A 144,179-nucleotide genomic window follows, 5' to 3' on the forward strand; every position below is an offset into this window, starting at 1 on the left:
GGATAAAATTCATTCCTGTATAATAAAGGGCGACTGTGAAGTCAAGAAACTGCGAGCGAAGCGAGCACGAAAATTTTTGAGTTTTGGGACATAAAAGTAGTGTTTGTTCGAGAATTTCTCGGAATTAAACACAAATTCGCTTCGGCGCCCTTGAGCCCGCGGCGCCCGGGTTATTCGCACACTCTGCACCATAAGATAAGACGGCCCTGATGCTATCCATACATTTGAATACAGTTCTTGTAAGTTGCGATCTTTGATGAAATTTAAAACAAAAAGAAGAGTAACATTCTGATCATGGATTGGTCTTATGACCGGTGCCCTGGGCCGTCGCCCAACCGCGCCCTACCCTAAAGCCGCTACTGAAGCACATGAACGGAAACATAACGGAGAATCCATAAGAGTAGTATACAAATTACTTAACAAAGGCGTATACAGAAGGAGGGTATGAGGGAAGTACATAAAAGAAGTAGGTACCTACATAAGAGCAGTAGGTACATAAGAGGGGACACAAGAGTTCATAATGATAGATTAGGTTTTGATATTGAATATGTTAACTTCTGCCACAGAGCCGAATAAATAGTTTGAAGTTGTTCATATTAACAACTTTTTATTTAAAATAAACAACAAGACCCGATACAGTACCTAAGAGGGAGGAGTATTACATAACGGGAGTAAGTATTTTACTCTCTTTTCACAAACAAACATACTTCAAATAGTCGAACCACTGTCGATTGCTTGCTTAGAAAGGAAAACATCATATGAATTAATTTGTTCTTCACTTTTGGGTAAAAACCACAATACTATACAAAACCTTATTTAAAACTTTTTCAATTCAATAAACTTTTAAATTAAACTTTCACTTAGATGTAAATAGCTGAGTACCAGTGTGCCACAAGGAGCGACTGTCTATCTGACCTCCTCAACCCAGTTACCCAGACAATCCAAAATTCCCCTTAGTAGATTGGTTGTCAGGCTTCTGACCACCCGTGACGACTGCCGAGGATGTTCAACAGCCGAGACCTACAGTTTATCGTGCCTTCCGAAGCAGGGGAGAACTCGCATGTACATGATGACATAAAATAGACAGACATAGAAGTACATATTACAACGCTGGTACTTTCTATGTGGTACAGTCCACACCTGTACATTTGTTCACAATTTTATATAAGTAGAGTTGCTTTCAGCGCCTTCACACTGGCGGATTTTCCGGGGAACAACGCTCGTTTCGTGCAAATGGACTTGAGCTACAGCAAACAATTGACAACTAACGGGACCAAAAAATACCGCCTGTAATCCAGCGATAGATTTTTCGGGCTCGGTTTTATTACGTGCGACAATAAATCGCTAGTGTGAAAGCACTGTTGGGAAAGAGCTCATTAAAATGAAGATACTTTACACAAACACCTGACCTTTGTGAAGGCCATCTCAGCGAGATGTACTTAATAAATACCAGTGTCCTTCCTCCTGCCCTGCCAACGTTCTCAGTACAAACCCCCTTTGTGAATCCCTTTCATTGATTCTCTCACGACATAATCTTGTATTGAGCCCTTTTAATGTAAATTGTAAGGTATTTTCTAAGAGATTCCTTGAAGGAGCTGTCGCTACGTTGCGCGCCATCTTGGTTCGGTTGCCAGGCAACGGCGAGGCAACACGGAATGTCAAGCATTTGTTCTTAAACTTTATGATCGCCTGGTAGCTTCGGAAAATTATGATTGTTTTTCTTTTGTTTTATTTATCCGAATGCAGCCGAGTACCAGTGTCTTACAAGGAGCGACTGCCTATGTGACCTCCTCAACCCAGTTACCCGGGCAACCCAATAGACAACCCTTGGTTAGACTGGTGCCAGACTTACTGGCTTCTGACTACCCGTAACGACTATCAAGGATGTTCAATGACAGCCTTGACCTACCACACACACCATAAACGTCGGTTTTCTTATAACAACAGTTTACTATGAATTTTCACGTTCAATTTTCAAACTAAACAGTTGTTTTAAGAAAAAACTGGCATAATATATTGCAAATGTGAACACACGCAAAATGATCGTATGTACGTGTGTATTTGAATATTAAAGTAATGCACGCGCAGCGGCAGCTAATTGCTATTTAATTGGTTCCTCTACGATATACTGTGTACTTACAATGTGATACTCACATACATTTGGCTGTTATAGCTTTATGAAAATACAGATTAGGTAATAAATAACTGGAGTTTATTGAGGATAAAATCGAGAGGGGAGGGGGGGGGGGTGAAAATAAAGAGAGAACAACTAAAAACCTTAAGTTATAGCAAAAATAATATTCAATAAGTATTCGAATTCACCATCGTCCGTTCGACCAGAGAGCCCGCGTGAAATAGCTTGAGTCCAAAGGAACATCTTTATTATTGTTTGTATAATGTAAAACTTATTATGTATTGTTTTTATTTATTCAGAAATAGTAGCAAAACGTTTAAATGCGAATTCAATTACAAATTACAATTAGAGTTTCAATAAAAATTGTTCACACAAAAATAGTAGGGTGACAACGCCAAATGTCCGTCGTCGCACATCAAAAAATAATTCAATTGAAATCATTAAAAAGATATATGAAGAATAAAATCCTAATTTGCGAAAACCGTGCAGGTGTCATTGACATATTCCTCATAGCATGGTTATTGTAGTTGGTTCTCACGCGCGTCACAATAACCTCTGCGCTATTACAGCGTTGTTTACATGCAAATAGTGAAGTTCCAACAATCATCCGTCATTACACAGATGACGGCCCGCGGCGCTGCGTCACGGTCACGGATACTTCCTGCTGCAGTCGGTTACAGCACCAGGGCAGCAGAGGTCTAGGACGGAACGAACAGTTTGTTCTAACTGGCTCGTTCCTCAGGGCAACTACAGAGTTTAGTCAATAATTTCAAAAGTATCCTTTCCGTTTCGTTTGGTAACACGATGTGGTCATTAATCCGTTAATACAGGTTTAGTGGGCTGGTTTCCGTTTGGTGTTGTCAACGGGAAGCCCATTGCTTTAGCTATAATCTGGGTATTACTTTACTCTAAAATATGTAGCCGTGGAGAAATTTGAGCTGAATCAGTTGAGTTTCATTACTTCCAAAACTGATGAGTTTAATTAAACAGCGGCTTCGTGTAACCGCTGTAGATGCCTACAGTCCGCCAATACGTCTGTCTGTGCAAAGTTATTCGAAGTTTAAGTCTCAGTATCAGTACTTGTCCGCCTACGACTCGGAGTTATTCTTCTCGAGACTGCCGTGACTTGCACATTCAAAGTTTTTGCTTCCCAACCAATCCAGTTTGAAGATAATAATTGTCTGATAGTTGCTGTAGTTAATAAATGGAGTGGCAGTGTTGCGTGAGTTGTCCGCTGGTGGCGATGCCCGGCACCCTCGACCTTGCGCCACGGCGAGGGGAGCTCTCAGCTGATCCACCCCCAGGCTGCACATGTCCATGTTTCGTAGCCTCGCGCACGAATGTCGCGGAGGTCAGACTAGCATAAATAAACTCGTCGGAGAGCTGCCACGCTCCACATCCGCGAAGCCCTACGTGGAGGGGCTGCCGCCGGCCGCCAGCCCGAGCTGCTAATACGCATCGACGCAATATCCTTTGTAAGACATGCTACGTCCCGCTTGCGAGTGGAGCGCGCGACAGGGACGGGGCGCTACGGTTGACACGAAGAAGCCTAGCTTAGCGTTCCGGGCGTGACGTCACGGGGGCGCGGGGTACCGCGGCGCGGAGGGGCGCGGAGGGGCGCGGGGTGGCGCGGCGCAGCGCCGGCAGTGTACGGCCGGCCGCAACATCGCGCGGACGGGTGCACGATGCGTGCACGGTGAAACAAACAATCGCGATGCTGTTTGAGAGTCCCAACGCGAAACTGTTCCCGGCGTTCAACATCCCGCCGCCCGTGAGGCTCAGGTGAGCAGTGTGTGCCGCGGCGCCGACCGCCGCTTGTTGTGTTCAAGTGCCAGTGTTCTTAGTTTTTGCCGAAGCCATAAAAAATGCCTATAAAGTGTTGTTATGTACGGCGGGCGCGCCGCAGCCGCGACAGTGCGTCTGTCCAGTAACGCTCCAGCGACCGACGAATGAAACGTCGATACGACGCACTATGGGACCAAACAGTATTTTCCGTCTCAAAAATGGTTGAGACAAAGGTCGCGTAACTGAAACTGTTTTGATTGTTTTACATTCACTAATAATAGAACTTTCCGAAAGCAAAGGAAAAAAAAATAAAAAAAATGTTATACTTGGAAAAAATTACGTTCAAACTGAATACTGTGAAAATTTCATATTAACTAGACTACTCGTTATAGAAGTTCAACTTAAGATACATTATATGTCCTTCAAGGAAATATATTAGTATTATACATTTTTGGATTGCTAAAGATCTCTTGTTTACGATTCCGTTATGATTTTTTGACATATATTTTTGTCTGTTTTTTTATTAAATTTTTAAACGTCATAAGGAAATTTTACGTCTTTCTAATTTTCAAGTGGAGGTTTTGTTGTTATCGGTGGCTGCCGGTGTTGAGTTAATGACATTTTAAGATACCTTACTTATTCAGTGTTACAGGGAAATAAAAAAAACCTGCGTCATTACTGCGCCATTTCGAGCTGGAAGCCGAAATATCAACTAAGACATTTATTCTCATGATATTTTTTTTTTGCGGTGAACGTCTTAACCACAGGTATGATAAAAATCATGTAGCATAGTTTCTTATCTTTTGTGGTAATTACAATCAGTATTGGTGTGAGAACTATTCCTATCAATTTTCTCATTGGTTTTGCACTAGTTACTACAACTAGGGTCCTATAAATACTCGAGTTTTCAGCATGTTCATCAATGTGTCCGGATATTTTCTTTGTGTGACTAACTGCAAAATAATAAAATTAAAAATGAGTGAATTCGTTTGTTTTCGACGCGATATATGTGCTCAGATAATAAGCGGAAAAAGTACTTCAGATATTGAAAAATATTTGTTGGACAATTTCCATTTATCAACAACAGATGTGAAAACGGTTATGCAAAGTATCCAAAAAAATTTGATTACGACTTGTAACCAAAAATGGGCGAAAGCTCAAAGAAAACAAGATCGCTTCGAAAGCCAAAACACAAATTGGTTAGATGGTGAGTTTAAAGTTCCATTAAATTCGTGCAGTACTTCAACATCTGAAAATTCTGACTTGAATACATCTGGTGAACCTGGTAGACCAACAAAACCGTATGACGCATGTTCGGAGAGTACGAAAAAACGTAAAAACATGGAATTACTCCAGGAGTACGGAATGGGGCATGTTCATTACGCTTACGTACAAGGCCTGCGGTCAATGGGTGAAAATAATGAAGCTTCGATTGTGAGTATTATAAGGAATACAGAAAAGGAGGAGAAAAAAGTCATTCTTCAAAATATTTTACGAAGTTCAGATAGTGTACCTTCTTATACTAAAGAAGAAGCATTATGTATATATATTGAGACTGATCTATCCAAAGCTCAATATTCCTACTTGAGGCTTAGACTTGTTGAGAAGAACCTTTTTTCTGTATTGCCATCATACCAAATATTGGCTGAAGCAAAAAAAGACTGCTATCCTCTTGCGTCAAGCATATCCGTCACGAATATCAGTGCCAAAGTGAACCTTCAAGATCTCTTAGACCACACTGCCTGTCGTATTTTAAAGATAAACACGGTTTCTAAAAATTGCACCCGGCTGAAACTATACAGCAAATGGGGTTGTGACGGATCTTCAGGACAAAGTGAATATAAACAAGTTTTACCTGAAGAGAATGAACAAATATCGGATGCTAATATGTTTATAGTTTCACTTGTACCATTGAGACTAGTGGATGAAGAAAGTAAAGAAGTCATATGGCAAAATCCAACATGTTCTTCAGTAAGATATTGCAGACCCATTTCTTTGGAATTAGCAAAAGAGACTCCTGAAAAAACTACCACTGTTGTAAGTGATCTTGAAGCAAAAATTAATGAATTAACTCCAACTCGAACGCCCGCAGCAATAGAAGGTAATATTATAGAAGTAAAACATGAGCTGTTTATGACGATGATCGATGGGAAAGTTTCTCAAGTGTTAACGCAGACTCCATCTAGTTCTTCGTGTACTGTTTGTGGAGCAACTCCTAGACAGATGAACGATTTAACAAAAGTAACTGCGAGAATTGAGAATGAAGACGCGTTTAAATATGGACTGTCTACCTTACATGCGTGGATAAGATGTATGGAAATGATTCTGCATATTTCTTATAATCTAGGTTTTCAAAAGTGGTCTGCAACGACTCCAGAGAACAAGAAGATCAAAGAAGAAAAAAAGAAGTACGTGCAAACTCGTTTCCGGGAATTGCTTGGTTTACACATTGATAAACCTCGTCAAGGTTCTGGAAATAGCAATGACGGTAATACGGCAAGGAGATTTTTCCAAAACTATCAATGTTCTGCAGAAATTACTGGTATCGATGAAGAGTTGATCAAGAGATTATATATCATTCTGCAAACCATGTCATCGGGATTTTCTGTAAACGCAGTTAAGTTTGGTGACTATGCGCTGAGGACTGCACAGTTATACGTGAGTAAATATAACTGGTACTATATGCCATCTTCAGTCCACAAAATTCTTATACATGGTGCCAAAATAATAGAACATTTTGCAGTTTTACCAATAGGCCAATTATCGGAAGATGCTCAAGAAGCTCGTAATAAAGACTATAAGAAATATCGGTTAAATCACGCTAGAAAGTGTTCCAGGTCAGCCACAATGGAAGACGTTCTGCACATATTGTTGTATACTTCTGACCCCTATATATCCAGCTTAAATAGAACCAGTACTATGATACCAAAAGAACTACTTAACGAAGCTAAAGAGCTTTTAATATTGGCAAGTGATGAGTAGATTCATGTTTTTTTTTTAGTTTAAAATTATGTCATATTTTTTTATTAACTAATTAATAATTTTATTGTAATGCAAGTAAGCAAATAATTCATTTAAGCGTTTAAGTTAATTTTTGTATGGAAAATTTTAAAAATTTATATTTGATTATTTTTTTTCGTAATAAATCTATTGTTTAAAGTTGTAATGTTTTATTTATCCAATAGCATAACTATTCAGGCATACGTATACAAAATTTCAATGCAAAATATCTAGAAACTAAAAAGTTACAGATTTTTGAGATGAAACGCACAGGTTCGTCCCATAGTGCGACGTCGCCGCTCTATATTTTTTTTCTCACATCCAACCATTATTGTGTTCCGAGTGATCTCTTTACGTGAAGCATGCCGACACCAGTGATCCACGGCAGGCGATGCCAGCGATGGCGTCTCCCAGCCATCTCGATATCCGAGGCAATCGCATCGGAAGCTAACGTCTACTATAAATAGTATTAAATTCCGTTCAATTGCCGACTGATCGAGACAATCGATTCGCTCGTGTCAGGGCTGAGTTCAACTCGAAATGGGAATCGATTCTGATTGCTTTTTGTTGCGAAAACACGAAGAACGTGAGAGAAAACTGTTGCTTCAGTTTGTGGGTATTTGTCGATCAAGTTTGTGACTTCAAGCTTGATTTACAGTTTGTCAAACACGAGGCGCAATCAAACAGAACCCTTCTGTCAATAGATCGTTTCGCACGGGTCGATGTGTGATGTCGCATGTTCTCGGAAGCGTGCCGAGTCGTCGCCGTGTCGGTCACGTCGCGTCGCTGTAAACACGGCGGCTTCCTGTTGCGCCGCATAGCTCACTATACAGGGCTTAACTTACTTGTGCCAGAGCAAATCGTTACAACCAAGCGGTTGGGCAACGTTTCGTGCGTCCACCGTTCGCGATTTATACATTCTTAGTCATTTCTGCACGTGCATTGCAATGTCAGATTGAAAACAACACTCCTTTTCGGAGGTTGTGACGGATCCTTATAACTGCTAATATCCTTATTCATCGACAGACACCATAACATACACTTTTTGCTGAAATAAAACTACGTCATAAGACATCTTACAGAGGTAGAGATAAGTAAGAGTAAGAGCAATGTCGTCAACAGTTCCCAACAGTATAACTGCTTACCTGCAACAATATTCCGTGTCCTCCGTCGATTACATCTGGGTGTTCGCTCCTTGCGAGGTCGTTTACCCATCACGCCGCGTATATCTGGTTTTACAATCAGCCCAGAGTTATAATAGTTGTAGTATAATGGAATAACTGACTCCCTCGTCCTCTGCAGCCCAATTCCCTCATTTGGCTAAACAAAGCCTCGTCCAAACCACTTTTTTATTGTTTCGTTTTGCTAACAATCGGTCGGCTTTGTGTGCGTTCTGACGGGAGGGCGCTCACTCGCTGTGGAGAGAGCTGCTCAGCGACCCTCGTGACCGAAACAGTTGGTATTTATGTTTGAAATACACGCCGACCACTTACCAATGCACTTCAGTACCCTAAAACTATGGCAATGTGGCCCAAATGTATCTTAGCATTAGACAAAGCGTGTCAGGGCCACTAAATAAACATAAGAAGCCCCGATTTTGATTGAAGTCGTTCCGAATGAATCGCTCTGAGTATTTAATAACTCGAGTGCCGATGGCTGCCAAAAGTAATTCTAAAACTGAGCCGGGATTGAGATGTAAGCTTGTCATCAATTAAACAGTTTGCAAGGCTTTGAGTAAGCGACGCCTTTTGTATCGGATAACTCCTTTTGTAAAATCTCAAATCTTGGACGTTTATTTACAAGATCGACGATGAATTACAAGAATTTGTAGGTATTCATTTGTTATGCCTTGTCTTAATGAATAACAGCACAAAATGTTGTGATTTCACTCAACATACAGCTGCTGTTTAGAAATTCAGATTTAATATCGATCTGATAACATATTTTTACATGGTCATTAACTGCGGTGATTCATATACTTTTTGCGTAACATTTTGTCATTGCCGATACTGGGGTGTTTTACCCTATCTACTTTTTTTACAGTAGGTACGAGCCAATTTATTTTGTTGGAAAACCATACCTACTTGATTTGAGCTATATTTTGTATATGTACGTATAGTCCTATTAACATTGTTTACTATTAGCGAAATACCTATTAGGTACTACGTCTATTTGTATGTCTAAATATTCTATCAATAAAACATTAACAGCGGAAAGTTTCAGTTTCCTTCAGTCAGCTATATTGGTTCTGAACTAGTGCTCGATCAATTCAATCGATCGATATGCGATTGCCTAATGATAAATCAATGAGCACACACACACACATGCATACTAGTGTGTGTATCCGTGCAGGAGGTACCAGGAGCGCATGATACAAGGAAGCTATTGCAAACTGTTTTGTTCGGCAAAAAAATGTACCACGGTTACTACTAAATTATAAGTACCGTGTTAGTAGAAAACTATTGAAATTGCACCTAAAAGTACGAAAAGCAACCCAAAAGGAATATCTATATATGTAGAAGGTAGAAGTGACCAATCAAATAACGTATTCGGATTTTTTAGAAATTTCCATTTGGAAAAATCTTTTATTTGCCTTCAGAAAGAGTCATATGACATTTGAGAAATTATATTTCACTATATAACAGAATACTTGTACGTTGACACAACACTCCTATGCAAAAATAACGTGCTTGGATTAGTTTTATTATCAACAACAATGGTATGCTGATTCGTACCTACCTACATGATGATAATATCCTATTTTCCCCCATCATCAGAACATAGGGCTCGTAGAAGGCTTCTACTCCTTCGGATCTTGAGCAGAAGATATTATAAATATCACTTGTTATATTTAACAAATACTCCAAGCACTAAGCTTATTCAGCATTCTTCTACTTCTCAAAACAGTGTTTTTGTAACCGACTTCAAAAACAGGAGGTTCTTGGTTTCAACCGCATGTACTTGTGTATGTATGAACGCAATTATCGACTTTGATGCGGTTTAGCATAGTAGTTTATAAAACTTAAAAAAGGTTTAAGATTAGTATCAAAGTAAGTTTTACTTTTTGTATACATCTATCTACATATACTTACCTAATTAATAAAAAAATAACCTTACTACTACAAATGACGTACGGCCTGCTACCTACATATTGTCATGACGACTGCACGCAGCACAGAAACACGAGACTATCATGATTTTACTACAAGCAAGGTTTCTCAGAAATTAAACCTGCGTAAACAACTCTGTTGAATATATCCGTGTTCATAGAACACAGGTTACTAAAGTAAATTGTATGTATTTTACATGCTTTTACAAAGATAAAAAGTTATTCATCCAAAGTAGGTTGAAAATCAGTACCTACTTTTTGAAGGTCAAAATAAAAGACAGCCCCCTAAACGCTCACCCTTCACCACTTCCTATATGTTTTTGCTGGGAAGAAGAAGTAGTGGAACAAACTCCCCAGCAAATATCGTGTAGGATTAACTGGTAGGACCAATTCAATATTTGGCAATTAATGTTCATTCGCATCCTGAGAGACCTAGTACTTCATGACTCCGAATAAACCTTCTGATCTTATGATCTTATGAGCCATTTACGGTGGATTTCTATATAATATTTAACCTATCTATCCATTATTAGAGATTAGAGAAATTATACAGGGTTACTGGTAAGTAGACCGCATCCTTTCAGGAGGTGATAGTATAGGTCAATACGGACAAATTTGACCCTGGGATACACTGGGCAAAAGTTGACCCGTTTCGAGATAATCGAATTTCAAGATCTTTTCTTTACAAGTCGTCTAGGTACACGAATACATTTTTATTATTAGTTAAAAGTCTCGTTTCTGCGGATTTTTGTGTGTTTTGTGCCTTTTTGGATAGCCAGATAGATGTAGATGTTTTTTAAGTATTCTGCACAAAAAAATGAAGAGTAACATTTTTGAGAAAATAACTACTAAAAAAGTAATTGCTGTTCGCTATAATTTCCTCTGTGATTTGTACAGTTTTATGGTTTGTTATTATGAAGTGATTCATCTTCTATCCAAAAACACACAAAAATCCACAAAAACGAGACTTTTGACTAATAATGAAAATTTATACATGTACCTAGACGACTGATCTTGAAATTCGATTATCTTGAAATGGGTTAACTTTTGCCCAGTGTATCCCAGGGTCAAATTTGTCCGTATTGACCTATACTATCAGCTCCTGAAAGGATGCGGTCTACTTACCAGTAACCCTGTATAGGTCCATACAAATGATTTCACATATCAATCCTTAATCGCAAAACAGCGGTTAGATAGATTATAGAAATCTGCAGTTAACCGTAAAATCGAAACAGAGAGACAGGGTTTCCGTCAAATAACTTTGTGCATCCGAAATGTCCGAAGTTAGCCACATTTTGACCATCGTGAAGAGTTTCAGATGAGTAGCCAACTTCAGTCAGGTAATAATTGAAGATACCAGGGCACCATAGGCGTGAGAGTGCATCAGTAGTAAACAATGGAGAGAGGACAAAATATGATAGTTTCGTAAACAACGGTCGCCCCGACTCAGATGAATGATTGTTCTTTAAAATATAGGAGTAAATATGGCGTCATGCAAAGAAAAGCAGGCTTTTGTGTTAAACCGAGTTACAATAAAGAATGATCGAGTTATGTAAATAAATCTGTGAGTCACGTGGAGCGGGTTTTTATGTCTCAAAATATGAATGGTACTGAGCACTGCCATAGAGCAAGAACTATATCTGATATGGTTATTTAGTAAGGCGATAAAAAACAAGGCTTACTTTCTGCTACTAACACTAATTTCATTAATGAGAAACAGCGGTTCAATTATGACACTTTTAAAATTTGCTCTAGTGATTGCAATTTAGGAGCAAATCTCCATTTATTGTGGTATTTTGACGACTGCTAAAGATGTTCAATGACAGACGAGACCAACAGTTTAAAGTGTAACACAAACACACACGAAACACAGTATCAAAATTGAGAGATATGACTGCGAATTTAGGACTAGAATTCGGAATTCCCTTAAAACCCAAAAAAATAGGTTCCTATAAAATGATTTTTATTTTTTATTTCACCTCAAGTAACGAAAATATATCCGTCTATAATTCGCTTACCTCCCCAACATATCAGGACAGCATAAAACCGCGCGGGCTGCTCGTAAACCGACATCGGATCTGCGTTTACGACTGGCTTTATTTACTGATACTCAACTACTAGGGCCACAGGATTCCGTAGGAGCTGCTTGCTGAGACTTACTGATGTTGCTTCATCATATTTATCTATTACTGGGGACACCATATTTATGCAAAAGAAACATGCTATGTAGGACTTGTTCTGTAAATCACAGCAAATGTGAGGGACTATCAATTTTTATTGCTATTTCACATATCTGCTGCATACACATAAAAGCTATTTCAACGAGTTTCACTTTCTGAATCAGTGCCTTCACCCAAACTCCTTACGAAAGCCTCTTTCGTGTTGATAGAATAGAAATAGACCATTAGCTGTCGAACCGACATTTCGCTGTGGCGACAACCTCGTGCGGCTAAGTTGAGATCTTAATTTGTTTCTCCTTCTCAGCTTTCATGAGGTTTTCGTCATGCGGAACGGCGACATCGACTATCATCGCGCGGCGCGCTAATCGATCTATCACCACTATATCAGGCTTATTGGCTACAATAGTCCTGTCAGTGATGATAGATTTTTCGAGAACTGGGTCGGATGCTTTCATTACTACGGTACCTCAAGGTCTACAAGGTTGTATTGCAGAGCAAGCTGCTGGTGGATGATCTTGGTCATTTGGTTATGTCTGTGCAAATATTCACCGTTAGCCAAACGAGAACAACCAGATATAATAAGTCTGATAGACTCACCCGGATGGTGATTGGTGACATGCCCGACATATACATATTATGTCAAACGTCCTGTCATGAACTTCGATTATTTTGACAGTAGTAAAGGACTCTTAGTAGTTTTTTTCTGTAGAGGTTGGCTATTATTGCTAAAATTGAGCGTGGAGATCAATTAAATCACTTTTCCCCTCAATTTTCAACCTACCTAAGTACCTTTTATTTGTAAATTCCCCAATGTCCTAAATAAAAGCACTTAGTACATAATATGAGTTGTGGCTAGCTACCAGGCGAGCAGCGGCGTAATGTAGGTGGATCGGAGTGGCCGCTCGAATCAATACAATCTCACTAATTTGTGCCCACCGAAATAGACCACGCCGCAGCCACACCAGAATTACCGATTAAATAAGCATAAGGGTACTGTAGCTGAGTAAAATAGTTAGAAGAATACAATTTCTTCCAAATCTATTTTTTTCCCAGTCTCGCTGACTCGTCTTATAAGTCCAATCTACTTTATTCTGTAAACAGATCATCTTCATCATCTGCCTAACCTTTAAACGACTACGTCGGGTTGTTTTTCAATTTATCCGAATGCACCTCAGTATGGAGCGACTGTCTACCTGAGCTTCATAAAACAATACCCCTTGGTTAGATTGGTCATCTTTTACTGACTTTTCACCACAAAACCACAAAAAAGTGTCATAGAAACAAGTGACGCATATTATTATCATTTCGATGACATTTTGATGAAAGTAATCCTTCTGAAATGTCTAATCATACAGTGTGTATGTTCACACACACATAGACAACTGGTCCAAAGGCTATTATGATATAATAGTAATGTCCCAACGTATCTGCTTATTCCAAATGATCAATTCAGCGGTACTTACGAGATAGCCTGAAAGTTGATGAGATAGGTATCTAAAGTTGTTGCAAATATGAATGTGTGTGAATAAGGAATAACTGAATGTTTCAGGATATTTATTTAGTCCAGGGACAGTCCCTGGACTAAATAAATATGTTTAAATATTTTTAATTAGATAAGCCCTAAATTGACGAAGACAGTCAAAAAAGAGAGTTGTCAAAGAAGGGGGAATGTATATTTTCCCGTTTCTATGAAGTAAATCAAACTAAACGTTTTCTACAAACGCCAGTAATTAAAAAACGAATTAAATACTATCCAATGACGAGGCAAATAAATGCTACCAGGATAACAGAAGTAACTAAGAGATTTGAAAGCAGTAAAATAGGAACAATTCCCGTAGCCCGCTGGTCAGTGCCAATTCATTGTCACACATCTGCTGAATGAGCTATGAACGTATTTTCATAGAAAACCTGCTTATAGAAATATAATTAATGGTTTTACACTAAAACTGACCACTATTTTGGCAGAATAAATGATTTATGCCAGTCTTAATGGAAGAAAGATAGACGGCTCCATTAGCAGAAAGAAGACCAACATTAAGGATCTTAAACTTCTTTTGATTTATGACAGCCTAGTACTTATTCTTTTTTGTGCTAGAAAAATTGCTATTTGCCTAGCCGTTTCCCTGTTGACTTCTATAGTATCAATCAGTATTTTTTGACCTTCAAACTTTCAAAGCACAGAGTTACTGAGTAACACAATACTCTCTTTTGCCTATAAATAAGCAGACGTCCTTAATACCAGGGCGTCATAAGCTTTTAGCAGTTTACAAGACAATGGTTTACTCGTTGTCATGAGTGCATCAAAATGCATGCATTAGCTTGCCACTCACGTCTGAGTACACAAGTCGAAGGCTGCCAAATATTATGTTTTCCCGATACGTATAAAAAATAAATGAATTCTGCTGTACGTAGGTATAAATAACATCTTAGTAAAGATATTTTCTTTCCCGTTATGGCGGACAAAGAAAAAGTAATATGGCGACATCTTTTGTACGGAAAATCATTTAACTCGTATTTTTTACGATAGATTTTAGCAGACGGTATAAAATGATCTTTTAACATACCTTCCTACTATTAAATAAATCACGAATGACTTTCTAATATAATGATTACTATTAATAATGTAATTGCAAATTGTTGTTTACGTGAATATTTCTGCTTGCTCAAGAAGGCTCGTTTTATGTAATGTTCCTGTAAATAGGTAGGTAGGCAACTATGTGAATAAAGCAGTAAGTTTATAGTTTTCCATTTTTATACAAAACTATTAATAATAGAAATACAATATTCAAAACAATTTATTTCAGTTATCCAAGCCATAAATTATAGGATTGATAAGCTGGACAAACACTTAAGAAATCAAAACTCTCCATTTTGCCGTTCGGGTAAAAAAGCCACGTTAGGTTACCACAAATAAAGTAGGCTACATAACTGAATTATTTAGGTTCTACAAGTTCACAGGGAGATGCTAATTGCTAATCAAATGATACGAGTTATGAAGATAACTATCAGTTGCACAGATGCACGGGCTAGCCAGGTGGAATAGTGAGTCATAATCATCATAAAAACCATTTACATAAAGTCTTGCATATTTATAACTTAACACTATTTTAGATTAAGAAATTGATATTCAAACGTCAGTCATATAGACAGAATGTAACTGTGGATCAATGTGTTACCTAGAGCGAGTGCCTATCTTGTCGCCTCAACCCATTAACCTGGACAACCCGATACCTCTTAGCCAAACTGATTGGCAGACTTTCTGGCTTCAGAATGCCACACATGTCTAACAATTGAACAATCCAAATTCAGAACCGAACTCGTCATCCACAAGGTGGACACCCATCCACGAAGCAATCACACCCTGCGTTGCTTCACCTGAACGATCGACCCGTAGGCCTGTAGCCATTTTAATAAATTACAAGCTACCCAAAATAGTCATAACATTCAGTCTGCAAATAGGTCGGAATTATCCGCGTCTGGCCAGTAACAGTGAATTTTCGACCATTGAGAAGCGAAGCCTCACATCGACCCTGTTTATATTTAGAAAAGATACAAGTTATCTTTTTAGAATCGCCCCGCTTTATCCTATCTTTTATGCATCGAGTGTCGAGTTGTTTTTGGGAACAATCGAATTATGTAGTTGGCTGGGCGACTCTCAAGTCAGTCGTGAGTCTGAAATGAGACGATTATATCTGAATAAATCAAATAATTATACATATTGACGTGATGAGTATGTTAGGTAGGACTAATTCTTTTGGTAAAAACTACCGACTTGAGTCCATCTCGGCTCAAAATATTGTAATTGGGTAACACTTTTGAGATTTTCCCTTTTATAAGAAGCATATTCAGAGTCCGTTTCAGTGGCATAATTTTGTATTAAATGTTCAAGTGAAATCAGGTTTAGCGTAGATTTGGTCACCATTTATGCGAGTTTAATAGTTATTTGTTATACAAGAGTGCAAAGTTGCTTTTTAACCGCGTGCTCAATTTCGATGACCGAGCAAGCGAAGGATTCTAAAATTGAAACACGAGCGTAGCGAGTGTTTCAATAATTAGAATCCTGAGCGATAGCGAGGGAATCAAAAGAGCACAAGGTGAAAACTCTTTGCACTCGAGTGCAACACGTAACTTTTCATCCCACCTCATCGAGGAAATTACTATAAATGCAAAAAACAAAATGGCGCGCACATACGAGTATCAAATTAAAAAGAAGTGCCTATTAAAGTTCATTTACTTGATAACTCACTTTAAAAATGAAAGGAGGTTAAAAATTTATGTAAAAACAATAATAAAAATTACGTAATTAATTGAATAATTATTTTAAGCAGTATTTTATTTGTTTAATATGTATTTGTTTGAAAAGTCTTATCAAGAATGTCACAAATGGAGTATTCGACACGATGTTCTAAATTCAAATCACTTTGCCGCTCTAGAGGATAAAAACGGCTTTTACGCTCAGATATCAAAGGGTAAAACTACTCTTTCCGAGATGGTGGGATGAAAAAAATATTTTTCCAATATTGTAAATAGCAGCGTTTTACCTGAAATAAAACGCATATTAAATACTTACCTTATTTGAAGCTTACTAGTTTGAGATAGGCACCTACGTGTTTTCCGCTTTTATCTCCGTCCTTTTCTACCCCATATCTTGCATCTCTCTCGCACACCGACCAGTTTCACTCCCCACCAGGCAGGAGGCGACGAGTGTTCTCGGCGGCCACAGTTCGTCATTGAGTCGAAAACACCAGGCAGAAATTAAAATGTAAGCTTCAAATAAGGTAAGTATTTAATATGCGTTTTATTTCAGGTAAAACGCTGCTATTAAATTCTTGACCGTTATTTGAAGCTTACTAGTTTGAGACGTGTTTGTTATCGCCTGGTGGAAGTGGACGCCAATGTGAGCAAAAGCACAATGAAATTGTGTATGTAAATAGGTACTTAGGTACACGAGTAATCACATGTAAGTATGTGTATTGCGTCCTGGAATACTAATGTAATCAAAGTTAACTGGTACTGGTACTCAGCTACATCCTGTTAGACTGGAAGCCGACCCCAACATAGTTGGGAAATGGGCTCGAAGGATGAGTAATAAAAATTAAAAGAGAGATGCAAGAACAAAAGCAAAATTGATTTCATTTTCTAATAGTAATTAACAAAAACATTGCGATACTTCTTAATAACAATAGTAACAAAAATATAGACATTAATCAGCTGGATTAATTAAATAATCGAGATAACTTGCTACTTCTATTTAGTGGGTATCTTTCCCTTCTGTAAAAATGGGCAAATGTATTGCCTGATCGCCAATTACCCTTTGCTAATATATCGTCCAAAAGTATATTGTCAACACAGATTTTGACGCTACCGCCGAGTGGAAGCTTCCTGGGGTTGTAGTTATTCCTGCCTCTTTTAACAATGTCTTAATCCACCCGCATCATCGTTCGGGTGCCTGCCTTTGGTTGGCCTCTAACGGATATAAATAAATTTAAGGAATTAGCCGATGTCCGTCTATCTTCTAACAAGGCTTTAGTCTTTCTGACCCAATACACTGGACTTAGATTTATATTTTCCTGATTATCCATCAAACAACAACCCGACTGCCTATGACTAGAACTGTCGGTCTTAGAGCCAAAGACTGGCCATAAGATTAAATTATCTTTGTTGTTTTTGAAATGTTCTGGGTCTATTGCAAGCAAGGAAAGATCATGGACTCGCCTTTCCGAAACAAGCTAGCAAAAGAAAGAGCAGCAGTGTGCCTGGAAGTTGCAAATGGATTATTCTCGTCTACGTTTACTGCACTTAAGTAGGTTACCAATTGGTCATTATTCCAGATGGACGGCTTCCCGGGGAACAGGTTTGCTCAGCGCTATTGATTTTAAATTGTGTCCGACTAGAACGTGTGAACCTAGCTCTCCAGTGGTTTCTGCATTGCATAGTGTAGCTATAACTGACTTGTGTAATAAAATAGTATTGTATGTTAGTTTATTTACTATGTGTAAGTCTGCTAAAAATTGGGTAAGTATAGGTCCAAATAGGGATTCAAGGATTCATAGGATCCAATTTCATACTTTTCGCCCCAATTTAACCATCGACTCCAAGCTGATTGATAAGTGTTGCGTGTGGATTGAAGAAGACTTCAGTCGGAGAGACTCCTTGTCCCTCCCCCCCCCCCATTTCCCTGACCTTGGCAGGGGGTATCCCCGTTGCTGTGTCTATCGGTTTCTGCTCGAGGTTCATCAGTGTGTAGGGTACTGCTAATGATCGGGACTTCAAATCTGCTCGCCAAAATACCTGGTGCCACCGAAGGAACTACTATGAGATTAACTCCCGTTCCTGAATTGAGATGACTGAGGACCTACGGTATAAGGTAAGGTGGCGGTAATACCCATGCTAGCGGGTAAGTCAAAACTTGAGAAAAAGGCATCGTGGAACCCCGCTTTCGGGTCCTTCAGATCTAGGGGCACGTAGTACACAACTATGTGTCCCTGGGCTCGCTTCGAGGCAAGTAGGTCCACTGCTGATACAAGATGCCACTCCGGTGGAGGTTTGTGTCGGGAGAGATGGTCTGCCTGACTGTTGAATAGGGCTGGTATATGATTCACGACGTGATAGATTTGATACAGCTCAAGATAACTGAATACTCTGTACGTCAAGTTCGGTAGGCTCCTTGATCGGGTGCCACCTTGATTTCTTAGATATGACACCACAGTCCCATTTTTGCATTGAAAAATGGCTGTTGATCTCTTTAGCAACTTGCCGTGATTTTCCAGTTAATACTGCAAGCATCTCTTTCAGATCGCAGTGAAAGCCTTTTTCTCTCTCGTTCCATGAACCCATTACGGGAGTTCCGTTCAGTTGTGCCCCCATCCTACATCGGAGGCGTCCGTGGTTATAAGGTGACAGGGAAGTGGCGAATGAATATCCAAGGTTTGGTGGCAGCTGACCAGCCACCACTTTAGATCTGCTAAGGCATCTGCTGGTAGGTTCAACATTGCTATACTCCATTCACCGAGCCGTGAGCCCACAATGTAACCAAAGAATGACACTTTTTCAAAATGGTGGGTATAACCCGACCGATGACAAAAACGTCACATTTTTATGTAAAATGTTCTTAGTATCGTGGTCTTCAATTAAGTAGGGTTCTATGTATGACAGTCAAGACTTCTAGGTTCATTTTACATGTAAACGATTTACTACATATTTCATTAAAATTAAGAAAATAATTTACGGCCTTTATTATACATATTTGATTTCAAATAAGTTTGAAAAGATTGCATAAGTTCCACAGACATCGTTCTAAAATATCATTTCTAATGTTGTCAGTATATTACTTTCGTAGTTATTTTTATAAAATATGATCATTACTTCAATCGTGACTTATAAGAACCCTTTTTATGGTTTGTTCACCGTTTGGCTCACGGTTCCATGAATAGGGTAGGTATAGATTGCTGTTCAACACTGCATTGAGGAAAGTGAGGAGAGCCCGGTAATGCAGTCTGCCGTATGGAACAATGAAAACTTGCGAAGTTTAAAAGTCCTATCAAGCTATGCAGGTCTTCTAAGTTTGTCGTGCTGTTTGTCACGTAGTGCGTTTTGTCATTATCTTGTTGATAATGCTTGCGATTTATTCACTTGCCATCCAAAACGTGGTGCAAATGATCCCAAAGTAGGCAAATATATCTTGGTGAGCCACCAGAAAATCGAGATACACAATTATAAGTAACCCTTGAGTTTTCAAAGTTTGAGCCACCCAAATTGGTCACTGTGGCGAAGGTCTTGGGTGCCGTGCTTAAGCCAAATGGTAGGCACGTAATCTGAAGCAGTCTTCTTCTGTATACTAGTCGAAGAACATGTCTGTGACCTCCGGCTACCGGAAGGTAGAAGTAAGCCTGGGCGAGATCCACTTGCACAGCCATTCGTCTTTCTGAAGAAACTCTAGCACCCGAAAAACATTTATTAAACTGAAGGGTTCCGTAATTATGAACTTGTTGAGAACCTTGAGATTGAGTATTGGACGGTTCTTTCCGTCGCCTTTTGGGCACAAGAAACATATTGGAAAGAAAGCTGGCAGAATTTGCAGCTATCAATAGAACTTTTTGTTTTATCATTTGGGATATGACGACATCCATCTCTTTGGACTCTCTGGTCAAATCTGGCATTATCTATCAAAGGTGGCTCTTGGCCAATGGTATGCGATACCCAGTTATTATTTTTGACAAGAAAGGCGGAGCTCCCATTTCTTTCCATTGGTCTTGATATAATGTTAGGCAACCCGCCTGGAAAGTCATAACTTACGTGCCTTGTTGGACGCATCAAAGTCCGCCTGCGGTCCTGGACGCTTTCTGTTTCCTCTGTTGGACATGGTTCCTATTGTAATTTACTCGTGATATCCCAAGGGAGCTTTTAGAGTTTTGCGTCACACGCCATTCAGCGTGAGTGTGATTACCATTTCCCTTCGAGGGAAGGTTATAATGGCGACTCTTCGAAAGTCGATCCAAAAAGCCACCCTGCGAGGGTAGATTGCAATGATGGTACGACCCGCAACATGCATGATTGGTACCCTGCGAGGGTCCGTGATAATGAGCCGACCCCTGCGGGGGGTGGCTAGTATACTTACTGGTCCCTGCTTTGTAATGATGCTGCGACTCGCAAAATGCAAGATTGGTACCCTGCGCGGGTCCGTGATAATGAAACGACCCCTGTGGGGGGTGGCTAGTATACTTACTGGTCCCCACTTTGTAATGATGCTGCGTCTCGCAACATGCAAGATTGGTACCCTGCGCGGGTCCGTGAAAATGAGCCAACCCCTGTGGGGGGTGGCTAACATACTTACTGGCAGTCCTAGGCGGAGCGTACCAAGTCTTTCAAGGCCGAAAAGCATCACACGCCGAGATAATGAGCCGACCCCTACGGGGGGTGGCTAACAGACTTACTGGCAGTCCGAGGGGAGCGTACCAAGTCTTTCAAGGCCGAAAAGCATCACACGCCGAGATAATGAGCCGACCCCTACGGGGGGTGGCTAACAGACTTACTGGCAGTCCGAGGGGAGCGTACCAAGTCTTTCAAGGCCGAAAACCATCACACGCCGTGATAATGAGCCGACCCCCATGGGAGGTGGCTAACAGACTTACTGGTAGTCCGAGGGGAGCGTACCAAGTCTTTCAAGGCCGAAAAGCTTTCTTGACACCATCAGCCCTCTTCAAGTGCGGTAGTGATCAGTCCGAACTAAGGAGATGCTGGTTGGACCGCACCTCACACCATTCTTTTTTGTCAAACCGTTGAACGCCTTGCAGGATTGAACTAGGGCCACAGGTGCCTTAGGAACTTCGGGCTTGCTTTCTTTTCCATAGTCACGTGCACGGGCTGTGGTAGCTTTATTATTTACCGCATCTGTATTTGCTTTATAAGTCACTCATTCTGAAAACAAATTACTGAAAAAAAAAAAGTACACGGAAGAAACTCGTGACAAAAAAGGGGTAGATGTACAAAATATTAACACTTGATTTCGCAAAATCGAATATCGAACGGTAAAACCGTTAACAAATTGTATAAAATATTATAAACTCACCTGTGTTCTGCGAGAGCACTGAGTTTATTTTTCAACGAAATACTACAGCGGTTGGTTAGACAACCTTCTCGGGCGGAAAACAAGACGCCAATGACGAACTGTGGCCGCCGAGAACACTCGTCGCCTCCTGCCTGGTGGGGAGTGAAACTGGTCGGTGTGCGAGAGAGATGCAAGATATGGGGTAGAAAAGGACGGAGATAAAAGCGGAAAACACGTAGGTGCCTATCTCAAACTAGTAAGCTTCAAATAACGGTCAAGAATTTAATAGAATCTTATATTTATTTATTTTTATATAAAGAAAAAAAAACTGTATTACTGTAGTACCAGGTACCAGGCTTTCAGACCTTGCTAGAAGGTTGAATCTAATCACAATATTACTGGAGCAACACGGTGACGGTATTAGAAAGTATCGATTTGCGAATTCGTTTTGTTGGTGAAAAAATAGACTTTCCTCGAGAGGAAATAAACATAGATCAGTTCGCTGCTGTTTCTTTGTACTTTTTTATGGACAAGATATGTGACAGAATTGAATGTCGAACTGTGACTAACCTGTCGTCTTCTTAGAAACAAAAAAATTCCTTGTAACAAATCGTCTCTTTAAATTTTTCCTTCTTTGGCTTATATCATTGATATACCCTATTTAACGATTTTGTTAGGTTTGAAAGTGGATGGCGAAAAAATGGGAGGGGTCTTTAAATAAGAATAGAAAGAAAAGGAAGAAAATATATGTGAATGAAAGAGACATATTAAAATAATACAATATCTTTCAAGTAATAAAACTACCAGAGCAACAGTATCTTTTTGCTATGCATCACAAACGTTTGTACTAGGCGAGCATAAACATACGAACGTAGGTATACTTTCCTAGCGCCTTCCGTTATCGATAGAAAGTCAAGTCTATTGTGTCGCTCTATTTTTAATTATCGTTGGCCGAGTCTATTAGAATCGGAATTAAGTTCCTTGTTATAGTCGACACAAGGTTTAATTGAACTATGAGCTATTCTTTGAATTTCAATTATTGAAGAGAGATTGGTCAAGAAATGGACCACTATTTTTAGATTAGTTTACTTTTACTGTTGCACTCTTACAAATCCCTCATTGGACTAAACATTAGGCTGCTCAACAGTCAGTTTTGTATCTGCAAGACCTACTAAATAAGGTAGTTCGTGCATACTTGCTTAAAATCCATGATATCTAACATTTCCCATCTTCCTTCGTCTCAAACACGTCCTTCCAGCTCTTTTTCATGTTTCATTACTATCTCAACGCAATTTCCTCAACACTCATGCTACCCTGGTACATTCGACACAACACGTGTTCGAGCACAAAGCGCTCGGTAATTACCCAATCGAGTACTAACCGATTGTAATCGATTCTCGGAATCACTCGTCAGTCTTACTTAGCATACACTGTCTATGTGATTGGTTGAATATCTTGTATAGTTGAAGAAAAGTTTGTGTACAATAAGAGCACGATAACTGTAGGTCCCGACTGCCATTTAAACATCTTTGGCAGTCGCCACGGGGTAACGGACAACCAGTCTTACCAAGGGGTATCTATCGGGTTGCCCGAGTAACTGGGAGGTCAGGCAGTCGCTCCTTGTAACTTGTAACACTCAGCTGCATCCGGTGAGACTGGAAGCCGACCCCAACATAGTTGGGAAAAGTCTACGCAGATGATGAATCAAGAAAAGTTTGTATGTCTGCGCCTGTTTATATGTGTATGCACCTACTAAAAAAAAAAACATTGCTTTGGTTATATTATGTGCATAAAAAACTCAGACATCGCCGCCCGCGAGCAGAAGTGAGTGCTTTATAATCGTGTCGTCGCCTCGGGCTGTTGGGTTCAAGGTAAATATTGCGACTAAAAAACCTGTAGATTTTTATACTACGATAGCATTCATATTGCTGTGTAATTTTTACGTAGATACAGGCGTATAGTGGCAAAAATAATTTACAATACATGTAGTTATTTCTCTGTCAAAATCTGATCAGTAATTAAGTAGATGTTCTGATAGATTCAACGTTAAACACTAGTCGTCATACCTAGTAGGTAGTTAAAAACCGTGGGCATGCGTTTCGGTGACTAAAAGGCTAGTATTCAGCTGAAATTGGGTACACAGGATTGATGAAATAATGAAAATAAATACGGCAACCAAATTATCGTAAAAATTCCCCGATGCCAGTTGGCCCAAGATTAAAATAAATATTTTAATTTCAAACTCCGTACAATCCAGTTTATTTACATAAAGCTCAGCTCATGTCAATGAAATATCATAATTTGTGTAGCCTTGTGGCGCAGTGGTTAGTAACTCGATACCGTAGTCCCGAGGTCGAAGTCCGGTCCAAACAAATGTTATTTACAATCACATTATTAATAACTTGTAATAAATCAAATTGGATTTAGATCATGTAACTTACGATTATTTTGGCGAGCACATTCGTCAAATTGAAGGAGGCAGTACCAGGGCTTCAGATCTAAGAAGTGGTGTTCAATCAACTAGACATGTCTAATAGTAGTTCCTGATTGATCTACTTAAATAATTTTATTTTAAACTACTGGCCGAGATTCAATTAAAATAATTTTAATATCAGCTTATAATAAAACACTAAAAGTAAGACTTCAAACATTAATTGAAGTGTAGGTCAATAAATCAACTTGACAGCTTTGCAAAAAGCAAGCACGCGTCATGCAGAACAAAAAGGAGGCATTAATTAAATGACCAACCCCTGTGAACCCCTGTTCATGGAGGAACATTGTACGTCAGTGGGGCGCGCGCCCCTCACCTACGCGCGGTTGCCGCTCCGAAGCGCGCACGCAGCGGCAACAGCGCAGGTGTCGTGTTCCCGACACTGGGTAGATCCTGCATTGTTTGCGGCCCTGGTACCAATTCATGTTATTTATGTTAATTTAAAGACATCATTGTGCTCATTTGAAACGGTTAGGGATTTTTAACTGACCACCGCTTTTGGAAGATCGATTGACCATATAAATTCGGAAGTTGAAATAACAATGAAATTGGGGCTTAAGCCATTGCGAAATGACAGTCATATATTTACTCTGACTTGGTCCAATTAACTTACCAAACCAGACATCTCAGATAGATTCGATTTGCAAGAAGAAGATTATGATTTACTTCATCAAACAAATTCTTTAATGATAACTTGAACTCTTAACGTCGGATATGTTATGACACCGTCGGATTCCGACGTGTCAGTCGTTTATTTATTTGTGGCAAGTCGTCGCTGATCGCGGGTGGTGACGTCACGGCAATTGTAAACATGCATTCAGTGCTGGAATGTGCTCTCTTAATGTCTGTGTGAGCGGATTCAATGGAAACACATCATTTGTACGGATAAAATCTTTAATAGAAGGTAGACAATTGCATTAGTCGGTAAAATATCATCATTATATCTAAGTTTTTCAAAAATAGAGAGAATATTATGATTTTATAATTTTGGATCACAAATAATGTTCCACGACCGAATAGCTCAGGACATTTTGTTACTAATTTCACATTCCATGTAAATTTCCGTAGCAAAATCCAGTCTGTACCTTCCGTAACGCCGCCTCTTAACGCGACAAATTTTCCTCTCAAAACACAGAACAATAATTAAGTGTTGTCACAAAAAGCGTGACCTACAAAAAACCTTCCCCAATTACTCCGAAAACTCTTTTGTTGTCGAAATTAATTAGCCCAGAATGAGGACTCCCAATCCCGCAGACAATAAGAAAAAGTAACAACTCGACAAAACAAATGCTTTGCCAAAACAACCCTTTCAAACTTTTACAATGTATAAAACGAGAATAAAGTGTCCCAAGAATCGTTCCCTGGGGGACGCCCAACAGGTATCGGCGTCCCTTTCATTCTTGACGCGGAATTCCTGTTTGTTGTGCCTGTGTGAGTGAGATACACACAATGGAATAGTTGAGGGAGGTGTGTGTGCGTGAACAGATGTGTATGACGTGAGGAGCGGTGGCGCTATGTATCGAAGGCGTGCGTCGGAACACCAACGTGAGATGTTCTGTGATTGTGTCGGTGCGTGGCGGCAGGTCGGATGCGATAGGGACACCATATCTATGAATACACTTGCAAAGAAAAGGAAACGTCGTGTTATTTGAAATGTTTATCAGCATAAACATTTATTATTTAAAGAACATTCATGTTGTTTCTAAGTAAATAAAACGCTTCTGATATGAGGTAAAAAATTGGTGTTTATTGGATGCAAATAAAGCCAAGTGTAAGGGGCTGGGGGCATATTGAAGGGCACTAGGTTGATCGCCTTTGTTTTGTCTATTAAGAATTGAGGCACATAATGAATGTACTAAGTGCTAATGGGTGTTGTGTACTAAGTAATGTTAGGCATGATAAATGTGAAAATTACCTAGACTTAGGTATAGCTAGGATTTTAATTAAACGATATTCTTCAATAATTACTTTTCTTTAAAACAACTAAGTATTTAACTTCTCGAAGTAAAAATGTAATCAAAGTTATACCAGGGCTACAGAAGTCGGGAAGAGGTAACCGAGCCGGCGCTAACTTTAATGGAAATTATGATAACCTGGATATAAACTTGTTTGCAAGTATTCTGCCCAGAGGCTAGGGAAATAAATCTTCATTCTTTGATGCGGAAACTGAAATTAAAGAAGTATAGATTCCAGTAGGAACTCGTTGGTAGATCGTTAAGGTTAAGCAACGGTGGTCAGGTTGAGGAGATAGGCAGTCGCTCCATGTGGCATACGTACTCAGCTGCATCTAATTAGACTGGAAGCTGACTTCAACATAGTTGGGAAACGGCTAGGCTAATGACTGATGATGATTACTCTTATCCGTCACTACATATCGAACACTAACTATACAAAAATGCGTTGTACACTAACAATCTTTAAGAAACCCAGCCATCAATAGTATATTGTTTACATTGATGGCTAGCTACGTAAACACACGCCACGATTATTTGTACAGCGCGTAATGTAAACCGCGCGGGCGTTTTTATTAATATGAACTCCTTAATGAACTTGATCTGGATATAATTTGTTCAATAATGATTGTTTTTGTTCTAGGAAGAGAACACGTGGCTTTTATCATTCTGTTCATTAGTATGCAATTGCGATTTAATGCTGACTTTTACGGTTTTCCCATTCTACCAGAAGGTGTAATGATATTCACGTTGTTTATGTTTATAATGAATTGACTATCTGTTTTCCCGTGGTTCAGTCGCGCCCCGGTTGAACTTCTTCCCATAGGCGTTTTGGGGGCTGTCTTTTGTTTGTGACGTTCGAAAAGTGCTGATTTATCAGCCTAATTTGAATAAACGTTTTTGAGTTTGAGTTTGAGCATACCCGGATAAATAATTTAGTTGCCTCTGCCTTGGTCCTTTACATACATATATATTCGTTACTTACAAATAATTCTACTACTAGCCTATTTAACATTGACATCGTCTACTAGTAAGCGCCTGAAAATATCTAACGAAATAAAATATTAATTTTTTTTTTTAATTATAGCAAATAATTAGTACTAAGGCGACATAAATACAAACTAGAGAGCCTATTAAACATAAAATAATGCCTACAAATAATGTATGTGATGCTTAGTAAGCGGAGTGCAGACCGACGTGTAACACGAGACAAACCGCGACGGACGACAGATCCTCTTTATGCGCAGTAAATACAGACCGCTCGTCACACCGAACTGTAGCATCGGTTGAGACAGAATTGCCACATAATATGTAAATCTGCACAAGACTGGGATGGTAGGCGTTCTTTGGGGAAGGCCTACGTTCAGTAGTGGATGGCACTTGGTTGATATTATGATGCAAGTCTGTGAAACGTCTAGCTAGATCGAAAGCACGGCTCGTAGGTAAATGACAATCCATATTAGGTGTGGGGGGGTAACTGTTTTGGATTGAGCTCACACAATCTACCGAGGCTGCGGGATTGCGAAAGAGTTACCGCGGCTCTGGTAGGTACATACGACGGAACATGATGGATTTTCAGTCAGTAAAAGTCTGACGCTCCTTCACCGCTGCTAACCCACAGCGGGAGGGGTCATTTGCTGATTTTTGTCATCAATAAAAAAAAGCTCACACAATCAAGCTATGATCTTGATGAGCTCTGAAATTTATTTGACCTGATTATGAGAATGGCATAACCAAATAATTCGTAAATTCGTAAGCAACACATTAATTTCAAATTACATGATTAATCTAATCATGCAAACATTAGCTTGGTTCGGTGTGACAAGCGGCGTGTCTCACATATAAATAGGTCAGGGCTGCACGTGGTGGCCGACACTTCAGCTGACCATTTGCATTCATGCGCTCCTAGTGATCCTACTGACAGTACCGGGAAAACATCAATCGTTTGAGAAACCACCATCATCTATCTGGCTAGCCTTTTCACTCAGCTTTTTTCTCAGCCTTAGCACTGTTTAACATGAAGGGACTACCTTCCTGACCTCCTCAACTATTCGATTTACTGAATTCTGAAATGTCAAAGACTGACTGTCAAAGATGTACAAATGACAGCCAGGCACCTACAATTTTACGTGATCTATGATTTTTATTGTCTTATAGGACTTGGTTATGATTTGGTCTCAACCTATTTACTGGGTAGTGCAAACGGCCCCGGCTGGCGGGCGTCACGGCGCGATATCCGGCGGATATCTGCCGGATCAGTTGGAACGCGCCCAGACTGTCTCGATGTTTACGATCCGTCTCTTGCCAATCTCGACGCCACACAAATTAATAATTTTCTATAAAAATCGTAATGTAGAGTTGAATTCAATCCGTAATGACTCGGTAAATATTACAGTAGGGAAAAGCCTAGGCTAATGATTCAAACTACCAGGAGCAGATTCAATTCAAGTACTAGGACTTTATAACTCAGAGGAGGTCAGATCGTTATACGTTTCTCCCTGGTAGATTTTACGTCAGTTACCAGGAAACAACAATGGGTATTTGCCAAGTAACTTTAAGTATATGTACCAGGAGATCATAAGCCGGCAGTGGTACTGAAAGTCGCGAGTGCGGGTCGATCGCTCGCTATGAATTATTGAAGAGTTCACGGTAGTGACGAACGTGAAGGTCGCATGCAGTAGCTTATTCTTGAACAATTTCAATACATTTTTGATGTTTTGTTTATTTTTATAATAGTCGTCTAAATTACATAAGAAGATTATACTGAATTTATCGTCATAGGTGAAGGAAAATATCTCGAGGAAACTTTGACTATAAAGTCTAAAATCACCAACTCGCATCTCTCGCACGTGGTGACTACCGCTCAATCCTTCTCTGTGTGAGAAGTCGCCTGCGCCCAGCAGTGGGACAATAAAATGCCTGATGATGATGTTATACATATATTGGAGTCCGTATACTGAAATTGAAATCGCATTAAACAGAACGATACATGGTACAAGTGCAGAGAATGCATTGGTATAGAAACTCAACTAATAACTTGCGTACAAGCGTTTGAATGCCAGACTGTATCGAGGTTCGACAACTAGGGAACCAGTGCCGTTAGGATGTTATAAACCGAGTATAGACGCATTGGCTAGCATTGATTTACTAAAATTTTGCTGAAAGCGTTGTTTGTGACTTTGGAAGTCGTCTAGTGGAAGTCGAAGGACGGGGGGAGTCTATTAACTTATGTTTAACGTATGTAGCTAGCTTTTGTAATCTTCAAAGATGTGTGAAATTCTTACTGAGTGCTATTTTAGAATACCATTTAATGGGTCATTTTGCATGGATCATAATGGTGACTATTCAGACGCATCTCGCAGTTAATCAGGCAGAAAAACGTCTAGACGGAACATAAATCTATTTACCGTTAAAATAAATAAACCTTGTATTTATTTATGATCTTGCTTATTAATAAGAACAAATCATGACCCTAATTTAATGTTCGATCGCGCTCCAGTGGTACCAGGATAACAGGACCACCCAGGAAGTAATGCTTATTTGTTTTGTTTTTCCTTTTACGACCCTCCGAAGTGATCGTAAGCCGGGAAATGGTATGTAAGGGCCAGGCCACAACAGTGCGTTGCGGCGTCGCATCGCAAAAACAACATTGCACAGCTATGCGATTAATATGATATGCGTCGTTGATTTTTGCGATGCGACGCCGCAACGCACTGTTGTGGCCTGGCCCTAAGTCTTGTATTTCCTACGTAAAACTTTTATAATAAGTGCGAACAAACCCGCAAAATGAAACTAGTTCATAAAATAACAAGGCAGCCTGATAGCGTAGAGCCTACAATTTATAGCGGCAGTATATTTTGCTCTTATTTCTCCATGTAGGTCAAATAACCGTTTGGTCAGTCGATACTGAAGTATTGAGATTGAAAACTTATTGTTCAGGCTTATGGACGCCTGGTACTTTAGTTATGTAATAAACTATTCTTCACTGAGAAAATTAAAAAAATAAATTGTGCAAACGTCCCATTTCTGAGTTTCACAAATCAGTTTTCAGCCAAAACGAATTTTGAAGAAATACTTAATTTTATTTTGCACATGGATAAAGTCTTTCGTAACAGTTTACAATACCTCACCGAGTTGTCAAATTCGTCTAAACTTTTTGAGTCAAAATTACCAACTTGTAGCTTTTACATAAAGAATTTCCGAACCATGTATGAAATATTAGTTAAAAATGCGTAATAAATCATATTGTCTCATTATAAATCAGCCTGGTAAACTGTATGTCGGCTTCACATTAGTTAGCACCTAGTAAGACAGCCGGCACGGCGCGTGAACTAGAAACAGAAAGTATCACATTTACATAATTTCAACACTTCATTGTGATGTTCACGCGTGCTTTACTGTTTATCTGATAGTTAACATCGTATTAACTTATCTTAGTAGTAAGAAAGTGATTCTGTTAACTTGTTCGTTGTTATTTTATGGTCGAACCGGTTTTAATAGTTTGATGTATGTAGAATAGAGCTTTTATTTGGGCAGATAGTCCGGCCACTGTACACAAGAATTGATTCCTTCGGCTTAAGGAAGGTGACTTTTTTCGTTTAAAGATTGTTTTCAATATTCCATCTATCTATGGTTTTGATTACTAGAGATAGGAATTGACATTAGAGAAATCAACAGTTAGATTGCGAATGGGCCCAAAGAGATTTCAGGTTCAAAAATACTACCATCCGCAAGCAAAGAGTTGTTTCTTTTCATAGAAAACTGGATATATTTTATGTTTTTTTTAATAGAGTGGGAGAGTCTTTTGAAGAATCCTATTGTCTCGACTCAATGCTGTGGAAAATTTTGCTGTAAATACAAATTACAAGACTTGTTGTATGCAGGCTTACAATTAATTAATTAGCCAGCTTGAGTTTATTTACTGAAGCCATGTTCTTCCTGAAGTTTATACCAGCTCGGCTTGCTGACAAACTGGTGCGCCATCCATCAGCTACCAGGCTCGCATAACAATATAACAACCTCACGCTTCATACTCATATTACTGCTATCATTTAAAATGATACTGTTTAAGAGACTTGCTAAGCATTACACAACTTATGTGATCATAACATAACTCGAGAGCAAGTACTAGGCTAGCATAACAACGAACAGCCTCACTCTTGACCTTACAAGTTTTTGCAACATTTTTTCTCCATCCATTGTTATACGTCAGTCGCGTGTGAATCCTGCACGATCTGTTTTTCCAGTAAAACGTATAAATATCGTAACACAATTAAGGGACTTAATTAATACGAGTTGTAATTGCTATCCCGCGTGTTTGGAGTTTGCTTACTGAATGGTAATTAAACAACGCAACTGTCAAGAGCTCTCTGGATACTCTTGTTATGTATGTGTTCCTAGTACTGTCAGATTACTGTTCTGACGTTTATTGGCGTCAACTTGTCTGGTTTGGCTTTCCCAGAGGTGAAAAGGGTTATTCTTTCTCAGAAAACCTTTCGTTAGATATCACTATTTTGTCAATTTTGATGGAAATTACATATAGAGCCGAGAAATGTAATGACACTGTGTGTCAAAAGGACGTTTGTCAGTTCACTTGCCTAAATAGAAAGAAAAAATAAGATTTGAACAGACATTAAAATCTTTATTAGAAAGTTGCAGAGTACAATAAACCATTAAAAATAATTAGAAATCGCAGTACGTAAGTTCTATTTCCATTAATTTTCAATAAATAAATGAAATTGTTCGTTACGCTTGTAAAATCTAATTAAATAAAACTCTGTGACGAATTTCAATTGAATTCTTAATTATGATAGCTATATTTAGTACAGAAACGAGTAATGTTTGTTCTTTTTAACATTTTAATTCTCTAAATATGACACAATTTGTAAAAATAAAATGTATTTGCTACATTCACTCGTGCCCCGAGCTTTTTTATCCTGGTACCTACGGAAAGATTTTACCAGTTTTGTGAGTCAAATTGCAAAAAATACGTCTGAAAAATACAAGTCAGTCCCAGATTTTGGCGATTATCAAACAAATTATTTATTTATTCTTCTGTACACGTAGACGTCTGCTTGATTGACAGGAGCATATTTTTTCAGTCAAACTGTCATTTATATTGTATAACTCGACCGAATTGGAAAGCTGTGTCATTGTTTTAGTAAACTCTAGATGTGAGGACCTACTGTATTTGTCCGTTTTGTGTTTTATGGCGGGCTTCCAAAATAGTGTAATAGTGATATTAGTTCGCTGTTTCGTTCACATTTATATTATTTAACAGTTTAGCTATCAGTTTTCCAATCTCCTTACATTCTACTGGTATAGTTCTAAAAAAAATGAAAAAAAATGACGTTGAAAAATGATGTTCCAGTAACTTTATCTGTCTGATTGAGTACTAGTGACTGTACCATAAAAAAAAGTAAAGAAACATCCGAATTACGATCCGCCTCCTTTTCGGGAAGTCGGTAAATACATATAAAACGGTATCCAGAGAGGCATAGTCAGTGCCGGCTTTAACTCTACTAGCGCCCTGGGCGAGATTTCTACGGCGCCCCCAACTGCAATTCAAACCCATTCGAAAAACAGAGACATACGTAGTGACCGATTGCGCGAGCGAAGCGAGCGCGATTTTTTTTATAGTCAACAAGTCAAAGCAAAAATTACGTAAAATGTAGCCCAATCGTACATAAGTTATTGCTGGTTGGTGAATGCAAAAACACGGGGACATAGGTTCTGATTGCGCGAGCGAAGCGAGCGCGAATTTTTTTGTTATATTTTAGAACTCAAAACAAAAATGACTTAAAATGTAGCCCAAACGTAGATAACTCTTTTAATTAAAATTTTGGGACTTAAAGTAGTACCATAAATAGAAACTAGAAGTTACTTTCTTATTAATAAAAGGACTTAAAAACGACGCTACCTTTTTGCTAGGGTAGACAAAAAAAATTTGAAAAATAAAAACAACTATAAAGTGAAACAAGCCCGAAAAATCTTTTTTGAGATTTGGATCGCTAAAAGTCCTTAACATATATAATAAAAGGCGACTGTGAAGTGAAGAAGCCTCGAGCGAAGGGAACGCGAATTTTTTTGTGTAGTGGGACATTAAATTAAAAGTAGCTATATGTGAAAAAAAATGCAAGGGTAAAGTAAAGAAACCGCGAGCGAAGCGAGCGCGAAAATTTTTCAGTTTTGGGACATAAAAGTAGTGTATCTAACGCGCCCGGCATTGTATGACAATACATTAATTTAATTGAAATTTCTTGGTCGAGGAGCGTACCGCGGCGCCCCTGAGCCCACGGGCGCCCGGGTTATTCGCACACCCTGCACCATAGGTTAAGGCGGCCCTGATGCTATCCATACATTTGGATACAGTTCTTGTAAGCTGCGATCTTTGATGAAATTTAAAACAAAAATAGGAGTAAAATTCTGATCAAGGATTGGTTGGGGGCGCCTGCGGCGCCCCTTATGTCCGGCGCCCTGGGCCGTCGCCCAACCGCGCCCTACCCTAAAGCCGCTACTGGGCATAGTTATTTGACAAGGACTGGAACAGTCTATCTATATCTTCTCATTTCACAAAGATGAAGTTTGTTTTTTGTTTGTTTATTACCTACTAGATATCGATTGGAAAAAATCTTATTATCCAATCCAGATGCTCGGAGTAGTTCTCACGCTGATTCTCGTGTCTACAGCTAGTTGAATAGGTAATGAATATCAATATAATATATAATGCTACTCAAGAGGCGGAATACGATCATTTCCATAATATTATTTGGAGGAAACCAGTCACACTGGTCTATTTCATTCAGCCATCAACGAAAGTTAATAAAAATGGTAACTATAGTAAAAATAGATTCCAAAACCTGTTACATAACTATACCTACTTTTATAGGATAACCAGATGAATATTTTGTTTCTCACGGCTTCATCCGGTTTCCATGGAAACCGCTTAGTTGACCCGGAAAAATATTCGCCTTCTTCGATAAATGGGTTATCTAGCACTGAAAGATTATATTAAATGTGATCAGTATTTTCTGAGTCCAGAACTCATCGATTTTATAATATTAATGGCCAGTTACTGAAAGTTTCTGATGGCCTATCTGGAACTGATCTGACTGATAAACTACCTATAACTTTTAGTTTCACATGGCTCGGAACAGTATCTGGCAGAAATTAAACGCAGTTTTTATCTGGTAGATAGGATTAACTATGAGATAACTAACCGTCACTTTATCGGTAACCAGTGAAACCGGGTCTGAGTGTAGATTCATTTTTTAGATAATATATTTTCCTGCAGTTCTGTCTCTACATTACTTACCGCTTTTTCAATCCTTTTCAGCATAATGCATTGTTGAATAAGAGATGTGTTGTCAGGCGCCCTTGTCACCTGCTGTCTACTAAGATATTCAGCTGAAGAAATATGTAACACAAAAATACCGAGTTTACGTACTTTTTATATAGGTCTAACGTTGATGTAGATATATGTGGAGATTATTTTTCCGTTTTAGGGTCAATTTTTAACCCTTGCCCTGTTCTTGTTTGGCGTTAGTTTAATGGATAAAAATCTACTTCCTATATAGGTGTCTCTACATATTGGTAAAATCGTATAGAAATCAGTTCGGTAGCTTTTGAGTTTATCAAGAACGAGCAGACAAACACACAGACGCAGAGGAATTTATGTTTCAAAATATGTAGTGAAGACTTTCTATGTATCTTAACATGAAAATAAGCATGACTTACAAAGAAAACAGCCTGAACGCCATTGAAATAATGTGTCGACGAAAAGGCAATTTTCAAAACAAAACCGAAGCGTTCTATTCGCATTCAAATTTCTGACAGATTGATTTTTTTAAGTCGGAAGAGATTATAAACAAGTACAGATAATAAAACTTAATAGGTGTCATTAGCAGAGAGTCTATGGTAGTTGAGGTGTCACTGAAGAGCGGGATCAGAAGTACTACTTATACTACTGTACTTTAAATTTATCGTAATCCTACGTACTCTAAACACCGAATTCAATCGAGTTTTAGGAACAACTAATTTTAATGAAAAATTAAGTGAAGAACGGCTGCATTATTTTAAATGTAAATGTTTTAAATAAATAAAAAATGTTTGCCAAGCTTTACCTAACAATTTTCCGCATTTGACTTTCTGCGGCTTACCTGTGATGGTATCTTTCAAATTGTGACGTAACATGTTTCGTCTAAACTGCTCGTCAAGGTCACGGCCGTGTGCGTGTGTGAGTGCGTGTCTTTGTGTGTGTAGCCGTAGACAATGTTATGGGAGTTTTGAGGAAATACTTATAAGTTCGATAAAAGTTAAGTTTCAATAAGTTGCTAGATTTTGCCGAAAGTTTAGGTGACAAGGGTGTTCTGAGGTATATTCAGGATTCTGTAATGTTAGTAACTTTTTTGATATTGTCTAACTCAATTGACTCAAGTGTCAATTCCACAACATTGGATGTCAACTAAGTATTTAGTCCAGTAGAGTGTTATTTTCAGAAATGACAATGACCTAGTTTTGGGGGGCACGTTAAACTGTAGGTCCCGGCTGTCATTTGAACATATTTGGCAGTCGTTACGGGTAGTCAGAAGCCAGTAAGTCTGACAGTCTTACCTAGGGGTAATTGGGTTGCCCGAGTATCTGGGTTGAGGACTGAGGAGGTCAGATAGGCAGTCGCTCCTTGTAAACACTGGTACTCAGCTGCATCCGGTGAGACTGGAAGACGACTCCAACATAGTTGGGAAAGGCTCGGGAGATGAGATTGTGTTCGGTTATAAGCTAACTACTTCGATGGAGTAGAATTTGTGTTTTATCTAAATAGAAAAATTCATACTTATTTACGCACAGCCATTGAAAATTTTATCAGAAAATAAGATTTTCGTACAAACATAGCAATTTAATTATTTTGCAGCAACGAGTGACCATTTGTTGAAAATTAGCTATTGTGTGACTCGACGCGAGGTCATTGACTCTTCGCTGTTTATGCTAGCCTGGTACCTGGTCACCTAAATCTGTAGCTTATTTTCTAGAAACCAAATTGATGATCCATTGTTCTTGTTCTGTGTAGATAGTATTTTCGAAAATATATGCCTCATTACTGAAATTGACTCTACGGTAAGAAAATTGCAAACAACGGAACTTAACACACCTTCCTTCAAATAACTTTATCGCTTCTCAAGTCTTTTCACTAGCAGCTAACTTCAGGGGAGCTAAGTTATTCCACTAGAACTGTGTTTACATAGTTTATAGAGCTTTTGGCATAGTGACATTTATATTTCCGCAAACATCTAAGCATGTATCTTAGTATCCAGTTATTTCTAATACCTTACCCCTAAACTAGTACAAACACTTGTACAATATGACCAAAAACGGTTGAACCAGGAATTAAATGACGCATAACTATATTTTACATAGAATGCCACTGTATTTATTGCATCAATAAACAACATTGATTAAGATCAGCCCCCGAGGTACTATGTACATGACATATCCAAAGAATTTTATATGACAAAGCCTTTTTGGGAAATTCTTGACAATAGAATTTACAGTTAAGTCGACATTTTACAAAATTAAACGACAGATTCTGTAATATTTTTGCACACTTCTTGATGAAAATAGTGTTTCAGTTTCTTAATACAATCAGTTGTTATCTAATTTCCCCTCCCCTTTTGAGTAAAAGGGGGTATATTACCTTAGTAGTAGGTAACTAGCTGACCCGGAGTGCAGACTCACTATGCAAGGAAGCAAAGACAATACGAGATGGCAATCAGCGCGATCAGTACCGACCTCGCGCTCGCCACTTCTCGACAATGAACTCGCGGGTCATCAACCTCGCTCACGGCCGACCGGTCCTCTCGCGCCGCTGCGCCCCTGGTAGGACATTGCACGTTATGTTGCATATTTTTATCACTTATCATGTAAATAAAGGCTTTTATGGGAAAGAAAGAAACAACTCTTCTTTCCTGTATTTCGAAGGCTATTTTGATTCTTTACAACATTTTGTGACTAAGCATTTGACCCAAAGACCTTTTTAACAAAAGATTTACCAAAGCAGATTTAATTAAGTTTTCTCTGCGGTCAATTTAGTAACTTTACCGCGAATTTCTAAATCGCGACTGAAACAGTTGCAATCTTAATTTAGACAATACTAGACTAGATTTCGCTCGCGACTTCGTCTGTGCCCAGCATCCGGTCAAAAGCCATCTCCAAGGTATCTATCTATATTAGTATCTCCATGCCCAACCGCATCTTAAACAGCCCTGATAGCGTAAAAGCGAAATAGAGGGTCTATAAAGCCTAAGAAAGGACATAGCTCCCTATCCAGGTGCGGGATATGGCTCCCTCGGGTTGTGGTTGTAAGTTGTAACCACGTAGTTCATAAGTATGTTCATATGATAGCTATCCCCCCCTATACCGACTGAGCGAAGCGTAACCTTGATCGATGGCGTTTTCTATGGCATTGCGGCGTCGACCATGAACGGACGATAATTTCTAAACTGCGACAATACCGCGGAAGTGCACCCACAGCGTGTGACAAATAGGTCGATGACCTGTCACTGACATGCTTGCTTACCTCATGCAATTTCAATATCATTTCATTTAATCACTCATCATCTGCCTAGAATTTACCATTGGGGTCAACTTCTAATCTAACCAGATGCAGCTGAGTACCTACCAGTGTTTTACAAGGAGTGACTATCTGATCTCCTCAACCCAGTTACCCGGACAACCCGATACCCCTTGGTTAGACTGGTTGTCAGTTCTGACTACCCGTAACGACTGCCAAAGATGTTCAAATGACAGCCGGGACCCACTAATTTATCGTGCCATAAGATTTATAAGTCTACTCTGCTCATATTCGCCGAAAACAGCGTATAAAAGGATTTCAACTACTTACATTTATTATATGCAAAACCGTGCATAAAAAACTAGTCTTTCCTGTTTTTATGCAAAAAAAGATTTCGACAATTTTTTTATGTATCTGGAAGCTATCCAAATGCAAGTTCCTAATCTCTGGCGACTTTTACGACTTTCATATACTACTGCCGATTACTATTGTCAACATTTTCATAATTAATTCACTTTCAAATAGACATCATGTTTTTTGAAAGAAAAACAAAACCTAACTTGCTTTTTTTTGAATATTTTTCAATTAGTACTTTTGTCAAATGACTGCTGTCGCTCTGAAATCACCAATTTGATGACTTGCACATGTGCAGTGGTGTATTTTCGTACAATTTGACTAGCGTGAAGTCACTCATAGCCAACTTCAGAGCGGAAAAGTCATTTAACAGGTACTTAAAGTGACATCTATTAGATTTTTTCGTCACCACCTGCAATAATCCATCATTTGACAATAAGACGCAGTCAGCCATGACAGTGGGCCTGTCATTTCTTCACAACCAGCCCAATAACACAGTAAGCTGACCCAATGATTGCACGCCAGTGTATCAATCACTGCCGTGCACTCGCGTGCAGAAGAAAGTGGTCACGCTCCAATCGGGCGTGGCGAGCGGTTCCTGGTTCCGGAGTTAGACAATCGAGGCTCATGAGGTGCAGGGCAGGGGGGACTGGTGAAGAGGTGGTTGGAGGCTCTTGTAATACTATCTTTACCTACCTCGTTGGTCTCGTCTAGTCGTTGTACTATGGCTGCCATTTGAACATCTTTGGCAGTCGTTACGGGTAGTCAGAGATGCCAGTAAGTCTGTCAACCAGCCTCACCTAGGGGTATTGGGTTGCGGATGTCAAATAAAATGCACTGGTACATATTTAAGAAGTTGCATCCGGTAAGATTAGGTAAGTCGTAGTGGCCTAGTGGGCAAAGAATCAGTGTGAGGGCGCGGGTTCGATTCCAGGTCAGGCAAGTACCAATGCAACTTTTCTAAGTTTGTATGTACTTTCTAAGTATATCTTAGACACCAATGACTGTGTTTCGGATGGCACGTTAAACTGTAGGTCCCGGCTGTCATTGAACATCCTTGGCAGTCGTTACGGGTAGTCAGAAGCCAGTAAGTCTGACACCAGTCTAACCAAGGGGTATCGGGTTGCCCGGGTAACTGGGTTGAGGAGGTCAGATAAGCAGTCGCTTCTTGTAAAGCACTGGTACTCAGCTGAATCCGGTTAGACTGGAAGCCGACCCCAACATAGTTGGGAAAAGGCTCGGAGGATGATGATCCGGTAAGACTAGTAGCCGACCCCAACATTGTTGAAATAAGTTATAACCCATCGTCCAAAATATATATCTCTTTATACACATGCATAGGCAGACGATGGGTTTTCATAAATTCACAAACAAGGCATTCGCGAGCCGTCAAATGGCTATCTTCAGAAATGCAAAATTATTTGACGAGAACTTTTACCGATATTAGTCATTGACGACCAAAAGGTACCAGGACTATAGAATTCGTGAAGAGGTGATAAGAGGCTCTTCTTTTTTACAAAAGCAAGTGTTTATGAAAATCTGTTTAGCAACAAATATCGTTAAAAACAATAAACAAAGTTGTAAACCTATTGATATTCAGCGCTCGTGTCCAGTTAGGCTGGAAGCCAACTTAAGCCAAGGCTTTGTGGCAATTCAATGTCAAATACAATTAATATACACAAGCGACCAGCCCCAGCTGCGCCTCGGGGTATATTATAAATACAACCAGCTGTCTTTTCGTGGTGAAAACCATATGAAAATTACTCTACTACATGTCAAATATTTTTATTTCAAATAGGCCTTTGGAAGCTCCTATGAAACGTCACACTAGTTGCACGGTTCCAAAAAGTTGGTCTCATGGAGAAGAGCCGAGAAGAAACTCCATAGACACTCTTTTAAAGAAGTAATATGTTCTGTTACATAGCTATGGTACGGGTAGTCAGAACCCAGTAAGTCTGACACCAGTCTAACCAAGGGGTATTGGGTTGCCCGGGTAACTGGGTTGAGGAGGTCAGACAGGCAGTCGCTTCTTGTAAAGCACTGGTACTCTGCTGAATCCGGTTACACTGGAAGCCGACCCCAACATGGTTGGGAAAAAAGGCTCGGAGGATGATGACATAGCTATGGTAAGCTGATAAAGTTCTGTTATATTGCTGAAAACTTAAAATTTGAATTCCTATACATAGATCGTCAAAAAATTTTTTTCGGGCTACGTTAAGGTAAAACGGGGCCTTATTTCTAAGATTCCGCTGTCTATCCTATCTATATATGTCTGTCACCAGGCTGTGTCTTATAAACCTTAATAGCTAAACAGTTGAATTTTTCACAGATTATAACAGATTTGAAAAACGTGATGTTTTTTACCGTTTTCTCCTCAATATAATATTTCGTCCGCGACTCCGAGATTCCAACTCGCACTTGGTTATGTATTTTTAAATGATCTTATTGCCCAATAAATCACAGTTTTCGTGTACTTACCTTAGATTAGCCAAACCTACATGCAGTGGACGTAACGGTTCCGTTATACAGTCTCGCTCCACTGGATGCGTCATGTCTTGCACGCCGCGTGCAATGGAGCGTGCTCTGTCACGCGCTGAGCAGAGCCCATCCTACAGTTATGTCATTGTATGATGGCTAGTACTATTCCGTATTCTTGTGTGCTTTTTAACCGACTTCTCAAAAACGAGGAGGGTATTTATCAATCGGTTGCCCCCTTCCACACCCTAGTAGGCCCTGTTGCACAAGTGACACCCCAAATGACATCCTGACGGCCCTGTTAAGTGTAACACGTCAGTTGGTCCGCGGTAAACTTAAAAACTACTGCACGAATTTTTATGCAGGCTTCACTAATATATAGAGGTACTCATGAAGAAGTTAAAAGTAGGTATATCATTTTCAGACTGACAACATGACTAGCTTTGCTTTTAATTTTAAACCAACTTTTCAAAGTATTATAAACCCAAGTTAAAACATTCCAATTTGAGTCAGTTTCCCTGTAAGTTGTGAGAGGCAAGTTAACCGTTCTCCGGTTAAACTAATAGAGTTAGGTCGCTTCCCGGCGGTGACTGTCAAAGGGTAATCATATTAACTAGATACACGTTTCGGCTGGAGGCTGTAGCATCATAATAGTTACCTATCAGTAGTTAGGTGAAAATTATTATAGAATCTAGAGTACATCATCTGCCTAGATTTTTGCTAACTATGTTGGGGTCGGCTTCCAGTCTAACTGGATGCAGCTGAGTGCCAGTGTGCCACATGGAGCGACTGCCTATCTGACTTTCACAACCCAGTTACCTAAGCAACCTAGGACTGGTTTCAGACTTTCCGACTATCCGTAACGATTGCCAAAATGTTCAAATGACAGCCGGGACCCAAACATTTTACATGCCTTCTGAGACGTAGAGAAACTCGTCATGACAAGATGGTCACCCATCCAAGGAAAGATGGCGCCAATGGTTGCTTAACCCTCCATCGGCTGTTACTTAACCAAAAAAAAAAATGAAAAAATCTGCGCTACGGAAAAGGTATAAATCCATTTCCAATTCCCTTCGTTGACCACTAATCAGGTACATCGTCCACCTCCTTAGAATTTATTGTCTCCTGGTACTTTATTAATGTATTAATTAGCGCTCTGAACTAGTCTCGAGCCCCCCACTTCTTTTAATTAAGTCGTTCTGTTCCACGGAGGAGAAAAGTTCGTATTGGATTGTCTAGTCAGCACCTACGATATGTAGGAAATAGATAGAAATATAGAAAGCTTAGCGACACTTTAACCGACTTCCAAAATTATAGGGGGTTCTCAATTGTTTCTACGTACTTGGAGAGAGGAATTAGTCGATCGAGATGATTCTTTTTTACATAAACAGGGACAGGTAACTCAAAATTATCATAAAGATAGATCTAGTTTCTGAGTAATCCTACCAATATTATTCATGCAAAAGTTTGAAAGTTTGTACATACAGTGGATGTCTTGTGTTGAACTTTGCAGAATTCAGGTTTACATGTAGGCTACTTTTTATCGCGCAGGAAACGGATAAAACTCCTGACAGTCTTTAATATGATATTTTGTGACTTGCCTTCCCTCGATGATTTCGACGATTTGATCTGAAACGATATGATATGAAACGATACGACATGTTTTTCTAAATCTTCAAAATGTTTCGCATTTTAAAAGCCAGATCACCTGAGTCCAGTAACACGCACGCACCAAATGTTTTGGTTCGGGCCGGCATCGAAAGATGATAATATTATGACTGCCCCGAGATCATTACCTCGACTGATTCACGCACCGCTGAAACCGCTGGCTTCGGAAGAATTACAAAAGCTGGCGTTGAAAAAAGATTTTTGGAAAATTCTAAAAAACGCACCGGAAATACGCACATAAATGGGAGTATTAACCATTTATGTGCCAGTCTAACCAAGGGGTATTAGGTTGGCCGGATAACTGGGTTGAGAAGATCAGATAGGCAGTCGCTTCTTGTAAAGCACTGGTACTCAGCTGCATCCGGTTAGACTAGAAGCCGACTTCAACATAGTTGGAAAAAAGGATCGGAGGAAGAAGAAATGGGAGTATTAAAAATTTGCATTTCAAATACTTGTTTTAAAAATAAATGACTGTGAATATAGTTTTGTACGTATTTGTAAAAAACTAATTTTCTTACTTGGGTCACAGTGGCCGTGTACCTGAAAGTTTCAGATACATCATCCTTTTGTACTGGTCACTTTCTATCTTTTATTTCACTTGATTGAGATGAGAAATTACTTTTTTCTCAGTTTTTGCGACAGTTTCACAATAATGTTAAAACAAGATAGCATTTTTTTTACATTAAATATTGGTTTTCTTTATGACAAAATTAATGTTCTTTACGGAGATGAATACAGTTCCAAAAGATCATAGTTTTGGCTGACCCCGTACAAAATCTTTTAAATATATTTTTACACAAAATAGTGCGTTATATATCGGACAAAATAATGTACCCCACTCTTAGTAACACATGTTCAATCCTGTGCCCTCCCGAATTAATTGACCCGTAACCCTGACGCGGCGAGTATAAATTACAGCTGACCTCGGGGTCTTTTAATCAGACACCCTACGCTAAGGGATGAATACTGAATATTGTGCTACCTTTTATTTTGAGGGTTTTATCTATGAGGTGCTCGTGGCTAAGTTATCACCGGTCGATGAAAGGTTAAGCTGGGTTGATCATTTTAAGAGTCTTCCTGTATTCCAGAAACCACTCAAATTGTTTGTCCCGGCTATCATTAGAACGTTACTGGCAGTCGTTATGGGTAGTCAGAAGCCAAAAAGTCTGACAACCAGTCTGGATAATGGATGGTTGCCCAGGATACCTACTGGGTTGAGGAAGTCAGATAGTCACTCCATGTATGTACTTACTCAAGTGCAGATCCCAGGTCGTTCAGGTTTCTGGGTTGAGGAGGTCAGATAGGCAGTCGATTGCTGCATATAAAAAAAATCTATACATCTGCTTAGACCGGAAGATGATACCAACTTAGGGAAAAGGCTAGGCAGATGATAATTTCCTTCAAATAATAATTAACTAAGTAAAATCACTACTACACAAGTACTAGGGCAGCATAAAACACGAACAGTCCCTCGACCCACTTCTTACAGGAGAAAGCACTGGTCTAGCTCGTACCAGTCTAGGCGACAATTATATCGGCGCGCGCCCGTGACCACTTTCTTACGAGTACCAGGGCAGCAGTACAAGGTCAGAGATCTTAGTATTTATGGAGTTTTAAACAGGGGGCATGGCAGTGTGCCCGCCAAGTTGAAGTACTGGGTACCTTTTTTCCGAAGCAATTAGTCGTATTTTTGAACCCTTGAGGATGAGGTATCAGATATAACAACTAACTAAGTTAACTAAGGCTAAGTTAAGTATGAAATCCTGAAACCTAGTTTTAACCACAGCATCTTCAGTTTATTTACGTACTTAAATCCAACCTAAATTGCTATAGTATGATGTGCATTATGTGTTATGTTTGTAAAAGTATTCCTGGAAGCGGTCCAGTAGTTTCAGAGATTGAACATTACAGACCAACAGGCAAACATTTTGTCTATTGAACTAACACATTTTCACTTCAGAGTAAAATAAAATAACAAATATTGCAAAATTAATTATTTTAATCTTTTGACGGATTCTGTGCCCCTTATGGATATTTTTTTTCAGTTCAAACGCGAAAACTTATAGTTAAATAAACCAAGCAATTATTCTTACATAAGACAAATGTACCCCACACAAACCTAACGTATGCTAGTAATACATAACCTCTCTTACCACGCGTGGTACAACAATATTTCATAGTCGAGTGTTTCCGCTTCCGGTTGCCAAGGTTAATGATCTATTTCACATTATTATTGTATTTGGCGATTCTATAATCGTGACCTCATCGAATCGTAAATAATGACAATGTTATATAATCTGTGTATTCAGATTATTTTTTCACTTGTCACTAGTATGTTACTCGCTGTCATTGAACACCCTTGGCAGTCGTTACGGTTAGTCAGAAGCCAATAAGTCTGACACCAGTCTAACCAAGGGGTATTGAGTTGCCCGGGTAACTGGGTTGAGGAGGTCAGGTAGGTAGTAGCTTCTTGTAAGGCACTGGTACTCAGCTACATCCGGTTAGACTGGAAGCCGACCCTAACAACGTAGGGAAAAAGGCTCGGAGGATGATGTCACTAGTATGTACTTTGTAATGTATTTTCACTGCGTCCTAAAGAAACTAATCCTCGCACCTAAGTTGAATGTAGACTATGTATTATATTAGTCTTATATTTATTTAAGCTATATTACTGCCAAGTTTCATCAAAATTCCTCTAGTAATTTTCGTGAAAAAACTACCACGGAAATCTTAGCTTTCACCCGTTTTTTGAGAGAATTTTCGCACGAGGATTAAATGTAGAATTCTCATATGCTATTTCGATGTTCAAGTTAATATAATTGACAAGTGTCATCAATATCCGTTCAGTTGTTTGTGCGTGACGAAGTCGCAGTACACACTCACAACTTTCATCTTTATAATAACAGTGTGATGTGAAATTACTTAAAAATATTTAAAAAGTTTATTTTCCTAAGCCATCTAAAAATTCTTTCCCTAATGGAAAGCTACAGTAACTTACATTTAATACATAAACAAAGACACGAACCGAACCAAACTAACTTCAATAAATACGGATTTATTTATTTTCAGACGAATCGATCACGCTAATATTATCTATAGATATATCGACAAGGCCACGATTTCACATCAAAATTAATATTTCAAGCAAAAACAGTTCGATTCCATTCGATAGTAACAATTGGCGAGTTGCCAGCAATCGACTCACTCGATACTAAATAAAATTCCACTTTTTAACTATTTGACACGAGATAGTGCTGTCCAACGTCCGGGAATATGACAGTCCCGGGAATTCGCGGGAAATTGAGCGAAATTATTTATTGCTGTCTAGGGTTTTTGCTGCCGTTAAATGTGACTAAGCGTTAAATGTTTAGTTTTAAGTACACTTTGCTGTTTATTTACACTAGCTGTTGTTCGTTTTTTCACTCGCATAAGTGGGAATTACTTCTTGTACCCGGATGAAATATAGCCTATCTCACTCGGGTACTGTGTAGCTTTCCAACAGTGTTTTTTTAATCCTTTCAGTAGTTTCAGAGCCTTCAGGGTACAAAGAAATAAACAATAAAACTCTTTGTCTTCTTTATAATATTAAGTAAGTAGGATACATAAATGCCAATTATAATATCTATGTATTTTGATATGAATTAACTCACTGTTAAAAATCGTATCCAAAACGTCAGCAGTCTGTACAACTCTTACCAGATAACATTCAATCAAAAATAGAATCAACATTACCTCGTTAGTGATATTTTTCTAAAAGGCGTCTCATTGGTAGCGCGCGCGTAATCCCGTTTCCCGGGACTTAGCGGAGTCCGGACGGATGCGACAGTCCCGCGCGGTTCCGGGGCGAGGCCAGCCCTAATGAGGTGTAGGTCGATACGGAACCATAGTGGCTTGGATCTTTTAATATTTTTTCTTTGTTGATCCGTCATATTTGACCTTTAAAAGGATTTTTATATTTAGCGAAAGACTAACGGTTTGCACGTGACTTTTTTAATGACAAATCGGAATTAGGACTTCTTTTTATTGAGGAATGGTTTTAAATATGCTTACACACAATATTTCGTACCCAAAGGGTAAAGGGGACTTAGGTATACACTGGTACTCTATAACTAAGATTTCGCAATCGCAACAAACTGTATCTCATACTCGTAATAATGATCCGGAGGGAAATCCGAAGAAAAAGCCTATCCTGTGTGTGTTAATTCAGGGTGTCAGCTTCCTGCATACCAAATTTTATCATGATTGGTCCAGTCATTGCCGATAAAGAAGTAACAAACTATCAAACATTCGCGTTTGTGATATAAGTGCCATTTAAACCTAGATCAATACTAATTCACGCCTTTTACCAACACACAAATCCGTCATTAGACCTGTCGTCCTGTATGGATCGGAGTGTTGGGCATTGAAAAAGACGGACGAGAAGAGAGTGCATGTAACAGAAATGAGAATGCTGAGATGGATGTGTGGTGTTACAAGAATGGATAAAGTGAGGAATGATTACATTAGAGGAAGTCTGAAAGTAGCGCCAGTTACAGAAAAGATGAGAAGTAGAAGATTGTCGTGGTATGGACATGTAATGAGGAGGGATGATACGCATGCAACAAAGTGTGTGCTAAGTATGAATGTAGATGGATGGAGAGGAAGAGGAAGACCTAAGAAAAGATGGATGGATTGCCTGAAAGATGATATGAATAGGAAGGGAGTGAGTGTCAGTATGACGAGTGACAGGGGAAAATGGAAGAAAATGACATATTGCGCCGACCCCAAGTAATATTTGGGAACAGGGCAGGAGAAAGAAAGAAAGACCAACACACAACGCTTTACCAACACACAACGCTTTACCAACACACAACGCTTTACGCTATAAATGTACATGAAGCACTTTCCTTCCAGCTGCATTCTGTATAATTTCGCTTTTAAAATAATCATTTTCATACAAACTACGCAGAAATACTTATATTTTGAAAAATACGGCTGTATCCGCAGGACACGCGGATATTTCGTAAGTTTGTAGTGCTGCGCTGAGAGCTCGCCATCCGTGATGAACTAGTGATGTGGCACGGGATATCCGCACTTTTAAATATCCGCACTCGATCGCTATTGTTGCGGGGGTTTTTTATTAAGTTTTCTAACGTTGTGTTCGTTTTGAAGTGCAGTCAAGAATGTTATAAATAACTCTTTGTTAGTAAAATTGATATTTTATTTGTGTCAACTTTGCACTATTTAGTTTAATACTATTATATTAATAGATGCCGACATTGCTATACATTGTAAATTTGTTGCCTGAAATGTAGACTCATTGTACAAATCCGCGACCTCGTATACAAACAAACAATTATTTATAATTCTTATTTACAAACTGAGCGACAAGGAACGCATTGAATAACAACAAATCTACAACAACGTCAGTTTACTATCTAGAAAGTAGTAAGAATACTCGTAAAAATCATCGTAAAACTGCTCTACCTACGAATCTTACCACACTTTATATATCTGATAAGAAAATTTATAGCCCCCAGCGATTGAACGAAAACATAATTGAAAAGCACAAATAAAAATGTTCAATGCAAAATATCCGCGGGTTTGGATACATCCGCGGATATATCCGCAGGTTGTCACCGGCGGATACTGTTGTTGGTACTATTTCACAGCAGCTGAATTTGCAATTTATTTAGTAGCCTTTTGGTTGTATTTTATTTTCATTGGGCTAGTATGGCCGCGGCGGTTACCGGCTGACCTGGATCGCACAGCTTACCTCTGTGTTCACAAAGGGAACAGATATTGTGCCTGTTTAGATATGTTGAAGGATTATTGTTTATGTAGTTGTAGAAGACGCTGATTGATAGTTGAAGGTTTGGCAAAAGATTGCTTCACTCTAGGATTGAGTGGCTAATCAGTGCTGTGCTTGCGTGCATAGCATACATTTAGCTGAATTTTGAATAATGAATATATTTTCTGTTTCTTTTCTGAGGATTTCGTACGCTTGCAGTTTCCTCAATGCTACTTTATCTTAAGACACCTATGATTTTTGGTGCGGTGTTCAAAATCAAGTGGGAAGTGGTGAAAGGTGATCGTTTTTGGCGCTGTCTCGTGTCATTTTGACGTTCGAAAAGTGCTGTTTTCTGCCTAACAAAAAAGTTACTAAGAATATCTGCCTGCTTAGGTACCTATAACTATTGCTGAAAGTAATGTTTCAATTTGCATAAAGAAGCAAAATGGCTCACCAACAGATTTTTTTGAACTACTTCTGGTATCGAGTACATGACGAAATAATTCGTAGCGTTAGGAAATATAACAAAACAGTTGTGCGTCATGTCCGATTGTTCATTTTATGGATAAACCGCGAATAATTGAATACTTTCACCGGAGAGATCAATTCTTAGCGTTTACGATTTAACTGTTGTGGTTAACTGTTAACTAATATAACGATTTTTATATGGAAAACTTGTATTGGAGACAGTTATGTATTTAATTAACTGTATATAAACACCTACGCTTGATGTATATGTATGCGTAATTGCATATATCAGGTACTACCTCTTTCTCAGAATAACATCTTCTTGTATCTGGATAAAATACAATGCAAAATCAAATCAATTATTCCATTTAGGCCTTTGCAAGCACTTATGAACGTCAAAAATATAACTAAGTTTGATTATAATTGCGTGCAATACTCGCTTTTGGGATAGACGATCACTCGGAACTTTTATAACATGGCTGGCATTTCTAAGGCATATTTCGTAGTTTATTTTGTTATTTATTGTGATTTTTTTGAAGTTTTTAAAGCCCGATTTAATTATTATGTTTTGATTTCAGGTAAGCACCAGTTTACTCTACTTATCCAGTGTCTGAGCAACTATTGTTGAAGCTATTCCGGTTATTCTTGGTATGTACTCATTTTAATTTAGATTATTTGTATAATTTTATCCTGATAATACTTCAAAGTGTGTGTTCTTGCTTTTAGGTAATAAAGTTTTTATCTATCAACTTCTTCCAGTAAATGCGAATGGGTTCCAGTATCACTAAAACAAATGTAATATTAGCTTTACTTAGAGTGATATTTCATCTAAAGACAGCTTCTTTGCACTAACTACAAGTCCATCAGATCAGTAAACAAACATTAATTCTTAACCCGAAGAAATAACTATGACAGTTACATGACACTAACAAACCAAAGTACAGTTTCTCATTTGAACCACAGCAGCTCAGTAATAAAATCACAGCTCCAATATATCATTCATCACATACCCACGTGTGTAGCTAACTACTAATACAATAGCACTTCAGTCTGTCTTGATTCACTATTTATTTCGCGTCCACCTGCTGCCGTCTCTCATTCATACTCCCACTGCCAGACAGATGCTTCTACTGCCAGACAGATGCTCCCTAACTCATCATCTGCCTAGCCTTCCCAAATATGTTGAGGTCGGCTTCCGGTCTAACCGGACGCAGCTGAGTACCAGTGTGCTACAAGGAGCGACTGCCTATCTGACCTCCTCAACCCAGTTACCCGGGTAATAGGTAAGACTGGATAGTAACAGTAACTGACGGATGTAAATCCCGGGTGAATGCAAAGCACAACACTAGTGTGGCGTGACGTCATCGCGGCCGTGAAATTTGATGAAAAAAAAGTCTTTTTACTCTGATATAATCAATCATTTTGTCTATGTCTGTGTGTGTGTGAGTGCATAGAGTAGACGTTCTGTAGTAAGGACAGGTGATAGAAAGCACTTTTTTGAGCTACCTTTTGATCTAAGATTTAAAACTCCGGTCCTTACATTTGTGCATTTAATTTCAGTAATAGATTGTATGAATTATCATTTCTGGTTCTGGCAGTATGTGTTCTTCTTCCATCATTCATATAAGTACACTATCTTAAACATCATTAATATGACTAAATGCAGCGTAATTTTAACCAGAAATATTCCATAACTGTAGGAACTGGTTACGTATTTAACGTCATATTAAATACTTGATAGTTCAAAGAGACCCTTGGCACTAATCCAATACATCTGCAGATTAATTACTAAGAAGTCCCAATTTAATGTTTTCCCGGAAATTCTGACATCCCTTCGCAAGTACTAGGAATGCATAACTTAATGCAGTTTACACTAACTACTCATTAGCTGCGCTTTTAATCATCTTCCGAGTCTTTACCGAACTATGTTGGGGTCGGCTTCCAGTCTAATCAGATGCAGCTGAGTACTTGGTGCCACAAGGAGCGACTGCCTATCTGACCTCCTCAACACAGTTACCCGGGCAACCCAATACCCCATAGTTAGACTGGTGTCAGACTTACTGGCTTCTGACTACACGTAACGACTGCCAAAGATGTTCAATGACAGCCGGGACTTACAGTTTAACGTGGCATCCGAAACACAGTCATTGGTGTCCAAGATATACTTAGCTGCGCTTTCAATTACAATCTATTTTAGTGTCCATCCATCTTCCTCTGATTATGAAAACAGACGTCGCTTCTGTATTATTTCATAATCTTAGCCAACCGTACGTAATCACATTTATTGGTACTAATCGATTCTATAACTATCTCTGTCTATCGAACACGTTACTCCACCGTGCGATAGAGACAGCATATTTTTTAGATGGATTGATATTTATATATCTGTTTCTGTTACGCATAGCTGTTAGCAGTGTGTGCGAGTGAGACAGAGAACACGTGCGCCAGAGTTTAATAATAGACGGCAAAGATCAATGATCTATAAAATTGATGTAGATCTATTATAGTGTTGTGACTGCGATCCGTTAGACACGTATTATATACGAGTATTAGCGTATATTAGTTATTTTTAACACGTTACTGCTGTTTTTGCAGTGCCGAAAGACTACGTAGGTGTAGTCAATTTATTAGCAGTTAGCAAAGATTTGTAACAACATTTATTATTTTTGACAAATAACTAATTTCAAAATTTAATTTCATGATAAAAAAAATTATCCAATAACTGTCGACCGATGTCACATTGCAGATATTAAAAAAATTAAAATATCCGCGATTTTTTTTTTCTTAGCAAAAGTTTTTAGCTGAATTTCCAGCGGTCTGACCTAGTTTCAGACATAGTTTGATCAGAATCTTTCAGCATAAATCACTATGATAACGACAGACCAGCAGCTGCACTGAGATCTTTGAGTGATCGAGATAAGATCTGAGGAGAAGTGCGTACTTCCTTAGAGCGTTTAACCAACTGGAACCGCCGTTAGTATAAATATGTACTGAACACAGGTATTTACACACGTTACTACCTATGTATCTACCACGGGCACATTATTATTCATATCCATGCAATAAGCAACTTTGTGCAGTTTTAAGGTAACCTTTGTGGAAAAAAATAAAACGTTATTAGAATTAGAGAGTCTATGTGATAAAGTATACCAATTTATGCGCGGAGAGCAATTTCAACGTCTCAACGTTTAAAAGTATAAATAATATAAAATAAATATTTTTTATCAAATCGTTATGCACGTACACGATAAATTGGTTTAAGATCTTTACAGACAAATATGCAACAACTTAAATGGTTAATACAGAATTGCAAAGATACCTATGGCAGAGGCGCACATATCGGCGTCTCCAGTAGGTTGTTCTCTCTAAGAGTACTTCGGCGGATACATTAGTGATGTCGCAAAGCGTAGGTATATTGTAACTGATTGTCAATCATTTCGCCGTTCAGATGACAGATAGAGGTTACGGCTGATTTTCAGTAGGTTTGCTGATTGAGATGCTTTTAAAGTGCTAAGTGAGATAATTGAAAGTCTTAACTTTAGTGTACTCAATGTAGCAAATCACTAGCTGTTTTTATGCGATTTCACCTGCGTCCCGGAGGAGTTTTATTCCATACTCGGATAAAACATGTTACACGGCGGTTACACGGCGGTTACACGGCGGTTAGAATTTTTTAAATCGGTTAAGTAGTTTCGAAGATTTAAGGTTCAAACAAACAAAGGCAAAAACCTCTTTATAATGTTGGTTAATATTTAGAAAAAAATATAGTACAAAAAATAGTAAAAAACCTTACTTCTATAACAATTGAGTACATCATTAATAAAAATAATAAAGGCTAAAAATATCCGCGTCCAATATCCGCCGGCCGCTGTATCCGCGCGGCACATCCCTAGTGTTCCGTCAAGCGAGCGACGGACGGATGTAGTCGGATATAAAGCGCACCACTAAAATAGCTCAGATTCGGACCACATCACTCACACACAGTATCCTCAGATTAAATATTATTATTTTATAGCTTAAATATTTTATGGAAAAAGTTGTAATCTAAGTAATATAAAAAAATATATAGAAAGATTTCAAAAATATAGAGAAAGATTTCAAAAATCACTGAAAGGGAAAAAATAATGAGAAGATAAAAGTATTGCTATTACTAGAAGTCGGTGGCAACATAAACACAGTCATCAGACATGCTGGCACCGACTTCTACAGTTTGTCAGACTTTCTGGATCTTGAATACCCGTAACGACTGCCAAAGATGTTCAAATGACAGCCTGGACTCACCAATTTATATGCATCTTTTGACTTACATTGCTATATAATACGTCTTCTATACTAAAATAATAAAGTAAAATGATTTTTTGCTTGTATGTTTTTACCCTGAACGCACCGAAACTACAGAAATTATACAAAAAACTATTTCAATGTTGAAACGCTACACTCTTCCCGAGTAACATACCTAGTCTAAATTTTATCCTGACACGGGCAGAAGTCCAGGACGCGAGTGAAACCACAGTTAAACTTCTAATCTTAGATATTCTCACAAAAGCAGGTCATAATACAAAAATATCGGAAATACGACCATATAAGCACATACTACCTTTCTTCCTCATCAAGTGGGCCTAGGTTTAGCTGAACAAAGCGCTGGAAAGCCACTCGGGGTAGAAACGTCTTAAGCATCAATAGGCTGGCATTGATAGGAGCTTGCCTATACGTACTTACGCCTTTATTCTGCCTACAATAGGAAATAGTAGGAAAGTGGGCATTTTTCTACCTGTACCGGCCGAGAAATGTGGAATTGCTCTTTTTAGAAATACTTAGATTATTGTAGCTAGAAAAAAAATTGTTTTGAACCCGTTCAAGTGATATTGTAAATGCGAATGAGTTTGCTTGTTTTTACTTTTAAATGGCTGAAACAATTTAGACGGCAGACACAATATATTGTAGATGTTACCAGTTACCAGTTTCTTAGGAATATCCATGGGATGTGGGGAACCACTGGGGAAAAATCTATATCGAGTTATTTGTTCTTTAGTAGTTTTTAACCGACTTGGATAAAAGGAGGTTCTCAGTTTGACCCGTAGCTACGTTTGGCTGAACCAAATTTGATGCGGTTTTCATCATACTAATTGTCATACTCATCGACTTTAACTTTGCAAGTAACACCAGGAGAACATAAACACACGTGTATGTAGAAATAGAAATGTTTCAATCGCTGCACTAGTATTGATACTCGAGCGAACCCGGCCGCGCTTTGTTCGAGAGACACTCAACGTAAGTGCTGCTACCACCGCCTGTGTTATGCGGCCCTAGTACTTTCACATTTTTAGACGCTTTTTTCTGCATAGTTTTTTTTAGTTATGGAGTCAGAAGAAAGAGTAAAGAACTGCTCGTTACGTCAGACTTTTTAGGACGTTCTGACTGGGATTGCCTGACCGACATTTTGTAGGACACGTGCACTATTGCTATCAGTGACTTCTATATTATTTTCTCCTACATAATTGGTGACCAATTATTGGGAAGTCTGAGGAAAATATTCGGGTCTCATTAGAATAGCAGCCAACCTGGATGAAGGAAAAGGCTAGGCAGATAGATAAACCTTGAATCTGAGCGAACAGACAAGATAGTTAATAATCTGTGGTGTATATCTGTGTGTGTGTGTGTGTGTGTGTGGAAAATGGTGGTGGTCCAGTGGGTAAAGGACCAACCTCTCACCATTGACTGTGTTTCGGATGGCACGTTACTCTGTAGGTCCCGGCTGTCATTGAACATCCTTGGCAGTCGTTACGGGTAGTCAGAAGCCAGTAAGTCTGACACTAGTCTAACCAAGGGGTATCAGGTTGCCCCGGGTTACTGGGTTGAGGAGGTCAGATAGGCAGTCGCTTCTTGTAAAGCATTGGTACTCAGCTGAATCCGGTTAGACTGGAAGCCGACCCCAACATGATTGGGAAAAAGGCTCGGAGGATGGTGTATATCTGTGTTGGTCGTCACACAAGCGATTTATGTCAGAATGTCGAAGTGTAGCGCTGACGAGTGAGGAAAATGTGTTAAAATATTCTAAACTCTACATTAAAATTGCATTTTTAAGCTGTCGACAACATAAGTTAAAATAACCAGATTAGTTTTAGTTACAAAGAAAAATATAATTATTAATTTCCAGTGCTCGCAAAATTATGGTCATCTTCATATATTTCTTTACCCATATTCTTACATTCCTTATGTGCCTTCTAAGACGCTAGGAGTACTTTAAGAAAACAATGCAACACGTGTATTTCTCCGCTCTGCTGGACTTGTGGAGCCAAGCACTCCTGCTTATGAGGACATCTACTAGGACAACATACGTTTGTAGAAGTTTTCTTTAAGATTTTGCATCTTTATCTCGATATTGTGTTCAAGAAACTTTAATTACAATTATTTGAGTAAAAACTAATGCATATTTAAGATTTAAATAATTTTGTTTTGTGGGTCTCGTAAATTGCTTAGTTACGTTATAGAACACCTATATAAATGAATAACAGTTTCTTCTACGTATTTTAGAAGAAAGTGGTAGAGGGTTATTCGGGATCCTATCATAATTTCAGTAAGTTCAAAAATATGTAGGTATATAGCTGTTTTATCGCAACAGTACAGTTATCGATAATTTTTTATAGAAGTTAAAAAAAGTTGTGACTCCATTTTTATATTGTTGGCCGCCCTAAACGAAACAAATAAAATATTTATGTTCAGTCTAGTAAATCGTCACATTCACGAGCCGGCTCGTACATTACAACTGATATTTTTGTTACTCCGACTTTTTGATTGAGGAACCAATGCACTTATGTGCGCCTAGTACTTCTATATTGTAAACACTAAGAGAATATGAGTTTACAGAGGTAAATTACTGAAAATTACTGTTTCAGTTCGGTGATTAGTCACGTTTTGGCCTAAAATATAGATTTTCTGTATATAATTTTGTGCACCACGTTTTTCTCGCGGCGCCGCCTGCGTTTGTTACACAAAACAGCTTATAAAATATATTTTTTTAGGGTTCCGTACCCAAAGGGTAAAACGGGACCCGTCCGTCCGTCCGTCTGTCACCAGGCTGTATCTCATGAACCGTAATAGTTAGAGAGTTGAAATTTTCACGGATGATGTATTTCTGTTGCCGCTATAACAACAAATACTATGAAAACTAGAATAAAATAAATATTTTGGGGGGCTCCCATACAACAAACGTGATTTTTTTGTTCATTTTTGCTCTGGTACGGAACCCTTCGTGCGCGACGACGCGTCCGACTCGCACTTGGCCGGTTTTTTTGCATATATTTTTTGGGCTTTTTCAGTTTTTTATGTTTTTTTTTGTCATATTAATTTGTTGAGAACTTTCTAGATTTCCGAAACATCTGTATTTTAATGTTGTTTACAAAATGTTACATTTTGGCTTGGACTATGTTTGATTTAATCACGATAATATTATGAATGATTGCCCGCGCACTAACCCAAATGTCACGTTATATCTGAGAAATTAATTTCATGCTGAGATCTTATATCCGTTGTAGATATGAGTTTTATTTTTATTGCTGTAGTAAAAGTTGAAAAGAGGTTAGTTATCAGTAGCACAATAATTTCGGTGTTTTTAAAAAGTTTTTTCAGTTTTCGGATTTTGAGGTTATATTTTAAGTGTCCTATATATTTATTAGGGAAAGGGAACAAAATAGGTAAGAAATTGAAGGTTTCGGGTCTTCTCTCTCTCAGAAGAAGTAGGTAAAATCCAGTTAGGTTGTGGTCCAACAAAAATAAAGTAGAAAATAACTTTGTATTCAATTGTTTACTGCTATAAGGCATCGTTCAGACCAAACGTATTGTCGGCCGCTGACTGTGAGCGCGCGTTACGCAGTTTATTGCTTTTCCATATATATTGAAATAGGCATGATGACAGTAATCAAAAATCATTAAAATAATATATTTATTAAATTAAACTTGAAGCTTGGAATATAAAACGCGCATTGTTTTCTTTATTAATAATGTGATTAATATGTATTTTTATAAAATAAAATTACGAAATAAGGCAATCCGCCATGATATCTTGAACACCAATCAGAGCTCGTGACGTCATTTCTCAAAACAACTCGCGCGAAAGCGCGCAAAAGTCACATTTCGTTATAGTGAACTTCCACTGCGATCTTTGTTTTTAATTAATTAATTGTTTATAACACGAGTTATGGAGCCCGGATTTATCAAGGCAAACAGCGCTTACTTGCCTAGAATTGATATCATAATGCTGGGAAAGTTTTTGGCATCAAATAAAGATTTTTGTTCAGCTGAATTTAGAAATGTTAAAACTTCCATGTAAGTATACTAGTTTAATTAAAAAACAATGAGAGATGAAACCTAACCTCGAAGTAGTTATTTACTTTATAAACTATGCTAGAATCTAGAGAACTATGTAATAACTTACATCAAAGTGATCTTCACAAAAATAAAGTTGTACCTGGGCAATATTGCTTTTGAATCTCGCCTTGCAAGTTTAAGCCACTTGTTTCGTATTTTTTTATTGTGAGGAACGTACACAAATAACTTATTAGGAGTTGTTTTGGATGTGTTCTTACACTGGGGGACCCCACAGCACCTATGCCCTTTCGAATTCATATTTAATAACACAAAAAACTTAATTATTGCACGAGCGTTGTTTACTTGCGTCTTGTAATTTCAGTCGTGACGTCACAAGTGACGACATGACACTGACAAGCGTTTTCGCGCCGGATTCAAAGTGGACAGAGAAAAATGCAATTATTTGATAAAAAAACTTCGCATTTTCTTAAAATTAATAATTTTTCATATAAAATAGACGTATACTTACATCATACAAAGGAATTTAAAAATTTGTCATCATGCCTATTGTCGTTCACACCGAACCGACTATACGCTATTACGTCGCCTGTTGTCGCTGACTCTCAGTGGCCGATTATTTTACTACGCGACTATGCACGGCGGACGCGGATTGGCTACGCGGACGCAGTTGCCGAATAGCGCCGCTCCGCCGCGCCCGCACCGCCGCGCGCATCGGCCGCAATACACTCGAGAAACAAACTTCAATGAGGACAGACGTGACACGTGACACCTCGCGATGTTCGACACCGAAAAGTTTATTGCAGAAGTACATTCTAGAGAATGTATTTGGAATGCGAATTCAGAAGAATTCAGTGATAGAAACTTACGAAGATGCGCTTGGGAAGACATAGCATCTGTTATGTATGAAGATTGGGGGGTTCAAATACTGAGCTCTTTTATATGTAGAATAGTCAGCCGCTCAGCGTACGCATCTAGTGTGAACCTACACGAGCCTATTTTTTTGTTCACACATGTAGCGCATCGTACGCTATAGCTTATTGTCGGCTTGGTGAGTACGCGTACTGCAGATTGAGTCGACGTTCATACTGGGGCAGACAGTGAGTATACTCACAGTCAGCGGCGGACAATACGTTTGGTGTGAACAATCCCTAAGTAACAGACATACAGTAACAGACATACAGAGTTGCACCTTCTTACATTTATAACTCTATTTACCACTACTCTACTTTTATTTTATTTACTTCTTTCAAAACTTTGAAACATTATTAATAGGTATGTAACGAAATTAAAAAATATGAAATTCCTCTATTTTTTGAGAAAATCTTTTGAAATTAATTTCCTCCTTTATGTCGTAAATAAATACCACATTCATCATCTTCAACCTCTACAGTACCTATGTGCGCCTGGTACTTGTGCCACGTAGTTATATATTCACGACCGCGTCGTTAGGAGCCGGGCAGTGCCCATTTGTCATCGTACAGGCCACAGGTGCGTTCTACACGGTAGACATACATACATACATACATTGTATGTAGGTAGGTGTATGTAAAGTAAGGATTTTCCTACATACCTGGGTTTGAGGAAATAAATGGGCTAGAGTGATAGAGGCACAAAAAAGTACATAAAGAGGTATATTTTCTTTAGATTTCATACATTTATGATATGCCTAACTTTTTCTGAACTACGTTGGAATCGGCTTCTGGTCTAATCAGAAGCATCTTAGCACCAGTATTTTTAAAAGGTTTCATGTATTCTTAAATAATTCACCTAAAAATGTGTATTAATGAAAAATATCTAAGTCTTAAAATGTGTAAGGATTTTTGTAAGTCATCTTGCATCTTAATCAGCAGACAGGATTAACCTGGATTATCTCATAAGTAGCTTAGCCGGGCTAAAGTTAGAGCAGATTTATTTTTACTTCATTAATAAACTATCGGTGTAGTTAAAAATAAGTAATTTGACGTCTACATCTATTCAGCTATGTGAAAGTGTATAAAATAACCGAGTTTTTCATATCCTCAACAAGTTCATCATCATCCTCCGAGCCTTTTTCCCAATCATGTTGGGGTCGGCTTCCAGACTATCCGGATGCAGCTGAGTACCAGTGCTTTACAAGAAGCGACTGCCTATCTGACCTCCTCAACCCAGTTACCCGGGCAACCCGATACCCCTTGGTTAGACTGGTGTCAGACTTACTGGCTTCTGACTACCCGTAACGACTGCCAAGGATGTTCAATGACAGCCGGGACCTACAGTTTAACGTGCCATCCGAAACACAGTCAATGGTGTCTAAGATATACTTAGAAAGTACATACAAACTTAGAAAAGTTGCATTGGTACTTGCCTGACCTGGGATCGAACCCGCGCCCTCATACTTGAGAGGTTGGTGCTTTACCCACTAGGCCACCACGACTTTTTTCCTCAACAAGTATCACCGAAATATTGAAACATCACTTGACATTTACAGCATCCATGGTCATGGGCAGACAAAGGTGTTGGTCGTCTTGATGCCGTAAACATGGCCGTGACCCTGGATGCTGAAAAGGATCAGAAACGTCGGGATTAAATAATATTAATATAACCGCGATAAAATCCGTAAAAGTAGTTTTATTTAAATGTCTAATATTCGTGTAAGTGAAAAAGTCGTGGTGGCCTAGTGGGTAAAGGACCAACCTCTCAAGTATGAGGGCGCGGGTTCGATCCCAGGTCAGGCAAGTACCAATGCAACTTTTCTAAGTTTGTATGTACTTTCTAAGTATATCTTAGACACCATTGACTGTGTTTCGGATGGCACGTTAAACTGTAGGTCCCGGCTGTCATTGAACATCCTTGGCAGTCGTTACGGGTAGTCAGAAGCCAGTAAGTCTGACACCAGTCTAACCAAGGGGTATCGGGTTGCCCGGGTAACTGGGTTGAGGAGGTCAGATAGGCAGTCGCTTCTTGTAAAGCACTGGTACTCAGCTGAATCCGGATAGACTGGAAGCCGACCCCAACATGATTGGGAAATAGGCTCGGAGGATGATGATTCGCGTAAGTGACAGAGATCAATACGTCACTTAACTTTAGACTTTCCTAAAAGCTATTATAAGTTCGGCCATTCAGAGAATGCGTTCCTGACACGTCGCGATTGAACTGACGACGTAACTACATTCATTGATTATTGATATAATAATGTTGTTTTAATGCTCCTCAATTGTTAAAACGGTAAACAACCAGCAAAAATATTTTTATCGTAACTGCAACGCCATTGCAAAGTTACGTCGTCAGTTCAATCGCGACGTGTCAGGAACGCATTCTCTGAATGGCCGAACTATAACGTATGACCTAGATAGAAAGATGTCTGAGCAGGTTGAAATTAAATGAGTCTCAAATAAACAGTAAAATATAAACACACCACTAACTATGTATAATTATAACAGTTTAACGGAACCCGTCATGTTCCTGACAATGAAACCACAAAGATATCTATCAAATGTGACATCATTTCTGGTACACTGCCATTTTCAGTAGGCCACTGGCTTTACCGTTAAACAGTATATTATTTATATCAAGCACCCATTGTCACGGGATTGGGTGCAGCGCCATCTATTGACGAGAAGTTGTAAACTTCATTTGTAGATGTTTCTTTGTATGGTTTGAGGCAGAATATATGAATATTAGTCAATATATCAATAACATTAACAACGCTTTGTTAATGTTATTGATATATTGACAAATAACATTAACAAAGCGTTGTTAATGTTAATAGGCTAATCAATTGTAAGTACCTCTATTTCTGGTTATAAGTCATTAAGAAAATGTGTCTAACGGTATATCTTCCATAACCAAACTATCGGTAATTTTGCGGCGGGATATAGTATTTCGACATTAGCGTTTTCCCGCGGTTTCACCCGCGTAACGTAGGAATTACTGCCCGTACCGGGGTAAAATACAGCCTATGTTACTCGGGAAGAGTGTAGCGCCCCAACTCTGCAAGTTCTCAAATCGGTTGAATACTTTCGGAGCCTTTCGGGTACACAGAAAAAAAAGTTTCATCTTAATTATATTAGAACAGATGTGTTTCAAACCCTTTTCACAAAACTGGGGATAGATAGCTTATAGAAACTCGCTGTAAACCCAGATAAGTTAAGATCCTTAGTTATTGATTTCGAGAGTTATTTGTGGTATAAGAAACAATTGAATTTTAAAAACAAGTCTCGATACAATTATGTAGATTGTATTTATGCGGTCATTTGAATTTAAAATGAAATAATCCTAAGAAGAGGCTTCGCAAAGAATAAAGCGTGTCAGACAAATAAGTATTTTCTAAATAGATTAGCTGACACTTGTGTCAGTTGAAAAAAATAAACCTTGAACATAAATTTCAGACTTTCTTATTATCATCTGCCTAGCCTTTTCCCAACTATGTTGTGGTCGCCTACCAGTCTAACCCGATGCAGCTGAGTACTACCTATCTGACCTCCTCAGCCCAGTTACATGGGCAACCCAGTTGTCAGACTTTCTGGCTTCGAACTACCTGTAACGACTGCCAAAGATGTTTAAATTACAGCTAAGACTTTCAGTTTATCGTAGCAAGTAATAGCTTTTTAATTTATCCTCCACACTACAAACAGTTAAAACTGTCGACCAACAGATGGCGCTTTCACAAATAAAGCAACTAATGAGCTAAAGCTTGTCACACGCGTGCCCACACATCGACATCTCGTTAATCACGACCAGATGCGCCCGTGTGTCGCCGCCCTATGATCGATCGCTCTTACATTTTACATTAATCACCGGCCATCGGCAAATTGACGAATAATTCAATTGTTTACCGTACTGGTTGGTCATTTTGTGAGGCTGCTGTAAAGTGTGGCTTTAATTCATTAAGATGTTATGTGTTTCGTGATTAAATATTAATTGGTCTTATTTGCTGGCTTTTAGTGATTTAAACCAGCGGGGATTTAAGGTTTGGAAAAATCCTTATTTACCAATGTTTACAACAAGATTCAGCAGAAATGGTTGTGATTGTGAAAAGTAATTTTCGATTATTACTTAAAACGCAGAGCTACCTTATTAATTATAATTTGGACGAAAGACTGGTTTTTAGGTTGTAAAGCTTATTTTATGATATCACTTTTTGAAAACAAAGAAAAGTAAGTAAATATTCTGTATTAAAAATACATATTTCTACTTGACAATTACGTAGTAGAGTTCAATAAATAAACTCCAAGAGCCTTCACCAACTAAGCTCTTATTCCCCGAACATTTTACATAACTCACACATTATTATTTACCCCACGTTACATAACTGCAAGCCTGCATTAGTATAGTAATTGCAACGTAACTGCACACTGCAGGCTGCAGCGAGACCTATTGACTGCATACGGGTGCACTTTCATGCAGTTATTAAATATTATACGTTATGCTGAATTAAATCTTCTAGTGGAAGTTTAGTGAGTGACTGATGTTTGTTATTCGTTTGTGATATATTACAATTAAATAGTGTAGCATAATTATATGACTGGATTTTTCAATTTGTTAGGCTCTGTACTGTCTGTGTATCAAATTAGGTTTAATCGTTTTTGGCATGAAAGCACGACAGACAGACGGAGTTACTTAAGCATTTATAATGAAAAGCACTTACATTAACACCGAATCGTTGGCTCTAAAAGAACACAAAATACATTAATATATTATGAGTAAACAATCCAAACGTGGACCACAAATCTTGTGAAATAAAATTCCCATTAAGACTAAAAATCTTCCACGTACAGTAATAACTTAATATTTAAGCAACAAAGATATAAAGAACGTGCAGGAAGGGCTTGTTTGTCGCGTACCGCGCGCGCTTCCTGCGAACTGTTGGCTCACAGCCAGACAGTGCAGATGATATGTTGTCACTTCGGGGGATGTAGCTCTGTGTTCGTAACTTTGTACTATGATATCATAACTCTTTGATAGGTTTGAAGAAAAAAAATAGAAGTTAGACGCCAGACTTTCAGTCGGTCAAGAGTTTAATTGGGTGAAAAATGTCGTGGTGGCCTAGTGGGCAAAAGAACCAACCTCTCAAGTACGAGTACATGAGTTCGGTTCCAGGCCAGGTAAGAACCAATGCAACTTTTCTAAGTTTGCATATACTTTCTAAGTCTATCTTGGACACCAATGGCTGCTATAAAAGGTGAAACCTGGACTATGTATATAGTCTGAAATCACCAATCCACATTGAGCAAGCGTGGTGATTAACGCTCAATCTTTCTGGGAGAGTGGGACGATAAAAAGGCTGTAACAACATGATAATTGAAAAGATTAAAGAATAAAAAGAGAAGTTAGATACCAGACTGTAGACTTTTAAGTCAACCGATAGTTTAATTGGGCTTAATCAGTATGGAGGTACTGGCGTCCAGACAGATTGTCGGCCACGGCGGTAGTTCCCCTAAGGAGATCAGCTCCGCAAGACCTATTATAGTGTACAAGCATTTGCTTGGACACAGGTGCACTCACTATTCCTTCACTCACATACAGTCCTTGGGGACAAGGCAGGAGTGAAATTAGGCGCGAGACCGACATTTACATGCTCTCCGATGCACGGGTGTATCAATCACCAACTTCCAGACTTCGGGCTGCTTTGTGAAAGTTTCTTAAAACCTACAAAGTAAGAGATGAATTTTGAGATTGTAACTAACAAGTCTTAAACCAAAAAGATTTATTTAATTTAACTTTTGTAAACGTTAACTTAATCCAATTTGCTGTTACTTTATTCTCCATTCATCGGCTTGCAGATTACTAGTCTTTACATAATGAAATCAATTGAGCGGTAAGAAGCTTACGTAAATAGCCTTCTGAGAGAAAACAAAACGTTTTGTTTTGAACTTCTTACTTACAACTTGTTAGCGGAACTCTGAGTGATTTCATTTGGAGAGTTTGCGGTGTCCGGTCATAGATGGTGCTGTTTTCAATTATAGGGTTTTAAACTAATTTCTTTACACAATTCATATTTAGCTTTATTTTGTCGGTGTTATATAGTCCATTTATCGAGGAAGCCTATAGGTTACTTTTTATCCGGGTTCATGCAGCGGTTCCCACGGGATGCGGGTGAAACCGCTGGCAGAAGCTGGTGTTCAAATAGTGCCTTCGACTTAAAATATGTTTCCTTTATGAATATTAAAAACCTTCTCAAAATATCTCCAGAATTGCCTATCACACGTCAGAAACAGACCAACCTGACCCATATCCATAGTGCGACTATTGATCCCCAGTAAGTGTCGTCAGCTATTCATAGTCAGGCGGCGCAAGTTACTGACAAACACTAAGTTCGAAGGAAGTTGAACAGCGCTCGTGTGGAGTTTCAATAAAAGTTTTGTTTAAACAAAAGACTGGTAATATAAAGGATTATTAAAGTATGACAGTGTTCTGGAAGCTCGTGGCCTAAGAAATGGGAGTATGGATAGATTGATGAAAGGTTAAGCAACGTTTGGCGCGGTTGATTCGTGGATGGGTAATCATCTTGTCATGACGAGTTCCTCTGTGTTTCGGAAGGCTTGTTAATTTGGTGGGTTCCGGCTGTCATTTGAACGTCTTTGGCAGTCGTTACGGGTAGTTACATAGAAGCCAGAAAGTCTGACTACTAGTCTTACTAAGGAGTATCGGGTTTTGCCAGACTACTATTTATCCATCTGGCTCAAAGTAAAAGCCTAAATAAAATAAAAATATTAAATAGTTTAGCTGACGTAGAGTGGTCAGTGTTATTGCTAAAAGCGATCTCTAACTGAAAACTACATATTTTCACAATATACATAAGTATACAGGAATTACCACCTTTTTTTTTTTTTTTTTTTTTTGTTGTCGCTGGGTAAAAAATGCTATTACGCATGCCCTTCCCGTCGGGGGACGGGAGAGGGGTATGTGGGACTCCCCGGTAACGACGTTCCCGGTATACCCACTAAAAAGGCCCAGCGGCACTCCGACCTCGCCTGAGAGGAGGGGGTCTGGGAATCTATGGCATCCAGTCCCCCACCGGCGATTGCCCGCCTTACGGCAGGCCCCTCATTTCTCCCCCTAGTGGGGAGGGGTCCCTATGATGGCCGGAGCACAAGGGGCGATCCTTGTAATACAGGCGGTGGCACCCCCGCGCCTGTCGCCCGCTGATCACCCCCCGGGGCGGATGGGGACGGACGTTGTGTTCGCCGTCTTCCACCCCTTCTTCGTCTGCGGAGCGGTGCTGCGAGAGGGTCGTTCTCCCGCAAGCGCTCTGCCGCCTCCTTCTGTGACATGACGTCCTCACAGAAGGAGGCTACCGCGTCCCATGCCTCCTCACTTCCCAGCATGGCACCAATCACACTGGGGAGCGAGAGGTCATCCCCGACCACTGCCACCAGGGTGCGGCGGGGTTCAGCCCACGATGGGCACACCTCCAGTGTGTGCTCTGCCGTATCCAACTCGGCTTCACAATGGTGGCACTTTGGGGTCTCCTCCCTCCCAATTCGGTGCAGGTATGCTCCAAAGCAGCCATGCCCGGACAGCACCTGCGCCAGATGCATCGAGAGGCAGCCATGCCGCCGATCGAGCCATCCATCCAGGACAGGCCCGATGGCATCCAGCGTCCGGCGGCCGAACGTTGACGAGGCAAGGTCCTCGGCCCAGTGTCGAGTGATTGCTTCCCTCGCCTCCTCACGCACTTCTTGCCGTTCGATCGGGTCCGGGTGCCGGTCTAGCGCCCTTTGCGCCGCCGTCCAGTCGTACACTCTGGCGAGCACCCAAGCTTCGAGTTCCCAAGGAGGGGCACCCGCCAGAACGCACGCCGCCGCGAAGCTCACTGTGCGGTATGCCCTCGCCACCCGCTGTGCAATGGCCCTTTGTGGCCTTCGGATGGCAGCGGCGTTCCTCCGACCACACAGTGAGTCTGCCCAGATTGGGGCCCCGTACAGGGCCATACTCTTGAGTATGCCGGCGTATAGACGCCGGCAATGGTCGCCGGGCCTCCCGATATTCGGGAGGAGCCATGAGAGGGCGCCCGCGGTCCTCATCAAGCGCGTCGACAAGCCACTGAAGTGTGCGTTGAAACGCCACTTGCTATCGAGGACTATGCCCAGATATTTCATCTGGGGCTGTACCCCAATGCGGACACCCTCCACATGTATATGAGCATCGGGCGGTTGGTGCTGCCGAGGCCCATGGAAGAACACGGCTTCGGTCTTTTGCAGCGCCACCGTCAGCCCTAGGCGGGAGATTCTGTCCACCACTAGTGAACCGCCCGCCGAGGCCAAGCTGGCCGCCTCTCCAAAATTTCTCCCCCGGGCAATCAGAAGGGTGTCGTCTGCATAGCAAATGACAGATGTGCCACGGGGGAGGTTGCCCCGCAAAAGCCAGTCGAATCCAATGTTCCACAGGAGCGGCCCTAGAACAGAACCCTGTGGGACACCGGACTCGACGCCGTAACTTCGGAGCTGGCCCGTCTTGTCCACAAGGAGGACTGTGCGGTCCCTCAGGTAGTCCGCCAAAAGTCCCCGCAAATACGGAGGCACCCCGTGGAAGCGGAGGGCCTCCAGTATGGTGGAGTGGGGAATGGAGTTGAAGGCGTTGGCTATGTCGAATGACACAGCCAACAGTCCGTCTCCCGCATCCATCGCCTCCCTCACCTGGTCTTTTAGTCGGGACAGGGCGTCAACTGTCGAACGCTCGGCTCGAAAACCAAACTGAGCGTCCGCTAGATCCGGGCCGATTGTGCTCAGATGTCTGTTGATTCGGGCGGCGAGGATCCTCTCGAACATTTTGCCGACCTCATCCAGTAAAACGATGGGTCGGTATGCCGATGGGGAGTCCACCGGCCGCCCTTCCTTCCGAAGAAGGCACAATTGGCCCTCCTTCCATAGCTTCGGGAACCTCTCGCACGTCAGGCACGCACTGAAGAGGTCCCGAAACCTTTCTCCCATCTGCGATGTGGCGATGGCCACCACCTTTGCGGGGACGCCATCCGGACCTGGGGCCGTCTTTTTCCCCCTGAGGCAGAAAGCTGCCTTCTCCACCTCGTCCTCAGTAACCGGCGGGACTTCCTCGGCTGACGGAGCTGCACCCCGCGGGGCGCTCATATCTGGTGGAGTGAAGTTGTCCCTGCGTGGAAACAGGGACTGGACCACCCCATCCAGCAACGACGGCTCGAGGGTCTCGGCAACTGGAGGACCGTACGGGCGCAGTTTGTTGCACGCCGCCTTATACGGCCTCCCAAAGGGATCAACGTCCAGACCCTCAAACATTTCCGCCCTCGCGCGATCCTGGGCTGTGCCCATTCGCGCCGTCAGCGTCGACTTGGCCTCTATGTAGACTGCATAGAAGCGGTCCTCGTTGTTGAGGTCGCGAAAGCGCCGCCGCCGGCTTCTTGTGTAGGCCCGCCTGGCTGCCACACAGGCGGCCCGTAGATCCCCCAACTCCTCCGACCACCAATAAACGGCACGCCTAGGAGGCGGACGATGAGACCGAGGCATGCTAGAGTTGCACACCTCGGTCAGGGAGACTCTTAACTGGACCGCTGTGGCGTCCACATCCCGGACTACTACAGGAGGCGACAGCCAGTCCTGGACGAACGCCGCCTCCACGGCGGCTTCCCGGTCTAGGCGGGAGAGCGCCCACCGTGGGAAGTGCGACCGACCCTCCTGGGTCCCCTGGGAGCCCGGGGTGGAAATATCGAACCGCACGTATCGGTGGTCGGACAGCGTCTCCACCAGCTCCACCCGCCAGTCCACTACACAGGCCGCCAAAGAAGGGGAGGCAAAAGCGAGGTCCACGATGGAGCCCCCCTGCCGCCGCACGCATGTGTGAACTGTTCCCCTATTCAGGAGGGACAGACCGGACGACATGGACCAGGTTTCCACCTCTCGTCCTCGGGCATTGGTGGCTGGGTTACCCCATAACACAGATTTTGCGTTGAAGTCGCCCATGACCAACACCCGGTGCTGCACCACTCCGCGTGCCACCCTGGCGAGGACCTCGAGAAAGTTCTCGAAGTCCGTGAGAGGGCGGTTTGGAGAGAAATACACACCTATAAGGGCTATATCCCCCCACGAGGCGGCGACGTATCCCGGTCCTCTCTCTAAGAGCGATAGGGGAGGGGAGTCCGTGGAAGATCGCGCCACCAATGCAACCGAGCCGTTGTCGTCTCCCAGCCAGTTGCCAGGTATAGAGTACGGCTCGGCGACAACCGCCACGTCCACCAACCACTCCGCAAAGGTTTGGACCAGTAGGCTCTGGGCTGCTCTGCAGTGGTTGATGTTCGCTTGAAGAACACGTCTACGATGCCCAGCCATTAGTCGGTGTTCATCGCGCTTCCCTCGGTGGCCGGCACTGGAACTGGAGCTTCAGTGGCGGAGGCAGCGGCAGGTCGCACCGGCGCCTGCGGTTTGCCCTTCTTTGGTGGCGGTCGGCATTCCTTGCCCGTCATCACGTGGTTGGCTGGACGACCACTGGCAGCGCATACTGCGCAATGCATGGTGGCAGCCTCGCAGGTGGCTAACCTGTGCCCCCCTTTTCCGCAGCGGAAGCAAAGTTCGCATCGCTCGGCAGTGGACGGGCAGAGAGGCCGGGTGTGCCCAATGCCGAGGCACTTGAAACAGCGCATCGGCGCATCCTCAAGTACCCGGACCCCACCCGAGCTGAGCCCAACCGGGAGGCGACCCTTAGCCAGAACCACCTTCGCAGCTACGACCGGGCACTCTAATCTCACGGTGCCCATTCCCCTGCGGCCAGGTCTAATACCTCGGCTCTTGACAGATGCGACGGCGCAGCCCCCCGCCGCCGCAACCGCTGCCACCACCTCCTCTTGCGTGACCGAGTCGTCAAGGTCGGTCACCTCGAGAGCCACACACTTGACGGCCCTCACGACCTTGGCCGTGTCCGTGACAGCCTCTCGGAGCTTTGTCGCGAAGAGGTCCGCCTTGGTGCCGCGTTGGGCCCCCGAGAACTCGAAGATACGAGCCCCCGTTTGGGTCTTCCGGCACGTGACTCGGCCAGCCCCAAGTTCCGCAGGGTCGACGTTTGTACGAGCCCGCCGCAGTACGGACTCGTACGTCTCCCCTCGTTGCGCTGCCTCTGGAGTCAACGTGACTACCACGGCTTCGGTTCTTGGAGGAGGAGCGAGCTTCCTCCTCTTGTCCACTGAGGCTGCAGGCTTGGCCGCAGGGGGCTCAGGAGCCGACTTTTTCCCCTTCCGCTTCCTCGCTACCACCTTAATCCAAGGCTGGTTGGAAGGGGTGGTGGAGGGCAGCAGAGGGTCTTCCCTTACCGGTTCGGGAGGGACCGTCTGGGTAGTCGGGGCTGGTGAGGTCTTCTTGCCCTTTCCTTTGCCCTTGGTGGTCTTTAGCACCTGGGGCTCCGACTGGGCTGGAGCCGTTGAGGGCCCCGGTGCAATGGGCATTCGTCCGGGCGCCTTATCCGCCGCTAGTGGAGGGCGTAGCCGCGTCTCCGGCAGGAGCCGGTCTTCTATGCCGGCAAAACAGGCCCTGATGAAGGCCCTCTCCTCCATGATCACCTTGCGGATGATATCCTCAGGGTTAGAGGAGGGGGGCCTCGTTGCTGAACCTTCCGACGTCCCCTCAGGCCGAGTCGTGGGCTCGGCAGCGCGCGCGTGCAGCGCGGTCACCTCTTTCTGCAGGCGATCCACCTTCGCCTGCAGTCGCCGCGTTTCATCGGAGGTGGTGCGCTGCGCCAACTCCTTTATAATGCCGAGCAAGTTCGCTGCCCGGCATTTCAGGGCCTTTTGGAAGGTCCCCTTTAGATTTGAGGACTTGGAGGCCACCTCTAGGATCTCCATCTGATCCTCCAGAGCCATGCGCTCCATTTCCTCCACGGAGTGGTCCGCGTAGAGGACACTGGAGGCGCCGTGGCTGGTGCTGGTTCTGCTTGGCTGGTCGTCGGCTTTTAATACCGCCCGCTTGGCGGGCTTCTCGGCTGCGTCCGAGGAGCCTCCGGAGCCCCGCTTGAGGAAGGCCCTCTTCCTCGACTGGCGGGTTGCGACACCGCTCGTTCGACTCATTTCTGACTCCGTGTCGGACAGGTCGGTCGACACGAGATCATTACCTCTCATGAGACTAGCCGCGGATGGTGCGCGGCTGCTCTCTGACGCCGAAGCATCTCGAGATTGGCCCTGAGAAGGGCCTTTGGGTTGGCCCTGAGAAGGGCCTTTGGGTTGGCCCTGAGAAGGGCCTTTGGGGAGACAGCGCCCGGAGGCGGCCCTCGGGAGACGTGGCATTGCCACCCACAATATCGAAACGCAAGACTGTTGAAGATGTTTCGACGCACAGCGTTCGTTAGCCACCGGCCTGCCACTCCGTTACGGTGGTCAGGCGCGGCGTGTGAACCTAACTTAATTCCCTATTAAGTCATCTTAAAATTTATCACTTAATTAATAACTCAAAACAACATCAAACTATGAAAACGTCTTAAACTCATAAAGCACTAATTTACTAAGAAATTAATAAAATAACTTGCTACAAGTTGACGCCAGCTCCGAACCCGGGCCCTCGTAAAGGCGTTATTTACGAGCACTGTGCTTGGCTGGACGCCAGCTCGTACTCCTGGGCTATGAGGATAGGCTGTAGGCATTTAGGTTTTATTCACCATGTTGAGGTCTAGTGTGAAGTTTTTTGGTTAAAATGCACTGTTTAAGCTTGGTAGTAAGTATGTTTCGGAAGGCACGTTATATTGGTGGTCCTCGGCTGTCATTTGAACATCTTTGGCATTCGTTACGGGTAGTCAGAAGCCAAAAAGTATGATAGCCAGTCTTACGAATAGGTATCGGGTTGCCTCAGTAACTGGGTTGAGGAGATCAGACAGGCAGTCGCTCATTGTGGCACACTGGTACTCAGCAACATCCTGTTAGACTGGAAGCCGACCCCAACATAGTTGGGAAAAGGCTCTGAAGATGATATTAGTATTTACATTATGCTTTAAAATAAATACATAAACTAATAAGAGATATATTATCTTGTAATATAAAGCAATAATTTCAGCCAAAACCCCGGGAACCAGCTAGTTCAACAAACGATTGCCCCCAAAACAGACCGCGCCCATTATCCCTCTATTATATTACTCCACAAACAATTAGGAAATATTTCTTCACAATAAATCACCACAGCCATTAAAATTATTGAGTTTGAGTACAATACAGGTTGTTCACGGACCGCTCTATACAGGCTATACAGGGTGTTCACAATAGCATGGCTATTAATTAGTTGCAAATGACGTATGGAGTGGGGTTTAGGAATTTCGGAGGTTATAAATAATTGAAAATAGGCTTTTAATTACTTTTAAATAGTTAGGTTGAGTTTTTTAGGACAGTTTATTTTTTTAATTACGACTACGTCACCCTGCGTTTGAACTACCAATTGCCAAAGTAAAATGTTAAAATGTTATTGAAGTGAATTTCATTAGAATTAGTTAAAGTATTAACATAAACTCTCGACAGACTTTCATTAAATTAAAAATATATGTTATAGTTTTCATTTAAAAATGTTAAAAATGTATAAAGAAATGCCTTTAGGTATGTACATTGAAATAAGTTATTGCATTCAAAAAAGCTTTGTAAGTAAAGACACTTTTGAGCAAGTATAGTCTACGTGTTCACGCGGGTTAGAAACTATTAAAATTTTAATTGCCTTTGAAAATCAGCAGTTCAAACACCAAAAATGCAAGTTCCCCAATAAAATAGTTACTTGACTGTACGTATATTGACTCTCAAAAAACCAGTTAATATCATCGTTCATTTGTCAAAAACTACTAAACGATGTACCATCGATCTCGCGGCCCATTCAGTGCATATAGCCCATTGTCCCATGGTATGCCTATGATGAATGTCATACGACGAGGGTATACGAGCTATGGGTACCGTGGAATATTGGAATACAATGGCTTTTTGGAAATAACAACTGCGGTATAATGATTTTGAAAATGAATTTGTGTGAGAGAGTAGTTCTGAAAATATTTGTAGAGGTAAAAGTTTTTGTGGTGACTCAATTATAAAGCTGAGTTTGTCTGTTTGGTTGGACATGCTTATCTCAGGAACTGCCGGTCCAATTCGCAATTTTTTTCAGTGTTATACATATAGCCCATTTTTGTAGCAAGGCTTTTACCCGGGTTCAGGTCTGTGAGCCCAGGCTCGCGTGTCAAACTGCAGTCAGGAATTAGTATCATTCATTATAAATCCGAGTTTTTATGTTTTATTGATTGCTCTAATCTCAAGAACTATAAAGCAAAAAAAGTTCTTTGGGTACGCGAAGGGAAATAGCATGCAAATAATAAATTCTACGACTATTCACTACCATTCTTTGAGACTAACCAAGTACGACCAATAATTCTACTTTTAATCAACGAAACCATTACCCTCTTTTCTCGCACAATCGGCGAAGATTTACATCCAATTCCGTTACTCCCAATAAGAGATGGCGCCCTGGTACTTCTCTGTGAATTTATTACTTTTTACTTTACAACAGAATCCTGCCGCTGAAGTGAATTACCTGAATTATTGCCTACCCCCCCTTTTAGGGGGTCTACAGGGGTCTATAGGGGTCTTATGTATGTATGTATGTGTGTGTGAGTTATTTGCGTTCCACAGGGGCGACGGTTCTATTGAACTCTTCGAAAATATGGGCGCCTGGTGATAATTTTGCAATATATTATAATAAATGCGGTTAGGGATGTTTTGTGTGTAGGTTACTGGTAATTTTGTAACGTGTTTTAATGGGTACTTGGAATAATTGAATAATATACGGCGTTGGGTTTCTATCTTCTTCACCTTTAAGAACTATTTCTCCGTTTTGGAAAATTCTTTCAGTGTACATAGGCCATTTATCAAGGAAGGCTATATTTTATCCGGATGTGTGAAGTTGGTCCCACGAGACACGAGATTGAAAAACTCTGGCACCTGTCTAAAGCCTGGCTTTATTAAAATCATAGATTATACGATTAAGGTTACAGATAATATTGAAATATGCTAAAACTTAGTTTGAAGCGATTTCAATGTTTGCTTTGCATAATCCATTTATCTAAGGTCAGTTGAATTTACATAATTAAACTATGGTCAGATAGGCAGTCGCTCCTTGTGGCACACTGGTACTCAGCTGTGTCTAGTAAGACTGGAAGCCGACCCCAACTTAGTTGGGAAAAGGCTAGGCAAATAAAAATATTAGTGCAGATTTCTATAACTGATATATCTGTTATGTAGTGGTTAATTGAATCTATACTTCCATACTAATGTTATTAGGAAGTTTTTTATTGTTTTGTAGAAATTCTTTCACTGTTAAAAAGCTTTAATTTTCCACAGTAACATAGGCTATATTTTATCCCGGTACGAGAATTAGTTTTCGCGGGATGCGGGTGAAAATGCAAGAAAACGGCTAGTTTAAAATGTTTTCATTTATACATAGATGATGTATTAGCTGGTCCGATCTTGACACTAAATATTCCCTTGATACGAAATATATCATGTATACGATCAAATGGTGTCAATCTAATAGGGTTTGCGATTCAGATATCTTGTCGTAGGGGTATATGAAAATATGGACTGGAATATGTACTAGATTTTTAAGATTTTTGAGTCAGATGTCGGATGTTTTATCTTACGAAAGCGAGAGCTATATTTGTGTGGAAGTTCTGTTGATGCCAAATATTTTTCTTAATCAATTAATTTGCTGCTTTTCGCGTTTTCACCCACTTCAATCATTCAAGATGGATAAAATGTCTTACACTTACATCTCCGAACTCTATCTTTTTCTTATAAAACAGTCCATCCATTTTAGTTCGAAAGCGTCACTCATTACCAAACGACAATCACATACTACTGATATTATATTTGCTACAACTCCACCTAGTCCCATTCCTGCAAAAAAAGCTCATAAAAACTGAACAACCACGGTTTCCAAAAAAGTTGTCTGTGGTCATGATTTTTGAACACAGAACTACCATTTTTTTCCAAAAAACGAAGTGTTACTCAATGATTTTTGATCTCTATACCAGAATGATGTCTGGCACTATCTGGTATTCCGACTGACTGCTCGCGAGGCCACTCGTGTGGAAATATAGCCAGATACCCAGTTCGCTGGTACATTGGGTATTTTTCTAGTTTTCTGGTTGTGTAGTGATGGTGACTTGGTTCTGCCAACTGCCGGTTTCATTCAAGTCCTGCTGGAATTACTGCTCGTGTTTAGCTACAAACTAGCCTATTGCCTTTCTTGATCAATGGGCTATTTAACACTGAAATATTTCTTCAAATAAGATAAGTGGTTTTTGAGATTAGAGCGTTCAAACAAACTCTTCAGCTTTGTAGATGGAGTTCAAAAGTTTAGGATCATTGTGGTGGTGGTTTTTCAAAATCGTCACAACATATGTAGGTACAGGTGTGAATTATGTATTTTTACGATTGCAAATCTATTTACAGTTAAAAGCCTAAGAGCTAGCTCCATCATTGTATTGGAGGCAATCGTTTTCCAACGGCAAAGCTAACTTTGTCCTTTCGACATTTTTTCATTGGCATAATCTTATGGGTTCTCTTATAAAGTTCACGTTTAATTTTCGCAAATCTTTCGACACAAGTAAAGGCACGGCACATTAACTATATCAGTATAAATAGAAGGACTAATTAGTCGCGTACCTCGGCTGTCGCAAATTGACGCGGCATACATCAGGCGAGAACACCTGTCGACTCATGTCACCCTGGTACTTCGGATGAAGGAATTAGACGAAAGATGTTTTGACTGCGGTTTTACCTGTGTTTTATGCTTTTTTTTGACCTGGCAGACAAACTCTGTTATGGTCGTTCTCAAAATTCTATTTTAAATAAAGAAAACTGCGTATTTAGATGTGCATCTCCACGTTAAGCATATTTTCTAGCATAGCATAAAATTAAAAATATTCTTTTTAAATGTTCTAGACTCTAAAAATAACTCAGTATGTACATATATCATTATATCGTTACTGGTAGTCAGAAGCCAGTAAGTCTGACGCCAGTCTATTGGGGCATTGGGTTGCCCGGGTAACTGGGTTGAGGAGGTCAGATAGGCAGTCGCTCCTTGTGGCACACTGGTACTCAGCTGCATCCGGTTAGACTGGAAGCCGACCCTAACATAGTTGGGAAAAGGCTCGGGAGATGATGATGATGTACCTATATTTTTATCTTCTTCAAAAGAACTTACAGATCTAAAGTTGAAGACAAAAAGTCTGGTGACAACTATTTGGCCGCATCTCCCTTCGCGCCATAATCGGAAATAGGGGTTCCGCATTGGCAAGACTTTTAATCAAAACCAATAGAGTATTTTTGGCTTCATGCCCTTTACAAACAATAAAATTACCCGTCTTACAGAATGAATTATTAACCTAAGATCTGACGACAATTCAGACAAAAATAGATCTAGAATTAAAGCATATTAAATGTCAAATAATCACTAATTTATCGACACGCTAGTGCTGGACAGACGTCGATAAATTTCGAGTGAATAATATCGATATAAATCGCGTCGCATCTCTATTCGTTCGCTAATTAAACGCGTGCGTATCGATCAACTCGTGCGCAGATATTAATAGTCCGTGATGACGTCATTGCGTGACTTATGTAACGGGCTGACTTGATCTAATGAACGGACGGTGTACATGACGGTCTTAGAGCATTCAGTCCACTGGAGACGCCACACCCGTGCCTCTTTGACAAACGCACGAAAGATGCTCGTACTCGTTAATAAGCCAATGTTCGTCAATTTTGTCGTGTGCGTGCGTAACTATGAGACTGAAAATGTTGAAATGAGTTACCACTATTTTTGTTGCATTGTCTTACCATGGACTGCCAAGGAATTTGTGTACATGTCAGCTCCAGTTGATTGCATGCTCTAAAAATACGATGATTGAATCAGTTATTCCTGACGAAAAACTCCAAATAGTCAATTAGTGTTTTCTGTAATGGGCAATTGTAAACATGCTATGTATTTTGTTTATCGATAAATTGTAACTCATTAATTTCATTATTGTTTCAGGTACATATTTTTTCAATTTCAACTGAAGCATGACGTGTCTTTCAATGTGATCTGGGTAAGAAAAAATATCGATTTTGAAATCACCAAAGTTTTACCTAAACGTTGACAACGCTTTCTCTTTAATTTCATGAAATAAATAACTGTAGGAAAAGTTATCTAGAAATTACAATTTAATTCCAGCATTTTAATAACTAGACATTTGAAAACATCTAGACACAAATTAAATGTAGATGTCTGAAAAACTCCTGTAATATGTAATAAATTCTATTAATTTGGGGCAAGTGACGTGCGGGCGGCATAGTGTAAACATAGGTTTATTTATAACACGGTTAAACGATCTTGTCATATTAACTGCGGATAGTTTATTTACTAGACTGGGGTTTTCATGTTACTGGGTGAATTTCTGTGAATATTTAAACAAATATTTTAACTAATAAGCTGATTTTCGAATCCCGAGGAAATCACGTAGACACCTATTCGGAAAAAAACTATAGATTATATATGAGTATTTATTTAAAATTAATAATAAGTTAATCAATAATTTTCGCGTGAAAGCGCAATAGAGAGACGGTTAAAATAAACTAATTTTCATACATTTTCAAGTCATATTTAACTAAAAAAACCCACTTGAAAAAATACTAACATTTAGCAAAGTACCAGGCGCCCATCATTGTGAAGAGCTATTCTTTCATTACACACGTCGTAACTAACGCTCATATAAATCCTTCGCGTGTAATGGAACGTCTCATTACAACGCGACGTGTTACATTGAAGAGATAATTGAATTTAACTTAATTGAATTCTATTTGTCACGACTTTTCACTTCAAGAAGAGGCATAATAAACATAGTCTACTGAAAGGCATAAAGAAAATGGAAGCATCCAAGGAATTATATGTAAAACTTTAAATATAGTCTTTTTTTTTCAGACTTCTTTGGTATACCTAAATAAGAATAATATGATAGCTTAAAATCTGCCATAGAAAATGGGCTTTTTAAATCAATACAGTTGAAAGATTAGTACATTTTTATGAACGCTTTAATCGGTTTTCCTCAAGCAATCTTTGCTCTTTTGCCTTTTCATAAAAAGGCAACTTATAATATTAGACGCATATTCAAATTTCCGCTACACCATACTTATAACTTCAAATAAAATTAAACAATAGCCACTACAAACCCCTTTGCTTTATCGAAAAACGTGCTTAAAAATATCTCTTTAAAAATGTTATCAGAATACAATATGCGCTCGTGGTCCTCCCACCGATGCCATCGAGTGAAAGACTGGCTAAGATAGGGCATGCTCAAGTGGTGCTTACGTGAGGTGACATCTCGTGGTCGTCGAGAGCGTTCGAGACGACTCGAGTTTCCTCATCGACGGAGATTAGAGATTTAGGGTCCGCGCTTACTAGAGCGAGATGAGGGAAGCGATTGAAAAATTAGATGGGAATTATTTTTAATTTCAATGCTTCCTTGATTTTTGGAGAATTTTCAGGGAGTAGCTTGGTTTATTGATTAATAAGCTAAACCTTATGTAATTTTTATATATGATTTAATGCACGAAATAGCAAAATAGTATCTAGATATAAGTGAAGTCTTTCTACCACGGCAATTCAGGTTGTCGGAGGTAAAATGATGTTTTAACTGTCGCTACAATTTATACGTTTCAGACGTAAATAAAAAAATATATGATTCACATTTTTGAAAAAATGTCAAAGTGATTTGGAAAAACATAGTTTGAGTAATATAGTCGTTACAAAAGTATAATTTTCATAATTTTTAACTTTGGTTAGTCTATTGTGATACTGTGGTATTCAAACCGTAATAATTCATTACAATTAGCGCAATCGTAATGAATGGCTATCGTATACTATCATTAGTAACCTCCAATTAGTTGGTTTGTACTGTGAATAACTAATTACAATATACATAAAAACAACATTTTCAATTTAAACTTTATATTAACACAATTACTTAATTGATTGAATCTTGACTTTGTTAATTCTTAAGGGTTTATAAGAAAAACATCGAATGCAAATTATACCTCTCAATTAGGTGACAATCAGTTTTGCATGAAAATTCTTTCAGCAGCTTTTGAAATAGAAAATTCAAGTAAGACATACCAGGGCATATAGAACACTTAATGTAGATTCATCTTATAATTTCAGTCTTTCCCTTTTTATAATTTATTATCATTATTTAAACTATACTAAAATGGTTACACTTCATCTGTGGATCTACATTGTCCTTACCAAGTGTATGCCAGTCCTAACTAATAATATATCCCTGCTTATAACCCGCGCAGTCAGCAGAAGGGTCTGTGTGACACTTCACAAGTGCTGCGTCGATGATCTCTATCGCGACTAACAATGAAGAAATGCTTCACTTTAAAATATTCCGAGTGTCGTGTCTACAAACAGATTTAAACGTGTTTGGTGTAAGACTTAGCGGATTTGGACGACTTGAGTTTTGGGGTGATTTTGAGTGATTGATAAACACTTTAATACCTACTAGATTTTTGTCATTGTAACTTTAGACTTATTTATTAATATTTAAAGATATCGACTGTGATTCAGCTATGTTCTGTATTTAGATCGCTTATTTAGTTTGACAATTTACAATTTTCTCTCCATAAAACATTTTTAAATGAAGTCATGCCGATACATACATTTCCTTTTCGCGAATTGAGAATTGTGTGCAATTTTGCTAAGTGCGATTTTGATAGAATCTCGCCAGAATAAAGTGAACATTTCATTTATTCATTTTTATTTAACCATTTATGTATTACTGAAATTGTACCATGTATGTACTACAAAAAGTGTACAAACAGCGTTGCTTATTTCTAAAGAAAATGCCGGGTGCGGCAGGATTATAAAGTCCAACTTCAAGTCATGCGAAACAATTCTAATATAGTTCTCTACCCTTCTTAACATACAGTCATTGACTACATAAAGCCCCAATTTTTACCATTCACCTTCTCCTGACTTCCGCATAGTGTCCATATCAGTAAGCCAGCGGCTTCCACAGCCTACAGTTGTAAGAAGCCTCACAAGTGAGAAGCCTGACAACATCACGTTAGTTGCTCCACTTACTCACTAGCCTATAGTTTTACTGGTGACTCTGCTAAATGTTATAATATAGTGGCTTGGATATTGAAATTTTAGGCCTATATTTATCGACAACGTAAACTTTTAAAACAACTGATATCAACGTAATGTCACGTTCAATTTGCAAATTAAACAGTTGGTTAAAGAAAAACTGACATTTATGTTGTCGGTGTGCCGGGGCTTTAGAGTGGATTATATCATACAACTATGATGATAACCAAACCTTATACAGCCGTCATTAAGACGCCTATTGGTCAAATATTTTTTTCATCATCTGCCCAGCCTTGGTCATCAACTGTTTACTTTGAAAATTTAACGTGAAAATTGTAAACAATTGTATTGAGAAAACTAATAACGTTTATGTTATCAGTGAACTTGGGTTTCAGCGTACTAATTTTATAAAGCTTGAAGAGTTAATTCGGACGCGCTAGTCTCAGGAACCCACGGTCCCGATATTAAAACACTGTTTAGTATTAGATAGCCCATTTATAGAGAAAGGTTATAAGCAAATTTTTTACCAGGTGCTCAAGGTATTCGCTCTAAGAAAGTCATGGGTGTAGGCTTTTACCATCCCAAGAAAATGCAGTACAAATAGGTGTTTACAAGCTCTTACTAAAAGCCGGCACTCTCGGGCCAACTCAGTTATTTTCCATCAAGGTCCTGCCTAGAAAAACAAACATAGTATATTAACTAGATAAAATTTGTATCTTATAAGAATAATCAAGTAGGTACTACTTGAACAAAGCGTCACCCGATCCCTCGCGGTTTACAATGGTAAGGTGATATCTCCAGCGAGGTCTGCGCGCCTATATAGTACCTGCATTGTTTTGTACGCTATTCAAATGCTTTTTGTTGGGGACCGGGTTCGAGTTCCTGGTGATGTAATCTACAGGTAGTTACATAGTCTATGCCACTCAAGTATAATGTAATGTAACAACTTACTTTGAGTACCTGATTTAGTTTAGCAGTTTACGAGGTCATTCGATACATATATACCAACATACAAAACTTGTTAATAGCTACCTAGAATATAAATTATGTAAGTTTGTATGTCTCGTTTTTAAACCTAAAACGGCTGAATTGAGTTTAGTAAATTGTATAGAAATACATATACCTACTTAACTAAAACTGAAAAGTATATAAGAAGAACTAGAAAAAAACCACTTAGCAAGATTAGCGTGATTCGTAAAATACATATTTCCCCAAGAAGCAAGCAAAGCCACGAGAAACAACTAGTATATACTACTAGCTTAGTACCCACACCACAAACACGGTCATTTATTTATGCTCCGCAGTGTAGCTACGCCGTAGCGCCGTAGCGGCTACGGCCGTGTCTACGCATCTGCTACGCCACCTACAAGGCATTGGGCCTGCAATAATGATGATTTACTACAATATTGATGGGCTCTTGAGCAATTCTGCTGCCCTGGTACTTTGGGAGTGCGTTGGCAGGTATAGGCGAGTTTATATTGAGTTTTAACCGACTTCAAAGAAAAGAGGTTCTCAGTTTGACCTTTATTATATTTGTGAGCGATTGTCTCATGATTCTGATGCGGGTTTCAAAAAGTCGGCATTTTGAAGTCGGTTTTATTTTTTTGTACAAAAGTTTTCATCATATGCTTGTTTTGACGAAGATTTTTTTGCAATAAAAACGCATGTGCAAAAAAGGCGAAGCTATTTGCAAATCACACTTGAATCTTATTTTTTTCAAAATCTCAAGTTTCCAATTTCACCGATAGCATAAACGACCGTTTTTCGCAAGAAGAAAACTATTTTCTTTAAAAAAAACAAAATTGAAAATTACTCAACAGTTCCTAAGCTTATGTACTTTAATATTAACGCTAAATAATTACGCATCTCGTAAACTACGCATATTACAAATTATAACAATGCATGATGCATGCACGCATCACTCAACCACGGCTGGCACGGACGCATGATATTGCAACTGTCAGCAACACGAGTTGACGAGGCAATTCACATCAACATACAGCTAGTTAGAACAACGTCAGAACGTTAGAATTACCGCATTTGTGACGTAAATGCTTGGTAAGTCTGAACCATCATCTGCCTAGCATTTTTTTGTAGTGGCCCAGTGGGTAAAGAACCAACCTCTCAAGTATGAATGCGTGGTTTCGATTCCAGCTCGGGCAAGTACCAATGCAACTTTTCTAAGTTTGTATGTACTTTCTAAGTATATCTTAGACACCAATGACTGTGTTTCGGATGGCACGTTAAACTGTAGGTCCCTGCTGTCATTGCCGTAACATAGTTGAGAAATAGGCTAGGCAGATCATTATTATAGTTCGGCCATTCAGAGAATGCGTTCCTGACACGTCGCGATTGAACTGACGACGTAACTACATTCATTGATTATTGATATAATAATGTTGTTTTAATGCTCCTCAATTGTTAAAACGGTAAACAACCAGCAAAAATATTTTTATCGTAACTGCAACGCCATTGCAAAGTTACGTCGTCAGTTCAATCGCGACGTGTCAGGAACGCATTCTCTGAATGGCCGAACTATATCTCCCGAGCCTTTTCTTAACTATGTTGGGGTCGGCTTCCAGTCTAATCGATGTTGAGTATCAGTGTTTTACAAGGAGCGACTGCCTATCTGACTTCCTCAACCCAGTTACCCGGGCAACCCAAAATGACTGGTTGTCAGACTTATTGGCTTCTGACTCCGTAACGACTGCCAAAGGTGTTCAAATGTTACAAATACTGAAAACTAGAATAAAATAAATCTTTTAGAGGGATTCTATACAAAAAACGTGATTATTTTTGGCCGTCTTCTACATCCGAGTCCGTGTCTCACACTTGGCCAGTTTTCTCTAAATAATTGTCATTCCTGCTTGAAACATTTTCATCGATAACAATTTATCAGCAATTTTCTCTCATTTCACTTACCCTATAATAAGCAAGTGAATACAATTATTCAATTTAATACCTTACATCTTACCAATTAAGGTCACTAATTGCTGAACACAAATAAATATATTACCGCCAACACAATATTTATTGTATGAACTTTCAATTAAATACCTTACACCTTTCGCAATAAAGTTATAAATCATTTACCGCAATCATATCACCTGCTGACATTTATTACAATCAATTTTGCACCTTATTCTGACGTACGTACAGTTATAAATTGCACAACACTTTTCATAGACGTTTTTCAGTGGCAACAAAAGTGTTATTAAATTTTGAGCTTTATGCGTCACGTAATAAGGCTGTAAATCAATTGGCTGATTATTAATGAAGATTGCTAATTAAGTGAGATCAGTAGGTAAACGGTTTATGAGCCGAGCTGGTGTAATATGAAGTTTAATATATTCACGGGAAGTTGACTATAATTACTTTCCGAGGTTTTTGAGAACAGTGATTTATTGGTAACTCACTGATTTTCGCGGTTTCACCCGGGTTTCGCGGTTTCACCCGGGTTTCGGGGAAACTACTACTAAATATATCTTTTTTCACCCGAGGATAGTGTTGCTGCCCATTTTAGACTTAGTAGTTTTGGAGTCTTTAGGGTTACATAAAATAAACAATCAAATCGTTTCTGTTAAACGAATATAGATAAAGACTAGCTGATTCCCCCGGTTTCACCAGCATCTTCTCGCACCCAGATTAAATTGAATCTAATGTTAAAAATAACCAGGGACTATATAATATTCCAAGGGTGAAAAAATTAAAGTCATTCCAGTAGTCTTTGAATACATTCCTTACATATTATATGTATGCACAGCACATACAAATCTCTCCACTTTAGAGGTATATTAACTGCTTAGATAAAGGAACAATACTTAAGATTATGACCATAAGTACAACGCCCACACTTCAGGACAGTCCCGTCCAGTGACCACGTTATTGATGATTCCCGGACACGCCTCCCTGCGGGTGACAGGTTCGCTTCCCGGCCGCGTAACTTCTGATTAATTGTACTAATTCGTCTGTTGTTGATAGCCTATGAATTATGTGGCTTTGTCTTAATATAAAGGGTTTGGTATAATAGGTATTTAATTGTCTTTTTTAACCGAATTAGAAGGACGAGGTTCTGATTTTGGAGTCTGTATATTTTTTGGGTTTGAATGTGCCTCTTTTCATAAAGAGAAGATTTGAGCATTGATCACCAGGGTTGCATAGAGATGTTGAAAAATATAAGCCTGGCTATTTTTTTTTTGTATCTTTTTAGGTCTCTGCGAAATTATTTTTAACCGACTTCCCAAAAATAAGGAGGTTCTTAATTTAATTCACACTTAAAACACCCTATGTAATTAATATTCAAACTTATTGAACTGCATCATTGAAATTGCAATAATATCGAATTTAATATCTTGTATGATCATGAGAGCCTGGTACTACCGTTACACAACACCGTTAAATTACAGTTATTTTTAACCAATACCGCGAAAAACTATAAAAATACTCGTTTTTATTTGAAGCCAACTTATTTTTAATCTGACCTTATCTTAATTTTTACTGTTAATGCGAATGTTTTTGAGTGTAAGGAGCCAAATGGGTGAACCAATTTTGATAAAAACCATGCGGATTTGATACTGCAGAGATAGTTTTCTTAACTGTAAAGTGTAAAGTATTTACATAGATTTTTCAGGATTCAGGAGAAATAGGTACCTATTGTCTATACTAATATTCTAACCAAGGGGTATCGGGTTACCCGGGTAACTGGGTTGAGGAGGTCAGATAGGCAGTCGCTTCTTGTAAAGCACTGGTACTCAGCTGAATCCGGTTAGACTGGAAGCCGACCCCAACATGATTGGGAAAAGGCTCGGAGGATGGATGAGTCTATACTAATATTATGAAAAGGTAAAGTTTTTGACTTCCTGGATCTACTGAACAGATTTCGAAAATTCTTTTACCAATAACAAACCGCATTATTTGAAACTAGTATCATAAACTCTATGTATATTTTTTCTTGACACGGGAAGTAGTTCCCTCGGAACGCGGGTAAAACCGCGAAACGCAGTTAGCAGTTTAAAAATTCTTTAACCAAGAATAGGTTCAAGCATTATTTTGTACAACAAAACGCTATGGGTGCTCCCGGTTGCCATGGCAACGCATTCGTTATTTCGATACTGAAACAATATTAAAGTATTGATTTTCTGCGTGCCTAGTACACGGGATTATTTATAACTTTTCACCTGATTGGCTGGCTTGTCGTTTTGGTACTTGCTCGAATATAAAAGACGAGATTTTACCGGTATGCGGTGTTTTGACACACATTTAAATGTATCTTCTGGTGTACTCGCTCAAAACAAATTACGTACGAACATAAATATGTAAAATGTCCGCGAAACTGAAATCTTGGGGCACTAACATATGGATTTATTCACTTTCAAATCACATCATCATCATCCTCCTGCCTTATCCCAATTTTATTTGGGGTCGGCGCAGCATGTTTTCTTTTTCCATTCTCTGCTATCTGCCGTTATCTCACAAGTTACATATACTTTCTAACTATGTCGACTTTCAGGTAGCTTCAAATCACATCACACCGAAAATACCTATTGTAAACTTTACAGTAATATATTGAAATATACTTTCAGCATATTAACACACCCAATGAGTCTTTTTCATCCATAGTTCGCCACTAAACGGCATTTTTTTGAATTAATTTAGCAAATCATCACCCAAAATATTCTTTTTCATGTATAATGCTAATGTCATACAAAACCAGCTACTTGAGACGTCGCTAATCGCTCTCAAACGCTAAATTAATGACAACGCCATCTGTTAGCGGGAAGTTGGTACTAAGTTGAAAATTATACTCCGCGCCTCAACTTTTTGTGTTAATTTCAATGCTGTTATACCTATTTTTTTTATAAAGCGTATAAATAAAATGTAGATTTAATATATTTTTTAGTAAATAAAATGTCTTTGTTTTATCTTTGAAAATACTTTACTACAAAGTAATACACGAAAGAAACCTATAATAATTGAAATAATAAGTTTTACTTACGCGACTCTTGCGTGAACAGTCAGAAATAGACATAACTGTCACAATTAAATAAACATAGACAGTAAATAGAGCTTTTATTACTCGAATGACTTTGAAATATACTATTTACTAATATTAGTTTATTGCTGATACTTTAAAATGTAAAAGTTTTTTGTTATTTACAAAAACGGTCGAGTTACACGAAAGTATTGTATTTTTATTTATCCTTAGGTACTTTTTAGTTAGGCTTATGGCTTTTGCATATATCTTATTCGTTTATATGGGTATTTTTGTCAAAAAACACCAAAAAATACGATGGCACCTTCTACTCACAATATCGATAACTCTTCGTTGACATCTCCTATAAATTCCTGACACCCTAGTACCAGGAAATGTAACATAAACAAGAACCACGAATTACCTATTTCCCTATTTCTTTACACATGTGATTCCACGAACAAATCCTGCTTTATGTTGATAGAACCTGCGTCGTATGCGCTCCTGGTACTTGAGTAGCTTACTGACTTTGTGTTATCATCCCTGTGGGTGGGAGGGGGATGATGTATGGGAAATTCGAGGTAGGTCATGTTTATAGGTCTGTGAGGACAAATCGTTTAGTTAAAAATCTATTTCTCTTTAAAGACAACCCCTTTTTAGTATTCCTACAATCGGGTTACAAAATCTAGTGATACCTAGATGGATTTTTGCGAAATTATGTCTACGACAGTAAAGTTAATTTAACTGTCATACATTAAAAAAAAAAAAAACTAATATTCGTCCCTATTAATACTTTATTTTCCACATCCTCCTGCCCTTATCCCAATTTCATTAGTGGGCGGCGCGTCATGTCTTCTTCCATACTCTTCTATCTGCCGTCATCTCACAAGTAACATTCTTTCTTACCATATCGACTTTCACACAATCCATTCATCGTTTCTTTAGTCACTATTTATTAGCAAAAACTAAACAATGACAAACTCTTACACATTTAAGTATCAATAAGAAGAAAAAACTGTTTAATTTTTCATTCAGTACGTTATTTTTCATCACTACAACACCAAGTAGGTATTGTATGAAATGAAGTGGGTTTTCCAAGCTAAGTGGATTTCTGCAATATCCCCCGAGAGAAGCTATAGCCTAGCAAAACAATATTACGGTTTAAATTTTACAAAAGCTTTCTTCAGCTTTGTAAACTTATCTAGTAATACTTCTTAGAAAGAAAAACTTATTGCATAAAGAATTGCCTGATAAAGAACCAACCTCTCAAGTATGAGTGTGTTCGATCCCAGGTCAGGCAAGTACCAATGCAACTTTTCTAAGTTTGTATGTACTTTCTAAGTATACATATCTTGGACAACGATGACTGTGTTTCGGATGGCACGTTAAACTGTAGGTGCCTGCTGTCATTGAACATCTTTGGCAGTCGTTACGGGTAGTCAGAAGCCAGTAAGTCTGACAACCAGTCTTACGAAGGAGTATTGGGTTGGTAGGTAACTGGGTTGAGGAGGTCAGATAGGCAGTCGCTCCTTGTAAAACACTGGTACTCAGCTGCATCCTCTTAGACTGGAAAATTCTAGGCAGATGATAAATATTTTTTTCCTCTTCTGAAAACCAGAAGTACAGTACATCAGTACAGATAATGTGATGGTTTAGTGAGCACAGCGAGCGTGGTTTACGAGCGATAAGCGAGCGGCGCGCTCACATAATGAGGCGAGCGATTTATGAACTCACGCTTATCTATAAGGCTGTGGTCATAGTGGCAGCGGTAGCGGGAATATACAAGGTGTTACTAAAACTTACAAAACGTATATTTTCCTATTTATTTATCATGATTATAAAGGTAAATATTTGTAATAATTTATGAATGAATATAGGAATGAATATGAATCAATGAATATGAACAAAAACTTCTATATATTTGAATAACAAACAGGCTACTTTTTATCTAAATGCAAGAAGTAGTTCTCTCAAGCAGATTAAGCCGGTAGCAAAAGCTAGTGCCTTACATTTTGTTATATCTTTTTGTGGATGTAAGATATTTACGTAGTTTATGAAAAAATAATAAGTTACGTGTGGAAAAACTATTGTAATAGCTAGTTTTCAATGTGGTTAAATATTGTAAAAGAACTATTAATTAATAAATGGGCCATTTAACTCTCTTTTAGCTATAAAAGCTCTTTCAGTAACACCCTGCAACTAGCGAGTGCTAGATTTTCAGCGCGTATTGACAATAGTAATGGATGATTGGTGAAATGGTCGTGATTTGATGTTTGTTTGCGTGTCTACAATTTAGACTGTTTAGTGATCATTCATTGTTATTGTTTAAATGTGTTTTATGTCTGTTTGTACTGGACAATAATTTTTTTTTTCGGGCTTGTTCGCGCGAGTTACCGCGGCCCTAAGGCGCCCCTAAGGCCTACGACGGAACTGCAGTTTTAATCACCTAACAAGCCCTAGTGTCAGAGTGTTCTTAAAGCTAAGCGTCCACTTGTCGGTAACGTACGCAACGGACGCAACGCACGCAACGGATCGTAGTATTATTTATATAGAAACTCAAACAAGATGTGCGATGCGTACGATGCGGACAGGTGGACGCACTTGTTTGAGTTTTTATATAAATAATACTACGATCCGTTGCGTGCGATACGTCCGTTGCGTACGATACCGACAAGTGGACGCTTAGCTTAAATCCGCCTGATGGCCTCTGACGTGCAATTGTAACAACGACTGCTACTGAGTAGCGTTCGGAGACACGCATTGAGAAGATCAAGAGACTGTAGTAAGCTCTGTCTTGATGGAAACTCAATATGTTATTTATTTATTTTTACATCAGGACAAACATCCCGTAATGTTAGTAGTTTCTTAAACTATGTTAGTATAAATATATACATAGACTTGCAACAAAAACAAAGACACATAAAAGGAAAAAAAATGTTGGAACTCTTTGAGAAAATGCACTTTTTGAAATTCGAACAATATTATTTTTTACTACTGACGTGTGTCATTGATTTTCACTTACTTACATGAAAAATTATCTCTGCAAACAAACGTTTTTTATTATTTTCCATTCCTATTTATCATAGTCATCAAGTTATTTCTTCTAAAAAAAAAAAACAACTAAGTAAAGTCTTCTTGGTAAGATTTATGAAAACATTATTTTCCAATAGATAGATCAGCCTCTAAAATAGGTAGCTATAGCATATCTTACCCGCGTGGGACATGAGCGTTATCCCAGTAACATTTAGTATTTATCTCTCGCTACTGTTCTCATATTTATTGCTAGTTCTGCAGAAGAATTCTTTTATTTCTACAAGGATACATGAAAGTCTTAATATAACTCGTGCCTGAGTAACAACACGGGTCGAGTTATGAAAGATTAAGCTTATAAGAATTATTCATTAATTGATTGAAAAACTCCTCCATTTTTTGAAATATACACAAGTCGTCTGATAGAAGTCTGACAACCAGTCATAAGATGTGCTGAACTACTACCACTGTAACAGGGTTGAGGAGGTCAGATAGGCATTCGCTCTATGTTAATGTAGAGCAGTTACAAACTTCATAGTCGATAGGTTTTATTTATTATATTTAATACCTGGCTGGACAATTATTTAAGTATTTAATTGTTTATTGTACGGGCTCGTATGGTGAAGTGACAACTTAAATATAAAAACCTATTCTATTATTGAACATGGAACACATTTAAATAATTGTCCAGCCAGGTATTAAATATAATAAATAAAACCTATCGACTATGAAGTTTCTAACTGCTCTACATTAAACACTCGTAGGTACTCGGTTGCACTCGTTTAGAAAAGTAGATAAACCAGACTAAAGTTGGATAAAGTACATAATATACCCATGGATAGTGTAGCTGTCCAACAGTGATAGAATGTTCAAATTAGTACCTACTTTCTTACATACCAAACCCATAAACGTCAATATTCATTACCAAAACCCTAATATTACAAAGAAACCAAACAATAATAAGTAATTAACTTACACACGAACAGAGTAACCTCGAAAAATGACAAATGTTTGTAATCCTGACTCCAACAGTTTGGTCGATAGCCGAGACATCGGCGCGTGGCGTGCTGGTGCAGGGTAACCTGACACGCCATGCCTATAAGGAAGTTATACTGATACTTATAATAGTGGAGGAATGTGTCTGTTTGTCTGTTTGGCGAGATTTTACTAGGTTAAAAATAATAGTTCAAATAACTAAAAAAACACACTAGTTTTGTCATCAGAACTCGGAGCGTATGCAAAATTTTGTCCTAATCGAAGACCGGAAAGTGGGTAAAATTAAGATTCCAATTTTTTCTTACAGTATATAAGAAATGTTGTAAAATGTTGTAAAATATGTTTTAGTTACAAGTGAAGCTAATATACACGATTTAAAAAGGTTCGATTCCCTAGAGAAATAGAACACGTACTTTTATGGGGTATTTGGTAGCCCGGGTAACTAGGTTGAAGACGTCAGATGGTCAGTGGCTCCATGAAACACTGATACTCGGTTTAGACAGTCCGACCCGGGGTAAAAAGAACTACATAGGCGAAGCCACGGGTAACTCCTAGTGCTTGTAACAAACAAAAGGTAATGCATTGCGGTACGTACCGACGCCAATAACTTTGGAGTCACTCCGCGGCTTACAATCAAGGTCTCTCCTTAAGTTGAGTCATTCAGTGATGTTTAATATTGTCGGGACAATATTGTCGGGACACCTTTTCACACACGGTCGGTTAGCCCCATGGTAAGTTATTAATTAACTTGTGTTATGGGTGCTAACACAACTGATAAACTACATATAGCTACATATATACATATTTATAAATACATATCATAACACCCAGACCACGGCCAACAAGCATGCTCATCACACAAATGTCGACCGAACCGGGAATCGAACCCGGGACCTCAGGTTCGGCGGTCCGGCATGATGACCATTGCGCCATCGAGGTCGTGTTTAAAAACATTATTCATGTCTGATTTGCAAGATTATCCGATTTGATAAATAATAACTTTGTAATACGAGCTGGGTGTAGTATTTCTGAGAAATATATTTCACAAGGTACTTTTTGCCTGCGGTGTTACCCGGGTCTCGTGGGAACTACTGCATATACTTGGCTAAAAGTGTAGCCTGCATGCTACCTATATGATAAAAAAGCTATCAAACACTGATACTGTATTTCAAATTGGCCTGGAAGTTCCTGAGATTAGCGAGTTCAAATAAACAAACTCTACAGCAAATTAGTTTCATTACAAAAGCTTATGTATCTATTATTATGCTTTACATTTAAAGTATTTATGATTATAATAAATACAATAAGAGCGCACTGTGTTTGTGTCACACTGACACATTTTAGTGGGCCGATATTTTTGCTAAGTACTTACAGAGATGTATGGGGGCGCGCACATTGGAACGCATACTTTAACAAAAAAATACAAGAATGAAAGTTATTTATGCAACATTTAATTAATTGACAAATACCCATATTTTTACATGTTACACGAATATTTTACACAAACTAGTACATAAATCCATGTCTCATTTTCCTACGTTTTAGTTGAGCGGAAGTTGTGCGAGATAAACTCATTATATCATAGTGCATAGTGCAGGTTGCATCCGGTGCATCGAGTGCAGTGTTTGTGCAGCCAGTCTGATAGCGAGGGTGATCCGGGCTAATATTGTTAATGGAACGGTTTTATGGAAAATTGTTAACTAGGATAAGTTTATTACAATACATTTTTATAAATAAACTCAGATTTAAATTGAACGATGTTAAGCGAAACGAACTAAAAGTCAGATTTAAAATCTATTAGGACGATCACAGAATTATTCTGAAGAAGTTAGCAGTGTTTCAGGGGTCAAATGTAAAGTAAGTAAATAATATAAATAACGTAGTACTAAACAAAGAAATTTTAAAAGTGGTTTTGTTTCACATCAGCCTAGAATTTTCCTTACTATAGTGGTGGGTGATCGCTTCCAGTCTATCTGGATACAGCTGAAAACTTTAGAAGTTTTTTTTTATGGAAACAGACTATCAGCTATCTTATAATGTTCAACCCGGGAACCCCAACACCTCTTGATCAGACTGATTGTCAGACTTTCTGGCTTCTGACTAAACAATTACCAAACATATTTATAAGTGACAACCTGGTTCCACCAGTTTATCGTGCCTTCCGAGACAAGGACAAAAATGTATAGGTAGGTAGTAATACAAAAAGTAAGTAGGTATATATATCTTGAATCTGGGCGGGTAGCCACCCCAATTACTAGGAGCTCATAAATCCGGATGGTATTCTACTCAACAGAGAATTGCAGAAGGTTCATATTTTTTTCCGATATTAAGTTTTGTTTATAATTGTGGGTTGTACCTACCATTTTCCTGTAAGGACAACCAAACCAGCGACTTTGACAGCTGGTTATGAATTATCAAAATTGCTGATTTGACCAATGGTTGGCCATTTTAGGCTGGGTTATGGTTCGGTTATCGTGCAATGGTACAACTCATCTTTAGAGTTCGTATTAGGTTCTGCCAGCGGTTTCACCACAATTGTTCGCGCTCATTTGTTAGCGAGCAAATTAACAAAAATATGTACGCAATGGCGCGAGTTCAGTGCTAGCATGTGCTCGCATAGAAAGATCGCAATTTCGCAGGCTCTCGTGAGCTGCACATTGCTCTTATAGCACAAGTGTTCGCGCACAGCACAGAGCGCTCCTTCTGTCGCTGGCGCCCTAGTACCGCGATCTGCTGTAAATACACTGGGCGTCACTCTGTCTGGCTATATTGATTGCTAGGCTCTCGTGAGCTGCACATTGCTCTGACAGCACAAGTGTTCGCGCACAGCACAGAGCGCTCCTTCTGTCGCTGGCGCCCTAGTACCGCGCTCTGCTGTAAACACTGGGCGTCACTCTGTCTGGCTATATTGATTGCTAGGCTCTCGTGAGCTGCACATTGCTCTGACAGCACAAGTGTTCGCGCACAGCACAGAGCGCTCCTTCTGTCGCTGGCGCCCTAGTACCGCGCTCTGCTGTAAACACACTGGGCGTCACTCTGTCTGGCTATATTGATTGCTAGGCTCTCGTGAGCTGCACATTGCTCTGACAGCACAAGTGTTCGCGCACAGCACAGAGCGCTCCTTCTGTCGCTGGCGCCCTAGTACCGCGCTCTGCTGTAAACACACTGGGCGTCACTCTGTCTGGCTATATTGATTGCTAGGCTCTCGTGAGCTGCACATTGCTCTGACAGCACAAGTGTTCGCGCACAGCACAGAGCGCTCCTTCTGTCGCTGGCGCCCTAGTACCGCGCTCCGCTGTAAACACACTGGGCGTCACTCTGTCTGGCTATATTGATTGCTAGGCTCTCGTGAGCTGACGACACAATTTTTGTGAATCGTTCGAAGATTCGGCTAATGGATGTTGTTATAGAAAATATGTGTGTTTGCTATATTTTTATTACGCATTCCTTTTTATGGTCTAAAAATAGTTTCATTGAAAGAAAGTGACGTTATCCTCAAGTGACTTTGGCTCATTATACAATGAGGATACAACATATACAATGAGGATGAATTCGCAGTAACATAATTGAATATTGTATTGTAGCTTGCTGAATCATTGCTAACATAACTGACTCTCTCAAACGTCCGTGGTTTAAACCAATCTCTTGACCAATTCTTGGATCAGTTTCATAGCGATTCTGACTCCGAACATTTGAATGTCTATCTTTAAATTGTTACACAACAACAGCCTTTAACACATGTATAAACAAATCGTATTGACACAAACCTATCCTATGTAATAACAATGTCACATGTAGTCCTTATCCGATCTGTTTACGAGCGCGCGTGTCTTGCGCCGCGGCGCGCACATTATTGCGTATAGCTTGTCGAGTTATTGCACGGCCGTCGATGTCGATACTAGTGATGTGCATTGTCGATAAATGGAAATAGTTATGGTGTATTGCTAATAGAAAGTTGTGGACTTTTAATGAATTTTTATATTCCATTTTCATATAGCAATTTTAAGAAAAACTGACATTGTGGTGTCGGTGAAAGCCTTGTTTATGCTTAAATTAAAAGTGACCAAACTTAGGCCAAGTTCACAGACAAAACTAATGTTAAGTTTGAAATTGAACGTGAAAATTTCACAGCAAACATTTGTTTTAACAAAACTGACGTTTACGTTGTCGGTTAACTTGGAGCTTTCTAACCGTTTTCCCGCGGTTTCACCCGCATTTCGTGGGAACTATCACCCGGATCGGGATAAAATATAGCCTATGTTACTCGCAGATAATGTAGCTTTCTTGTAGAGAAAGATTTTTTTAAATTAGTCCAGTAGTTTTTGTGTTAATCCATTATGTCAAACAAACAAAGTTTTCCTCTGTATAACATTCGTATTGATATTTTGGTGTAACTAATGACAGCATTATTACACGTAATTCGATGCGTTTAAAAATCTGTATCCACAGCTGATTAATTTGCTAAATTTACGTAAAATATGACCCAAGAAAAACGTGCCACGGATCGTAAAAGCGATATATCCGCGACAGCTGTCAAACATTATCAAATATCCTCAGAGCCGTGATCGAGGGCCGAGCCGATTAGAATATCCCAGCCATTAGCCACTAGCCACCTGCCTGTAATGGCTGCTCCTAATGGCTGACGTTTGCGGGCTATTGCTTCCTACGGGGGCTGATGTAACATACGAAGAATCATGTTAACCTTATTTTAAATGTTTTATGTTTTTCAGAAAAGCATGGTTTGCTAGATTTTGGGACAGTGATGTTTAATTATTATTAAAAATTAACAGCGGCTTTCTCCGCGTCTCGTGGGATCTTCTCCGTGCAACCAGTTAAAAATTAGCCTATAACCTTTTCAATAAATGGATTACACATTAGTGCAAGAATTGTCCACACCGGTTCTGTGGTTCCTAAGATTAGCGTGTTCAGGCCAACAAATTCTTACGCCATATCACATAGGCAAAGATAACTTTACCTATACATATTTTACAGCCTATTAAACATATACTTACACCTAATATTTAGAGGTAAATAACCCAGCAGCAGTCAGGTGCGGACACATGTGAACTAATCTAAATGCTTTCAATAAACCCGCGGCCACCGGATGGGACAACTGTCGCCCGACTGCGGGAAGTAGGTCGCAATACATAGGTATAGGCTGTTTATGTCGACCAGTGGATGTGTTAATTTTAATTGTTTTGACAATTTTAGTGCAGAGGGGCTACTTTTGATTCAATAACAGACACAAGTTGGCAGTCAGTATGTGGATGGGTGACCATTTATGTCATAGCGATTTAACCATGTTTCTAAAAGTGTATTGGTAATGTAGGTAGATAGACTTAAGAGTTGTACATACAAGAACGTGTTGTAGTGAGAATCCATCAAAATTGCTCGCGCACATTTGTTCGCGAATAAAAATATGTCCACAGCTAGAATGTGTGACATGTTAGTAATGTTTGCTACAGCGAGATACATGCGGTGTGCGTCATAGTGCCGCACCGAGGGGGAATCTCGTCTTTTCAACCATCTTACTGTCAATTAGTACAACTTAAGTACCGTGTTGCCCACGTACAATTTGAGCATCCTGTTGCCCAGATACGGCCATTCCCAAAATTCTGCCTATCTTTGGTTTTCCTTACTAGAGATAGAAATTTGACATCAGGTCAGATAAGCGGTATCTGTGTAAACCACTGGTATTAAACTGCATCCTCTCAACATAATTGGAAAAGCCTGACCTTTCGTACTTACCTAGATTTTGTGTATGCGGTACACGTGCAGGGATTTCTGGTTTAATTAATACCTGTATTGAATATAGAGGTACATTACATTTGAATTGAAAATCATGAATTGTCGAAACGTGGTTGCCCGGGTAACTAGATTGAGGAGGTCAGATAGGTAGTCACTCCTTGTAAAGCACTGGTACTCAACTGCATCCGGTGAGACTGGAAGGCGTCCCCAACATAGTTCGGAAAAGGCTCGGGGCATGTTGATGAGTATACTATATAACGCCGCCACTTAATCACAAATATATTGTACGCGAAGACGGGTGAGCCACACTTGGCTGTGTAAAAATAAGTACATTTGTGCACGATATATTTGTATGAGTCGGCCACTACTGAGCGCTGCTGAGGCATACAAAGACAATGCATGTGTATGAAGATTTTCAAACAAAGTGATGTCTCATTCAATGATAACTGTAAAAATATGCACAGATTTGTATGTTAAAAGTTCAATGTCAACCCACATTACTTTATACAACATGTATTTATATATATTTTCCTTGAAAAAGTGTGTAAATTCCTTGCTATTCCACGGCATCCAATACCAAGACTGTTTGTCAGACTTACTGGCTTCTAATCTAACTGCCTATAACGACTGCCAAAGATGTTCAGTTATTAGTAACCTTATATGGATCCCGATAAAACTTTGTTCTGACTTCGGAATCGAACCCGCGACCTCGTCTGTCAGTGCATCAACTAGTGCATGAAACTACATAAAATAACAAAGTGCATCAACTGCGAGTGTCCCTCGGCTTAATAATTAAAAGTTTACAATGTAGCGATCGCTTTTATGATTTGATTGCTAGCTGTACTAACGAGGTAGTTCTTAAATGACATTTATTGGACTATATTTCAGTTCATTTTTTAATCGAATATATTTCAATACTAGCTTCGGCAAACCTCCTTACCTATAAGAAGCGCCGTGGCCGACAATCGGCTAGGAGGACTTAATTATTATATACTAGCTTCCGCTCGCGGCTTCGCCCGCATGGTGTGTTGGTAAAAAGTCGCCTATGTGTTAATCCAGGGTATCACCTGTCTACATAACAAACTTCAACCAAATCGGTCCAGTAGTTGTAGAGTGGAAGAATAACAAACATACATCCATTCATTCTCACAAACTATCACATTTGTAATATTTGTAGGAAGTAGGATAACAAACATGATCAAACACATACTTATGACATCTATCATCTATAATGTATCACAGAGTAATATTTACTGTGATGGTACATTATTACATCCTACATCTTATTTTTTCCAAATAATATGTTATGTAGTTAAATACCAGTGATATTATAAGGCCAGTGAGTGACTGTCAGTTTGACATCGGCAAACTAGTTACTGGGTGGCGTGACACGATACCCCTGGGAACTTAAAGACCCCTTTCTAAATCGGGATCAATGGTTTTTGGTTTTTGTTTTACACGGATATACAGTCTTTCCTAATATTTTAATGTTGACAGTATAAAATAACTTATAGAGTTCATTTTATGAGCATAGGTCAGTAACGTTCCTAAAAAATATTCATTTTAAATGAAACTACAGTTTCACCTACAAAGCGTAGCAAAAGCCTACGGCGTAGCGCTACGATTAATCGTAGCCGGCTACGCTTCTACGAGCGTAAAATTAAAAACTTTTTAGCGAAAAACATTTTTTTGTTCGATATTCCGTAACTCGATACTTTAAAAGCAAAATGGTGCCAAATAAAGTCCCGTGATCAATATACGGAGACAGGCGCAGAATACTGTGTAGTATTAAATTATTTATTTGAAAGAACGAGTGAAATCAATAAAGTATGATATAAATGAGAGAATCCGTTCTGTACATAATTTGATTCGTGTCAACGGTAAATTTTGCACAGGGACACACAAATAGTCTGCGAGAGTTCGCTCCCTCACCCCAAGCCTCCCCCAGAGGCGTAAATCAATAAATTCCATTGTTCAAGTAAACTTGTGTTTAGCGCCATCTAGCAGCGGGTAGGGGTACTAACTTGAAGTGTCGGGAGGTGAAGACGAAGCTTTTTTGTTTTGGTGTTACTGCCGATAGATGGCGATGTGCTCAATGTTCTTTTTTTTGTTTCAGGTACTATTTTACAAAACTTATCCAGATATTTGGATCTTGCAGAATTGAGGCAGTACAGCTAAGTTCTCCATTTTTAGAGACTACAATATATAAGATATGACCATTTCTAATTATGTTTTTATTTTTGTCAAACTTAACAAGTCTTGTTTCGTACAGCAGCGCTCAAGGCAAAAATATAAAAGATTAAAAAAGCAATTTACTACAATTTTGACACTAAAGGGTTAAGCAATTAAATAAAAGCTTTAAATAATCAAATAATACATTATTAACATTAACTGCCGTTCTCAATCCCATGGGACTTGCACGGCAGTATTTACCTTGTAAACAATAGAAGATCGATGGCGTACCCATAGCTAAGCAATAAACGAATTGAGGAAACTATAGTTCGGCCATTCAGAGAATGCGTTCCTGACACGTCGCGATTGAACTGACGACGTAATAACATTCATTGATTATTGATATAATAATGTTGTTTTAATGCTCCTCAATTGTTAAAACGGTAAACAACCAGCAAAAATATTTTTATCGTAACTGCAACGCCATTGCAAAGTTACGTCGTCAGTTCAATCGCGACGTGTCAGGAACGCATTCTCTGAATGGCCGAACTATAGTTTAACGACCTGCTTAATACGAACTATGGCTGAACCTCCGGGGATTATAGGTACCTATTTACTGAAAAAGAGTTTTTGGAGACCTACTTACATTATATTAATGAAAGAGGTATGGTAATTTAATGTTTATTTTCGCGATAAATAAGTGGACTTTAGTTTTTTTAAAGTTCGATATTTTGGTGGGTGCCAGCTTTCATATTTTTGGCAGTCGTAACGACAAGACAGAAGTCAGGAAGTCTGACAACCAGTCTTACTATCGGGGTGCCTGGATAAATCGGTTGAGGAAGATAGATAAGCAAATTATGCTCTATGTAAAATACTGATACCTACATACTCAGCTGCATACAGTTAACAGTGCAAACCGACAATTTTTTTTCAGAATACTGATCCTATGTTAATAGTTTACGCTTTCGGTTATTTTAGATTTCATATTTTTAGATCTATTTAAATTATGTGAAATACATTATAGGAAATCACAACATACTTAAGTACATTTAAGTATTTACTTTATGATTTAAGTATAGATTACTAACTGTAACTTATTATCATTTACTTTTGCATATTGAATTTATGACCAACATTGGTATCGAAGCACAAACCATAACATTACGGTAATGGCTCATTAAATATATCATCAAATTCATGTTTCGGGACAAAATATAATTTACAACGAATTACGAATCCATTAGATGTCAATTTCTGAACGACATCAAGTGGTATTTATTTTTTTTTGCGTTTCCTAAATGTTTTTTGAAAACTGATGTGATTTTGGACCACTGAAATAATTGGAAATCGTTATTTTTGAAATTTAGCTACGGGATAGCTGCGGTGCTGGGGTTCCATTTATTTTGGAATCATCATCATCCTCCGAGCATTTTCCCAACTACGTAGAGGTCGGCTTTATTATTTTGAAAATATGAGCTTTTACGGAATCATAAAAGCTGAAGAAATTGTTTGTTGGTTTCAACGCGCTAATGTCGCAAACTAGTGTACCGATTTAACAGATCTTTTAGTGTAAGATAGCCTAACTATTTAGTAAGGCTAGGCATACGCTTTTGTCCGGTTGCGCGAAGCAGTTTCTACAACACGTGAGTGAAACCGGTGGCAAAAGCCAGTCTCAGATACACACAGATATAAGAATATTATCAACCCTGAAACAAATAGCCTTTTTAATGTGATAATTTCCATCCTCCTTTCTAAAGTACATATAAAAATGCGGGAAAACTGAATAGCTTATGTCATTAACCACAGATAAGCCACATAAAATGGCGCCCTTCAGTCAAGTGTTATTGTGTACCGCAGTGACAGACGAGCTCCTTTGTATGACACTTGCAGTAATGTGGCATAATCTGTGGTACATTACATACGGTAGGAGCGAGGATATAGATATACAGAAGATATGTTTAACCGGCTGCTGTTTGTTGTTAAAAATATTATTTTAAAAGATGATTTTACTAAGCAGAAACATTAGTAGATTGGTGTAGGACTTACACGTAAGAGTAGATGTAGGTATATTTATATTTGCTTAGAGCACTCTTATGAATGTCTTTGGGTAGTTTTTAAAGGCACAACTAGAAAGAATATACTTACCTGTTAAAAGTTTATCTGTGACAGTTTCCTAAGTATGGCATAATTATTACATAGTTTACCTTATTTATATTGTTTACTGACGTATATATTTAAACCACATTTCTAGAAACACAAAACCTAGTAAGCTAGTCCTCGGATAAAAACAAAAAAATCTAAACCAAGCCAAATTAAAGATTTACCATACCATAGCCAGTTAATTTTCGGGTTTCAAAATCAATCAACATCATCTATAAACTATAGCATACTATCGCTATAGCACTTCTCTACACGCGACCCTTCACCACATCCCACACACATCCCACACAGTCTGTGCGACATCCCACACAGACCTGCGTATGACAAAAGACCGTGACTCACAACAGCTCGTGTGGGACCGCCTTCAGTTAAAATAAATGGACCTAACTTATTGGTGGAGTGCTAAGCCTTTGTTTAGGTGATTTTAATATAGTGAGGAGGGGTAAACGGTCAATTAGAATGAGGTCTTTTTCAGCAATCTTTATTTTCGTAATAAGGAACTAGCTAACGAGCTGGGTTTTGGTGACATATAGGCAGTAGAGCCTATATCTTACTCATTACGCATTATTGTCGAAGGGTTCCGTAAACCCTAAAAAACCCTATAATACCTATTTATCTTACTCTAGTTCAGTATTTCTTGTTTAAGTAGCAATAGAAATCCATTACATCTGTGAAAACAACTGTCTAAGTATTACGATTCATGAGATACCTACAACCTAGCGACATAGACGGACGGACAGACGGCCAGTCTAAAACGAAATCTTAGCTAGGTTTTTCCCTTTAGATACGGAAATATTAAAAATCTTGCCAATCAATTAATCTATTCTAAACCCCTCTGCCACCTAATAAATAACCTATAAGTATAAAATATGCTATGGTCGTCCATTAGCTCCGGTTATCTGTTCGTGATGTCGCTTCCACGTCATAAACTGCAGGCCCCGGCTATCTGATATTAATGTGCTCTCGCTTTATTGTTCATGCAGACAGAGGTGCTTAGAATATCATTATTTTACGTGCACTTTGGAGGATTAGGGTGCTGAGCCTTTTATTTTGATAATTCTAAGGTTTGGGTGTATAAAATTGGCTTATACCAGCAGTTTTCTTTATTTTATGAAAATCTAGTTGTTTGTGGGTGAAGTAATAAACATACACACATACTTTCGCCTATGTAGGTAATATTAGTGTGTTTATCATACTTTCGGCTTTATAATAAATATTAAGTAGAATAGGTACCTATTAAGTTCAAACTATAACAAATCGGAACCATGGAGAACGGAGAAATGCATGTATCTGTTATACCTAATACAGCCCTATAAACTACCTAATTACTTAGAAACTAAACCAAAGTGACTTTTATTTCTCCGTGTAAAGTTATTTTCCAAAATACAACTCGTAAATATTCCATCAATCAAACAGTTTTTTGTTTTTTTTTTTTCCCGCCGCTGCCGCTTTCGACAGTAGTGACGCGCCTTATTAATTTAGTAACTTTTCATTTAGTCGTTTTTTAATATTTGTTTGAATATTTGTTCAATGTTTTGAAAACTTCATTTACAAATAGGTATGTGTAAAATTGGATAATTGTTTTTCTTAAATGTGGATAGATACCTAATACCTGCTATCATACATTCTGATGAAAGACGGACAATTTTTTTTTCATTATGTCACTGACAAGAGAAAATCTATCATTAGGCTTCCATTAAAACTTAACACGGATTGAGTGTATTTTTCACCACGTAGTCATTTCCTCGCTTTGCTACAATTCCTTTTTTGCTGTGTAACCTAGAAATACAGAAAAAAAGCGGACACGAACGAGAATCTCGGGAAATGGGATACAATTTCCCATCAGTGTCCGCGCGGCAGGAGGGAACTTCCCATAGCTCGTTACTGGTGCCAACTTTTTATAAAACCTACTTTTTTTTCTTCTCACTTCATTAGTCTATTGGCAACATCAATACCAACTTCCTTTTATCATCGCCCAACTGTCAAATGAACTTTATTTCAAAGCTGTAAGGTTGATGTTCCTGTGAAATTGGTTTTGACAGCTGCATGTATAACTTTGTAGAAACGTCAAAGTGATGTGGCATTTTTTTCTGTTGTAAAATGACAAAATCACGGTGATTCGGTTGCAATGAAATTAAGCTGGATAGTAGGATGGAACTTTTTTTGTTAGTTTCAAAGTAATGACTGGCGAGTATCTAAAATGGAATCCGCTAAGAACAAAATGGCGAAGGTTTTTTTCTATTTTACTGAAAGCTGGTGAGATAGTGGACGCAATTTCGTTCCCAATTCTGTTTTTTTGCTTGTTTCACATTTATCAGGCAGAGTGGTGTGTACCTACAGGCATTTGTACTTACTTGTCGGTCGGAAACTTTTTATGTCTGGCCAGACTTTCCCAGAGGACGTTCTATTTTTTTGATTCATTAATCACACACTACCTATGTACTTGTGACAAATACTTAAAGTATAGCAAACTACTTAACGACAGTTAACCTTACTTTATAAAACCTATTCAAGACAAAAATTGCAAACAAATTGAAAATAAATATAAACAACAAAATTTTAGTAAAAAAATTGTTCAGGTTCCTTACCACAGCTAGTAAGCGCTCATTTAACTTTCTAAACAAGTATTTTAAATTTATTTATCTAATTTTTGCTTGTATAGCATTCCAGCGCCGCAGTAACTCTCCCGTGTCACCGTTAAAAGTTAAATAAAATACGTTGCAAAATACCTACCAACATACAAAATAACACATCATACACAGCTACATGCCTACCATTCCCCGATATCAAAAGAAGCAGTTGTTACCTCGCTCCTCACGAGACGTGAAGTAGTAATGTAATATGTTGCCTACAAAGGAACATAAGGGATATCGGGGCTTTGCCCCCGAATGAAAAACAGGCTTACGTGCGCGTGTTCGACTATCCTTTGACAATTTTTCGAGGATTTTCTAAAAAGAAGTTTTTTGCGGACGGTGTAGATAAATGGAATGAATGTTTAGTACATTTGTTTAATGTTTTTACCTACCTAGGCTATTATCATTGTATACCTAGGCTTTTTCCTATTATTTTAGGGTAGGCTTTAACCAGCTTTGTACCTATCAGTTTAAATATAGTTTTTGTCAATAATATCAATTATGCTAAATATTAATCACGCCTATCTGCTTTACTTATCTTATAAAAAGCTATTTGTTAAAAAAAATAACCCTATATCTATTTAGGCAGATCTATACATAGATAAGTCAATGCAAGGAGAAAAGAAAACAACATAAAATATTTTCAAATTATGTATTTAACAACTGAAGTTTACATTTGTATGTAATAAAAACTAAAACCATATATTTTTTTAAATCGCGTATAATTTCCTCCTCACCCACGACATAACATTATTTATAAAAAAATAATTGACAATATATATCGCCCCGTCCTAAGATGCTACGCCAATGCTACGCAGCCGGGCTACGTAGGCCAATCGTAACCGAATCGCCTACGTAGCCTAACTACGGTGTAGATGCTACGCGGCTACGATATTTTACTACGCTATATGCTATTTCCTTGATAATGTAGTCAAATCATAATATCTAATAGGTAAAACCCAAAAAAAAAATGCGAATTGCTATAGTAATAGTCATTATTCGTTGGTATAGCTTTTTATCTACAGTTCGACCTGTTGTACCTATTTTATTTCGTATTTATTTTGCCAATTATGTATTAAGTACTTTTAGCTATTATATTTACTACAGAAACAGACAAATTTAACCACCTATATTTTTCATAAATTTACTAAATGGCTTAAAGTTGAAAATAAATGTCAACAAATCAATCGACATATTAACATATCATGCATTAATTAATAATACCTACAGGTGAAATTAATTCGTTCTGCCCTAGACATGGTGTTAAATATGACCTATATACTAAATCTACACTGGGCACTATCCTAATATAACCTATACACTACCACATAGAGCAACGCCCAAGGTGCGGCAACTATTGCCCATAAACACCGAATACTGTGGCAATGCTCCCCGTCGCTTAAGAGTGCTATGGCAACGCCCTTGCTCACTTCTAAGACAACCCACTACTTTAGATATAGTATTACTTAAGAAAACTTACTTATAAACACTTTAAACGTACAAAAAATAATATTAAAACAAAAGACAAAAAATATAATCGATTAAAAACATTAACAGAAAAAAATCGACTAAAACAACACACGAAATCGATCGCTCTACAAACAACCCTAAAGCTGTCAAGTGATCAATTATTCTATTCCATTTGAAGTGCTAATAATTTAGCGTGCTATCTAAATAGAAAACTGTTATATTAATGTAAAGTTAAATAAAATATGTACAGTGCAATAAAAGGCTATGTCTAAAGCTCCGTTGCCACCCGCCGTCTCATGGCGTCATCGCGCCATGACAACGCCTCGCCGTCACTCCGGCGAGCTGTCCAACGCCAAACCTATAAAACTACGCCTAAAATGAGGACATAAAACAATAATTATTTGAGTCTTACGCCGCCAGGGCAAAGACCTCACCCCCACCTCCTCGCACCCCGCTGTTTGTGCTGAAGTAATATAGTGCTCGCGCTTAACTACCGCAAATAAAAAGCTTTTCTAATTAATTAAATAAAGGCTCCTTCGCGAAAATCTGGGAAATTGCTAAGGAAAATAGTTCTTGTTGGAATATAATTAATGTATCTTCATGCTGCGTCTCTCACGGGCTGGGCAGAGGTCCATATTGTGGGCTTCTTTGAAACTTCACCCTCGCGCCACCGACGGAGCTAAGACCCTTTCAAATCAATGAAATGAAAACAGTAATAAAATCTAAAGATATACACGTCAGCGTTACAATAATAGCTTAAACACAACATATATAAGATACATTTTCCCCTAAAATGGAATAGAACACGATTCGCGAGTAGAAAATGGCCGGAGTATCAGATGCAGCGAAAAAATGTGGCACGCATGCGCAGAGCGCCGCTCGATATATGCACCCTCCGGTGATCATGTGTTGAACCACTGTCGTCTCGGCAGCAGCATGCAGGGCTCCGGCACACTCACACTACACCACGAACACACTGAACACGATACAGATAATCAGAACTACTGTACAGCTGCTTCCTCGTGTCTTGTCAACTATAACCTGCAAGAGAGTCGTTAGTACAGAGTATATACAGAACAGAGAACAGCGCTGGTCTTCCGTGATGAGGGTGCGACGCCACGGCCCGCTTGTCCGGACGCAGCAGTAACTGTGGCAACACGTACTGCTGTGACAGGACAATATGGTCGTGACGCGCGAGTCGGGCGGCGGCGCGCGGCCGAGTGAGCGGCGTGCCAGCCGCGCCGCCGCGCCCCTCCGCCCGCCGCCCCGCGCACGCGCCAACACCCCCCGCGGCCGCTACGACACCCTCAATGAACGCCCACAATCAACTATCGATTTTCCAGTAAAAAAAATGGTTTAATTCATCAGCACGCATCTTTGGGGTTGTCTATGTTTCTTTTTGGTGGCTTTCGAATTTCGAAGATTTTTAGTCGATTTTTTGGTCGCATCACTTGAACACACGTTAATGGCTGTCAAAGTCGAAACAAGCGTCCGCCATATTTGATTCACACATAGGATTTGTCTAATCTTCTGCATCATTTAGTTATTGGCAATCTTCATATCTTCTGAATAAAAGCAGAGCATTTTCCTGAATAGGAAATTCTTTATGTAAATGTGACCTGAGAATTCTCTCGGCGAGCTGAACAAAGCGCCCCTCGCTGCTAGAATATCGGTCATTGCTACTAGCATTTCATATCTTCTATTTCAAGAAAGCATTGTGTCTAAAATACAGAGCTTCTATTATAAAATGAAAGCTCACATCGTATTTTTACTACTTTACTCTGAATTTTCAACTGAAACTCTGAAAGTAATATTATAATAGCTTTTAATTTTATGAATTTTCAGAATTAAGAGCAGATATTTTCAATTGCTGTTGTCGCACATTTTAACCGATTTCCCAGAAAGGAAAAAGTTCTCAATACGTCGGAATCTTTTTTTATGTTACCTTTGGAACATTATCAAATCAATTTTACTCAAAATAATACTCTCTCGTGTCTACGTTACAAGAAAAACACTATAAATAATATCCACATCATTTGGTTCGCGATATTCGTCACCGTTGTACCGAATAGGACATTGTTTTCGTCCCACACAGTCGGAAGAGGCCGACAGCGGGAAGTAGGTTATTGGGGGGCTCGCCGTTGTCCTGGCAACCGTCTCACACGTACTGAAACACTTGATGTTCTGATTCCTATTTATCAAGCTGAATTTTCATCTGATTTTCATACATTATTATGGCAATTATCGTTCTACATCTGTAGGTACTAATATAATGAAGAGGAGAATTGTTTGTTTGTACTCCGTGTAAAGGCTCCGAAACTACTGAACCGAATTGAAAAATTCTTTCAAGGAAAGCTCCACTCTTCCCGAGTAAGATAGGCTATATTATGTCCCGATACGGATAGTAGTTCCTATCGGACGCGGAGGAAACTTTGGAAAATGGCTAGTGAGTGTATAATACTTAGTTACAAAACCTAATAAATAGAAACAATGAGCAGCATTTGATTCATCTACAGTTCACATGAAGGTCCCCTGAGAACTAGCAATTTAGTTCAACTATTCAACGCCCTTACACACCCACATCTTGAAAACAACTTCGAAGAAATGAAAGTTGCGGGCGTCACTGAAAGACGTCAGCCAAAATCTTGCAAGACTTTTATTCAGAGTAATATTGAAGATATGCATCTTCAGCATAGGAACGGAATTTCACCGGAGAATATTTTCAAAATTATTACTAGTAAGAAGTTATTTAAATAATTTCTTGTCTTCGTATTACAGCACTTTTTTTCGGCAGCGGTTATTTTAATAACGTCTCTTAGACTTTGCGCACTTTTATTACTTTTGCGCACTCGGATAGATAGCCTTTCTTAGTAAATAGCCTATCTATCACTGAAGGAATTTCCCAAATCGGTCCAGTAATTCTAAAATTAGAGCATACGAACAAAATCTTCATCTTTATGATATTTGAAGACATATACTATAGAGGATTTGCATTTCTCAGAAGTATCTAGTTGTAATAGAAAAAAACTGAAAGAAAAGAAAAGCTTACAAATAATAATGTCAAAAATCTTTGAAACTTGTTATGAAAGCTCGTGCATAAAATCCTCGCATTATTATGTGAGAACACGAGCTCGCTCGCTTGACCTGCTGCGCAGACGAGCATAATTTAATACTCCTACACATACATTGTATGTCAACTACGTGCATATATTTACAATATTATGTGTGTTAAGAGTTAAGACATTGTTCAAGCTGTTAGGAAAATATCTAAATGAAGACCACCGAAGAATTAAATGCCCGGTTCCTACAAAAAGTCATTTTTGGGCAAGCTCACGTGGGTTCGTACAATAAATAAACGTCAAAGTTACCGTCCGTAATCAAAACGATTCGTTTCTCGTTTATAGGAAGTGGTCATTAAAAGGACAATAAGTTGGCACCTTCAAAGAAATAAATCCGGAAAGGTTCCTTACTATTATAATACTTTGAAGAAAACTGCGAGCCAAACGAACCTTAAGATTACAAGCAGGTAAAAGACCTGAAGTCCTCAAGTTTTAGAACCTTAAAGACAGCCTACTTACCTTTAAAACCCCGATTAATACCAAACCCTAGTTCAGTCTAGTGGTTCTTCAAGAGTCCCTACCGTATGTCTAACGGTTTTCTCTAGGTAACTTAGGTAGGCCTTTGAAGACACAAACGGGGCTTAATCTTTAAACCTGTCAGATAACGTCATCCAACCGTATATAAAGATACCTCTTATCTAGGCCTTTTGGCTATTAGGATCTTATAGGTACTAGCTTTCATGAGCAGTTTCACCCGCATCCACTGAGGCCCACTCTAGTCGCCTGGATAAGTAGCCTATAACTTTTCCTCGATAAATGGGCTATCCAATATTGAATGATTTTTAAGTTCGGATCTATCCAATAGTTTGTGAGAATAGCAGCCAAGAGTGGTAAAATATTGCTTAAAAACCCAAAAAAAACGGCTTCAATAATACCCTAAATCCTTTTCCTGAATCTGAAAAATACTACGCTGAAAACCGGTTCACCAAAACGTGAGATCATAGCGCACTAACATACATACTGGTCAAACTGAGGACCTCTTATTTTCGAGATCGGTTAAAAATCGTACCTATTAGTAACTGACCGTAACTGAATCGTACCTGTTTACTCACCTTATTCCAATAGACGAGGTAAGACATTCTACAAAACTTCTCTTATTTTAAATCATACAAATCAGAATATAGCACACATGAGTAATATATTTTCGTGTTGCCAAACCAGTGTGCCTGTTTAGCTCAGTTTCGCGCCCATCCCTCGCTGTGACGTAGCGGGGTCAATGACCGGAGGGTAGCAGGACAACAGATGAACGAGGGATAACTCTTCATTATTTGGACGTAGTTATGCAGAAACGTTCCAACCCACAAGTCACCCGAAATCGAGTTATTGTGATTGAACAGCCTAAAATTTAGCATATGGTTATCTAAACTCAATATAATTCAACAATAAAACCTCTAGTACCTTTACTAGTTAGAATAAAAAAGAATACAACTGAAACGCGTAAATGCTTATATCTCAAATTCAAGTTTAATTTGAGATATAAGCATTTACGCGTACAGTGGGTTGGAACGTTTCTGCATAACTACGTCCATTTTAAAATGTAAGAATTATGACGTTGTGACTGTTTGTTTTGTATGTAGTTTGTATCGATCTGTGAGGATATAATTTTACTTATATAGGTTGATGCTATATTGTTTGACACTCGTATGGTGAAGGCACATCAGAGCTAAATAACTTAACGAATACGTGTATGTCTTTCATGAAATCTTACGAAATCTCTCATATTCTTATGAAATGCGCTCGCAGCGAATCGGTCGAATCGACCGGATGAGTCTGAATGTGGCAGAACCGCAGAAAAGCCGGTTGAATTCGGATGATCTCATCAGATTTAAGTAGCGTTTAGGTGTAAGGGAAATAGAAATGATTTCTTCGGTGCTTTCTGCTAGCATAGATAGGCGTTCACTATTCGCATATAATTTCTGGTAATACGCCTCAAAACCGAAAAAATGCGCTTAACTAAGTATCCAAAGATTTCCACATATGAGATGAAAGCAAAAACGCCCACCCTTCACCACTTCCGACGTATTTTAGCTGTAAGAACCGCCGAAACAAACTCCCCAGCAACACAAATATCTTATGTTCTTAAGCGCAGAACTTCTTACACTAGTTACCAAGTTTAATACCCAGGCATAACTAATTAAATAAGCCTGGATTACTTCGCAGAAACAGATATTAATACTAAAGACATTTTAATAGCACAAGTTCCGCGGTTTCTGCACAACTTTCCGTACAAGAAAAGTGATAAAAACTTGAAAAAGTAGTTCGTATTTTTGTATGTCAACTTTTGGAGTCGTAAGCTCGTATTTCCATTGAATAAAATGTCAGGTTGCTTATTTCCAGTCACCTATTACGATTAAGAAGGCAAATAAGTCCTCTTTTGGTATTTATTTTGCAAAAAATATATCAAATCAGATAAAAAAGTAACGGTTAAAGTTTTTGCCGCCATTAAAATCGTTATTATTTAAAGCGAATAAACTCTAGTGATGTCATGTTACTATTCGACTAAAGTACTAAACTATATTTTTTGTCTGCCTTTAGGATGTAACCAATTACGTTTCAATTATTGTACCTTTATTTAATACAAAAATAACAAACATCCTAGTTGGTTATAAATACATACTACACTTAAAATAAAATACAGCGTTTTTCAACGATATTGTAATATATTTGGCATAGGCAATTCGAACACATGATAAAAACGCTAGCAATATAGAGATTTTAAACATTTTCCATTGTGTAAATGACTTATTCAGCCCCACCATCGACAGCTCGTAACAAACGGGCAGCCGCTTCGCCTCTGACCCGAGAGGAAATTAAAGAAACTATTTGTCACGGCTGACCATGGAGAACAAAATGACTAGTGGAGGTGCCATTACCAAAAGTCACCTAAGAAGTAGCGCAACAACGTGCGTGCAACGTTTTTCTTAACCATTAAAAGCCTTCTTTGGACCAGATCATTTTTTGTAAAATCAAAAATCGTTGACAGATGTCTCAAAAAACCCGAACGCCTCGTTAGTTCGTAACTGATCGTTTTGGACATGACCACCATACCTATTTGACATAAAAGAATGTGCCTGACCTACCTGCATTATGGCATCTCCGCTCATCTTTCCTAACTCCGAGGGGCTGACCTTTTTTCTCACTTTACGGTGTCTTAATTTATCGCAACTTCATTCATTGCGATAAAACGTTGCGTCATTGTGTAGTGGGGGCACAAGTACATGGCAGTTTCTTATGGTTGAATGACATTGCTATTCACACTTTGAGATTAGAAAATGAATTTTTTAATGCAATACGTTTAGATTGCATACTTTATTGCTACTTTAAAGTAGATGAGAGGGCTCGTAGCTAAGTCAAAGCCTCACGGTTCGATCGATTTTAAGCAAAGATTGGCGCGGTTGGACCGTGGATGGGTCGGAAGGCACGATCAATTGCTGGGTATCTGCTGTCATTTGAACATCTTTGGCAGTCGTTAGGGGTCTTAGCCAAGAAGTATCGGGTTACCTGATAACTGGTAACTGAGCTAAAGAAGGTCAGATAGGCAGTCAAAAACTGTAAAACACGGGTACTCTGCAGCATCCGTTTAGACTAAAAGCTGACCCCAACATATTATGTATAAGTACACAGTGGCGAAAAGGCCAGGCATTATGATGATAGCTTTAGATTGCAGTCCTATCTTTAATTTCCTAACCGGAAAAAAGTTCCTTTAAATTCCCTAACAGCTGTTTGAACATACAATAATTAACAATTTACTTAACGGGCCCGCTCCTTGTACTACATAATGAGACAACTTCCCGCTAATGGAAAACGCTCGCAAAATAAATCACAAACATGAAATATGTATTTTTAACGACTGTTATTTGTGTGTGACATTTTTTATAGAACACAATAGATATCTCGAGTACAATTCTAACAAGAATAGTGTGAGGCTGTAACGATGGACCCCACATCATCTTCAGACGAGATAAATTGCGCTCCTCTCTGATTTATAGTTGGACAAGGGAATTCCTGAAAAGATCCCTCGGAAAGCGAGCATCTATCAAAGTTGGTGAACAGGATTACACTTTGTAATAATTTCTTAATTTGTTTAAAGGGCTTTACAAGTTCTGGGTGCAGATGTATTTTTTTGTATAAAAATTGTTTGCGTTAAGTTTAATCTGCTGTCAGTGATGAGGAAAAAATATATTTATGGCAATTTAAAGTTCGAATTATTCTCCAAAAATATTGTTACAATAAAATCCGTCCAATCCTTGATTCAATAATACCACAGTTTACTCAAACATAGAATCAAAATCAGTATTATCAGCAGTGTCCGTTTGTCACCACTGGCCCACAGGCTCCCACCACACCCTTCAACCAGAAGCGAGATACCAATACGCCCCGCGGGTATGCCCGACAGTAATACGTATATTGGTCCAAGAGAGAAACAGAGACGCAGCACCCAAGTTAGAAAGAGATATGTCGAGATGAAATGCGCAACTCGTAGGAGGGTAATTTCTGTGGACCAGCTGTACGGATAAGTTCATTTTCAATAAAATAAAAGCTTTTCCGGCGCCGCTTTTCTATTACACTCGTTCGTGTAGAATTTTAAAGGAATATAATGTTTCTTTTAAAAGTTGTTTGTATATTATCTGGTTTTAGTACTGAGACTGCAGGAAGCTTCTTTATTATTTTTTTTTACTTCTTAGCTATTGATGGAAGGGGTGGGTCCATTAATAAGATTAATAAACTAACTCCTACAAAGCTCCCTTATAACAAACCCCTGAGAGTTGTATCACTTTATTTTATTCTTAATGCAAGTAGTAAACAGTTTTTGCGATCGTCACTATAGATTATGACTTATTCAACTATAAATAAAAGCTTCATTTAAATTTTCGAGTTAAAATTGAAGGTAGTCAAATATATCTGATACCATTTCATTTGTGATGTTACAGATTTATCTCGAGCGCGGCGTCACATATCAAATTCGTGTACTGTTTCATCCAATATGCAAATATTTACGTCCCCTGAGAAGCTTCAGGAGATTCTAAATTTCCCGAACGTCGTGGATGTCACGACTCATGATATTAAAGACTTTATGGAAGCGAGAATAAAATTAAATTCTGTATTACCTGCTCAGTTATTTACGCGGGTCACAAGACTTCAAAAGTCACATTTGCTTCAACATGGTGAAACGTAAATGTTTACGTTCTATTGCTTACTTTTTTAACTGTCATTTGTGACATAACGTATTGTTTTAAAATGAAATGTCAATCACCATAAACATTTTAAACCGAAAAGCGACCTCCATCGTTTATTTTAATGTATAATTTGAATAAAATATCGCCACAATAATAAATGTACGCGCCGTGTGAAATGTAAGTTAATGATACACTAATTATTATGTGTACGCTTCAATTATATTCCAATGTCATCGGAGATAATTTATTTTAAACTTAATCATAGCCAAATCATTGGCGGGAAATTCGGCTGAATGTAAACAGATAGTGTTTTGTTTTTTTTCTCTCTGCCACAAAGTGAAAGCGTCGGTGGACCGAATCGTGATTCGGCCATCGATATTTACGTAAATAATTTAGTTGATAGTCGCGAACAGTTGTGTGCGGTAGTGACAATGATGGGGTTATATTCTAGCGGGGCGCTGGGAGGTGTGGAGGTGCTGGACGGCGGGCTGGTGGGCGGCGAGCTGACGGCCCACGTGCTGAGCGCGCAGGCGGCCGCGCACGCCGCCGCCACGGCCGCCGCGGCCGCGCACCAGCAGCACCAACAACAGCAGATAGCTGTGCAGCAAATCAGTGAGTACCGACTTTGATTACACCTTGACATTCCCCCACACCATATCATGCACCTTCATGGTCTTACCAAAGAGTGTTGCTCATGTAACTGGGTTGAAAAGGGCAGACAGTCAGACACTCCATGAGGCACACTGGTACTCGGCTGCATCTAATTAGACTGGAAGCTGATCCCGACACAGTTGGGAAAAGGCTAGCCAGACGATGACAGTATACCTATGTAAAACAATAGAAAAAACAAAAGACAATCATCTTGTCTTCTTGAAAAATCTATCTTCATAGTGTGTATTGTGGAACTAATTCAAGCTTTCTTGACAATGGTATGCTGTTAAGACTTTAGCTGTAGTTGTTGGCATCATTTTTGATGTTCAACAGTGCAGAAGTTTATGGTAAATCTATGACAAAACATTGGTAACATGTTCTGCTAAAAAAATTATTATATATTATATGATATCCTTATATGATTTACTTTGAGAGTCTCATGATAATATTATCATTTTTCTGTAGTTTATTCTAGTTTAAAGTTGTCTATTTATATTGAAAGAGTTTCAAAGGACTTTAAAGTAAAAACAAACATATAGGTATATACTTACTAGACTTTGTTTGCAAAAGTTATTTATCTCTCTGACAATATTTAATCTGCTTATTTAAATCTTCTACTTTTTAACATAACTGTGTTTGTATTTACGGACAAATAAACATCATGTTAGAATTTCTGTCAACATTTATTCAAATTGCACCTGTTTTATATGGTTTTAGTTTTCAATTTATAAAATTACTTGTTTTCTTAAATCAGCACTAAGATTATATAGCTGCTATGATTATGATCCCTGCTTAGATAATACTATCAAAGTCCCCAATATTAACTCTAAAATTATTGAATATTTTGACTTACAATGCCATCACACACAACGGCAACTGAAAACATCACAACATTGACCCCAGATCCCTATTTTCCAACAGAAACTTCCCCCTCGTCCGGGCGTTCGACCCCGGTAACAACCACTGCTAACGGTACAGCGCCCACAGCGACGGGCACCACCTCACCGTCACCCAGCAAGCTGTTTGTCGGTGGCCTCAGCTGGCAGACCAGCTCGGAGAAGCTTAGAGAATACTTTGCCATGTTTGGGCCGGTTACAGACGTACTGATCATGAAGGATCCTGTTACTCAGGTAAGGAGGAATGCTGATGTAGTATTTTTGAATTGATGTTATGCAAAATTTGAGTTGTTGATGGATATTGAGTAAATTGTTCAGTTTTGTGTCATTGGAAATCATGTTTAGGGAATTTGTGTTTGAAGAATTGATTTGTGCTATTTGAAGATGGCAATACCTTGCTTTTTGTTGGTATTGCAATTTCATAAAAAGTAAGCTTTTATTACTTTAACTTTGGAATAAAGTATGAGGACAACTAATACTTACTAGTAAGAGTCATATCAACTTAAAGATTATGTGTTTAAATGCACTGCAATTCTATTTCTGTCTAAATTCACAGCCAACAATCAACAGGCAACAATTTAATTTTGCATAACATCTAAGTACCAGATTTTATTTAAAACTTTTATTATTCCAGTAGATAAGATTAAGATGTCTTAGCAACATGCCAAACAATAACTTACTATATTAGTATGTATTATATTATTGAATACAAGTTTTAACTTATGTGAATATCTTCCTATCTAACACAAAATTATTCATAATTAAATATAGGTAAATATTTACAATTAAACATATGTGAATAAACCAAGTACTAAAAAGGATACTAGCCTAATGTATGATAAACCTGAGTGTTATATAGTTTTAATGGTGAAAGAGTATCACAGCATTTTCGGATTGCCGTCCCATCGGGTTATGAGAGTGAAGGAATAGGGAGTGCACCTGTGTCCAAGCAAATGCTCGTGCACTATAATAATTATGTCCTGCGTAGCTGGCTGATCTCCTTAAATGAGAACAGCCGCCGTGGCCGAAATCGGCTGTGGACGCCATTATTATTTTATTATCACAGCATTTCATTCCATCTTTTGTAAGTTTACTTGCCTACCAAGTTTTAGTATCAATCTTTACTCCTATTATATGAGAGGCTCTGCTATCAGCAATAGGCTCAAACTTCTTATTGAGTGACCTGCAGGTTTAATTACCTCAAATCCGCCTCTGACAATGTAACAACGACTGCTACTCAGTAGCGTTCAGGGACGCCTTAGGTATGTGTCCTTTGAGTCACAGGGTGTAGCACCAACAACTTCCAGACTCTGGGCTGCTTTCAAGTGTCTAAAACACACAGTTTTTTGTCTGACCTAAGAAAAACTCAGGACAAGTCATAATAAAGTTGTTTGTTCGCGATTTTAAGTTAGTTTTAATCTGATGATGATGATGATGTCCTCCTAGCCGATTATCGGCTCCGGCGGTTGTTCTCATTTAAGGAGATCAGCCAACTGCGCAGGACATAGAATAGTGCACGCACATTTGCTTGGACACAGCTGCACTCTCTTTTCCTTCAATCTCATAATCCGACCGATATTTACGTGCTCTCCAGACTGCAGGCTGCTTTGTGTATATTTCTAAAACCCACAAATCTATTTCGGCCCATCCCGGGAACCCGAATGGAACCCGAGACGAGACCTCGTGCTCAGCAGCCGCGCTTCCGACAGCTAGAACATCGAGGCAGTTTTAATCTATTGAGATGAGAACAGACCTGATTTCATTGTAAATTATAATCGCATGGTTCAATGACTGATTGACCGTGCTTGACGTGACGGCTTCTTGCGTAACTGTGACGATAACTTTCAAATTTTGCTTTAGTTTAGGTAAACTGTGTTAACTTCGCGAAGATATTGTTATCCCCTTAGTGACAAATATTTGTACAGAAATTGATAATCAGGCTTTTCAATGACCCTCTGCAAGGCACAGGCATCTTCTCACACAGAGAAAGAATGCGCGTTAATCACCACGCATACTCAAGGCGAGCGGGTGATTTCAGACTTCAATGTCCAGGTTTCCTAAAGATGTTTTCCTTCACCTTCACTCAGTCGCTGGTATCTAAGATACACTTAGAAAGAACTTACATAAAATATAACTTAGAAAAGTTACATCGGTTAGTTACTTGAAATCGAATCCGCACACTCGTACTTATGTGGCTAGTTCACCACAACTTTATTTGATGACTTGATCTATTTCAAATTCCTAATCTGGATTAAAATACAGTGAATAGTTAGCGAGTGTTTTCTTTGATGTAGCATAATGTTTATATTTAAATCACTTTTAACTGTGTAATATTCAGCAAAAAACGTTACTCAACTTTGCCATAGAAGTCGTTGTTTTATGACTAGTGAAACGAAGCTATGTTGTACAAAACTTGAACAAATATGTATACTTACTCTTACTAACTATTTTCCTGGCATGTTGCTAAGACTTAATATTTTACATTAGTCGATAACAATACCCTGAAAATACCCTATTTACAAACAAAACTAAATAAATTTTAATATCAGCAAATAATCTCATTACTGTACCTATTTTTTAAGTTTAAAAGTAATAAAATAGATGTTGCAATTATACTTGAAAAAAAAATGGTACAAGTTTCATTCACTAAGAAAAAATGCCGTAAGTCCATATCAAAAGTTATCGACCAATGTACCATAACAAAGCTAGCCTATAAGAATATAATGACGCAATTTTTTCAAGACAGCGGTAGGCAGAAGACGGAGCGAACTCGGTCAGTCTTAGTACGTTGTTTAGGTTGATTTGGACTAGGTAGAGTAGTAGGATTGTGTGCAAGATACACGCCATGTGCAAAAATACATTTTACCACCATGTTCTTCTACTAATATCCTGTAGTATACCTCAAAATATCTAGTACTATATTAATTATTTCCAAAAATGATCTTCTGCAACTAACACTTCCCGTTTCTCATGCTTATATCCCTTTTTTGTAATGTACAATATGGCCTGGCCTAAATCCCTTTTAACTTAGCTATCTATTTTACTAATTATTTCTAACATCCAGTCCTATTGATAAATTTAAAGTAATATGTAGAGTCTGAACACTATATTAACCTATGTTCCTTGCCAGTAGCGGCTTTAGGGTAGGGCGCGGTTGGGCGACGGCCCAGGGCGCCGGACATAAGGGGCGCCGCAGGCGCCCCCAACCAATCCTTGATCAGAATTTTACTCCTATTTTTGTTTTAAATTTCATCAAAGATCGCAGCTTACAAGAACTGTATCCAAATGTATGGCATCAGGGCCGCCTTAACCTATGGTGCAGGGTGTGCGAATAACCCGGGCGCCCGTGGGCTCAGGGGCGCCGCGGTACGCTCCTCGACCAAGAAATTTCAATTAAATTAATGTATTGTCATACAATGCCGGGCGCGTTAGATACACTACTTTTATGTCCCAAAACTGAAAAATTTTCGCGCTCGCTTCGCTCGCGGTTTCTTTACTTTACCCTTACATTTTTTTTCACATATAGCTACTTATAATTTAATGTCCCACTACACAAAAAAATTCGCGTTCCCTTCGCTCGCGGCTTCTTCACTTCACAGTCGCCTTTTATTATATATGTTAAGGACTTTTAGCGATCCAAATCTCAAAAAAGCTTTTTCGGGCTTGTTTCACTTTATAGTTGTTTTTATTTTTCAATTTTTTTTTGTCTACCCTAGCAAAAAGGTAGCGTCGTTTTTAAGTCCTTTTATTAATAAGAAAGTAACTTCTAGTTTCTATTTATGGTACTACTTTAAGTCCCAAAATTTTAATTATAGGCGCCAACACCAACAAAGAGTTATCTACGTTTGGGCTACATTTTAAGTCATTTTTGTTTTGAGTTCTAAAATATAACAAAAAAATTCGCGCTCGCTTCGCTCGCGCAATCAGAACCTGTGTCCCCGTGTTTTTGCATTCACCAACCAGCAATAACTTATGTACGATTGGGCTACATTTTACGTAATTTTTGCTTTGACTTGTTGACTATAAAAAAAATCGCGCTCGCTTCGCTCGCGCAATCGGTCACTACGTATGTCTCTGTTTTTCGAATGGGTTTGAATTGCAGTTGGGGGCGCCGTAGAAATCTCGTCCAGGGCGCTAGTAGAGTTAAAGCCGGCACTGTTCCTTGCCTATTAATATCACCCCAATGTATATTGATTAACCCTTTGATTAATAGTAACCTATCCCAATTTAGAATACTTTTAAAATCAATAATTACCTACCACTGGTTGAAATCATAATTCATCTAAACAGCTTTAAAGTTAAGCATATTTCTACTGAAACTTCAGCCTAATCTCCCTTTACCCCAGTATTTTTGCATATGGACCAAAATCTTGTGACATAGTTGGGCTATGGTTGATCCAAAGTAACCTAGGAAACACTAATCAAAGTATATCCATTTAATAACATAGACAAACCGGCATGCTAGTCTCACTAACATAGAATGTTAGGCCTAGACTATGAATTTGATAAAATACTCCTTCTAATGACTTCTGTTTTTGAATCTGGTAGTTCCCCTTCGGTCGGTGTTGCCATGCTTTTGATTGTTCTACTAATTTAGTTATTGTTGTATATGTATGTTTGATTTCGGTTTTGGTTTAGTTGGGCATATATCTATCTTAGTTATTTCCAAAATTATGTAACGTTTAGTGTATTATTACATTATTTTTGCTGCATTTAAATGTCTCCTATTCTTAAAGTTAATAATTAGTGAAAGTAAATAATAGGATATATTTTTTCTGCTGAATTCTAATTATTGTTTTGAATGTATTATTTTCTCTACATATATTTAATAGTTACCATCCTTTAAAGTTATAGTTTTTTAACATGGCAGCCCTGACTACACCCCCTTTAATTATCTGCAAAACCTATAAACTTCGATTTTCTACTAATTAATTAATAGTACTTAGCTAAGATCACAGAATAGATTGGAAATACTCTTTTTGGTAGAAAAAAGTAAATAGTAATTTTACACTGAGGTAACACTGAGATGCTCAGATGAATATGGTAGAATTTTGGTACACGTTGAGGGTAACATTGCTCGGTTAGACAGATTCGTGCTAATAATAAGAAATAGTTGTCTGTCAGTAATTTTATATAATTAGTATGTAATATTGTGGCCATTTTATCGCTTATTCTATTTAAATTTAATTTTTGAAAAATAAAGCATTGGGTGAAAGTTATATGGCTTGGTTTGACTTGCTTTAAAATAATGTTTTGAACATTCAACAGTAAAGGACTATTTATATTTTCATAGCTCACTAAACAATGATAAAGTTATTTTGAAATCATTGTATGTAATTTCATGAAGTTGTTATTTTTTTTTTATTCATCCATCAGCTATTAAAAGCTCTTTAAAATAATACTTGTGGGCTTTGATTGTTTCAAGTATTTTAGCATAAATGATTCATCATCCTGAGATGACATAGGATTTTTGCATATTGCATATTTGAAGCTATTTCACCATTTTTTCGACCATTAATTTGTTACATCTAAGACTCGGAAGAACACCTTTCTGCATCCGGATAAAAGTTATTACTGTAATGTTGTAATCAATTCTTTGGGAACCCAATGCTTTATTAGCCCATCATACACTTTATATTAAAGCTATATTCACGCCATAAAATGGTCACGTCTCCATCACTTACCCAACTAGAAGTACCACGTCGAGCATGAAGTACTTAGGCCGAACCTGTCTAGTGTACTATATAATACTAAGTATGTACCCGTTTGTACGACTGTCACTCGACTATAGCTCTTGTTTACCGGGGTATAGTATGCGGTTTGCTGTGTCGTGTCAGTGTGGGCGCGGAGATGTAGAATTTTTAATATATTTTTGGTTTTTTAATTGAGTTACTGTATTTTTGGTTTTGGTCTCTTCTAAGTAGCCAAAAGGTTTGATTCATCTTTGCGGGTCTGAAGTTGAAGCTAATTAGTTGCGCAGAAGGCAATATGTCTGTAAAAAGTATACAGTGTAATAAAACAGCTTTCCGAGTCTAGTAAGAATCAAATTAATCGTTTTATTTTTTATTTCTATTTAATACTGCTAGTCTAAGAACCTCTTACAGAAGAAAGAAATCGGTAAAGATTCCAAAAAATCTATCATTTTCGATATCCCACAGAAAAAGTATACTGGGATGATATTATTACTTAGAAAAATAACGGATGTATTATAAACATTATTATTTTAGTAAGATTCTAAAATAAATTGAATGATCAATAGATTAGAATGTCAAACTGGAAACAGATATTCGAATCACAATCCTGACATTGTTTAAGAGTTTGAGTAGCAAAACTCTGCGGAAATGCTTTAATTAAAATTGTACTGAAGTTTGTAATTCCACGGCCGAGTTGAGACAGCGGTGTAGCGAGTATCTTCGAAGAACAATAACTTACTGCGTTTTTGTTTTACTTTAAATTGTAAATTAGTTTTTTTTTTCTGGATATGTCGTATTTTGTACTTGAATTTAAACTAAAAAATGTGGATAGATAGATATTCTTTATTAGGTACACCAATTTTACAATTTTGATCTTAGTCTAGTTAAAGTAGGTAACAGAATGGGCGGTCTTATCGGTTATGAAAATTAATTAAATTACTGCTATTTCTCGCGGTGTAAAAAAATTACATTCTTCTTTGTAATATAACTATACCTAGATAGTTTTATTTTTTATGAGTCCCGTCAACCCCAGTTTTGTTTCATTAATTACAATACTAATATTATTCTTTTTTTATTCTCCAAAAAATTACTACATCTCCACGCCTAAATTAAGTGTTGACACTGACAGAATCTAACCTGTGATGCCTGTGTCAAGAGCGTATATAAACTGTAGAGTATTTTACTATGTTTTACATTTATTTATAGTCAGGTTGCCTTTATTAAAGTACTTGTCTATGGATTTAGAAATTATCTTTAACTCTTACTTAACGTGTAACTTAGATTTCATACAAAATAATATCTATACTAATATTATAAAGTTGAAGAGTTTGTTTGTTTGTTTGAACGCGCTAACCTCAGGAACTACTGGTCCGATTTGAACAATTCTTTCGGTGTTAGATAGCCCATTTATCGAGGAAGGCTATAGGCTACTTTTTATCCGGGTTCGTGCAGAGGTTCCCATGGGATGCGGGTGAAACCGCTGGCAGAAGCTAGTAATTTAATAATAGTAGCGTAAGTCTACTTACCTCTTTTGTGGTTGGTAAAAATATTACTAATTAATTTTTCGTTTTTTTTTGTTTGGTTGTATACGCTCTTGATGAAGTAAAATATTATAATGATATTAACAGTTGATGTTAAGTTTGTTTGAGAGTGTAGTTCTCGTTTCACTCGTAGGTATTATAGGTGTAAGTCACTAAAACTCCCTTATTCCTTACTGTATTAGTGGGGGGATAAACCTATGGTTACACCCGAAATATTTCACTTTTTATGGTCATTAAGGCTTTCAAGCATTAAGGTTTAAGTAAGGTTTATCTCCCCACTTCTTGATGTATAAGCTTCAGAGACAGCGAGTGACTTTGGCCGCGCGCAGAGATCGCGCGGCTTCGGCTTCATCACGTTCCAGGAGGCGTCGTCCGTGGACAAGGTGCTGGCCGTGCCCGTTCACACGCTGGACGGCAAGCGCATCGACCCCAAGCACGCCACGCCCAAGTCCGCCCCGAGACCCGCCAAGACCAAGAAGATCTTCGTCGGCGGCGTCGGCCAGGACACCTCGGCCGAAGAGGTCAGATCCTACTTCTCACAGTTCGGCCTCGTCGAGGACGCCGTCATGCTCATGGACCAGCAGACCAAGCGCCACCGCGGCTTCGGCTTCGTCACCTTCCACTCGGAGGAGGCGGTCGAACGCGTCTGCGACATACACTTCCACACCATCAAGAATAAGAAGGTGGAGTGCAAGCGCGCGCAGCCCAAGGAGGCCGTCGCCGCCGCTCCACTAGCGCTCGGCAAACGCCTCGTGCTGCGGCCGGGGCGCGGGCTGGTGTACGCGGGCGGCGTGGGCGGCGTGGGCGGCGTGGGCGCGGCGCACGCGTACCGGTACGCGCCGTACGCGCTGCCCGCCACGGGCGCCGCGGTGCTGGCGCCGCCGCAGCCCGCGCCCGCGCCCGCGCTGCCGCAGTTCGGCGCCGCCTACTCGCTGGCCGGCGTCGACATGTCGTCCTTCCAGGGCGTCGACTGGGGCGCCATGTACGGTCTGCCCATGTACATCTAGACGGTAACGAGCAATATTCACGTGAAAACCCCACCCGCCTACGAAGGTTAGGTTCTTAGCTCGGCTATTTTATTTCTTACGATAGAGTTCCTACGTACTATTTTTTTTTAATTAAGGTGTTTGTCTTGCCGCGTACTCGCAGTGGCCACAAGAGGGAATGATCAGTATTCGAACGTAGTTAAGTGTTTATTGGCTCATCAAACTTAGTGTAAGGCAGTTACAAGCAATACTTTGCCCGCTACGGGCGTCAAAGAGAACGCATTTCATTTTTTTTTTAATTAAAAAGTTAATTTATTAAGGCGATTCCCAACGGGTACGCTCGAAAATAGAAAATGGTCGGTCCCATGTTTATTAAGTATTGTTGGCGAGTCACTTGTGGCCTTACTACAAAAACTTAAACGCCTGTTTTACACTTGTCTAAAAAAAATGTGGCTGCAAAATGAACCATATGTCAACGTCATAATTTGACATTTTTTTAGACAAGGCTTAAACTGACGTTTAAAAGTTTTTGTGGTAAGACGGTTGATGTTTTATATTTAGTTTATCTAATGTGAGGGTATTTTGAGTTCGCAAGTGGCGAGTCACACAATACGAATAAAGATGACAACTTTTTTCAAAGGTTCGCGTCGTTGCGTGTCCCCTTAACTTTTAAATATTAAGGCGAAGATCTCAAATAATTTAGTTGCGATTAAAAAAAAATACTAATTTTTTTTCTTATATTTTGTCTTTGATATTTTGTAATTTAGTGGTAGAAATAGTGCACGTTTGTTTGGCAATACATTAACCTGATATTATTTATGATGACTCGACTGTATTTTTATGAATCTCATTCGCAGCTGTATTTTATTTAATGATAAACAGTATATAGGAGTTAATATATATACACTCGCGGTAATAATGACGCTGTGTGACTGCGCTTTTAATACTAGAAAATTACTATTAATAAAAAAAATTCGTAGAAACTTAAAAAATAAACTAAGAAAATTCTACCTATTGGATAACCATGTTTAAACAAAATAAATTAAATTATCTTTTATCTTTTAACCGCTCATTTCGCTAGATAACTCGCGTATATAGAAAAATTCTAAAGTATAATAATTAGGCTAAAGAATCTCAAAAGTATTAAATCTAAATTAAAAGAAATGGTAGGATATGTCAGTATTAACCAAACGGTGCCATTTCATTACGAACCTACGTTTGTGCCAAAGTTTGCTCAGTTTTATCATTTACTTGCATAAAATTAGATTTCAAAATTTTACACCCGTAGACAATTTTTTTTTTATAAATTTCGTAAAAAGCCCTTCTTCATATAAAAAGTTGTAGCTGAACGTTGATCGATGAGCCAGTTTTACCCTAGTTTGGGAAGTTGTGGGCTGGTCCCAAGCGCTCCGTCACACGGCGTCGGCCGCTCTGCTCACGACATTTACATATCTGACGAGCGGAAAGCAATCTCATTCTACAATAGTATTATATATTGACATACGTAGTTATAGTACTTGTGGTGATGGTGTCTTTTGAGTTCTCTGTATCTTGTAGCTTGATAGATTTGCTGTCTAAGTATCTGTCTCTGTAGTGCGTATACTCTGCTTGTCGAAAACTCTATTTTTGACAGTCTTGTCTCGTTCTGTCAATGTCAAAATGATGATTGGTTGAAAGGGGCATTCGCCGGTTAAAAACAACCTATAGCTCAAGTCCGATATCTCTGATCACGGAAAATGGTTCTGATCATCTATTAAAACTGATATTCCAGACTCTAAAAGGCACCAAAATCAGTCAAAGTAAAATTAGTTAACATTAACAATAATTTAGTTTAGCGTGTATGAGCGTGTGGACTAACACCCTGTGTACCGTGACAATAAGCTAAGTATATAAGCCGCAGTAGATTGTCATGGCCGCGCGGTTTCGCCTCCCTTTCTCCTCTATATTTACATTTTAGAATACGTCCTTTTAATTTTGAAGTTTGAGGTGGGCCCACGGTGGGCGCCAACATTTTGGAGGACACTGTCTTAGATCTTACTTTTATATAATGACTAATGTGGTAATACCGCAGCAACTGATTTTATATGGCTCTAAGATAATTTTATTAATAACTTCAGCCTAAAACCACTGTTGAACTAATTTTGATTGTGGACTCTTTAATATGTATTAAAATATGATTTGATTTGCATGATTAAAATTGTACTTAAAAAACTAAACATTTGTACTTAATAAAGTGATTTTAATAATTTAAACTAAGACAGTATTCTCCAAACATAATCCTCATGAATCCTTTACGTCCTTTATTAGAAGTACTTAATTTATCTATGGTAGCATTAGATTCAAAAGCAATACAATGTGATTAGTGAGTGTAAAAAGACAAAGATGGTTGTGTTCGTGCAATTCCTAGATTTAAGCGGCAAACTGGACTTAGTCCTAAGACCAGCAGTATTAAAAAAAACATCAAATTTTGACTACAACAGTCATGCGTTATCTGTGAGAAGTTCCTTTTGAAAATTCAAAATTTTACATCCAAATACTCGTAGTCGTAGTTTCGATTATTTAAAAACTATCGAAAATAATTTTGGTTAAATTACTATTTAAAAACCTATTTATTGGAAACAAAGTTAATGGGATCTTGTACGTAACTGCTTTATTCATCTTAAAAGACAGCTTCCAAATAATATCCTCTATGATTAAAAATACAATTACAACATATTGGAAACTTAAATTATCAGTATAAAAATCCCCATTTATAGGAAAAACTATATCGCCAAATGGAAATATTCCGCGTAACGTCTATTACTAAAGTACTTAATCCTTATATTTATATTAGCGTATACTTTAGGCGTAGGCGAGGCCGCGCGGCAAGCGTAGTGCAGTATGCATGGTAGCTTGGTCGGCTACATTCCCTGCCAGCCGACGCACTTGTACCCGAAGCGTGTGGAAAGTTCCAGAAAAAAAAACATAAATAAGAGGGTAGTTGTGAGACTCAGGTGGTCCCAGTTGGGCGCCAACATTGATGCAACCTAAATTCGTTTGTAATTATTCGGTCTTGTCATCCCAGTGAAGTAACTGTAATATTGAATAATTATATCGTGATTAATACCAGTGATTTTGCATACATTTTAATTATTTTAATCTTTCTTACTTATTTTGCCTGTATTGTGTTAGTCTGTTTCCGCACGCTACGGCTACCGTATGCTATGATATTCACGTTATGTATACACATACCTATCCTTATTATATAGCAGTATTTTTAGCATAAGTAGGATTAGAACCTCCTGAGATTAATCGGCGGAACGCGCGCTTTCTCGTCCCGGATATTGTTATTGTAACAGCCAGTGAGCACCGGATATAACCAGTTTGAACTGATTTTATTTATGTTTTGAGTAAAATATACTCATTATTTTAATTTTGAGAATGTGTGGTTAATTTAGTGATATTAACAGAATCAGGAATTGATTGATTTTGTTTTTTATGTATATGTTTAGTTGTCTGGAAAGCGCGCGTCTGCATCACCCGACAATTACACCTTTTGTACATTAGCGGTCGTTTTCCTGAGACAGTATTAGAATGGTTGACTATGTGACGTCACAGCCGCCGTGCGCTTCGTATCTTGCCAAATTAGATAGAGGGCGGCCAGCGTGGGGACGCGAAGGAGCGACCAACGTCGGTACATTGAATCTCAACCTTCTATTACGAAGGTAGATTGCAAAAAATCGTATTTTTGTTGAAAAAGTGTCTCGAAACAGCTGTCAACTGCTTCTGAGGCAGATACATCTGTACTATTGCAACTAAAATCTACATACGTTTCTGTAGTTCGCAACTAAACCGCATGCGCAAATCATCTTATTTACATGACTTATATAATATTCATACGAAACACCTCAGCCTGTCACGTTGTAGCTAGAACCACGTTGAGTCTGTACCCCCGCGCCCTCACGCCAATGTTGTAATGTACTTAACTTTGTTTTTTCATATATTGTACTGTTCCAACTTCCCTATGGGTGGCAAATCCAGCCCATATCTTAGTTACACCTGGTAACTGGTCGCAGTCGTTCGTCACGATATGCCCATTCAGTGACGTTCCTGGTTACCCACCTGCTGGTTGAGGATATCTGAGTTTATGTTTGACTTGAAGTAGTTCTGCTTTGGTAGCGGCAGCCGGTGACGTCACTGGATGATGACGGACCTCGGCAGTAGGTTTAGTCGTAGATTTAGAAGGAGTTTGCCCGCTGTAAGGAGCACCTAGTAATACCTGATGTGTCATTACATGGATATAATATTAGAAATTAAAATTGTGTGTTTTATTTAGCGTGGGACTTCCTGCTGGGTTTGGTTTGTTGTATTTTACACTACTTTTTTATCTTTCTAGATAGTTTGCACGTTGAACTTGTAGTATTTAGTTATGGGGTTGCCATCTACACTTTTGGCTTTAAAACTGTGATTAATTACATTTTAATACTAGGGTGATCCCGACGACAGATGCACTAATGGTCAAAATTTTAACATTCTACTAAAAAGTTGGCAACCCTAGTGTGAACAGTCGTGATCATTTGCCCCACGGTGGGCGCCAAAACCTCAGTTGGTAAAGGAGGGTGGGACGCACCGGACGTATGGTAAGTCAGTAACGCGAACCAGGCATGCGTATAACAGTTGTAAATTATAGTGTTACGCCGTAGTATAAGCGCGTCTTCATACTCGTGACTAACTCAAGACTTCACGGAGAGAGAAACTTGGACGTTGCGAGTTCATGACTCTGCGTACCTTCAGAGGAACATGTAAGATAGAAGCGATTACTCATAAATTGTAGGGAAATATGTTTACACAAGAGTGTTGTTTGAATAGAAGGAATGCTTCTGAAAGTACGAGAAGTCGTGAATTCGCTAATCCAGCATGGTTGGCATGAATGAATACGTAAACAAAATCTAATCTTCCATACAATATACTTCACTGTCAATTTATTAAGGCGTTTGCCACACGTTGGTTGTGATGCGTGCTATTAAAATATTCCTTTTAAAGACTGCCTTTAAAAGGAATATTGTATACGTAGACACGTAGTTTAGACCTTTAGACGCTTCGCTTCGGGCCACAGGTCTTCCTGGTATAACGAGTTGTTTTGCCAAAAAAACAGGCCAAAATTTAGCCAAAAACGTTAATTTTGCTCAACGTTGAGAAGTCGCAGATGTGAAGGAAATAATGCAGTGATTTAACATCTCTTCGCTACGACGGAGATAGTTGGGCAATGAAATGGAAATACTAGGATCACTGCGACAAATGACGGAATATCAATAATATTTTGCCAAAATACAAAAAGGAAATACGCCAGAGTAGCTTAAGAATGTGACAATAATAAGACGGGACGTTGCCAACTAAGACGCTATTACTATTTAATCACTATGTTGCCATATACGTGAATACATTCCTCTCTAGTCATTTTTTTACTATTTTTTTTCTTTAAAATTTGGCGGGAAACTGAATACAGAGTCTTATCTTGCTCAATACTTATTCTTGCCTAGTTGTAGTTAATTTCTATCGATAATAAGCTTGACGCAGTAGTGATGTGCCATACACCAGATATGCCATAGCACGCAAGAGATAAACTAGTGAAGTGCTTGTTCGCTCCAGGCTTACTGGACCAAAATGTAAACAGCATTCGAAAAAATATATTATATATTCTTAATTACATATGTAAGATTACTAAGATATACATAAATATACAATTTTTGGATTGGTATAATGTTAAATTGAACATAAATACTATGTTGTGTGTTTTAATGTATGGCAATGCTAGAGTAGTGTTGTAGTGTAGACATTTTGAAGTTTTACATACATATAATAAATAAATATGACTAACCGAAAGCAATAACATTTAATATTACTACAGCACGCGCGCGCTGCGGCTTGCACGAGAACGTAGCGGAGCTAAACATGGACGAGTCGTGTGTCCGTTGATGTTTGAATTTGGAATTCGCTGGGAAATAACGATTGAATTTTGAATTTGGATTGAGAGCATTTCAAAAATGATATAGAAAAGTTAAAACAAGTGCAATAGTTTCAGAAACAATGTGGGGAGTGTCTTTGGAAGCATCTATTTGACTTAATCTTTAAGCATTTCTTTTCATATTAAAAAGCTCTAAGAGCTAGCATTTACATCAATATGACACACAAAATTTAATATTAAGTAATATATTGCACTTGGCTAAGTAACGACTGGGCACGGCAGCGCGCGCAAAATGTTAGAATTATTATAATTATACACACATGCATACAAATACAAATATTTTTGTATAATAGGTATCTGTGTAATCGTAGCGTGTTGGTTAATCTTGTATTTTTAAATGGTAAGCGATGTGATGCGGGTAGCTCGAGATTTTCTTTGTGACGTCATATCCGAGTCTGGTGCTGAACACAGTGTATGAATAACTGTTGATATAAGATATGGGCTTTAGTCTAAGATAACAGCGCCCGGAATGGTGCCAAAGTTTCTTATACAAACTCTATTGATGAATGATCGCTTTCCTCTAACATCGATATCCAATTACCGAAGGTCGACGCTGAAAAAGGTTTTACACCGAACTTCGGTTAGCAAGATTGCCTTCTAATTGGAATTTTCTAATTAAAACCAATGTCAGCTGGCTGGCTACTTTACCTTTATAAGCATCTTAGGCTTAAATTAGGCTTTTGTTTTTGGGTGAGAAAACAATTTTCGAGTCTAAAAAAATGTTGGTACCTGTAAACCATTTTGGAGATTTTCAAGCCAGCGTTTATTTATACAATGTCTCGTAACAGACTTAATTGTGACGTCACACGTGATGTTGTCTGACTACCCGCTCTCGTCGCCGGCCGATATAATTACATTGTTGAATAAGCGACCGTTTGTGACGCAGTATTTATTGTGTAGGGCGCTCGCGCCGACGCTTGAGGGCGTGCGGCCATGTTTCTTTTCTAATCTTATTATTATTTTTAAATATTGTGACGTGGCGTGTTGTGGGTAGTCTGAAATGAGGAAGTATTTATTAGTAGTGATAAATGGCGCGGGTTTATCTTATTTATTTTAGTATGCTATTGAAATTCTAGTCCTGAGCAAAATGTAGCTTTTTTTATTTCTTGAAGTTCTTCAAAATTATTCTGTGATATAATTCAGACAGAGTCTGATTCTGTAGTCAAATTATTGTGGAGATGAATTAGAGAACAACACGCCCCGACATGAGTCGTTCAGAAACTTGGCAGCACTAACATGTTATTGCGTCGAACTCAGCGTAGTCATGTCTACATTCCTTTATGTATATTTTTGAACGAATTATTGCATTTTATTTATGGTAGTTATATAAAAATCATAGTTTATCATAGACTATTAGTGATGGGCTGTTTTTTTATTTACGTATCCACCGGCTACTAGAGGCTTCCTTATTTTGTTACTAGATAGCGCTAATGACCGAGTTATTTGAAGTAGCTTTAAAATTCTGGTGGAATATGGTATTCTCCATTGTTGAATCACGTTTGGCCTAATTTTACAGTTTAGGATAGAAAAATAAATGAGCAGTAATTAAAATAAGGTTTTGTGTACATTTCAAGGTTATGTTGAAGCTTTGCGTCACGTAGCGCCATCTAGCAGCTCACTGTGGAAGTTCTCATTTTGTGCAATTGAACAGACTTTATGTATATTTTGAGGTACCCCGTAGTTACGGTTGGGTTTGGGTATGTAGCTGCGTAGACTCTTCGACTACGACAGTCTACGGTCCCCAAGCATAGTGTGATGTTATGTCTATGCGCAGGGAGTAAGCTTTGCCGCAAGGAGTATTATTAATGAATGTTTTGTATAATTAATGTAGATTATTATTTTATGAACGTCTCTTTTGAGTCAAAAGAGGCGTTACTAGGCAATAGTCGGGCTCTCTAGCGCCCCCTAGCTAGTGGACGCAGTAGTGCCCCGGCCGCGCGCCTCCTTCAGCCATTAACAATATTATGGTTCATCTTCACTTAGAGACAAGTATTAGAAAAAAATAATAAAATGGTAACACAAAACACAGCTGTTCTTTCATTTATCCGCTTTTTCGTTAGTTTTCGTACCTCTTCGTTAGTTAAAATATTAGTTTGGAGGAAAATATTTTTAATTGAGACTCGTAGTATAGAGCTTTCGGCCCCACGTCGGGTGCCAGTACGAATTTTCTTAGTCAATCGACCCCAAGTCTGTAGTGTTAGTAATGTTTGGAGATCAAAGACTATGGTTGGACATAGATGCATGACGTCATATGGAGCTGTGTAGCGGTGGAGTGTGCATGCCTCGGTGTCGCCGGAGCCGCCTCGGGACCGAAGACAAGGATATTTTTATACGGTGAGGCAATACTGAAGCTACAGCCTAATCTCTTGTCATGTTACACACAAATCAGTACCTAAACAGTTTCAGTGAGATTATATAAATGAAAGACTCACATAACACAAAGTATTACCTACATACATATTACTTTCAGCAAAGTCACTGCAGCAATAACAAGAATTTACAATTTTATTGAACCATTTTACAGGTAAACTGGAATTTTAATAACATTGACAAGAAATTAGTAAAATAAGTAATTAATATAAATACTGAGGGCATGGTTTTAAAATTGTAGACTAGAGAAACAGTTGGTTGTTTGGTAGATATTACTTAATTTAAAGCTATCTACAGAATATCTTTTAACGAGACTTTATTTTAAACTCCAAAGATCGTGTGAAGAGACGATTATGGAAACAAATAAATGTACGTAGAATCTGAAAAAATATATCTTCCAGCCTTTTCCCAGCTATTGGGGTCGGCTTCCGGCTGAAAAAAATGAAGAAAATAACAAATAGTTGTCCATTACCGGCAACCGACTGTTTCCTCCCGAATAAATAAGAGATGATCAGTATTGTCATTCACATTACCAAATCTGCTGTTGGAAATATCGCTTAGTTTTTATTTTTAGTACCCATTTCCAGTAAAGTGCATCCCAGTAATTAGTTAAGTAGATAATAGACGTGGTACAACCGGTGCTGGGTTCTTTATTGAGTCAAATCTGTAGTTTTAGTTGAATGGTCGATTCAATAGTTGGACATACGAGAATAATAATATTGTGATGTATAAAACTCCATGGGAGCCGCTTTTAAGATTTTTTTCAATTTTTAAATAAGTAGAAATAGAGTTTTTTGTAGTTTTAGATTGAGGAGTCATATCAACCGAAAGTCACAATCATATTGTGCCTTACTAGATTGTTTTGTTACGATTTTGCTTTGGATACTAGAATCTTTTAGAATACGGACCAAAAGTTCAATTAGTTTGGAAATATAAATGAATAAAAACATATTTTTTGTACAATTTACTTTTCCGTTGAAAATGTTGATGAGGAAATTTTTCGAAGCGACTTAGCTGTCTCGGTAGTGTATTTTAATAGAAAAGAAATGTAATCGAGTTATACAATGAACGTAGGTATCCCGTTTTGTAGTAGTACAAAGTAATTTAAGTATTTTGTATCTGCATATTGTTAAAAAGTCTTCCTTGATAAAAATAGACTGAAAAATTAGTGACCCATGTAATTTTCTTTTGATATCCCGTTGCGCTGGGATGCACTAGATTTTATTAAGATATTTTATGTAAAGGGCACTTATTTAGATCCGTTAATTTTTAAACAGAACTTTTGAATCTCATCTGTCAATATTTTCCCGCTATGTTTTGACAGTATTTTAGTTTTCAATCATCAAGGTAATTAACGAAACAGCCTAACATGAAAGAGGTCTGAAAAAGTGCTTTTTTGTACCTAATTCCGAGAGTATTGATAGTTCTCTCATTGTAGTTGAAGTGTTCAGTAGTAATAAACCCCAGTACAATGAGTCTTTAATGTACGGAGAGTGCCTATGTGTGACAATATTCTTATCACACTTGATTTTATTCCATATTAGTAATGGTCACGTACGTTAGCTAGGTAAAACTAACGAGTGATTTGATAGTTTAACATTTTGCACGGAAAATTGATAGCTTTTAAACTGTGATACTGAATAGAGACGAAATCAAAAATTAGAAAAGAAAGTTTTATAACAGTCGATTAGTAATTTGAAACTTGGTAATTTGAAATGGGCAAAAATAATGAGTTTATCAATTTTCCGCTCAAAATACAGTGACCAATTAAAAACCCGAAGTAATTTGATGATTGCATTTAGTTTGAATACTAAATAGTCTAGTCAGACAGAAAATTGTTAACTTTTTTATTTAAACCTCGTTAGATTAGGCCTTGTTTTTTTTTTCTCGCACTTTTATTACTCTGCCGTTAAGTTTTTTCTTATCGAAAACATGAGCAGTAAAGTTGGTAACATTGTTTTTTTTTGGGAGTGATAAAAGGGCGAATACTTAATAGTTGTTTCTACGAACTTTGTACATATTTTAGCGTAAGATTGTTACTGAAATAATCGTGTGGTGTATTTTATTCATGTACTGAAGTTACGTGTTTAGGGTGGTTAGAAACTTAGGTATGTCTATCTCTTTCTCTCGTTTGAATATTTCGATTTGAAAGTAGTATTATCTCCTTGAAGTACGCATTTGGATGGGATAGTGGATTAATCTTTGATTTGGCAAAAAACGAAGCTCCCTTTGACAGTGTAAACATATTGTTTTTTTTATTTGCAAAGAAAATTTTAATCAAAAGAATCGTTGCCTATAAATCTTAAACGGCATCACACCTTTGAAATAGCAACACAACAAAAATTGTGTCGGTGTTGCCACTGAAACGCATTTCAAAATTCTACCGAAATAGCAGTACTTTAGTCCACTAACCCAGTCCTAGTGATTGAATTTCTTCAACTAACAAGAAGTGCCCCACGAATTTGTAAGACGTAAGCTCATTGTTCTATTTACATTCATTAGGCCGTAGTTTGTGATTTGTAATTGATCCTTTTGACGGAATGTATAGATTTTTTACTATATCTTACATTTTGAGACGTCGACGTACTGAGTGGCGCGAGCGCTCGGCTTGGAGAAATCTGGATAATAGCAACACATTGGAGGGAAAATGAAGATAGTTTGGGATTTTATAGTACCGACTTACAATTGATGAGTACTTGATTAATGCTTCATAGCAATGGAATAAGTAAGAACAAGATAAATTCTAAAATAACAACAGATTTTTTTAACTTTTATTTAACTTGCAATACTTAAAATTGTCGTTAAATTCAAAATAATCTCCAAACCGACCGCGGCGCCATGTTTAATCGTAAAAATACTAGTCATTGTAGTTTTTTAATTGTGAAGAGGAATTATATAATATTATGTAACGAGAGTTTCATGCTTCTTATATATTTATTCTAATTATTTACTGGCGGCCGGCGGTCAGTCGGCTGCCGACGACGCAGTTTGAAATTGAACAAAACGATTAATAAATGGTTTACATTCATTTGAGTGTTTTATTTATGTCTGCCATACTCAACAAGGTGGTGGGATGCCTCACCAGTCTTCATTCCGATCATCTACCGCAAAAAAACCATGGGATGAGATCTTGTGGGGGAAGGTACAACTGTCATCGAAAAGCCTGTACGAAGTCTTTTATAGTGACTTCACGATAGTTCCACCTTTTTAACATTAGTTATACCCACTCGAGCGAGAAGTACCTGACTGGCGGTGGGACAACACTCTGATCTACGTAGGTAAGTAGGTATATGAAAAAGAAAACCTAACTGAAAACCTGCTATGGTGAAATATACATAATTGTTATCGGGCTCTCTCTCAAAATGGAAAGCTAAATAAATTGAATGGATTATGATGCCACGTCGCAGCAATACGTATAGCTTAGGTATTTATTAGGGTGCGTCCACATCTGGCGAATGCGCAGCACGCGAGCCGATCGCGAGCTGCGCGCGTGCATTTTTGTTCGTGCGCCGCTTCTGCGCCGCACGCGCGCGACCTAAGCGCCGCACGCGAGCGGCGCGCAGGCGGCGCGCGACGTCTGCCATCTTCGATAGTACTGAGCCAATATACGGTACGGTACGGTACAGTTGTAAGGGCGAGAACTGATTGCGCGCAGATCGCGCGCCGCTCGCGCGCTCTATACGAGCCTTGCGTGAGTTGCGCTAAAGAGGCGCACCGAACTATTGCAGTGACTGCACGCGCGCAGCTCGCGGACAGCTCGCGATCGGCTCGCGTGCTGCGCATTCGCCAGATGTGGACGCACCCTTAGAATAACGAGGCTAGGTGGTTACTTTCGGAAGAAATGGTTCATTTGGGCCGCGGATAGAATTTATTTCCTTTATATTTATCAGTCGTAACTATTATTTCAAAAACATTCAACAGAAAGAGAAAAACATACATTTCTACAATATGAAAATAAAAATTAAATGAAATATGTGTCGGTCCGCAACCGCGACCTCTTAAAATAGTTTCCTTGCTTGCTTTGTAGGCAATTTATCATATGCACGTGAACGGCGCTACGTCGCTACGCTGTACACGATGCTACGCCGTAGCAACCGTAGCGATGCAGCGGGGCGGAATTATTTCTACTTTAGTGAGTCTTTCCTTACATTTTAGAACAGCGTAAATAAAAAAGATGTTTTTACTTTAGGCTACAAGCTATTTATGAGAAAAATATTGTTTATTAACTAAGTTTCATCAAAAGCAGTTTAGAATATCTATAAATCATCATCATCTTCCGAGCCTTTTCCCAACTATGTTGGGGTCGGCTTCTTTACAAAATCTATTAATACAGACTCATATTAGTCATACATAAATAAATATTAGTCATACATAATACACGAGTTAATAGCGGTCACAGGGACCTGTTTAAAAATATTAAACTGCTCAACATAAAAATGCCTTTCCAAGCGCGAAAACCAAATAAAACACCCACAAACGAAAACCTTCAAAAATATGTCAAAAATGTCCGTTCCCGCCATCGCCACGCGCGTCACGTGTCGCCATGTTTGTTTGACGTTTTGTACACAACGCGAGAAGCGCGGGACGTTTTGGCTGAATATATATTAATGTCCCGAGCAAAAGAGGCCATTGTGGCGTTATGAAAGCAAAAGAAATATAGGTAATAATTGTTGGGTGAAACTAATTTTTAAGATAGGGGATGTAGTTTTCAGAGAATTTGTATCTGGTCAAAATGTTCCTTGATAAGTACCTAATCTAATTGATAAGTAGGTACATAATATCTTGTAACAAACAGGTGGTAGATATGACCGTGAAGATGTGTAGATATGTAAATATATAGACCCTCTTCAACAGAATTCTCAAAATACGACAACTTTTCAATACGACTGCATTGCTAGCGCCCGCGCCGTGTTGATACAAAATTATAAATTTTCCTTTTCAGTGTTTTTCGAAGCCAGTTTGGATTACTTTCCAAAAAATTGTTACAGTCACATCTTCAGACAGGTAATGCCTACTGCGGAAAGCAGCTTATTTCGTACACTGAAGAGTCTCTTTGTTAAAATGGACAAATCTCCATAGCTCGTACTTTAGCTGTTGTTAAGAAAATTACGATTAGACGGGCATACCTTAGAAAAAAAACGAAGGATGTAGTGTATACCTTGTATACTCAATACCTACCTTCATGTAGTAAAGAGGAAACCTTTTTTGTTAGTTCGTAACCTACAGGCTCCGAAACTACTTCACCGAATAGAAACATTCTTTCACTATTAGAAATGCTAGACTTTGAAAGAAAAACTAGAAATGCTACGCTATCACACAGTAAACATATTAGGCTATATTTTATTCGACCACGGCAAGAAATTCCCCCTAAAAAAGCTAGCTAGTTAAAAAAACGAGCTAAAAAAAATGGATACCAGAACGCGATGACCACAGATTACCAAACTCCTTTTATTTGGCGGGAAACGACTAATACGCACCATTTAAATTATTTCCACGTGCGGAGTTCGGACATTTTACATTTTTGCGCGGCTAAAGTATGCAATACGTTTTCATTATGGCGTTTTGATGACAGCACCTCTTTCTGCGCGGTTTAATTTCCGTAATTTGTGTGTTTGAGCATATTTTTGGTATTTTTTTATTGTCCCCTTGTGAATGGGGAACATATTTGGGTTGAATAATTTTAGAAGTTCTTTGTACCCACACAAATGGTTTGTTTTATGGAATTTAAACACACGTGAGATGAATAATTGAGAAAGGTTGCTAATTTTTAACCGATTTTGACATTAGGAGGTTCTGTTTGATTGGTATATCTACATATTTAGTTCTACTAGCTTTTGTCCATGATAGTGCCTCGATAAGCTTAAATTCAAATTCATTTATTGAGTAAGACATCGGAGGTTCACACAAATAATAAAGCATCATAAAGTAGATTATCCAGTCATCAACAGCTCGTATTTTTTTTATTTGTTCTGGTGCCTACCTATTTACGTTATGAACTATCAACAATTTTACTCGCGAGTTACCTACTACTTAGATAGCCCTAGCTACTATGAATTGACTACACTGGCTGATTTTTGCCGCGCTTAGTGAAACCGAGTGTCTTCCCAACAAACAAACTACTCTTATAAAATTATATGTTTAAGGTCTAATTTCTTATAGTTGCTTTAAAATCGCTTTCATTATGTCAATGTTCCTTATTATGGCACAATATAAGAAGATTTGGCTAATATTACCTTTACTCTTATAATTTGGTTGGGTTAACCATAACAAGTCCAAATTACATGATTATAATAAGGATTGAAAATGTGTTATTCTCATAAGCGCATTTACAATGCTTTTAAGCCTTATAATATTCAAAACCTTATAAAAGCTTTTCATTTGGCTAACTGTTCTTATAATAGTAATGCATAAGCTAACTATGATACTTTTAAACTCATAGGAGAATTTCATAAGATGTCTACCCAACAAACAATATTCTGCATTTTATATGGTCTTTACAAGAATGAACGCAATCCATAATCTCTTACATAGTCATTAAAAAGGTCTTATTCTCTAGATGGTCATATTAAAATATTCTTATACCACTTCTACTGCTTCGAGAATAATACTACAAAATGACAACCCGATGCCAACAAATCACTTGAGGGTTCCGTCAATGATTATATGGAAGATGACAATGAAGTACAGGAAACCAATCAAGAAGAATATAACGGTAGTGGTAGTGAAGAAGACATACATTTTCAACTAAATTTGAGTTGAATACGATGGATATCGGTGGTGATGTCAAAAACTGGGCAGTAAAAAATAATATTTCACAATGGCTTTGAGTGATCTATTAAAAATATTACAATCTATTTATTAATCTATTTATTAAAATATCTATTTATTTACATTTACCTAGTAATAATTATTTTCCATTGCTTGGTATTGAAATTTTTTATTACTACTGAGAAATGTGTAATAAAATTATGGATTACAATTTTCACATTCATCTTCAATAAAGATCATAAATCAAATACTCTTTACAATTTTGACAAAACAAGAAGGTGAATAGTAGCAAAACTTCTATTTTTTCACGACCAATCACAAAGTTTAGTGTGAAGGTATGTTTGACAAAGTCTGATATTTGCAATGAAAACATTTTCTTCGTACGATAAAATGTGTCAAATTCCATGGCCATCTCTTGTTTTGAACAGTGAAATCTCCGTAAATACGACCATTGTGAACAATTTGTGATAATACCTAAAATGTAATATAGCTAATATTAATACAGCTACGGAATGATGAAAGGAACCCTAACGGTAGATAAAATGGCGATAGCAGATGGAATAAATGTTGCCATTACAGAGCTTATAACCTTATAGACTTCTAATAGACGTTGTGAGAATGATATTACCCTTGTAAAAGCGTTATAAAAAACATGCCGTAATAATTATTCCCATTTTTACGTCAAAACTACTCAAATTCAAGGGCGCGTTGATATAATTACACTTTTTGTACCACATTTTATCATACGTTTGAATTCCCACAAAGTTTTCTCAATAAACAAGCACAATATACTCTCGGATTCAGGTACACTAAGAAAAATAAATGAAATTAATCATGGTTCTTGTTTTCTTTAAAATATTCGTTGACGCTGCCAAACTGTGAAAAATCACTCAACAAAACACTTGTTGCAGAATCCAAACACTGATTTTAAGGCGAATAGCTTTAAAATAGAATTTGTCTTGCTGCTATAAGTTTTACCCCCTTGTTGCTCGCCATTATAAAACATGTATAAGGTTGGTTGGCTTTTTAAGAGCAAATCCTTTAGCTTTTATTAGTTTGACTCCCTTATCGCTTGCTATAATAAAGTATATATAAGAAAAATAAGCTGACATTAAAGCAAATATAAGGGGGGTTTGAGGTTATTGTTCTTGTAATTTGTGCCCAAACGCACCCTTATTAGCGTTAATACGGCTCTTATAAGAAATTTATTTTTGGCATTTTTAGCCACTATGAGAGGATTTTTTGTTTGTTGGGTTTGCGCGCCTCATACTGAGCGACAAAAATCTGTTGCTTGATAAGTTATAAAATAGTCATCTTTTCTACTTTTAGTTGTCAATTGTCTACTACACCGCCCATACAGACCACAGACCGTACAGCAGTGTTGCTCGGAAAAACCGAGCTAAAACCCCACCAGTGTAGAAGCGCTAATGTCCACAACAGACGTAAATACCGACTACATGTTACGATTTCTGCGACACTAGTCAATGTGTCGCACGATTTCACTGGAGCCCTAACGTCTGCCATTGACATTTGCGCAATTTTTCGCGCCCAAACTCGAGTGTTGCCAGCCGTGAAATACAATGTCACTGGCAAGAAGCAAGCGCCTGAAAAAAAAATTGTTTATTCTGTTTTCTTTTTTTTGTGCGCTCGAAGGAGTATTCAGCCAAGCGGTAGAGTTTTTTATATGTCTGTGGGGACAATATCTGCGGAGGCAAATGTGTCTATGTGAATGTTAATTGTCTTTATAGCAATAATGCCTAGATACTGTTAACGTTTCCATTGAGCGAGATTTATTCAGGGTTAAATGGCTGAAACAGAAATACTTCTGATAAACAGGTAAAAATTAATTGAGAATAGGTACCTACATGCAAAACCAAGCAGATTTTCCGAGGTAAGTAACTTACACACGTGTTTTGGCCATATACTATACTATGTATAATAGGTAACTACAAGTTCTAGGAGAAGTGTGTTACTGTGAGAAAGTATAATTCATTGGCCCATATAATTTCACCGTTTCCTCACCACCACCCAAAGAAGAGAGAAAGCAGAGTAAAGTCCGCCGTTGTACATTGTGCAAAAAATATAAATTAAATAGTTTTACATGTTCTCTATCACTCCTATCAAGAAAACCTTAACGAAACTCCTAAAATAATGACGCATAGAGCCACGGTTCCACTGTCTGTTCATAACGCAATAACAAACGGCGCGACAGAACAAATGACGTATGAACGAGATAATCCGACCCGCCGCGCTCATGAGTTATAGTCATGGAACTAGGGAGACGGAAGGAAATGCTCAAAATTGCATCTTAATGAATTAAGCGACAAAAAATTCAACTGGACATGCACCTGAACGATACTTGGGGAAGAAGTTTCTGGCCAAGTAAGAAGTAACAGCCGCACGGGTCGATGGGTCAATAAATAAGAATACTTATAGAAAATCAAAATCAAAATCAACCGTTTCTTCGACTCAGCCATAACACTAGGAATTGGTGGGTTTTGGCTGTCATTTGTATATTTTTGGCAGGTTATAAGCCAGGAAGCTTTACAACAATTCTTACCAAGGGTTTCTTGTTTTGTTTACCATGAACCTGGATTGAGGTCACATAGGCAGTCGCTCCTTGTAAAACACTGGTATAGCTAATCAACTGCAATTATTATACTAGGTTCTGCGTTATCTCTTAGCAATACTGCGCTATGTTATTACATAAATGTCGTTTACCTCATGCAGTTACCTAAATTATGTTGGGCATTATATAAAAACTATACTAACAAAAATGTAAAAGCAAGCTGGACAGACACACTTTATTTTTTTACAGAAGAGATAAACTAAGAAAGCCTACTTCAAACCCAGGCAATGCCCCAGTCACATGACAAGACATATTTATACTTATCACCCGTCAAGCTATCCTACAACACTAATACCCCGGCGTTGCCCGCTAATCCTGCCTCACCTGAGCCACAGGTGCAGTAACACATTAATCAGATGTAGCTGATGGATGACCAGACCAGGGTTGTGGAGTAATTAACGTTTTTAATTTAAAAGGTGAGTTGTTTAAGGAGGTTTGTAGTAGAATTATATCTAAAGAGGATTTTGCTAAGGAGGATGATGGCTAGATTATTCTTTTGATGAAACAAAGTAAGATAAGTTAAAGTTTTAACTTGAAAAATTAAAGTAATTTTTTGGTAGATTTTTTGGAAGTTTAAGCCTAATTGTATTTTTGTTGTTGATTAACTCATCATCTGCCTAGCCTTTTCCCAACTGTGACTATGTTGGGGTCGGGTTCCAGTCTAACTGAATACAGCAAAGTGTTGTAGGTAGTTGTTGATTAATTAAGGAAGGTATTAAAGGGTTGATAGACGGATGCTAAAAATTAACCTAACAGGATTAAATAAAAAAGTCTACTTTTTTAATACATATATTTTAAATAAGGGAAATTAAAACTTAGAAGAACTCGAAAGTGGATAGAGAGAAGCTGTGGGTTTAACGCTAGTGAACAAGCAATGTGCCCACTTCCTAAATGAACGGTTCCTTTATCTTTGCTAAAGACATTAAAGTCATTACACCCCAAAGTTAGGTTAGTGTTTTTAACCTAATGTTTTTCTATTTATTCACGAAAACCATAAATCACCACAGCTAATAAAGCTACAATCTATTCTTTTAATACACCCCTAAAATCTAACCACCCTTAGTTTATAAACCTCATTAAGTTGAATACATCCTGCTTACCCTTTACATGTCAGCGGAATAAAAACATGAATAAGAGACAAAATGGCGGCGTTGTGTTTCCCGCCGATTCCATTAGCGCGGTGACGCCACAAAATGGCTGCTAAATGACCTGTGAACTTGATAACTAATGTGGTGTGGGTATTGTGAGGGTACAAGCGATGTTTGGGACTTAATTATTAGCTTTTTTGGTCCCTTTTCAGGGAATAGGGCTGACTTACATTATAGTTATTCTGTCCTCCGTGCTTACGTCATTGGTGTTACATTACACCCCCGTGCCTGGTGACAGAGTACCTACGAAAAGTCGACGTCCATCTAGGATTGGAATCGTCTATGCTGGGACTCAGTAGCAGTTCGACAACTCCACGTCAAAATTCAAGAAGATTTCCTTATACGCTTCCTGGCACCTTTCATCTGATAAACCGCATTGAATTCGATTTGTTTATTTAAGAGTTACGGTCAAAGTTAAAAGAGCGTCGATGGGTAAAAAACCATCGCCCGCTTTCGCCTCCGCGCCCGCTGTCACCACCACCATGAGGTGACTCCATCAGCTAAACGCCGATGATCTCCGGCTGAGCAACACTTTATCTGAGGTTAAACGGTTCGCGCCAAACTCATGATAAAACGTTATGACTGCATAACCTTAGAGTGGTTAATCAACTGGATACGAAAATGACATGAACCCAGCCTCTGCTTAAATGAGAGCGGCCGCCCATACTCGTATGTACAGACGCCAGCCAAAACGTCAAGTTACTATATTCTGTCAATTTTAATAGATTTTATCGATTGGAATAACTTGATGCTAGCGTCTGTATAGTACAAGTTGGCGTCAAGAAACGAAGAATGATTGCATTTTTTATTTTGTCATGTAGATACCTAGTGCGCAACAGTGGGATTGAAAATGCATGAGTAAGCTATCATAATTTGTAGCGTTGCCTCTTTAAGAAGACTTTCACATAAAGTTCTATAATCATGGCGGCGGTTCCGGTTAGTTCAGTGCTCAAACCAAGCCAATGATAAAACGTTATGAGTGCCCAACCGACCGCGGTTCGTTTCCATTTCAATTTAGCGATGTGGACTCAACGTGGAAATGGATTCCATCATCCTTCATAGATAACACGAATTCGTCACTGTTGGTTTGTATTTGTTGACGTAACTTTGGAAAAATTGCCTGTCTGTCCTCTTGCGCTGTCTATGTCTTTTTTATCCGACTGCCAAGAAGAAGAGCGCAGTTGAAAGACTGTTCTATGGAACCCTAAGTTATTCTTTTACCTAAGCGACATACTTACCTCATTAACAGGCGCCCGATTCTCCTAAGTTAATAATGTCAAAATCGAATAGAAATCGAATCGCAATATGATCGCAATAGCAGTTTTAACCATATCGGGCATTCTGCTACTAATACCAATCGTATTCGATTGACATTTGATTAGTGTGCGATTGGTCTGCTATTTTGGTGATTTTGGTCTATACGGTAGTTTGCTGTACAATCATTTTGCAATCGTAAATCATTTGCAGACAAAATGATTCATTATTGAATGACAGAAAAGGATAAAAACGTTTAATTCAAAGAAAAAATAGCGGAATGCCACATACGCTTCAATCGTAATCGAGTCGGGATTGGATCTCAGTCGAATCGAGTCGAACGTGAATCGTATTTCGCTTAAGTAAAATTAGGAGAATCGGGCCCCAGCTATTATATTAAGACAAGCAATCATAGTTTTTTACAGTTCTACTTGCTCAAGATGGAAGTGCCGGAAAAGTTGCGAGGAAACCTTTCAGTAAGTTTTGCGTGAAAGAGCAAACAATTATACATCCAAACTTTCACTTTCATAACGTTAGTGTGATTTGATGTACCTCGTTGTAGATAAATAATCAATGCTAATAAGTACCTAGGTATTACAAAACTGAAGAATCTGTTCGCTTGAACGCGCTACAAAAACAGCTATTGGTCCAATTAGAAAAAAAATTCAGTGTTAGATAGCCCTGTATCGAGAAAGGCTGTACCTAGGTACTTCATATGTCTATGTGAAGTAGTTATCAGAGAATGCGGCTGAATCCGTTGGCGGAAGCCACTAGAGAGCTTATATGAAATCTCATAGATACTGCAAAAAGCCTATCTACATACACCTAAATGTAACCAGCCCACAAAGTAGGCTAGCAGCACAAATTCGCGTTGTTTTGCAAAGCTATTAGCTAATTACAAGCTTGCGGCGAACTCTTTGCGCCGTGACTCGGGAGCACAAACACCGCGGAGTTTCATTACGTGCCCTTTGTTTTTGGTTGCTTCTCGAGCTTATTACAGCTTTAGAAATACGGCCTAATTATTTCGAGAGGTCAAAATATGATACTTTTGACTTCTGTTGTCCCTCTGTAAGAATATTCGCTAGTAAAAATCGATTTACGAGAAAAAGTGATTGTGCAAAACTGAGCTTGGAAAATTTTGTGACTTATCGTATAATATATATAGTATGTACTTGACAAATAAAAATTCCTGTGTTTCGGAAACGGCTAAATCAGTTTGTTGCCTAGATCAATAGTGTTGTTGCCTAATCAATTCATAGACGTAGCAACGGTGGGAACGGGTAAGACTGTGGGTAGTTTGCTAGTTAGTACATATTATTTTAGACTGATGCCCCACCTAGCTCATGGTCAGCTAGGCTCATGCTTCAATATCACAAAGTTTGTGTTTTCAAGCTTCCTTAACTACTTACTTCTATTAACTTTTTACAGTTATCTCCCACACTCAATAAAACATTTGGAATATGTAAAAAATACTTTCCTCCAGCAAGCAATTTGAACAGTGCGCGTTTGAATCTACGTTTAGTGAGTGGTATGGTAAATAAATTTCAGAGTTATAATGTGCCAAGGTTTAGTAAATTATATATTTTTGCAACTTTTTATAGCCAGTTAAAGGAGATGGCCAAAAAAACACCCAGAGTCGACAGAAACTTCATATGTACGATTAGATTCAGTATAATGTAAGGATTAAAAAAAGTATTTCATATTATCTAAAAACCATGGGGTTCTCTTTTTATAACGTTTTTTCGATCATGATTTTAGTTCACAGAAAAGTTTACTTTTACTGTTTCATGTTCATTAGAAGTTGAATGCAGACTCATGATTGGACCGTTTTGCATCGCTAAGTCATTTGTTACATTTGACAATGTCACATGGCGCGATTTTCAAAGACAATTTTTAAAAAGACGTTTCATAGCCAGTTGTGAAGGTTGCATATAACTGCGAAACCTCTCCAAGTATGTAAGGTCGGTGCTTTCGTGTTTGGAGTGGTTAAATATAAGACCTTTTAATTACCAGGCAATCTCAGTAACTATGGGGATATTACTGTTGGCTAGTATAATCTTAGTGTACATAGATTTTTTTTTATGTTCCTTGATGTAAATGATCTTTGAAATCAATATAAATTCAACGACCTATTTTTGTGAAAATATGATATAGCTCCTATACCCCATGGATTTCAGGCTGGAGTTTTTGGCACCATCAAAGGTCTATCATAATGAACCTATTGGTAAGCATTTCATTGCTGTCGATTCTGGGTTTTTTTACTATGAAAATTTGGCCATCTCCTTTATTTGTTATTTAGTGTGTTTTAAAACCGAACTCATAAAAAACGCAACACATATAACGAAACGTAACTTTGACAGATTGACAGATTTGACAATTCTCAAACAGCTGATTTTCTAACCTTAAATTTCATCGTTCGTTACTAAATAACAGCAGAAAAATAGAAAGGAAACACATAAACTACAACAGAATGCGATACTTGTCGAAAGTATTCCAACCGGTCATTACAATACCAAAGAATGCTAAGATCAAAAACACGGAAATTACATGTAAAAGTCAAAAGGTAAGTCCTTATTTGTTTTTATGGTAAAACTCGTAATTTCTTGTCATACAAACAAAGCACTTACAACTTTAAAAAAGCTTAGTTTATTCTCGTATTCGGCTTTTATATAAATAAATAAATAAATAATGCCGGGACATTTTTCACACACGGTCGGTTAGCCCCATGGTAAGTTATTTATTAACTTGTGTTATGGGTGCTAACACAATTGATAAACTACATATAACTACATATATACATATTTATAAATACATATCATAACACCCAGACCACGGCCAACAAGCATGCTCATCACAC

The 144,179-nt window shown here is 38.7% G+C and overlaps 2 protein-coding genes and 1 long non-coding RNA gene across 4 annotated transcripts in view; all 3 read left to right on the forward strand.

Moving 5' to 3' along the window:
• The first annotated feature begins 3,794 nt into the window (after positions 1-3,794).
• LOC124643997 (RNA-binding protein Musashi homolog 2) lies at positions 3,795-121,540 on the forward strand. Of its 2 annotated transcripts, none has more exons than XM_047183151.1 (4): positions 3,795-3,916; positions 111,834-111,994; positions 112,937-113,163; positions 120,493-121,540. In XM_047183151.1, exons 1-4 carry the CDS (start codon positions 3,849-3,851, stop codon positions 121,168-121,170), a joined length of 1,134 nt encoding a protein of 377 aa, XP_047039107.1. In that variant the 5' UTR covers positions 3,795-3,848; the 3' UTR covers positions 121,171-121,540. The 2 variants fall into 2 exon arrangements, with proteins under 2 accessions (XP_047039107.1, XP_047039108.1); XM_047183152.1 differs by having other exon boundaries at positions 112,955-113,163.
• On the forward strand, positions 49,078-96,922 carry LOC124643998. Its single transcript, XR_006985995.1, has 3 exons — positions 49,078-49,147; positions 75,814-75,868; positions 96,768-96,922. It is a non-coding gene; the product is annotated as an uncharacterized LOC124643998 (long non-coding RNA).
• Positions 121,541-143,691: 22,151 nt separating the features above from the next.
• The window catches only part of LOC124644286 (probable proline--tRNA ligase, mitochondrial), an 8,422-nt gene continuing 7,934 nt past the window's right edge, over positions 143,692-144,179 (forward strand). The window contains exon 1 of the mRNA XM_047183557.1: positions 143,692-143,885. Within this exon, the coding sequence (XP_047039513.1) occupies positions 143,793-143,885 (93 nt within the window). The 5' untranslated portion in view covers positions 143,692-143,792. The remainder of the gene's footprint in view (positions 143,886-144,179) is intronic.

The sequence above is a fragment of the Helicoverpa zea genome, chromosome 29 (assembly GCF_022581195.2).
Source record: "Helicoverpa zea isolate HzStark_Cry1AcR chromosome 29, ilHelZeax1.1, whole genome shotgun sequence".
Classification (NCBI taxonomy): Eukaryota; Metazoa; Arthropoda; class Insecta; order Lepidoptera; family Noctuidae; genus Helicoverpa; species Helicoverpa zea.

What these genes read in the sequence shown, in the direction of transcription:
- LOC124643997 (XM_047183151.1), top strand. Translation starts at nt 3,849, where the DNA reads ATGCTGTTTGAGAGTCCCAACGCGAAACTGTTCCCGGCGTTCAACATC. An exon ending in CCGCCGCCCGTGAGGCTCAG is followed by an intron (nt 3,917 to 111,833) that starts GTGAGCAGTGTG and finishes GTTATATTCTAG; the next exon opens with CGGGGCGCTGGGAGGTGTGG. An exon ending in GATAGCTGTGCAGCAAATCA is followed by an intron (nt 111,995 to 112,936) that starts GTGAGTACCGAC and finishes CATTGACCCCAG; the next exon opens with ATCCCTATTTTCCAACAGAA.